Source organism: Ambystoma mexicanum, chromosome 1q (genome assembly GCF_040938575.1).
Source record: "Ambystoma mexicanum isolate Mex_15411 chromosome 1q, UKY_AmexF1_1, whole genome shotgun sequence".
Taxonomy (NCBI): Eukaryota; Metazoa; Chordata; class Amphibia; order Caudata; family Ambystomatidae; genus Ambystoma; species Ambystoma mexicanum.
Genome location: NC_090922.1, coordinates 1,356,830,082 through 1,356,974,260, shown reverse-complemented (window position 1 = coordinate 1,356,974,260; position 144,179 = coordinate 1,356,830,082).

The following is a 144,179-nucleotide window of genomic DNA, read 5'->3' as shown; positions in this document are numbered from 1 at the left end:
GCCAATCGCATGTGAAACTTCCCGCGCACCCCTGAAATACACGTACCAAGCCCAATCACATGTGGAACTTCCCGCGCACCCCTGAAATACACGTACCCAGGCCCAAACGCGTGTGAAACTTCCTGCACACCCCCGAAATACATGTACCCAGGCCAATCGCGTGTGAAACTTCCCACGCACCCCCAAAATACACGTACCCAGGCCAATCGCGTGTGAAACTTCCTGCGCACCCCTGAAATACACGTACACAGGCCAATCGCGTGTTAAACTTCCCGCGCACCCCCGTAAAAAGCATACCCCACTCGCACAGGCCCTTTCGCATGTGAAAGTTCCCGCGAACCCCGTAATATGCTTACCCTGCTAAAATCGCGTGTGAAACTTCCCGCGAACCCCAGTAATACACGTACCCCACTCGCAAAGGCCCTTTCGCGTGTGAAAGTACCTGCGTACCTTGTAATACACGTACCCTGCTGAAATTGCATGTGAAACTTCCCGTGAACCCCAGTAATGCACGTACCCCACTCGCACAGGCCCTTTCGCGTGTGAAACTTCATACGCACCCCAGTAATACACGTTCCCCGCTTGGCGTTTGCTGTTTGGCAGCCCTGTAAACTGGTCCAGGGTTAGCGCAGCCCTTTGAGCTGAATTAGGAATTTTGATGGCTTTTCCTTGCGCAAGGGCGTTCTTGGGGGCGTAACTGGCACTGCTGCAGGGTTTGCTGCGCCAATCTGCGCCACGGCTGGTTTTGGAGGCTAAAATCCATGAATACGCTGTGCGCAGAAATCGATTTTAGCGCACACGGCTGGCGCAGACATTAGCACGCGCACACTGTGCGCCAGCCGCGTGCGCCACTTTTGTGCGAAATTCTATGAATTACCCTGATAGTGTTCAAGGAATAAGACAAGAATTGAACTAGTGTGCTGGATTGGTGAGATTCACTATTAACTCACAAGAAGATCCCCAAGAATTTCTAATTTACTTACTACAAGTACTGGAAAACAAAAACATACCTATATATTAAATCTTCCAGATTTCATACATGTGGAAACATACATGCACTCTCTGTAACAATGTGACACAGGAACAAATCCCAAATGAGCGATTTGTGTATGTATCCATACCTAATTGTGAATCCATTCCATTTCAGCAACTTCTACAGAATGCAAACCATGTCAGATTATGTACTATGTGCAATTCAGATAATTGCTCCACCTTACTTATACAAACACATAAGGGATTACCGGCACCGGTAAGGACACCAGTGCCTGTAATCATTTACCACCCTATTCCGAGGTCCCTTAGCGGGTCCCTTCCTTAATGCCTAGTTTTACCAGGTGTTAGGAGGGACCCGTTAAGGGACTTCAGAGCTAATAACGGTACCGCAATTTGCGGTACCGTTATTAGCTCCATCCCCATTCCCATTGAGCCCTATGGGGGCTCGAATGGGAATGGGGAATGGTTCCCGGAATGGGGACTTACCGGGTCCTCCAAGGTTGGAATGATCCGGTAAGTCCCTATTTCGGGAACCCGGACCCGGAATGCGATAAGGGGGTAGCCATGGTGCTAATAGCACCATGACTACCTCCTACCTCGTAATGGGCCTTATTACGACCCAGGCGGTAAGTTACTGCCTGGGTCGTACCTTTACCACCATGGCGTAAACTACGTTTACGCCATGGTGGTTGGCGGATTTACCGCCCCATTCAGAGGTTGGCGGGGCGGTAACTCCCCAATCCCCATTTACCCTTCCCCATTCCCATTTTTGCCCCATAGGGCATAATGGGAGTGGGGAAGGCGTTAATTACGCCACCGTAAATTACGGTGGCGTAATTAACAACAAGGTCCCTTAGCACCATGGATTTTAACACCTGCTAAAAGCAGGTGTTAAATCCTCCATGGCGCTAAGGGACCTCGGAATCAGGCGGTAAGGGTCGGCGCTGTTTACGCCGCCGTAAACCCCTTACCGCCTGGGTCGTAATGAGGCCCAATGAGTCCCATAGTAACAACATAATACTTATGCTTCTACGGTACAATACAGATGGTACCAAAAACAATTGCAAGCTGACTGGATTCACACACAGTCAAGTGTAACTTGGTAAGAAAACCTTTACAACAATAGGTATAATCTACCACGCAGGAGCCACAACCAATGCAGGTCACTATACTGCATATATTAAAAAGAAATGTGGATGGTTCTAATGTAATGATAGTACCATTACTCTAAAGCAGAGATTGGCAGCTAATCTTACAAATGCGTATTAATCTTCTTAAAGCCAAAATTTAATAACTAATGTGTACTTCACCATTAACAAAAAGTTCAAGTGAAAGACTATAAGCAGTTAGAATACGCCAACAGGCATCTAACTGCCCAAGAGTGTATAACAACCACACAGATAAATGAATACCACAGATCTGTAGCAAAAAATACACAGTTAGAATACGCCAACAGGTATCTAACGGTTTAAAAAATCTGCAACAAGCCAACACACATAACATTAATCGGACACAACAAGTAAACACTCAAAGGAAACAAAGGAATAGTTTGTAGCATAGCAATAAAAGGGTTTTTTTTAATGCAACAAGGATTTTTTTCCCCCAGACCCAAGGATTTGAAAAACAAACACAGACACTGAGCAAAATGCACAGTACACTGGTTTGTAAAGTAAATATGAGTGTAAAAAAACCTAAAATGTCTATTGTACAATGTAATAAGTCTTTATAAAATACAAACACTAACATGCTCTTTTCTTTTATCACAGAAATTAAAAAGAATATTTCTAGCAAGTAATAAAGTCATGTAACAAATATATGGAATCTCAACAAAGTACACAGTAAGTATAATTTCACACATGTCATACATATTGGAATCTATACGTCGGATGTATGGCAGTAATATGGTGCTGTGGGTGTAGGCAGGGCCTAGAGTCTTCGATGTATAACCTACCACCTACACCCTGCGGCCAAGCAACCACGACTGTAGGTCCTTCCCACAACCATCGCAGCATATTAAAATCATAGTGGCTTATAACTTCACTGCTTATAACTGTGGTCTTTGGTGCATGGTTTGCGGCCATGCTACTAAGACTCTAGGTCGTGCACACAACCACCGCACCACAGCACACCCATGCTGACTTATACCTCAGTGCTCATAACTTCAGTCTTGGGTGCATGGCCTCTGCACCCAAGACTCTAGGTCCTGCCCACAACCACTGCAGCATATCACACCCATTGAGGCTTAAAACTTCACTACGAATAAACTTGGCCTTGGGTGCATGGCCTGTAGGCCCTCCCCACAACCACCTGATCGATATGCGATACTACTGGTGTATCTATTGCTGTCATATGCTGCGTTGGTTGTGGCCAGGGCCTAGAGTCTTGGGAGTATGGCCTACGGCCTACGGCCATGCACCCAACCACAGCAGCATATTACACCCATGATGGCTTATAAATCATTAGCACACCCATAAAATAAAACATTTTAACTGCAGCATGTACTCAATTTGCACGCAGGACTCTAGGCCCTGCCCACACCTACCAGATACATAATCTATTGTATGGGTGTGATGTATGAATGTGATGTGCTGCAGTGGTTGTGGGCAGGGTCTACACTCTTGGGTGTATGTCCTACGGCCTGCAGCCATGCACCCAAAACTCTACGTCCTGCCCACAACCACCGCACTATATAAAACCCATGGTGACTTATAACTGCAGTGCTTACAACTTTGACCATGGCTGCATGGCCTTTGGCCATGCACCCAAGACTCAACATACTGGCCACAACTACCGCAGCATATCACACCCATAGTGGCTTATAATTTCTCTACATATACATTTGATCTTGGGTGCATGGCCTTTGGCCATGCAGCCAAGACTCTAGGCCCTCCCCACAACCACCTGGTCAATATGCGATACTACGGGTGTATTTATAGCTGTGATATGCTGCGGTGGTTGGGGCCAAGGCCTAGCGTCTTGGAAGTATGGCCTACGCCCTACGGCCATGCACCCAAGACTCTATGCCCTGGCCACAACCACAACAGCATATCCCACCCACAGCGCCGTATAAAGCAATAGCACACCCATAGAAACAAAAAATGTAACTACGGCATATACTCAATTTTAATATTCGCTAACACCACGAGTGTCCTTAGAGCAGTTTCAAGTTGCCTGCGCACACCACAGACTAAAGCACTATCCTTAAGATACCCCTCATTTTCAGTACTTACAAACATCCCAGCCAAGGTGGGCCTATGGAATACATCATTATCACCTGCCGCCTAAGCAAATACAGTATTTCACCCATCTCTTACTCTATGAACCTCCCCAAGCACTCTGACACACCAAAACAGTTTCCGAAACAGCATTTCGCCTCGGGTCACCGCCGCGCTGTTGGCGGATCCAAGATGTCGGGCGCATCCAAACAATCTGACGCACATCACGGCTCACTGCAGCCAATTGGCGGAGATGTCGCGTGTCCGCGGTCATGACGCCAGCCCCTTAGCCAATCGGTATCTTGTCCACGGAGCGAACAGGGAAGTGTGACCGCGGAGCGGACATAGATATCACTAATTTGTTTAGACCTACTTTTTAGTCGTTTTAAGGAAAACTACTCAACGGATTGTCACCAAATTTACAAAAGCACGCTTTTGAGACCAAGCCCCTGCCACAAATTTGGTGAAAATCCATCCAGCGGTTTGGCCTGTAGGCGTGCGCAGAGTTTTTCCCCCATTCAGTCTATGGGAAAAAAGCATGTTTTGGGACCCCCCTATAACTTCCCCCCCTAGACCGAACATCAACAAAATTTGCAAAAAAATTCAGAATGCCCCATATACTTTTTTTTGCTAAGTTTGGTGAGGATTCGTCCAGGGGGAGCGGAGTTATAGACCGCCCAAAAAGTGCTCTTCCTTCGGAAACAGTAACTTAACCATAACTACACGGCCACTACTGTGGCCGTGTAATATATATATATATATATATATATATATATATATATATATATATATATAGAACCTTGATTGAACCTTCCTCTTTTTTTGGTCTGTTGTACTTTTTTGTTTTTATTGCTACTGGATCACATTTACACACTTCTTGATGGTATAACCTTCCCTCTGCCCACTTTACCTCAAAGGGCAAAGGAGGTATATCGCGTGCATGTTTCATCTTTGTGAGTGGAATCACTCTTGATTTGTAGAAGTGTGAAGGCTAACTAGGCAGGTTAGCCACTAATCATCCTTGTGCTTTCTCACATTTTGACTCTAAGAGCTGCAGTTATTGTTATGTACTTTGCTTTACTGACAGGCATTTTAGTGACACACAACTAGAGGATAATACCATAAGCTGACAGTCTGATTTAACTAGAGTATTGTATGATATGATATGATATGAAATGTGTAATGTGCCTATAAACAATGGGCCTTATTACGAGTTTGGAGATATTTTGGAGGTAAATACTATGAGATACCACCAAACGGGTTTACAGTTACCACCACTGGGACCCATGAATTTACCACATGATTACAAGAGGTGGTAGGTGGTGTAAATCCCCATTTTCTGGAGTCCAAAGTCCATTGCAGATTTCTGGCAGAATTACCACTGGTGGAATTACGGGTATTAATTCTGTTGATTTTTTGGGGGGGAAAGTGGAGGATTCACCTCCAGCATCATGCTGGAGGTACATCCTCCACGTTTCCTTCAAAAATAAGTAATTCCACCAAAATGTGTAATTTGGTGGTGCGGTAAAAATTGAGGTAACAAAATGATCTCCACTTTTTACCTACACCACCAAACTCGCAATGAAGTCAAATGTCTATTGTTTTAAACTTAGTACTATATTTTCTATGTTACAATGCACTTAGGCCCTCATTATGTGTATGTTGGTAATAATGAAATAGGCAGCATTTCCAAATATAGCTTGATTAACACTGTGTGATTATGGCTTTGGAAACCCATACAGATTGAAAATAACCTGGAGGTTATGGGAGAAGATACTACCTGCTCCCATAATAATGGTATGGGACTTCAGAATAGAGATTTACTAACACCTGTAACACCCATAATTATCTGGTGAAGTGGACATGGTAATTCAGTTTGCCGATATTATCCCTGCAAATACAGTCAACTATGTAGTTAAGTCATACATATTATACTATACATTAGAACTAAGGTGCTTCAATAAACGATAACTATGGAAGCACTGATTACAGCTATTACAAGTACAGCTCTTGTGAATCTCATAACCAAATTTCCCAGTAAGTCCCTTCACTCAGGATGTGCCCTGAACTAACCTTTCTGGATCTCAGCCAGGGCACCTTTAAGGTGCAGCCTGAGAAGCAGCCACAGTATCCTGCCCAATCCATCTTCATGTTTCCAGAAGCCCTTCCAGCCCATTCAAGCAATTACTCTAGCTCTTTCACAAGACCGTGAGGCCAGTGTAGTATTAAACCGCTTCACAGTTACAAAGTGTGAAACGAAAGGCATTTATTTATTTATTAGCATTATAAAGTGAGCATCAGCCCTTAGGCATCATGGCGCTGTTACAGAGATACTTGCTGGTTACATAGGAAAAAACACAGAACTTGAAGTTCACAGAGTATGCGTAAAAATCAAGACTTAGTTACATGATCCGGGTGCTGTATTACGCCACCCTATTTGCAGCGGGATGCGAAGCCACCCTATCACTGCATTGTCAACTGGTTGGAACAATGTTGGCAAATGCAGTCCCTGGATCTCCTTGAATTCCTAACAATGGGGGTCATTCCGAGTTTGGAGGCAGCCATGGTGCTTTTAGCACCATGGCTGCCTCCAAACTCGGGTCCGGGTCTGTGGTGTCGGAATGGGGCCTTACTGGGACATTCCGACCTATGGGGACCCGGTAAGTCCCCATTTTGAAAACCATTCCCCATTCCCATTTGAGCCCCCATAGGGCTCAACGGGAATGGGGAAGGAGCCAATAACGGGCCCGCAAATTGCGGGCCCGTTATTAGCTCCATGGTCCCTTAACGGGTCCCGCTGAGGGCAGCTGGTAAAACCAGCCGGTCCTGGTGGGACCCACTAAGAGACCTCTTAATAGGGCGGTAGGGGGTTAACGGCACCGGCATCCTTACCGGTGCCATTAACCCCTACTGCCAGGGTCGGAATGACCCCCAATGTCTCACCGTACGCTTGCACTGCGGAAATATGTCAGCTGAGCCCCCCGGACTGAATTCCAGAGAGCTCATACAGTGTACTGCAGAAGAATGCTTTATGTGTCATCCAGTTTACAATACAGTTCTATTGGCATTGGTGATAAAAATATGCATACACAACATTGAACCTATGCTATTAATGTTTTCGCTCATACAGCCTGGCACAGTTTCTATTTTGCCAGAGTCAGCAGTGTATAACGTTCCATAGAATCATGTAGAAAATCTCCCTAATCTCTGAGGCTATAGATCACACAAACCCATAATACTAGTGGCATCCATGTCTAATATGACCTATATTCTCTTCAGGGATCAGTATTAGGACCCCAATCTGCTTTATTAAATGGTACATACTTTCCGCTTATGGCGGCCATGAGAATCGATGGTTGCATATGAGGTCTTTCTACATTCATCAATGGAAACACATTTATTTTGGCAAACATTGCTCTAGTTCATAAACATTCCAACCAAATTGAGTGCTCAAAGGTTAATGCATTTTTTAAAAGTACTACCCATCATAGAAACTGTTGACCAAGAAATGCGATGGACCTTTTTATTGTGCTCCAATACTTTTTGCAGATTGTATTAACCAACTTTTAATTATCTTTAAATTTGGATAAAGTTAATTGAGAAGAAGTCTAAGTCTCAAGCAGCCTGAAAACGAAAAAAAGAGGAAACCCCTCCTTTCTTTTATTTTTTATCTTATTTTTCATAATGTTAGTGAATTATTTATTTGTGAAGTGTATCTGTTTTATTTCTATCATGTATCAGCTAAATGTCTGTATATTTACTAGATGAAGGGCAATAACATCTATGCTGCTTGAGTCTGTATATTCTAACATGAATTTTTCTTAAAACCTGCTGCTATTTTTATGATTACATCAAAAAAAATGTGTGTTTGTGTATTGAAAAGTTGTTTTTAACAGCTAAATCAATAAATAAAAAAAATTTAAAAAAAAGTAAACATTCTTTAAATGCATTTCTGAACTTGGGCAAATGACATAGGGCCAATGCAAACATTAATGCTTACCCTCGTGCTAACTGCACTTGCACCGGTGAAATGTCTGTAATGCTGCTCTGAAGTCCAGAAAAGTCTAGGACTGATCAGATCTTTTGGATGTTAAGCATTCTCAAGGCAGTCTGCCAGGCCCAGCTTTTTAATGGGATATGTCTCTAAAAGCACCATTCAAATATTGAGTTGAAACCTGCTCCAAGGGGCTGGGGTCAGGTAGACAGGGAGTCATCACTGACATGCAGTCTCATCAAGGATGCACATAGATCCTCCCGACTCCAAATTCATGCCCTGAACATGCAAGTTTTGGTCAGTGGCACAAAAGGGACACACTGAAATGAAATGCATTTGTCTTAAAATCCACGCACTCCTTCAGAACAAAAGGAAAAAGGGATGGGAGAGAACGTATATGACAGATACTGATGGGAGGCGAGATACGCTTTCAGAAATCCCTGTTTTATCTGCACAAGTGAATTTAAAAAAGCAAGGGGGATTAATTACAGTTCTCCTGTGGATTCAAATGGATATAATAAGAACACCCTTAAGTTGTTTGTGCACATATTGTATTTTAGTGTGAGAGCTGAGAAGCAAACATTTGAGCAAAAGAAGCAGAACAACAGCATCAAAAGTGCAAGATAAATTACAGAAAAAGAGATTATTGATCAAACATAAACGCTGTTGTTGGCTTGTGAAAAATACAGCAATAGATTAGGCTGTGGATCGCTTGGAATAGAGCATTCCAGAAATCTGGACCCTGGACTGCGTAAGTTGCCGGCCAGAAGAGCGTAATTCATATCCCAGGTATACCTGGGATGATTTTCTCTGCTAGATCAAGAGTGAGGCCATGTCTTCATTTCTCAGCCCAGGTACACCCGGGATGATTTTCTATGCTAGATCAAGAGTGAGGCCAGGTCTTCATTTCTCAGCCCAGGTACACCCGGGATGATTTTCTCTGCTAGATCAAGAGTGTGGCCATGTCTTCATTTCTCAGCCCAGGTACACCCGGGATGATTTTCTCTGCTAGATCAAGAGTGAGGCCATGTCTTCATTTCTCAGCCCAGGTACACCCGGGATGATTTTCTCTGCTAGATCAAGAGTGAGGCCATGTCTTCATTTCTCAGCCCAGGTACACCCGGGATGATTTTCTCTGCTAGATCAAGAGTGAGGCCATGTCTTCATTTCTCAGCCCAGGTACACCCGGGATGATTTTCTCTGCTAGATCAAGAGTGAGGCCATGTCTTCATTTCTCAGCCCAGGTACACCCGGGATGATTTCCTCTGCTAGATCAAGAGTGAGGCCATGTCTTCATTTCTCAGCCCAGGTACACTCGGGATGATTTTCTCTGCTAGATCAAGAGTGGGGCCATGTCTTCATTTCTCAGCCCAGGTACACCCGGGATGATACCTGGGATGATTTTCTCTGCTAGATCAAGAGTGGGGCCATGTCTTCATTTCTCAGCCCAGGTACACCCGGGATGATTTTCTCTGCTAGATCAAGAGTGAGGCCATGTCTTCATTTCTCAGCCCAGGTACACCCATGTCTTCATTTCTCAGCCCAGGAACACCCGGGATTATTTTCTCTGCTAGATCAAGAGTGGGGCCATGTCTTCATTTCTCAGCCCAGGTACACCCGGGATGATTTTCTCTGCTAGATCAAGAGTGAGGCCATGTCTTCATTTCTCAGCCCAGGTACACCCGGGATGATTTTCTCTGCTAGATCAAGAGTGGGGCCATGTCTTCATTTCTTAGCCCAGGTACACCCGGGATGATATTCTCTGCTAGATCAAGAGTGAGGCCATGTCTTCATTTCTCAGCCCAGGTACACCCGGGATGATTTTCTCTGCTAGATCAAGAGTGGGGCCATGTCTTCATTTCTCAGCCCAGGTACACCCGGGATGGTTTCCTCAGCTAGATACGGAGTGAAGCCATGTCTTCAGAAGTCACAGGATCTAAAGGGTCATTTAGCCACATGTGGGCAGTCAATGTAGGGCGCAACACGGTGGAGTGACAGAGTCGCTCCTATTTTCCAGAAAACAAAACCAACAGCTGCATTGTGAATATAACGAAGTTACTCAAAGAATATAATGGCATTCAGCATAAGGGGCTTTGGCATAATACATCAAAGAGTTAATCCATAATAATACATATTAGTGTTCCTTGCTAGCAGGGTATGCCGGATTCCTCCCACTTCTAAGCACTCCAATAACTGGTGGCACTATTACCCAAATGTTGCTCAACTTGTTGACCCCGGAAGGATGAGGATCTGAGCCGGCTCTGCTGCAGGATTTGACTTTACAAAGGGCAGCGTGGCCTCATGGATGAGGCAAAGACTTAAGTGGTGAACAGTGTTCCCCAGGATGATCTGCAAAGTCTTTAGGGATTTCCCTTCTGGCAAGTAGCTGGTAGGATTTCTACACAGGGTTCAGGGCATCCTCTCACCTGCATCCTGTTCTCCTCGCAAAGAACTCAGAATGGAATCCCCCGTCTACAGCAGGACCTTTATAACTAAGCCTCTTCATCACACTGTGCTATCAGTGCCCAGACAGCTTTTAGATACTATCTAAGGCTCACAGCCTAAGTAATAAAGTAGGGCTGATATGATAGGTTATTTATAACACGCTTAATACCCAGAGGTTTCTACGAGTGGCCCGGGGATCAAACCTGTGGTGCTCCATCTCCTTTTGCTTCCAAGTAGAGCACGTTGCCCCTGGGCTATCCTCCCGAGATAGGCTGGAGGTGGCCTTCAATGGATGTAGTTATATTGCAGAGGGCTTAAAATTAAATCCCCCGGTTTTTTAGGCACACCCTTTAGGGGATCACTCATTTAAACATGTATCACAGTAATCATTTATTATGCCATATTTCCAGTAACATGACTTTTGTCATCTTTGGCGTGCATGTCGTCATTTCAGTCAATTCACAATCAATGTTTTGTATATCTTGGAGACATTGGGCCTCATTACACGGATGGCGGTAATGGTTTACGGTCACCGTTAATGGTAACGGTGACCGTTAACCATTACCGCCTTACTACGAGGTCCCTTGGCGGGTTGGTGCTTTAATGCCTGCTTTTTGCGGTGCTGTAATTAGCACCTTCCCCATTCCCATTATGCCCTATGGGGCAAAATTCGGAATGGGGAAGGGCAGTGGTGGAAGGGGGAATTACCGCCCCGCCAACCTTGGAATGGGGCGGTAATTCCCCCTTCCACCAAGGCTGTGCCGGTTTTTTACCAGCATGGACCAAGGTGCTAATAGCACCTTGGTCCATGTGCTAATACCGCCATCCGTGTAATGAGGCCCATTAATCCAATAGGAATATTCATTTATGATAAAATTAAGTCAGTACAATTCTGGAAACTCCCATCCTCTGGAGCATATTATATGCAAATACAACATTAATACCATATATGAAATCCCATTTAAATCTCTAATTAGAATAGAAAACTGACCTAAAAAAATACTACTGTGTGTAGCACACATGCAAGACATCACAGCAAATACTCAGGAGTAACTACCCCATACCTATAAATATGGTTTACAAAAGATGATCATTACTACACCTATGGAAAGGGTACATGTATTTCCAGATATCTCGGACCAAACTTAAGAGACACGACTAGTGTCCTGAACAATAATTAGAAATATCATCAAAAAATGAGACAATACAAATGTATACCATTGTCACTTGTCCAAATAGGATTAAAAGAACACTAATTACAGATAGAAATGAAGGAAAATTCACTGCCTACCAAAAATCAAATAAACAGAAGACTGCTAGGAACCAATCTAGAAAGTAACATTGCAACCACCAAAACATAATAGATACTTACACAAGTATCTTCAATTTTCAAAGGTATCCTGCATACATGTATCATATGATGCTGGTATGTTAAGAGTTATTTATACAGCGACAGTCAGCGCCATAACAGTGACATGCCGTGTCCCGCCCCTCCCTGGAGGTTTCCAGACCTTGATCAGCGACACAATAGAAAAGGCCAAAAAATTAAGGGTCGGGGGGAGGAAATGTTACACGTACATAAAATATTCAGACAGGTAAAAAGGGAGTGAGGGGAAGGAATGGAGTTTGTGGCAGATTGCGTGCCCGTTGAGTTAGTGTAGACTTATCAAAGCATGGCGCTGATCCGAATAAGGGAATCCTAGTGCTCCTTTCAGCAAGCCTGTACCCTTGTGGACCTTTCTGATATTTACAGGAAAGTACTGCAACCAGTCAGTGAGTGCTTGTGTGATGGGCTCGAGGTGTGCCCATGCATCCCCTTGGAGCATGGAGGTTTGTCCATTGGGTGTGAACATAACCTGAACGGACTCAGAGAGATACATACTCAATTGTCCAGCCGACTGTCAGGAGTGATAGAGCCCAGGATGGACTGTGGCTAAGGCACAGGAAGTGGAAACACATGAGAAGACTAATGATGTGTGTGAGCCATCCCTCAGAGTGGCATAACTCCATTACCACATGCTGATGAAGGGGCGCGGGGGAGGAAATAGTGTAATGTGTTGATAATATATTGTATTCTATTGCCTGAGATGCAGTCGCTCTACCACTTACGCAGGGTGGTGTGTGCGGTAGGTGACTGCTACCACATAAGGTCATAAAAGCAAAAACAAAAGGTGATGGCTGGAAGGTTTGGAATTAATCTTAACCACGGCCACAGCTCTGGGCAACCCTCTAGACCATCGTGTTCCAGCCTGCCAAAGACCATATGCAAACCATATGCAAACCAGGCTTGGTCCCACTCCCAAAGGGGCAGTCCAGCCCAAACTGCTAAGTCACATCCCTTATGCACGAAACCACAAGCATCCCCCGACGTATTTCTGCCTCACTGGTCGTCTTCAGTTAGGAGTAGCTTGGGTCTCTAGTGGGGAGTACGGTGTTGCATTACAAAGTGGTAGTCATTCTGTTACTGTGACTTGACTGCCATACTACTGTACTGTGAGTTTCGGCGGTAATGTGCAGGATGTACAAACAGCAAAAAGCTGGAGGTAAACCATCCACTTCAGCACCGAAAATTGTCAGGATTAAAGCAGCGGAAAAAATGCTAGTGGTCATTTCCAAGAATTCCCTAAGCATCCTATCGAAAATGGGCCTAACACCACCTTGCCATCACTTGTAATCCTATGGTAAGGCCACTTGACCGAGTGGCTGTAACGGTAATCGATGTTGGTGCGAATGATATGATATTTTATTTGTATCGCGCTCGTACACAAGTGATTTTCGATTCAATTCGAAGGATTTACCGCCGAACGTGTAATGGAGCCTGTCATTTCAGGGATGTTATGCATAGCCATTGCTGCCTTACTTTGTGTACAAGTATTTAATTGAATAGTTTCCATGAACGTGAGTGACGTGTACCATGATGTGTGCATACATGTGTTTACTCTGCAACTAGGGACCAGCTTGAAACTGACATCCAGCTTTCCAAGCTCAGCTGCAATGCATTGCTTCTGATCTTGTTTTGTGCATACCATTATCCTTTAATTGGCAACCTCTGGGATGCGAACAGATGGAATCATCGCTGATTGCGGCCTTGTCCTTTATGAGTACAGGTGTGATGTGCGCAAGGCAGGCGATTCGATCCCTTGGACGATAGTATATTAAAGACACTACAGATGTGTAGGATCACTGCACCCATGTCATAGGTCAGCACATGTTTACTGTAATTGCTCAAGTATTGCAATCGGAATAGTCTATTTGTCTGTGTTCGTCCCAGTAGCGCTGTGGCGGGATCTTGCTCAGATGTTCGCCATATGGCTGATATATCATGCTGGCCATCAATATGTAAATTCTGTTCCATGAATGTGTCATTATTATTTTGTGGCATGTGGTGGTTTATTTTGCAAACACTCCACTGATGTATGCGGGCACCTAAATCAGATTCAAGTATGGCAAGTACACATACAATGGCAGATCTGTTTCTTAGATGTGCTGTGCGATTCCTGCTATTGCTATCACTATATATCGAAACTTATATAACACATTTTATAGTGAATGCACTTTTTTTTCGGGGCTCCTCCCAACCCCCCATTTCCGACCCCTAAAAATCCACCCCAACCGTTTACCAAAAATATTTAACCCTTTACCCCACCTCTAAAAGCATTCGCTGTAAAAGTTTTCGATATAAAAGATTCGATAAATGTTTTTTTCACTATACCATTTTGACTATAAACACTGTATACCCACCTCTGATAGTATGTTCAGATTAGGGGTGTCACAGTATTCGTTTTATGACGGTACGATAACCTTCTTGCCAAATGACGGTATATCATGGTTATCGCGGTATAGCAGGTGGAGTTAACTGATCTTAACAAATATTTTCTAAAAGGTCATAAATTGACAGATTTATCATCACAAACAAAACCAGGCACCCAGGGCCAGAATTGGGCTTTTCAACATACTTTTCACTGAAATGCCTTGCTTCCACCAAACACAAACACACGTGTGGAGAGGAGAGGGTGGGGTGGAGGCCTGCTGCAACTGGCAAAGCAAACTGAAAAGCTTTTCTTAAGTGGTCATGTAGGCTTTTTGCTTCCCCACTGGCTACTGGTGAAGATGAACATGTTGCCATATTGATAACCTGCATGCCACAGATCAATGGAGTCTGATGGTAATATACGCTTGTGCACATATATACACACACACACACACACACACACACACACACACACACACTCTCTCACACACACACACACACACACTTTCATTTTACGTTACAGCCTTTAGTTTACTTGTGGGCCAAAAGGTGTTCAGTAATCACTGACATGTTACCCTTTGGTATGGCAGCAGGGAATACCCACAGAGGTGAGTGAATTTCGCAGTGTGACTTATTATATGTAAATTCAATGATAGAACCAGGGAAATCCCCCATTGCCATATGTTTAGACAACATTATCCATTATAAATATATAAACCCCAAAGCCGCCACCCCAAAGTAAACCCATTTCCTTCTTGGCACTGTATCTATTCTTCCTATTGCTAACATATTGATTTTGTGTAAGGCACGTGTGGTTTATGGAATGGCATTAAAAACTGCTCCAACTGAAACTACTTGGCAGACGGCACATCCAACAGTGCAAGACCAAGACTGTGCAGCACTTGCTTACTGCAGCCTTTCCAAATCAGATTGAAAAGCACACTTAACGGTATGAACGGTATAACGGTATAAACAATGTGACGATTATTATTGTTCAATTAAGTGGTTCACGGTATCTTTAACGGTATACCGTTATACCGTTACATCCCAAGTTCAGACATGATGGCTATAATTCATAGTTGTGTGCACTCGGTACTCTTGGATGTTCATTAGTCAATTCCTTATTCTCAGGTGGCACTATACCCACCAAACAAAAAGACACCCAGCCCATTGCAGACCTCTAACACTCACATCGTTCTGCAACAGCACACTGGAGATTGTACTTAGAGTAATAACTAGAATAGCAAAGAGGAGTAAACACATACTGGACTTTGGCAAGAAGATGCACCCACGGAATATGGATTGACCTCACATTCTATACTGTACATAAAATAGGAGTATTTCCCCATAGCAGAATGTCACATTCAATATTATTCTATGGGACTGGTTGGCTACATTTCACAGAAGAGGTCACTGTATTCTTCTGACAGCAATACAAATCAGTAACTAAAAGTGCACGGTTAAACTACAACGGGTTTACACCATTTGTAATTGTAAAATATCCCCTACAAGACTGCAACACATTTAAAACCCCTGATTTTTTTAATTTGTAGGTTTAAATTATTTGTATTTGTGAGTCTCAGTCTGGCCTTATCTGCCTTATCTGAGAGAGATCAGTAGGTCACCCCTTGGGTGTTCTCTTATGTTTGTTACTGAGTTGAAGGGACAGCAGATATTTCCAGACAAGTGAATTTTGGTGGAAACCACAGAGCCTCCAGCTGGGGATGACTAGAGTCTCCCTAGTGCAGAAGTGTCACTGTCATATTTTCCTCGGAATTCCATTGGCAGGACTGTTTAGTCTACCAATGGTTTCACTAGTATAGTGGTCTCTCAGAGGGAAACACGTGATCTTGCCTACATGAGGGTCATCTGAGGTATGTGGGGGCTTGGTATCTATGTTTTCAACCTCTTTTCACCCTAAAGCCCATATTTTCTTTATTTATATGTTTTTGTATGACGTGTCTAATACCTTACCTCAGTTCGGTTTCTAAACGTGGATTGGGGATTCAAAACTCTGTTGCTCTGCTGGTCTTCCAAGACCAGCAGTGTTGCCCCTGTGCGATCCTCCTTTCACAACTTTAGTTGAAAAGTTTGATAAAACAGAAAACAAATTACTATAGAAAATAAGGAAGCAATATATGATACTACCCTGTCTCCTACCCACCTATCGCAGAGTACCATTAAAGATGGCTGTCTTGGCCATCTTCAGTACCTTCACTTACAGCATATGAGCTATTTCTTGGTCTTGGGAAAGTAGATGACTAGGTTCATACACGAGCAAGAGCCTTCCGCCCAGTTAGGGTACTGCAGGTGATGCACTTGTATCATCATAAAATTATACTGACAAAGTACACCTGCCATCTGGATCATCACGTGTGTGCACTCCAGAGCTTTTGAGGACGAGTGAGCATGCCTTCAGAATATTTCCAGGAACATCAGAGATGCCAATAGCCTGATTGCTTGAAAGCAGAGCTGCTCTTTCATATATGAACTCCTTAATTTAGTTATTTATTTATCTGTGATTTTTAAGGTGCTATTTGTGGGCAGCTCCTTCCTTGCACCAGAGGGAATGGAAATACGGGGTCAAAAATTAAGGTTTATGGTAAAAAGAGTTGGGAAAGTCTAGACAACCCGAGGAAGGTGGACACGGCGTGTGCTCAAAATACACTTAACTTTCTTTACTCCCTCTCAAGCTCCACTTCCAAGAACAGACTGGATACAACTTTACAGAAACGTACCTGCCATTTTACAATGATAAATCCAGCCACTGCTTTGTGCAACTTTGTCAAGTATTTGCTTTATCCATTCATTAATAACTATTCCATATTGTGCTTAAGTGTGTTTGATTTCTTTAGCTTTTTTTTGTTTTGAAAAAGCATTTTCCCACTTTTTTTGAAAAAATTAGATTTTCACACTTTCAAAGAAAAATAACAACAGTGCATTTACAAGCAGGAAGAAACCGTGAACAAAATCCATATTTTATAACTAAAATCTGCAAATCAAGAATGAGTAATCCTAATGAATATAACACACGCCACAGTAGCATCCCATTTAATTTTGCAAACGGACAATGCAGCTATAACTGTTCATTCAAGATCAAATCGAACCTGAACATGAGAAACAAACAAATACACAAACTCCTACAGACATACGTATACACTCGTACACACCCACACAGTACACAACCCAACTTCCCCTATTTATTTATTTATTTAAGTTATTTATTTTACATTATAGCAGTGCATAAAGCCCTCAGGCATTTAGGCTCTAGTTGCAATAAGAAAGAGGTCACAGGTCCTAGTTACAGTTACAAAGGTGATGTTAGCGAAACATAGGCGGTTCACGCAATTACGGTGAAGTGTGTGATTCGACTTATTTTGGCAGTTAATTCTGCATAAGTTATAAGCTTTGGAATAACATACCCTGATCGCTGGGTTAAAATAGGCATGCAGCATTGGGTTCCTGGTCGGCAACGTCCAGGGAGTGTTTTCTTTGCCTTAAAATTGGCATGGTACACATGCAGGAACATATCAGGCAAGATGGGGAACAGTTACCAGGTAGAGTTACAAGTGATGTTAAAGATACATAGGTTGGCCACGCAATTACGGTGAAGTGTAAGATTCGATATAAATTAGCTTTAAAAAAACATACCCAGCTCAATGGATTCAAGTAGGCGTGATGTGTGTGCGGGAACATATTAGGCAGGATGTAGAACAGTAATGCAGCAGGATCACCAAATGCACACCGGGAAACCTCCCACCCCGTGTTGCAGGGGGCTTCATTGGTTGTGCAAAGACGTTGGCGCACAGATTCAGAGAGCTACACATTTCGGGGTCGATGATAGTAGTAAGGTCTGCCGATGCGGACCTTTCGCAGGTACTCAAGGAGCTTAGGAACTTTGAGCAATCCCTGGATTGGCGGTAGCGGTATACGGTGTGTGGGAGGGCATTACACTAGTAAGATTTAGTTGGACGTTTGTGAATGGTATGAGGCAATGTAAGCAAGGAAACAGGGGCTGGTGCATAGGTGTATGGCGGTCTGACCGGCTACTTGCCAGGTCCAGACAGGCACAGAACGGCCTTAGCCTTTCCTGGCTGCCTTCACCTGAGGACAATTTCACAACACAGTGATTATATATAGTCTAAACCTAACCATACAAGTCATTAAAAGATGCCCACAAATCTAAATACGCCTCAGTCCTGTTTTGTCTCAAAAAGATGACCGCATCGAAACTAGATAACATCTGCAACTCTTCCACCTGTGGTTTCTTCCTCATCTTACAGACCTTCAATATTTGTTTGACCGCCACCATTAATGATCTATCAATGGACCGATTAGATTGCTAACCACCACACACCTGCCCATTCTAGATAATATAATAATCGGCATAGGTGATCTAGGAAAGGATATGTTCATTATCAGGTCTAATCTATCTAACAAATCTTTCCAAAAACTTTCAACTCTGGTACAATCCCATAACACATGTAATGTAATAATGCCCATCCCCTTGCTACAACCCCAGCATAGGTCATTATCTAACAGTCCAAGCATGTGCATGCGCACAGGTGTCCAGTACAAGTGCCCAAGTATCTTCTGATTTAAATTCTCATCCAACTTTGCTTTATAACCTGCCCTCATCAAACAATCCCAATGTTGAAACACTGCAATTCAATTCTTCTTCCCAAACCTACCATAATTCATCCCAACACTTAACAAATGTCGGTTTCACAGGCATCAGGCTAAGAAATGTTGAGACCATCCGCATTGGTGAATCAAAAATCCTGCAAAGATCTGGTTTGTCCACCAGCGGAGCATTTACCAACTCTAATATGTGCAATAACAACCTCTTGAGTGCCCTGTACCTCTTGAGCTCATGTCTAATTGAAACCATTGACGTAATGTAGTGAAGCTCACCATACACCCATTCCGTACAACATCGCCTATGTTCAGCACCCCCTACAAAATCCAGTTCCTCAAGTGTAAAGACATGTTCTCAACTTGTAGCACCGGATTATGCCACAAAGAAGCCTCATTATTCAACCACCAGTTCTGACCATTATCATCCAACCAGAGAACAAGAGCAGTTCGATGAGCCTCAATAGAGGGTAGCTTTTTACTCCTACTCTGTAACCTCTCCAACACAATTGGAACACAAATTGTCCAAAGCATAAGGTGTCTCTCTTTCTATGTCCATCCATACCGGAGAACGATTCTCATCTGATAAAAAGTAATATGCAGATTTCTTAAGCAAAAATCTCTTGTGATAATTGTCAAGATCTGGATATCCAAACCCACCCTCTTTGATGATACGCAAAAACATGAATCATGGGTTATTTGGTCTTTTACCACTGCCCATAGATATCAGTGAAAAACCTTATCAATCGACCGTAGAGCTTTCTTTGTACATTTCAATGGACGTGACTGCATAACATACAGCACTTTACGAAGGAGGGTCATCTTTATAGAATTCTTTTGGCTCAAATACTCGACTGCAGTCATTCCCACTTTTTTAGGTATTTGCATCCTGTAACGAAAGTATTAGAATGTGCTACAGTGCATATTTTGTTAATAACGGAGGAAAGCACAGGGGCAACTTCCCGGTCTTGGAAACAAGACCACACAGAGTTGTAGAAGTTCGAATAGTGGATCTGCACTTAGAAACTGAACTCCAACTCCCATGCACCTCCAGGAGTGCAGTAGTCCTGACCCTATCACATGCTCCAATGCGGTGATAGGTAATCCTATAAGAACCCTACTGTCCCAGGTCCTTTCCTCTTTCTTTCTTTCCTTGGAAATCCTCTGAAATGAATCCAACCCTGTTATGAACTGTCAACAACCAACTTCCAACTTATAACCGAAACAGTGTTCTTGGAACCAAACAGCCCTGCTTCTCAGATGACATAGAGTACTTCGCCGGTACAGTGATTGAGATCATGCTGCTTTCTGATCATCTCCTAGAAAAAACAGAAACATATTCTTTTTAAGGGCGGGTGATAAGACAAAGTTGTACATGTGATATCAACATCATAACATCAACCTTTGAGTCTTTCCGGGTGGGATATAATGCTCGCCTCCTTGTCTTTAATAGAATGAAGACTTCCTGAGCTGTCAGTGTTGGCAATCTTTATTCTATGACAAGACAGAAGGCTCGCATTATGCTTCTTCAAATCTAGCCACCACCCTATTTGCCAAATCTGACACTAGCTTGAAATATAAAGTCTTAAAGGTAGACTCGGAGGACCAATCGGCCGCTTTCATTATATCTTGGAGTGGCACTCCCACTGCAAATGCTCTAGATGCCATCGCCCCTCTAGCTGAATGCGCCCCAAACTGTGACAAGTCTATGCCTGTCCATTGCATTATTTCACTCACCCATCTCGCAATAGTCGCTGTTGCTACTGCATGATAAGGTTTTCTACACGCTATTAACAGCTGCGTTACGCCTCGCGGTCTCAGCAGTACTGTGGTGTTTCATAATATTTAATACATTGAGCTACACACAGTTTTTTATTTTCTGTAAAATAGGGATATGAAATCGCTCGAGTGTCTGTTTTTGTTCTTTTAGCTATGGAAAATGCTACTCCCTCTGGATAGAATATTTTCCTGTTTAGCTCTAGCGCTTTCACATCGGAAACTCTTCGGCATGCTGTGAGACACAACAACATTGCCAGCTTGCCAGAGAGTTGCGATCAAGATAAATCTTTTTTGTCTGGCCATGCCAGAAACAGCTGAAAAACTTCCCTGACATCCCATAATGTCGTATACTCTGGGGGCTTTCTTAATTTCATTCCTCTCAAAAGGCGCAAAACTGAAGAATGTTCTCCTATAGCTTTACCATCTACCATGTCATGACCTGCAGAGATCGTGGACCACAGTACACCTATAGTCCTGAAGGCACTACGTTCTTGGAACTTTATTGCTAAGAAGTTTAATAATTGAACTACAGGGGCAGAAACGGGATCCAAACCATGTTCTGTGCACCAGTGAGCCCAACTCTTCCATGCCGTGTTATAGCTCCTGACGGTGGAAGGCGCCCATGAATCTCTGATGCAGTCTGCAGCGAGTCGCGAAATGCCTAGCAATTCCCACTTTCTCCTGAAACCTTGCAAGCTATCAATCGCACGGTGCCTGTCGATACTAGGGGATGAATTCTCCCGATTGTGCCTAGTAGAAGGTCCGGCTGCTGTGGAACTATCCTCGGAAAATCCGTAGAAAGTTCCATCGCTACTGGAAACCAAGGCTGCGATCTCCAGAGGGGGAGGACTATTAATAGGTCTGCTTGCTCCCTGCGCACTTTCGCTAGTGCTCTCGAGATCCGTTCCAAGGTTGGAGGAAGGTGTCTGTGCCTGCTGCCCCCGGGTCTAATCTCCAACTGAAATAAGTCTGTGTCTGCGCGTTCAGTCTGGACGCAAATAGATCTATATGAACGGGACCCCAGAAGTTCTGAAATCTCTCGAACACGCTCTCTCATTGAGCGTCCCTGGCAGATACTCTGCTGTGACTGCTACCTGATTCTGAAGGCAGTAGTGCCAAAAGTCTTTCGCTAGTTCTGCTAGCATCCTCAACCTCGTTCCTCCTAGCTTGTTGATATACTGCACTGCTGAAATGTTGTCCATTTTGAGCAGAACGCAACATCGAACTTTGTCCTTCGTAAATGCTCACACTGCAAAGGACCCTGCTAAGAGTTCGAGACAGTTTATGTGCATTTCTAGTTCTTGTTCTGACCACTTCCCCCCTGTCTCTAAGTTCTCGCATCTGGCGCCCCATCCAGACCTGCTTGCGTCTGATTCTATAACGATGTCCGGTGAGTCTCCGAAAATCTCACAGCCATTCCAGGCCTCCATGTTGGCGAGCCACCAGTGGAGTTCTGAAATCGCTTCTGGATCTAGGGTCACTAGCTGGTTATATCCTACCCGCTCTTGTAGGTGTCTTATCTTGAGCCTCTGTAGTGCTCGATAATGGAGCGGACCCGGAAAAATCGCTTGGATTGAAGCCGCTAGCAGGCCAACTACCCTTGCGAGAGCTCGAAGAGATATGAATTTCTTTGCTATAACTGTTCTGAGCTCTTTATTTATCGCCTTCACTTTGTGATGTGGTAGCTCTAGGGTTGCCTTGTTTGTGTCTATACTGAAACCCAGGAATTCTATGTGCTGCACCGGCACTAGCTGGAATTTGTCTAAATTTACTAGGAATCCTAGAGAGGTCAAGATCGTGAATATCCATTGCACGTTCTTGGAAAGTGTGACTTTATCTGAACCCATGACGAGAATGTCGTCCAGGTAAATGATTATGCGGATGCCTCGCTCTCTTATGGCTGCTGTTAAATGCCCAAGGCGCAGATGCTAGGCCGAACGGAAGACACGTGAAGCGCCATGTCTCCCCTTCCCACTGAAATCTCAGATATTTCCGAATTTTCTTGAGCTATCGGAATAGTTAGATAAGTGTCTTTCAGGTCTAATCGCGCCAACCAGTCCCCCGTCCGGAGGAGATCTCGAAGTAGATGAATGCCCTCCATCTTGAAATGGTTGTAAACAACCCATTCGTTCAGCCTCTTCAGATTTATGACAGGGCGTACTTTGTCCCCCCTGTGAACAAGAAACAAATTGCTGAGGAAACCTGGCCCTCCTTGCGTATATTTTTCTATAGCATTTTTGTCTGCTAATTGGAGAATTTCGCTGTTTAACAATCTCGCCTCTTCTCGAGGCATCTGAATAAAATGGGGTTCTGATCTCTGAACTGGGTTCCCCATAAATTCTAGCTGTAGTCCTGCTACTGCCTGCAGCACCCATGCATCGCGCGATAATGCTTGCCATGTGCTTAGAAACTGGTGGGTTCTCCATCCCACTCGTACTCTCGCTGCACTGACCTCCTGGGGCATTTAGTTGTCGGTTTGCACCTCTCCCTCTTCGTCCTCTGGGGAATCTGGACCTGGACGGGAAGAATGTGTCTTGTTCTTTCCCTTCCCAATATTGGGCGCGCAGACCCTGGGGTCTGCATTGATAGTTAAACCGACCGGACGTACGACCCGTGTAACGTCCGGTCCCAGAAAAAACTCGTTCAAGAGCTGAATAAGTTCCCACGAACTGTGCCATTTCTTTAGCGAATGCCTCGCCGAATAGTAGGCCTCTTGCTCCCTCACCTGCCTCGTACGTCGATCTTAAGAAGAACACCTCTTCTTCTCTCGGCTGACCGGGCACAATTCACTTTTCCCAAAATGCATACAGTTCTCGGAGCCCAACTGGCTAATACGGAAGCATCTACAGGGGTACCTGTGTCCTTCGCTTTCTTCGCGAGATCCATTATTTTTGCTAATGGGCTGGCTAGGTCGAGGAGCTTATCTTGGCACCCTCGCGAGGCTCGGTCTACGCCCTTCCGTATGTCTTTTGCCGTCTTTGTAACGAAGGTGACAATTTTGGGGTCAAGTTCAGGAGTGTCGGCCAGTTTGCCTGGCAATTCCAGTCTAGGGCATTATGAACGCATCCGCGATCTTATTTCTCTATCGAGTGGCTTGCGTATATGTTGAGCCATGTAGGCTGCTACTCTGGTGGATGGGACCCCCTCTGAGGACTTAGGGTGTCTGATAGCCTCCGGGTCAAACATATCTGTTGAACTCTCAGGTTCTTGAGGATCTATCTCCTCTTCGTAAAGGTGATCCTCTTCTTCCTCATCACCCTCATCATCAGGCATGTAGCCTTCATCATTGTCCCTTGGATTACTCACCCCTGGGAAGGGGGTCTGACCTGGCTTCTTTTCTTCTCCAGGAAGGCTCTTTTAAGCCTGGCGACAGGGTCGCTATTCTCTTGGGGAGTGGAATTCTCCCTATCCAGATTGCTTGGGGGGGTCATAGAGTGTTTACTCTTGCGAGCCGCTTTCTTCCCCCTGGGTTCAACCCCATCTTCGGGGTGTCTGGCTGACAGCTCTTTATCTTGTCATTCTGCCTTTCTCTTTTTTGCAAGCAGAGCTTGCTGTTCATTAAAAACAGCTTCCAGTATATCCAGCCTTTGGGTAATAGGCTGCACCCCTTGAGACACTGCTCTGGTCAAGGAATCTCCTAGTACTTGCTTGCTTGAAACTCTGTGACAGGTCTGTGTCCTGTTGGTAAGGACTTTCTTCCCATCCTCCTCTGACCATTCTGTCGAGGTAGAAGGAGTGGCACCGGGGCTTTTGTAATGAGCCATAGTGTTAGCAAGGGTAACTGCTGTGCTGTCAGAAAGAGATTAATGTTAGTCACCTGAAGCTTTTAGTCAATTCTGCCTTTCTCTCCTCAACTTGCAGGCTCTTTAGATATAAGAGGCAGTCTAGTATGAATCCCTTTTTGCTCCGGTGGAAAATCTGATTATAACTTTTTTTTTTTTTCAAGATCGTGTCACTCTGCTTTTCTCCTTACTCGGCATACACAATGCAATGAAAGGTTGCGCGCTGCCGGCGGAAGCACTCCCAGGGGATGCCGGGGGAATTCAGCTCCTCCTGCTCCCCTGGGTCCTGCCACACGCCGAGTTCGATGGCGCGGCTGGAAGGAAATGAGGAGCGGGGCCGGGAGTCTGAGGCGAGCGCGTTCGCTCGCGGCGCTGGCCCCGCCTCCTCTTCACAGAAATATCTCACGGCGCCCGACACGAACGAGGGAGAGAAAACGAAACGAACACTCTGAAGCACACGTTCAATAAAGTTCACCATAGGAATTGTATTTACAGTCTGTTAAATAGTTTACAATCGCGCAGTTTACGCGCTTCTCATGCAAAGTTCTATACTACCCTGATATAGCTATACTTAAATAAGAGAGTGAATAATGCTGTACTTAACTCATGTCCGCAAAAAGAAAGAGGAAAGGACCTGGGACAGTAGGGTTCTTATAGGATGACCATTGGAGCATGGGATAGGGTCAGGACTACTGCACTCCTGGAGGTGCATGGGAGTTGGAGTTTGAGAGCTTTTTCAAGATGTAAGACTCTGGTTTGAAACTTTTAAACTTCGGATTGGCTATTTTTTATTTTATGTCAGAAAAAAAAGCACAAATGTAGATGTTTAAAAGTATAAGGTGAAAAGCTGTTGTGGCAGTATTAAAGAAAGAAAAGCATAATGTGAGCCTCCTGTCTTGTCATAGAATTATAGGTACTGTAGGGGGAGTATGCAGTATTTATAATATGGTAGAATGATATAATTGAAGTGTATATGGTATTTATGATTGTAGTACAATGGAGGATAGTGCTTATAAAATATGATTTGTTTATTTGTGAAGATAACAGATAGGATAATAATTGGTATGGTTACTTAGTTGCATATGGTAATAAAGCTGGAGTCTCTGGTTCTTTTTCTGTGAGAAAAAATCAGTATCATTTGTTAAGCACGTTAGTTTAAAGCTTTAATTACATACAATTTTACAGATACATTTACTTTTATAACCCTCATAAACAGTACCTTATATGCTTGGTACAACATTAGTGTTTGCTCCATTTTTGTTGTAATGACATGAAATAATCATTGGGTCATTGGGGAAAGAAAATCCATAGAGGATTAAAAAAAAAAAAACTTTTATAATTATGTGAGTGTAAGTGAGATAGTTTATTTGTTTGAAGTGTTTTGTAACAAAGGGAACGTTTAAAGTAGTTAGATGCATATTGGCATATTCTACCTATATTGGACTTTACAAGTAGTTTTGCAGCACAAATAACTGTGATGGTATATTTCATGTGTATTGCAATGAAGGGTATTTTACAAGTAGTTAGATACCTGAATGTCTATTCTAACTGTTTTGAGTTTTAAAAGTAGTATTGTCATTTTTTAGATGTAGTTAGATACCAGTTGGCAAATTCTAACTGTTTATTGTACTATAGTTTAGTGAGTAAATTTGGGGTGAAGGAATATTAAGTAGGCATTTGTTAGATTTGGAGGTAACGTTGGTGTATTTTAAATATGTTGGATTTTACAAAATGTATTGCAGTAACAAGAACTGTGGTGGCATATTTGAAGTGTATTGCAATGAAGGGTATTTTTGAAGTAGTTAGATACCTTCTGTTGTATTCTAACTATCTTGGCTTTCAAAAGTACTATTTTAGTATTATGGATGTTGTTACATATCCGTTGGCGTATTCTAACTGTTTACTGTGCAGTTTAGTTACTAAATTTGGGTTGAAGGAATATTAAGTAGGAATTTGTAGGATTAGCTGGTAATTTATGTTTTGGAGTACCTGAGGTGTTGTTACATTCAAACCAACCACTTCTTTTTTTTAAATATGCAGTATAGTGGCCTGAATTGGTTGTAGCACCAGTTTGGTAGGTTATGCCCACTATTGTAAAGGTTTTCTTTCCAAGAGATACTTGGCTATGTGTTAAGCTTGTAAGCTTACAGTTGTTTTTCCTAAAATTTGCATTGTACCATAGAAGCATTAGTATCACATATTGGCCATGTTGTATGTTGGAACGATTGTCTGAATTACAAAAAGTGAATTACAAAAAAGGCATAATTTGTTATTATTTGCATTCTGCATAAGCTGGTGAAATGGAACGGGTTCAGAATTTGTTATGGATACATACACAACTCATTAATTAGGAATGTGCTCTTGTGAAACATGGTTGCAGAGAGTGCATATATGTTTCCACGTGTATGAAATCTTACAGATTTCATTTATAAGGATGTTTTTGGTTTCCAATACTAGTAGTGAGTACATTAGGAGTTCTTGTGGATCTTTCTGTGTGTTTATGGTGAATTTATCCATTCCTGCACAGTTGTCCAATTCATGCCTTATACCTCAGGCACTGTAGGTGCTGTCAGGATTACTTGTGGCATTTCTATGAAGGACAAGCATTTTCAAACACAAGTAGCCTGAGCTGTTTAAGTAAATGGTTTTAACAAAATGTGGCAATTGTAAGAGAAGATGGATTGCTACATTTGAATAGCAATTTACTCCAGTTGTGTTGCTGAATTTTAATGGACCAGAGAGTTATGTCTCTGTTTCCTTTGATGGGCATGCAGTTGCTTTTTGTTAACAGACATCTGTCTCTTTGTAATCTGATGGATGTGCAGTTGATTTTGGACTAGGCCATTTTGCGGATGTTTTATGGTGGAGCAGCATTTGTTCTTTGTTTCCTTTTGCAGTATTGTTGGGAGATTTGGAGATCATTATAGGTTCAGTTTGTATTAGTTTTCTTTTTAAATGTTTTCCTTTTTGAGGTACAGGGTACATATCTAGATGGGAGTGTACAGTGCACGTAGCCTTTTGTATTCTAGGATGCAAGCAATGTCATCAAAGTTAACTAAGAATAGACCACTGAGTGTAGGCAGACACAAAAGTGCTACTTAACTCATACTGTCTTTAATGACTGTGCTGCCAATATCAATCAATCAATGCATGATCTAGGGTTAGAACTTGCGATTTCTGAATAGTGACAGCATATGCAAGAGATAGAGAGAATTGTTCTCTCCATATGTACATTGCTTTGAAAAGAAGGAAAGGTGCTATTGTGCGGCCGCTTTATTTAATTTCTGCAGGTTTTTCAAAGTGGATGTTGTCAAACTGAGTGTTGTTGTCATGTGGATATGTTTGGAAGAGAAAAACTTTACCAATTGCTCCATTGACTTAACCTTGTTCTACGCCAAGGTTACGTTTTATAATTACTCTGCAGCTTAGACACAGAGTTAATACATTTTCTAATCTAGCTGTGTTGGAGATACATTTTGCTTAGATATTTAGTCGTGATGTTGTTTGTTGACACCTAGGTAGTGCCAAGCCGTGCATTTCTAGTTTGTCTGTGGAGCTGAAATGCAGCATGGTTTGCATTTCTTTTTTCAACATTGTATTATTGAATTGACTACAGCTTGCAAGGGTTGGCATTAAGGACATGCATTATATATTTTGTTGAGTTAATTGTTTCATGACATCAGGAGCAAATGTGTTTTGCCAGTATAGCTCATTTGTTAGTCTAGTATTTAAGATGGATTTTGCATCTTTAGTAAGCAGACCAGTTCTATTGCTTTTTAAAATATTAGCATAGGTGAGATCTGCAGACTGATGCATATTTTGAGTTAGTACTCTGTAGCTAAAATGTTGCCAGAGATTTACATTTCCAATGCTGCTGAGTGTGTTATGGAATTGTTTATGTGCTAATGTTTTGAAAATAGGATGACCTTTTACTGGTGTTAACTGTCATGAAGGATGCCACACCAGGTAAATGCATATGGAGATTATTATACATATGCCAGACATATACCAGAGACCCCCAACCAACCAGCATTACAACACCAACTGCCAAACATCAAGCAATAACATACCTCTGAGGTTCTACAGCCAGCATCATAGTGACCTCATATTCTCATGCCCAATGACATTCCATCAGTACTCACAACATCTCCATGTTAACCTCTAGGTATCACCACAGTAATCATAATAGCCCATACATAAAACACGTCCCTCCCTTATTTACAAACAAAAGTAAAATTAAACAATAAAAAAACAGTAGTATACAGGTCATGAACTACATATACATATATACCCAATAAAGCATAGGAAGCGCCGTGCGGCCTACTTCCTTATCTTTGCAACTCTTGACAGATTCCACACTTGCCCACTTTCAATTTTAACAGCCCCCTTGAACACTTGGGCAACTCTGACAGGATCAGAATATAGAGATTCCCCTTTCTTAGAGACCACTGCTCTCCTTATTCTGATCCAATCACATACCTCAACAACTGTTGCCTTCCTCTTGGAAAACCTCTCATTCACCTTCTTGACCCATTTCTCTTTTTTCGTTCTTCCATTCTCATCCTCACCTCGTCCACAACTTTATCAGTTTCCCTCGCTCTACCCAGCTACCCTGGTGACAATAGCATATTGCCCTTCTGACCTCTCATCAACTCAAAAGGACTGACACCTGTTTCAACACTAGGTGCCATTCGCAAAGCATACAAGCGTTCTTTAACAGCAACCTTCTGGTCACTACCGCAAGCACTTGCCCCTCTGATTCCCTCCATTATGCACCGGTTCACTCTCTCAATCATGCCATTTCCTTGTGAATATAATGCAGTTTTCTTATGTTTTATCCCACACTTGTACAAATACTCTTGAAACAATGTACCCATAAATTGTGGACCGTTGTCTGTGAGAACACTCCTGGGTAGTCCTTCCCTCTCAAAAATATTCTCTATAAATCCCACAACAGCTTGACATGTTACCTCCCTCATCACCTTAAACTCTGTCCACCTCGAAAACATGTCTATCAAGGCAATCACAAACCTTCCACGCCCCTTGCCCATATCCACAGGGCCTAAAATATCAATGGCAAGATCTTGCCATACCCCCTTTGGTGCTGTAAATTTCCTTACCGGCTGCACAACAGCTGACACATTTTTTCCAGATTTAATACAAACTACACACTCACCCACCACTCTCTCGATCTCCCGATCAAGACATGGCCACTAATAATCAGCCTTTATAATTTCCTTGGTCTTGCAAACACCAATGTGACCTTGGTGTGCAATTTTAACTAACCTCACTCTCAAACTCCCTGGAACAACCAGCTTGTCCCACCGATACAACAACCCATCCTTCACCGACAATTCCAATCTCACCTCCCACAATGATCTTTCTTCACCTGACAACAATCTCTTTTCTGGCCATCCCTCCCTGACAAAGCCAACAATGCTTTTCCAACTTTCATCTGATTGTAATGCTTCTGTCCATTCTTCTTTCTGTATTGCTCCAACAGTGGTGACAAATACCATGTTGCCAACATCCACATATTTGTCATCTTCACCTTCATTGGCATCATCTACTCTCAATCTGGAAGCATAATCTGCCTGCACATTCTTTTTACCAGGTACAACCTCGATATTGAATTTTAGGCATTGTGACCTAGTTACCTAGCAGGCAACTCTCCTTGAAACTTTATCAAGCCCCCTGCTTTCAAAAATTGCCATTAACAGTTTATGATCAGTTCTGAGAGTGAATTCTTGACCACACACAACATTTTTAAGCTTCTCAATTCCTCAATGACAGGATAGGGCTTCCTTTTCTAGAACCGAATAATTCAATTCAGCTCCCTTTAGCATGCGTGAAGCATGCATCATCACATTCTCAACATTATCTGCTCCCATCTGGGACATCACAACACCAATGCCCACTTCGCTGGCATCTACAGAAAGGACAGTCCTTATCTTGGTATCATACATAGCTAATGGTTTAGCCATGTCAATTTTCTGTTTTATTTCTTTAAATTCCCTTTGACACTCTCTATCCCACTCAAACTCCACACCCTTCCTCAGCAACATCCTCAGACTGGTCACACCATCGGCATAATTTTCCACTAAGCGATGATAAAACTGTATGGTACCCAAAAACGATCTCAATTCGGCCTAATTCCTAGGAACTTGCATTCTCTTAATTCCATCTACCAAGTCTCTCCTAGGTTTTAGACCCTCCTCAGATATTTTGTGACCCAAATATTCCACAGATCGCGTACAAAAAACACATTTTTCTCCTCGTAGAGTTATACCACAATCTTTAAAGATGCTCAGAACCATCTCCACCTTTTCCTTCAAACCCTCTTTGGTCTTCCCACATATCAATACATCATCTTGGAAATACCATACATCATTTACTCCCTTGAGCAGCTTATCCATTACTTTTTGGAAAACTGATGAAGCAGATATCAACCCAAAAGGCATGCAGCGGAATTGATGAATGCCTTCATATGTGATAAAAGCTGTGAGTTTTCGCGATTCATTGTCCAATTTAATTTGGTGATATGCACTTGCCATATCTAGCTTAGCAAAAAATGTTGCATCACCGATCCAGCTTAACAATTCACCCATATTTGGGAGTGGGTGGCGATCTGCTATAACACACATATTCAGTTCCCTCAAGTCTACACAGACTCTGAACTCTCCGCTTGATTTTTTTACCACCACTACAGGAGAAATCCACTCCACAGCTTTAGCAGGTTCAATGATACCCGCTTTTTCCAGTTTCCTTATGGCATCACGCATAGTCATGGGTAAGGGTCTAAGTTTGGCACACACAGGTGTACTCCCATCCTTCACTGTAATTGTGTGCACCATGCCTTTAAGGCACCCCACACCATTGTTGAACACTTCAGGGTATCTTGCAATCAAACCATTCGCATCCTCTTCCCCTCCCGTTTTATCAGTCCCTACAACATTACCAATGTTCAAAACATGTTCTTTAGTGTTGGGATCTAGTTTGATGCCCAATCCCCTTTGTTCCTTCCACCCAAGTAGGGTCTAACCCTTTCTTTGCAACGTAAATTTTACCATACATCGTCCTTCCTTTAAAACAGAAATGAGCAGTACAACATCCCAACAACTCTACTTTACCTCCATTGTAGTCCCCGGGATTCTTATCTGAATGTATGAGATCTTCCATCCAGCCACGTACAATATTTTTATACGTAGCCCATGGCATCAATGTAATCTTTGAGCATGAATCCGCTAGCATTCTCACCTGCTGCCCATTCACCTTAACCCATGCAGCAGGGTGTTCACACTCGTCAACTTCTGTACATTTTACCATGTTCACTGTGACAATCTCATTTTCAGATTCTTCACCTTCTCCTGATGACCCCACATCACACTCCTCAACAAACATGAATGCTTTTCCCCCACCAATGCGGTAGTTTTTACAGCAATTTTCGAAGTGCCCCCACCTCTTACACAAATTGCAATTCACTCGTCTCCCAGGGCATATGGGAGAGGTTGATAAATGGCGTGTGCTTCCACACCTGAAACACAATCTGCCATCTCTCTTTGGACCTCTCTGTACACCATCCTTCTGAGTAATGAGTCATTTTATTACTCACCTGACCCCCACCCCCTTTGCCCTGGACCACATCATTACTTCTCGCATACTTGCTTTTCGATTTCTTTTTTTCCTTCACGTACTCTCTCTTTTTGTCACTGATCTTTAATACCTCAATAGCTTGTGAGGGTTTTGTTTCTCTGGTTCCCAATTTCGCCACACATTGCAATGTATGCTCTATTCTCTTGGCAATACCTATAACCTCCTCCAAACTGGACTCATCTTTCAACCACACCTCCTCACGAATCTTATCATTTGAGCAGTGTAACATAAATTGGTCCCTTATATGTCCGTCCAACCCCCCCTCCAAATTTGCAATTCAAAGATAGATGCCTTAGCACCGTAATGTATTCTTCCACAGTCTCCCCATCATTTTGGAATCTCATTCCAAAATGGTATTGCTCCAGAACTGTGCTGATCTATGACTCAAAATGTTTGTCAAGTTTCGCCAGAGCAGCATCAAAGTCATTTCCCCCTCCTTCCACATCTAATTCTGCAGTGTCTGGGAGTGTTTCATAAATCCTTTGTCCTTCATAGCCCAAAAAATGCATCGACATAGACACTTTCCTCTCTGTAGACATCCCATTACCGCAGGTTGCCTTTACATAGTGTAGAAATCCTCTTTTCCAGGGACCCCATTTGATTCTAGGTGGGTCTGGGGTGGGCATGAACATCTGTGGGACCGGAACCCCTGACAAAGCCATATCCAAAGGGCTCCACGGACAAATGTAACACCCAAGTTCAAAATGCCAGAAATGCCAGTACAATGATGCCCCTGTATGAAGTCGCCCCGTGTCTTCTCACTGCCAAACACAAATCACAATTCACAACAGAAGAAAAAAAAAAACAGCACAGCCAAAAGGTAGATGTCCTTCACGAGTCTCACCTGCTGTCTTTCACGTGTCTCACCTCGATCACCGTCTTTGTTGCCACCTTCCCCAATGGGCCCTGGGTGGGTAGCAGGAATGCCTGATGCTTCTTGTAATCAGGGCACACTCTAACGCTTTGCCGCAGAAGCGAGCGTCGTCACATGATCTGGTTTAAAATGTCCTCCCACTGCGAGCGTAGCCCAACACCAATGCGTGTCACGTGATCGGCTCCGTGCCGTCCCAACCTGGGAGATTGTGATTGGGATTCGCTCTCCTCCTTGAGACGCGAACACACACAGCCGGTCCGCACTCAGCAGCGGGGTTGATGGACTCCTAGAGCATGATAATGCCTGTCTCTGATCCGATCGGCACCAGGCCGTTTCAATTGGCGACTCTCTGCCTTCACAGCCGTAGGATCCTGCAGTATGCAGCGCAGGATGCGGACGGCAGCGTCTTGACCCCACTGATGCTGGGCTTGCCTCGGCAGCCGCAGGGTCACCGCGTTCTGATACGCGGAATGCAGACAGCCGTCCCCTCTCTGCCAGAACTTCACTTGGCTGGGAGGCCTCCCTGTATGACGGATCAAAAAGGCGTGGCGAACGTTTGCAGGACCAGGGGGGGTAATGTCGGGTCCTCACGAGTCACCAGAGTCAGGGTTCTCAGGACCAAGCGTTTCATCTGGGGTGGTGTGGGCGCTCCTCACAGCTCCTTACTTCCTACATCCCATCCTCATTGCCAATGTGATGAAGGATGCCACACCAGGTAAGTGCATATGGAGATTTATTGCACGTATGCCAGACATATACCAGAGACCCCAAACCAACCAGCATTACAACACCAACTGCCAAACATCAAGCAATAACATACTTCTGAGGTTCTACAGCCAGCATCATAGTAACCTCATATTCTCATGCCCAATGACATTTCATCAGTACTCAGAACATCTCCATGGTAACCTCTTGGTATCACCACAATAATAATAGCCCATACGTAACATTAACTGTAGGAGGTCTGCAAAAACAATAACATGTTTTCCTCCAAATAGTTCTTCGCAGTCGGTTTTTAGGACTTCTTGCATTCGGAGATGAATTAAAGCCAACATGAGGTTGGACCCCATGTTTATGTCATCTATCAGTAGCACTTTCATTTGTTTCAGAATTCTGCGTACTTCAGTAGCAGCTTCTGCTGATAATTTGTAGTATTCTAATTTATTTTGGTGGCTTACTGGCAGGAACAGTAGTTGGTGTAAAGTGACACCTCCTATGTTGTAGGCAGCTAACCCTGTGGGGGCGGGTACAACAGATGAAAGGTTGTTAGGTTGTTGTTTGTTAAGTCTTGTAGACATGTGCTAATTATTTTAATTAAGAACATTTTACCAGAACCAGCTTCAGCATTTACATATAGGAGCAGAGGTTTATAATTCTTACAGCTATAAGTTTTAGATTCATGTTTAAAACCATCTTAAATTTCTTCAGAGACTTCTAGATAAGTTGTTAATCATTTAGCTATGATTTAAGCACCGACAAGTCTTCTTCAGATTGTTTAGATTGTCGCATGGTATTTTCTACCTCAGTCATGGCTATTTCCATCATTTAAAATGAATGGTTCTCTAAGGGGTTATTGATTTCCTGTAAGGAAAGGTTGACTTCCCTCGGGAATGTCTCTATCTAGTGGAGCTCCAATGTCTCCCTCTTGGGGGTGGTGGTCAGGTGAGTAATAAAATGACTCATTTCTCAGAAGGATGGTGTAAAGAGAGGTCCAAAGAGAGATGGCCGATTGTGTTTCAATGTTTTGAGCATTTCTTTGTATTGTTTGAAGTTGACATTTGTTATTCTACTTTCAGTTGCTTTGAATGCAGCTTGAAATAAGTCATGGTCACCTAATAATTCTTCTTCTTTTCTTCAAGGTTTAAAAAGTTGCAGTAGGCCGTGTAATAAAGTTATCTATTTTACAGAGATTGAAATGCTAGCTTATATATGATTAATTGTAGGAGTAGTTTTGGGTTATGTCGTACAGGCACATGTTTTCCAAGGCAGTACTTTTTGGTAGTATGTATCAATTAAATTGTTTTTAAAAAGGTCCTGGCTGTTGGCATCATGTGTGGCTATGGTTTCTATCTCTTGGTAGGATTTTAGTGCTTTTTTTCAGGATGAAGCTGGACCAGGATTTAGCCAGACAATGGGACTCATTACGAGGTAGGTGGTAAAGGATTACCGGCACCGGTAAGGACACTGATGCTGGTAATCCCTTACCACCCTATTCCAAGGTCCCTTAGCGGGTCAGGCGTTATGGAAGGGACCCTTTAAGGGACTGCAGAGCTAATAACGGCAACGCAAAGTGCGGTACCGTTATTAGCTCCATCTCCATTCCCATCAAGCTCTATGGGGGCTCAAATGGGAATGGGGAATGGTTCCCGGAATGGGAACTTACCGGGTCCTCCAAGGTTGGAATGACCCGGTAAGTCCCTATTTTGGGAACCCGGGCCCAGAATGCAGTAAGGGGGTAGCCATGGTGCTAATAGCACCATGGCTACCTCCTACCTCGTAATGAGGCCCAATGTGTTCAGATGTGCCATATAAGGCTGTACCTGAGGTATTTTAGCTCTGCTGTGTTTGTTTTCCCAGCTTTGGTGAGATAGGCTGTGACATATCTTGCAACTGCAGTGGAATTGTCTGCACTGTATTGCATGTCGATATTTGCATTCCACAAAAGGGCGATGTTTGCATTGTAATCATTGTAGTACTTGGATGCTTCATCCCTTTTAATGTTGTTTGTATTTTTAGGTGTTTTGTCTTTTACACTGCGTATAACAGAAGACATTAAGCTATTTACTTGTCCTTTTTTTCAAACTGGTCTAGGGAAGTCAAAGTTACATTTGGTATAGTATTTACCTTTCTTTTTATAACTACATGGGCAGTATTTGCCACACTTAAGTTTTTTAGAAGGATTTGTGTACATAGGTCACTATGGGCCTCATTACAACCCTGGCGGTAAGGGGTTAACGCCAGCGTTAGCTGCGCCGACCCCTTACCGCCAACTACAAGGTCCCTTAGCGCCATGGCGCTTTTAACACCTGCTTTTAGCAGGTGTTAAAATCCATGGCGCTAAGGGACCATGGAGTTAATTACGCCACCGTAATTTACGGTGGCGTAATTAACGCCTTCCCCACTCCCATTATGCCCTATGGGGCAAAAATGGGAATGGGGAAGGGTAAATGGGGATTGGGGACTTACCGCCCCGCCGACCTCGGAATGGGGCGGTAAGTCCGCCAACCACCATGGCGTAAACGTAGTTTACGCCATGGTGGTAAAGTCACGGCCCAGGCGGTAACTTACCACCTGGGTCGTAATGAGGCCCTATGTGTGGTTTCTGAATGGATGTCGCGGGTAATGTATTTTTCAATAAAACCGTAAAAACAGTGGCACCAGTGTCATGTCCAAATTTGGGCACATCTTTTATCCATAAAAGCCTGTGGATGTGTGGTGCTCTTCTGGATTGATATTCCTTTCTCCAAAATAAGTATTCCACTAGTCCGAGTGGAGAGGGTGTTGTATTGCAGTTGAAGTGCAGCAGGGCAATCAAGCCATGGTGAAAGTACCTTCATCAAGTGACAGGGTCTAGAGAATGTAGTTCTTCTGATGTTTGTATATCTATTCCCTCTTTATTTTTATTTGCAGGGCATAAAAGGTCATTCATGTCATCCCATGCATATTCTGTACAACTTAAAGTAACAAACAATATGGAGGGCCTAGGTTCCTTAGCATACAATGTACATCAGCATGACGTTGAACCAATATTCTTTTGTACCACACATGTTTGCCAAGAGATTTGTGATACTTGACTGCAAAACTTAATCTTTGTCTTTTATCTTTTGAAGCAGTTGAAAGCAGTCACTTTCGAACAGGAGCTGGAAAATGTATTCTTAATTTTGTCTGAATCTTGGGTCTTCAGAATACATTCATAAAGAGCGATATTCTGATGCCGTAATTTCTGTGGATCATTCATCATATCTTCCTCCTTTTCCTTTTGGAAAGAGTAGATGAAAATTATGTGCTTCTACACTTTTCCCGATATGCTCTTTGCGGGTCCTTTGGCTTGACGCATTTGATTGTTTTTAATGGATCTTCTATGGTTTATTTGGAGTGTAGTGGGTGAATTGTATACTGGTCTAAAACATTGGCTGCAGTAACAGGATCTACAGGTTTAAATTGGCCAGTTGGTGGTGAATCTTGAATAATTTGGGTGGTTTCTCTTAAGTTTCCCTCTATGTTGATATATTTGTACTATTGATTGTTTTCTTTCAGATATTTTAGGGCTTGTTTAACTTTGTTTAAGTCGACAAGTTGTTGGCACATTTTTTTTTTCTTTTCTTGGCACACCATTAACTAGTACAATCAATGACAAATTTATGGCTGTTGTACTCCTTGAGCTTTAGAGTTTCTACATTTTCTTTAAGATCTAATGGCAAATATACAACTTTGGCACAAATGGAGGCGTTTTTTGCAGTTTTTGGTTGAAGGCGTATTATAGCTTGAAATGGGGGTACTGTTTGGATTGTAATGCTCTCATGCAAGTTAAGTTTTTCGAGAGCTTTTGGAGGTGGGAAGATTTCAAAATTGTTAGTAGTAGCATGTGATGGCATTTAGTTATTGTCAAGGTTTGTATTGCAGTATGTGCAAACTATTAAGGGTTCAGTTATTATTATTTTTTCATTTAGATATAAAGGTAATTGGAACCATTGGGGTTCCTCATTTTCTTCTATTTTGAAGGCCAGATGTACTATTTGGGTGCTCTTTCTATAAAAAGTTCTGCGACAACAGACACATACTTGGTCTGGTGTTTCAGCAGATGTGTGTTTCTACTTAGCAATTTCTTTTGTGTATGTGTTTGTTAGGAGGATGGTGTTTGTGTGGCTTTTGCTGTTTTCTGAAGTTATTGAATTGTCGAAGTCAACTTATTTTTACTTTGGATGTGCTCTATTTCTCGAAGGACTTCTTTGGCTGTTACATGTAGGAGAATGTTATTTAAATTTTGGAGTTCCAGGGCAGGACATTTTGCATAGTACAGTCTATGCACAAGATTTCATATAGTGGAGTGGTGTATTGCTAACATTTTGATGTGGTGCCAGGTGCTTTTGCAAACAATTCCTGAAATCCAGGCTAATGAATGTCCTCACTGTACAGTGTGGCTGTGCACCGGGCAGGAGTCTATGGTTTATAAAGTTTTCATTTTACTTTTGTCTTTTAGTTTCACATACTAATTGAGGAATTGCCGTAAAGATTTGAAGGATTGTTGGCACAGTTACATATTGAGCTGCAGGTCCGTTTGTACACTGGACCATTTGTTTGGGTGAAAGGAACATTTGATATGATATGATATGATATGGCATTTATAACGTGCCTATACACAAGTGTTTCAAGGTGCGATGAGGCTAGGGAGGGGTAAGGAGGGAAGAGAGACAACGATCCTACTAGGCCAGGTGTCATTCAGATTACGCAAGTGCATGGGAAAGGAGAAGGGGGAGAGTGCAGGTCGAAGGGGGAGGGGACAGTACAGTACATGGGATAAAATAATAAAAAACAATAAGTAGACGTACGTCCAGCAGGTGGCAAGGGTAAGTGCAGACAACATGTGTCAAGTGCTGGTAGTGGGAATGTAGGGACACAGAAACAGTCCCCAAGTGAGGGGGTTGCCAGGAAAGCAGTGCAGGTGTGTGAATGACGGGGGAGGGGACCTGGGCCGAGATCAGAGGGTGGCCAGGTAACCAGTGTAGTTTCATTTTCAGCCAGGAAGTCAGCAGGGGAGAGGAGGAGAAAAAGCAGAAGCAAGGAGAAAGGTTTTGAGGTGCTTCCGGAACCGGACATGATTCTCCTCAAGTTTCAAGGAGGCAGGGAGGCCGTTCCAGAGGGAGGCCCCGGCCGAAGAAACAGATCTGCCATCTACTCGTTGCATGGAGAAGTGTCTGACCCTGAGGGAATTTGAAGCGGATGAGCGAAAAGCTCGAGAAGGAAGATATTTAGGAAGAGAGAGTTGAAGGTATTGAGGCCCTAGGCCCCAGAAGGCCTTGTGGACAATGCAGAGGGGTTTGAACTTAATCCTCGCAGCCACAGGGAGCCAGTGCAGAGATTTCAGTCCTGAGAGATACGATCCTTGAGTTTGAGGCCAAGGACAAGTCTCACAGTCCTGTTCTGGATGAGTTGCAGAGGGCGGAGTGTAGAAGCAGGCAGATTTAGAAAGAGGCTATTATAATAGTCCAGACTAGAGAGCCTGGTTTAAAGTTTATTGGGAATATTTTTTTCTATACGGTTTTCTTTTGCCATAATGGTGTCTCTTACCATTTCATACCCTCGGCCATTACTGTCTACGGCAATTGTTTTTTTTTTTTTTTCTTGCTTGTACGCCTCTTCATTTAAATATGGTTCTGTGCTGCTTGTGTGAATCCATTCACCTTCACAGAAGAGTGAAAAGGTATCTATATTGACATTGCACATGTTTAGATGTTTAGAAGTACTTTTTGTAATGTATTGATTAATTATTTAGTGGTTTCATTCAGTTTAAAATCAATATAAAAACCGTTCTCTTTCGCAGAAATGCAATGTCAATGAGAGCCTCCAGGATAGGGTAGATCATGACTTTTTAGCTGTCTTTATAAGATTGTGAAGAACTCTATGGTGGAATATTTTTTGTAACATTATTTTTTTGGAATGCTTTACTGTGGCCACGTTAACATAGGTACATATGACGTTAGGTAAATTAGTAGGTCTGATTTTGTTTGTACATGTTTTTTTACTTTTCATTTTTACAAGTGTGGCCTTACTTTGTTTAGTGGGGGCTGATTTTGTTTTGCTGAGTGAGGTTACTAGCTGTTTTGTTTTAATATTTTCTATACATTGTTTTAGAGGAAGATGACTATATGGCTGCTTTTATTCGTCTTTTCTCAATTCTTTCTTTGTTTTCTACATAGTTGCTTTTTAGGAGGCAGTTTGTGCTGTTGGGCTGTTGGGAAAAAAAGAAAGTTTGGGTTTGAAAGTTGTGGAATGTATATGCATGTGTTGTGCGGGTGTGATTTTAGAGATGAATAGAGTGCTGTGTGATTGTGTAGTGGGATGGTAGGTGTGGTTGGGATGGTTGTAAGACAAAAGGCTTCATCACGAGTTGAGCAGTATCCCCGACGGTATTACTGCAATGGCTATTAGTGTTACCGCCAAACCCCCAGCGCTATTAGTGCCGGATCACGTGTTTGGCGGAATGGTAAGTTCCCATTCCCCATTGGGGCCATTCGGTAATTCCCAATTGGTGCCAATGGGGAATGTTCGGCGCTATTACTGCTTGCAGTAATAGCCCCAATAATCGACAGAATCACAGCAGATTTGCCCCCAGCTCAGAGATGGGGGTAAATCTTCCAAGCCCATGATTTGGCAGACCCTTAAATGCGGCAGTAATTGCTTTACTGCCAGATTTAAGGGTTACCGCCAAACTCGTGATGAGGCAGTAAGAGTCTGTAGAGGTATGATAGGCTTGGGTTAGTGAGTAAGGGAGTGGTGGTGTGATTGAATAAGCAGGGACATTATGATGTTTTGGTGGTGTTTAGAAGAGAGTAGAAAAAGTGTGAATGTTATAATATATGAGTAAGAGTGAATTAAATAGTGTTGATTTGAAAAGAGTACTCTAGGCTAATATATAGTGAATGTGAATTGTTACAATTAAAGTCCTATACATGCTACACCAATGTACTTACTGTGTAGGATGTGAAGAGTGTACTTTTTAAGAGTCACCCCTTGAATGCAAAACAGGTACAATGATTCCAATTGTTCCATGCCTGAAATTCTTAAATGTCAAGGGTGCACAGGGGCCTGCAACTTTTTTCCCACTTCTAATTTTTAACTGTGAAAGGTGGCTCCTAAAGAAACTTCTTTTGTATTTTTTTCAATTTTGTATTTCTTTTGCCATTTTTCCTCAGGCGATGAAAGGTAGGGGAGGTAAGGGAGGGAAGGGACACCAACCACATGGACGAAGGGGCAGGTGGAGAGAGGAAGATTTTGGGCAGGCCTAAATCAGGAAGGTGGCAGTGTTTCTCATGCTCCTTGACAGCAGCCTCGGAACCACTCCATAACAGCTCACCCCTACAGATTTGTGCTTCACAGTACATGTATAGCACTGCGACAGTTGAAAGGTAAGGGTAAACAGCATTTTGTATGGCCTGCGAAGTCGCTACAGAGATCCTCTACCCTAAAGGAGTGGAGGAAATCAACTTGCTCTTACCTGAGAAAGGTATTGCCTTTCTCAGAGCACTCTGGTGGGCTGATTTGGTGTGACGCCTCATTGAATTAGTCCTGTAGGAATACAAGCCAGGTTTCCCATGAATGAGTACAACTTTGCACTGAGTGCATCAAACCTTATTTGCATGTGCCTTTGGACCATTTCCAACTACACACTGAGTACTGGTGACAGGGACTTCCTCCTCTTCATCCACTTCTTCTTTATCCTCCTCTGTATCACTGCGCCTGTTCCACTCTTGAGGCCCTCCAGATGGTGGAGGTGGTGGTGGTCGTGGGGGGAGGGGTGCGGGGGAAGCAAAGATGGCCATAGAAGATGCCATTGCAGCAGGTTTTTGGAGATTTGCAAAGCAGGTGTTCTCCAGATGCTCTCTCCTGGACAGCCAGATTGAAAATGAGGAAAAGTAATGGGTGGGCCCCTTTAGATGAACCGTCCAAGGACAGTTGTTCTGATCGGTGACTACTGAGTCGAAAATATACATTGGTAAATTGTAAAAAGATGCCACATTGATGTAGAATGGGCCTGCAAACTGTGCAAGGGTAAAGTTTCAGCTTGGAACCAGCCTAGATTGGCTGGAAAAGCACTTTTAAACTCTCTGTGCCATTACGCTGCATTGGCGTGGTCAGATGATGATGTCCCCAGACGTCCGCAGCCCTGACTTTCGTCTGCAGTCACCCTTCAGGTGGGAAATTTCAGCTCACATGCATTGGATGTCCAGAGGAAATGTGCGGTGTCCACGGACTAATTAAAAGTGTGTCATGTGAACACGGACATGTCCCGACATCCCGCTTGTCCTGGGGCACCTCCATTTTGAGTGAAATCATCTTGGACAGTCGCATAGTCCACAGACTCTTAATGGGACTTTTAAAAAACAAGGGAATATCACGTGAACAGCACAGTGAGAAAAATGTCTGGAAAACACATTTGCAGTTATTTGGTGGCCAAAAGAGGGTCTGGAAATGGTGGGGGTGTGGAATTATGTTGACATGGAACTGTTTTCATTGGTGAAAAAAAGGGCATGCAGGTACCGCTGAGTCTGCGGTCACTTTTAGTGCCGCAGACATTATTTGGATTGCAGGGAGTTCAGGGTGAGGCTTGTAATTTGAAAGTGTATTGTACATACTTGTTATATGTGAGCTAAGTAAGAGCTCTATTGTCCTCTTATATGGGAGGCTGTGTGGCAGAGAACATAATATAAGTAACAAAGAGAGATGCCAGCACACAACTACCCTCCTTTACATGCTTTGGTCTTAGATAACAAACAATAGGGGTGCTCCTGTGTGCGAGCGTGAGTGGGGGCAAGATATACTGCTTAAACAGAACCGACAAAAGGCTACTCACACTGTAGACAGTCCTAAATTCTGTCAAAAATTTGAATTACATCTCCATATCAATTTGAGGCTAGTGCTTGCAAAGGCCAGTCACTAAGGGTAAACCAAAGAAGAAGTCTAGAGCTTGCTGACAATAAATTTATTGTTGAAAGCACAGTTTTTAATGGATCAGAATTTGTATACTTTTGACAAAAAATACATAGAGTACAAAAGAACAACATGTTCATCAAATCACAAACGTGGATTGTTCAAGAGCATTTAATGAGAACAATAAAACAATCCTTGCAGGATACCAATTGTTCCTACAGCATGGGGCCTTCTAGGGTGTATGAAAAATTACCCTGGTAGGTGTAGAGAAAAAATTCAATTAACTAAATTTGCATGTTTATCTGCCAAGTGCAGGAGGAAATCATAAACTCGTTCAGAAAAGGAACAACACACATAGATATCACGTTTCGGCTTGCCAGACTGGCATCAATAGTAGAGGCCTTCCTCAGGGCAGGATTGGAGTAGTTTGATAAAATCACCTCAGTACAGAAAGGAGAAGACGGGGTGAAGTCCGTGGGATCTACTTTTCCAGTTTATTAAACTTCTTGCATGGAATAACGGTGCTGCCTGGTATTAAGAAGAGAGTAAACCTGATTGACGGTTCTAGGCTCGCTGTGGGGGAGTCCACCAAGTTATATAATTGTACTCCAGGTGGGGCTGGTCCATGGAATCAAATAGGAATGAATATACCGCTGGTACGGTAAAAGTTGGTCAAAAAAAGGCGCCACAATGGGTGCAGTAGCTGTGAAAAGGGGCTCAAGCAGCAGGGCTCGCGCAGTCAGAGCCAGTGGGAAGAAAATGCTGCGTCATGTTTCAGGGAGACTGATTGCTGTGAGACCCTCTCGAGACAAGCAGCTGGGGCTGGTGAAAGCCGGCTTGCACGTCGCAGGAGGGTTGTCTCGAGAGGGTCTCACAGCAAATTATGCCTACAAAAAAGGCATAATTTGTTATGATTTGCATTCTGCATAAGCTGGTGAAATGGAACAGATTCAGAATTTGGTATGGACACATACACAACTCATTCATTAGGAATGTGCTCTTGTGAAACATGGTTGCAGAGAGTGCATGTATGTTTCCATGTGTATGAAATCTTGAAGATTTCATTTATAAGGATGTTTTTGGTTTCTAATACTTTTAGTGAGTACATTAGGAGTTCTTGCAGATCTTTCTGTGTGTTTATGGTGAATTTAACCATTCTGCACAGTAATCCAATTCATGTCTGATACCTCAGACACTGTAGGTGCTGTCAGGATTATTTGTGGCATTTCTATGAAAGACAAGCATTTTCAAACACAAGTAGTCCGAGCTGTTTAAGTAAATATTTTTAACAATTGGTGGCAATTGTAAGAGAAGATTGATTGCTACATTTGCATATACATTTAGTCCAGTTGTGTTGCTGAATTTAAATGGACCAGAGAGTTATGTCTCTGTTTCCTTTGATGGGCCTGCAGTTGTTTTTTGTTAACAGACATCTGTCTCTTTGTATTCTGATGGACGTGCAGTTGATTTTAGACTAGGCCATTTTGAGGTTGTATTACATGATGGAGCAGCATTTGTTATTTGTTTCCTTTTGCAGTATTGATGGGAGATTTGGAGATCATTATAGGTTCAGTTTGTATTAGTTTTCTTTTTTAATGTTTTCTTTTTTGATGTACTGGGAACATATCTAGATGGGAGTGTACAGTGCACATAGCCTGTTGTATTCTAGGATGCAATGAATGTCATCAAAGTTAACTAAGAATAGACCACTGAGTGTAGGCAGACACTAAAGTGCTACTTAACCCATAGTCAGACATTTGTCCTACTTACCCAGCCCGCCTGTTCCCTTACTTGATTTCCGGGCTGCTACCCTCCCAACTACCTCAGGGATACTTCCTCTGCTGAGCCTAGGGATACTGTACCCTGTGTAATATTTGTAATTATTAAGTTTGTTTTTTGCTGTTTTGACACACTTTTATTGTAATTTATATCCCTGTATGTTCTTTTCTTGCAACCTTGTACAAATTGCGCCCTGATGCCCTTGGGCCTGTGGGTTTGCGCGTTATAAATAAACAAATACAAATACAAATACAAATACTTTCTTTAATGACTGTGCTGCCAATATCAATCAATGCATGATCTAGAGTTAGACCTTGCGATTTCTGAATAGTGACAGCATATGCAAGAGATAGAGAGAATTGTTCTCTCCATATGTACATGGCTTTGAAAAGAAGGAAATGTGCTATTGTGCGGCCGCTTTATTTAATTTCTGCAGGTTTTTCAAAGTGGATGTTGTCAAACTGAATGTTAGATACAGAGTTAATAAATTTTCTAATCTAGCTGTGTTGGAGATACATTTTTCTCAGATATTTAGGGGTAATTCATAGAATTCAGCACACAAGTGGCGCATGCGGCTGGCACACAGTGTGCGCGTGCGACAGTCTGCGACAGTCTGCGCCAGCCGCATGCGCCAAAATCCATTTCCGCACACAGTGTGCGCTGAACCACTATGCCCACGTTACGAGGGAAACGTATTCATGGATTTTAACATCCATTACCAGCGGTGGCGCAGAGTGGCGCAGTGACCCTGCAGCACCGCCAGTTACGCCCCCAAAACCTCCCCGTGAGCCATGTACAGCGCACAAATCCCGTACATGGTGCACAGGCCCAAAACCATGAAAATGCCTGTAAAACTCCCCGCGCACCCCTCCGAATGCACGTACCCCGCTGTGCGGGAAGTTTCACACACGATTGGGCCTGTGCGAGCAGGGTACGTGTATTACTGGGGTGCGCGGGAAGTTTCATACGCGATTGGGCCTGTGCGAGCAGGGTACGTGCATTTCGCGGGTGCGCAGGAAGTTTCACACGCGATTGGCCCTGTGCGAGCGGGGTACGTGTATTACTGGGGTGCACGGGAAATTTCACACGCGATTGGGCCTGTCCGAGTAGGGTACATGTATTTCGGGGGTGCGTGGGAATTTGCACATGCGGTTGGCCCTGTGCGAGCGGGGTACGTGTATTACTGGGTTGCACGGGAAGTTTCACACGCGATTGGCCCTGTGCGAGCAGGGTACATGTATTTCCGGGGTACGCGGGAAGTACCACACACGATTTTCCTGTCAGAGCAGGGTATGTGTATCCAGTGGGGTGCGCGGGGAGTCCCACATGTGAATTGGCAGTGTGGGTCCTCCCAGGTGTGCCCTCTACCCCCTCCATGGCCCCTGCAGGCAACCCACACCACAGGGGACTACCATGCACCCCTGGTCATGTCCCGCATGTAGCCCATCCACCATGGGCATGCCCCCCAGCCAGCCCACATGTCCCCTTCCACTAGTGATCACCAACCCATGTCACCCAGCACCCCCACCCCCCAGCAGTGAGGGCACCTGCCAGCAGGCCCCGACTCATGTCCCCCAGCACCCCCACACCCCAGCAGTGAGCCTCAGGCCCCGACTCATGTCCCCCAGCACCCCCGCCCCCCAGCAGTGATGGGCACCTGCCAGCAGGCCCCGACTCATGTCCCCCAGCACCCCCACCCACCCAGCAGTGATGGGCACCTGCCAGCAGGCCCCGACTCATGTCCCCCAGCACCCCCACCCACCCAGCAGTGAGGGGCACCTGCCCGCAGGCCCGACTCATGTCCCCCAGCACCCCCACCCACCAGCAGTGAGCCACAGGCCCCGACTCATGTCCCCCAGCACTCCCACCCACCCAGCATTGAGGGGCACCTGCCAGCAGGCCCCGACTCATGTCCCCCAGCAACCCGACCCACCCAGCAGTGATGGGCACCTGCCAGCAGGCCCTGACTCATGTCCCCCAGCACCCCCACCCCCCAACAGTGAGCCTCAGGCCCCGACTCATGTCCCCCAGCACCCCCACCCACCCAGCAGTGAGGGGCACGTGCCAGCAGGCCCCGACTCATGTCCCCCAGCACCCCACCCCCAGCAGTGAGCCTCAGGCCCAGACTCATGTCCCCCAGCACCCCCACCCCCCAGCAGTGATGGGCACCTGCCAGCAGGCCCCGACTCATATCCCCCGGCTCCCCACCCACCCAGCAGTGATGGGCACCTGCCAGCAGTGAGCCTCAGACCCCGACTCATGTCCCAACAAACAACATGTCCTAACAAAACAGACCCATATCCCTAAAGCCAACCCTAATCCCACTTGCCCCCAATCCAAGCATGCAACCATCCACAGAACCCACTCCCAAATTACCCATGCCATGATAGTTGAAATGAACCACCATGCCCATGCAGGAATGCACAACATAGCCACACAGTGGCAACACGTGAATGAGGAAGTCTTCAATTAGACATGAACAAAACCAATTACAGAACACAACACCAATTCTGAAGTAATAAAAAATGTATTACAAACATAAAGAACTGACTTGGAGGAATAGTAAAATGAAAATCAATGTACAATGACCGATGTAGAAAAAAAATATTGTAAATCCAATGAAGTTAAAAAAAAAGAAAAATCACATAGAATAAAAAAGTGGTCCATTGCCAATGTCCATAATAAAAACATAATCCCAAAAAAAAAAACATTGATCCATGGGAATACAGAAAAAGAAAGTATGTACAAGTCTGCAACTATATACAATGTATGTCCAAATGGTCCATGATCCACACACAAAAGGAAACCTACAAAAAAGTCCTATGAAGGAAAAATGATATACACACGAAGTGGAGCAATGTCCATTAACTCCAAATTAAAAGAAAAACAAAGGAAACCTAACACTATCTAACTATATACAATGGCGGCGGGCAAGTCCTGCGGCTCACTCTGTGATGTCCCGGGCCAGGGCATCATCGAACTCCATGTCGATGTCCCGGAGGCGGGCCTCTGCCCTGGCCCCGAGGTCTCGCAGGGATGCACTCATGGCTTGTTCCAACTCCCTGCGAGTTGCCTCGAGGCACTGAAGGGCACCTGCCAGCAGGAGAACTCCGCCCTGACCATGGTGAGCCGCGCCTCTTCCACCCGCCGCCGCTCCGCATCTATGCGCTGGCCCAACTGCAGCCACACGGAAGACACTCCCATTCCAGGATTCTCCTGCCCTCTGGCCGATGCCTGCCCCTCTGATGTCGATGGCCCCAAGCCATCAATGCTCCCACCTAGAGCCTGCTGCTGTTGCTGCTGTCCATTTGCTTTTTCCGATGCCTGTACACCCTCCATCTGCAGGACTCCAGTAGTTGGGGTGTCCACCCCTGCTGGACAGTCGACTCCCGACTGTGGCAGGGATGGATCTCCACCAAGCTGGCTGTGTTGGTCAGGCCAGGTCCACAGGGGGCCCTGGTGGAATCTGGGCCGGAATACGGCAGGGAGAACGACTGGCGCGTAGTCTCCACAGAGGAGGAGAGGTCTGCCAGAGTGCGCGACACATGTAGGAACCCACCGACCAGGGCCCCTCTCAACAGTCCCACGTCGCGACGCTGCTGTTCGTGCTGGCGTGCGTGCTCCGCCCAGGAAGCATGCACGTCATCACTAATGGCACGCGTGTGCAACGCAACACCAACCAGGACGGAGCCCATACGGTCATGGGACCCCTCGTCCGCAGGTAGTAGAGGGGCAGATGACGGGGTACTCCCCTTTCCTGCGGACGGGCCTGGGACGGGGCATCCCTGCTGGTGCATGGTGGTGCAGTCACAGGGTCAAGGACAGCGACATGCACAGGCCTCTCCGTGGTGACCTGTGGTGCCTCCTGACCCTGGCCCTGGACTGCACCACTTGCACCAGTGGTACTACCCCCACCAGGCCCCATGTGCGGCTCAGTAGCGGGCTCCTCCTCCTCTGTGGAGACCACCAACCTGGATGTCTCCACACCATCTTCCGTTATTGCAAGCCCCTGTGGGGGCTCACCCGGCCCTTCCGCTACAGCCGTAGTGGCAGACGCGGCACCAGCCCCCTCACTCCCAGATGTTGGCAATTCCTGGGAGGGTGGCTGGGTCTTGCGTCACCGCCCGGTGGAGGCAACCCCGCTGCTTGGCTCCACAGCGCCGTCTCCACCCTCTTCTTCACTTGACGCGGCTTAAAGGGAGACATAGAACACAAGCATCAGAGTACAGTAAAATATTCCCCTAGACAGGAAGCAATAACACATGAGTGGCACTGTCAAATGTCACTTCCATCCTGTCCCTCCACAACACATGGGTGAATGCACGCAACACACATGCAGAAACAGTCCCGGCGCCTACAATCAACATCATCATCCATGTACAAGGGCCTCTGTTAACCAAAATGTTGCCTTCAAACTCACATGCATCATGGCTCACACTGATCCCATGCACACACATCAACGGAGGGTCATGCATCATGGCTTGCACACCACAGACACAGTGGATAGACACAGTGGATACAACGGTGACGGCACTGCATGAGTGAATCTACACATCATCACAGACATGTGTCATGCATCTATGGAATTTCAAAGTCATACACACACACTTCTCAGACACACACACATGTGCACCATACATGTACATGACAGCAACACCCATCTCTCACACCCCCTCCATGTCCAAGAACAGAGACTGGCCTGCTTTAATGTGTGCATTCCGCATACAGCTCCCCATGTTGCATTGGAACACATGCACCATGCATGTGGTTCACACATTACTGGTCTGACATGCATGACCATGATGTCCCTGCATACACACATCCATACATGGCCTATGTCACACATACAGGCAAGATTCAGACTACCAGCACACTGCAACATGCCCTGTTTCACACAGCAATGCTTGGCCACTTACCGCTCAACTCCAGACGGGTCTGCCTCTGAAGGATCTGGGCGTGGAGCGCTGAGGCTACGTGTTCCAGGACCCTCATTTGGATGTTGCTCATGCTGCCCCGCCCCCCTGCGCGAGGCGCCGGGCCTTGTAGAGGGTCCTGGACCTCAAGTCCTCCCAGGCTTCTTGACGTGCTTGATGTCGCTTTGATGGCAACCACTGCATCCTCCCAGATCCTCGACCGTCCTTCCTTGTTGGCGCGTGATGTTCCGAAGAGGGCATCATAATGCCCCAGGATATGCTCCACCAGGACACCAACTTCCTTCTCACTGAAGCTGGTGGCCCTCTGCCTCTCTGACTGGGGGTCGCCAATGGTCTCAGATGGTGTTTGCCCCGACATGGCGACCCCCGAGGCAGGTATGGGTGGGCAACTGGGTCCTGGGGCTGGGCTGTGGAGCGATGGTATCCCAGTCGGGAGTCTTCTGCAGGGGCGGACACAGCAACTGGACCCCTGCAGATGGCTGACGTGCAGGCACCAAATAGCAGGGCAAGTGGGCAGCAGGCAGGCAGCAGCAGATGGCTATTGGGAGCGTGCTCGGGGCTCTTGGGGGCATGAAAATGGCCTTTTGGGTAGGAGCGTGGTCTTCCATGTGTATTCGCATGGCCAGCTTGATGCAGAGTGTTTTGGCACGTGAAAAAATTGCACATCAGCGTGTATTTCGAGGAAAGGCCCTTAGCGCATAAGCGCGTCTGTGATGCGACGCGCACGGGCATTTCCCTCGTAACGTGGGCATAGTGGTTCAGCGCACGCGTGAAAAAACTGCACGTCCGCGTGTGAATGCGTGTAATCCGAGGAAAGGGCCTACTCGCCTAAGTGATGCAACGGGCGCGGGCGTTTCCCTCAGCACGGGTTAAAGGTGAGCGGGGCCAGCAGTTCACTGTACGTGCCTTTCATGGAGACCGACCTGTGTTGCTACTTCATGTTGTTTCGCGTGCCATCACAACTTCACAGCGGATCAAGGACGTATCTCTTCTTTTGGTGGGGCAATTGGCTATGCGTATTTTTCATTATCACGCTAGTCAGATGGTGAATCGTGCACGCTATTTTTCCCACTGCGGGTGCCCCTGTGTATCGCACCCGTTTTGGAGGTCACAGTAGCCTGCGTGTCCCACGCGTATGTGTTTTTCGTGTTACTGGGTGCCACCGCGTACTGCGGGAGGTTGATTCCACGCACGTAGGCTGCAGGGTTGAATGCGCAGTTTTACTGCGGTTTTGGGGGTGCCTGAGCGTTGCATGACCCATCACTACATCACTGGGGTCACATACAGACTTGCAGGTGCAGGGGGGCTGTTAACATCTTGCATCCCACCCCCTTCACCCCAATTGCCCAGGACAATTGGTGGTGTACATCTTCCGTTGGCACTCCTCCATCTGTGCCATGGTTGGGAGGCCACCAAAGGTGAGAGGCGCCTCAGCTGGGCGTCCTCCTCTTGGCGGGCAAGGTCATGGACGTGGCTGGGGTGACCAGGGAGTAGGGGCCTCCAGGGTGTCCAGGGTGGCCGCAGAAGGGGAAGAAGCAGGGGTTCGCCACTTGAGCGCGATGTTGTGCCATGTGTCGGTGCAGTTATGCCACCACCACCTGTAGTTCCGGGAGATGCAGCTTCTGCATCTGGCACTGGTGCCCGTGTGACCCAGCAGTCTGTTTCAACGACTGCCTCGGGCTCAAGGGTAGTGGTAGCTGCAGGTGCAGCTGTGGACACTACCACCCAGGCTCAGGGTCTGCCAGTGCAGCCTGCGTTGGCACATGAAGAGCCCTTGGAAGATTTCCTACAGGCCAGGAGGGAAACCATAGGTGCACGCAGGGCTGCCCTGACCAAGACCCATGTCCCTGGGGCACTAATGTCATCTGCTGCCCGAACAGCCGGGTGTTGGCAAGTGCAGGGGCAGATGCAGCCAAAAACACCCCGGTTGTGAGTCTGCCAACCAGGACAGTCACGGTTAATGACCTTGCCACAGCGGATGTTGCTGCGCAGGGTACATTAGAGGGCACCCAGCTGCCACTGATGCAAGTCAGGCCTTTGGTCATCCCTCCACCTGCCACTCCCTTGGCTCAATCCACTGGTGCTACTGGCCATAGTGATCAGGGCGGCATTGGCCAGCCAGGATCTGCGCCACTATCCAAGAGGAGGAAGGTTGCACCTGCAGCACAGGCTGGGACCCCACACACAGCCACGACCTCCAGCACATCGAGGAAGAAGCCTTTCTGCAACCAGGAACTGGACTACCTTGTGGACTACGTGCTGGGCCACAGCCGTGACATGCTAGTGGGTCCTAATTGTCAGACTACGGCTGCCCACCATGATACCCACTGGAAGCAAGTTGCGGAACATGTGAGTGCGTTCGGCTGTGAGGTGCACAAGGCGCAAGAGTGGAAAAAGCGTTGGAATGACCTCAAACGCAGCACTAAGGCTAAGCGTGCCTCAAATTACAACTTGACTCTGGTGACTGGCAGTGGGCCTGCACCTGAGGAGGAAGACCTCACTCCGCATGAGTCACTCGTTGCGGAGTTCATACCATCTGAATCGGTCAAAGGAGTGCCCAGTCCAGTGAGTGTTGCTGCGTATTTGTTGTGGACATGTGTGTTTTACTTGTGTGATGTGTTGTGCATGACTGCCACTACATGTCACGTGTACATGGTTCTGATGTGCAACTAATGCAATGCTTCCCTGATGCATGTCTGCTCTGCTGGATGGTGGACATGTGGAGCGGACGGGGACTGTCCGCATCACCGCTATTGCACCCTACTTACATGCTGGTCACCAGGATGCCCTCAAGTCCATGTTCCAGCTCACTGGCCCTTCTGCATGTAGCGTGGGGTGACCTTCCTCTCAGCCCAGGGACTATGTAATTGCATGACTGACGTGCATGTGTCCTCTGCCTGCATGTGGGTACTCCATGTAAGCACGCTCCCTTGCCCCTCCAACCCCCCTCTGCACTCCAATTCCACCTTAGCACTGGTATGCTTCAATTTTGCCATTGAGTATTTCCCTGTTCATGCATCCTGTGTACATGCAAACTTCCAACAGCCAATCTGCCAGACATATGCTGTGTGGTACATCCTTTGTACTTGATGAAGGGTGTCTCAATTGGACTGTGCAGAGGTCAGATGCCCCACAGGGACATGAGTGCCCATTCATGCTCCATGTGTATTCCACTCATGCCCCTATGTGTCCTTGACTGGATGATCATTGTAGTAGGAGTCCAGGGGGCCTTACATTGCATGGCATTTCATCAGCCTTCCCATGTCCACTGTGGCTCAGTCCTGTGTCGCACACACGTTTAGGGTGTGACAGTCTGTGTGAGTCACAGGCCTCAGCCTGTTTAATGGCCAATGACTCTGTCCAACTGCTGTAGTGTTGTCTTCACATGTGAGTGTACTCCAGAGGTTTCATCATGTGTCCTGCTTACTGTCCCATCATCATTTGCTGTGTTGTCACTTGACTCACATGAAGCAGTTGATGCTAGTCCACACTGTCTGTCAATACACAGGTCTATGGTCAGCCTTTTGATACCATGCTAGACATCCCTGCATTTCCACATGGGGGGAGGGATGGTTTGCTTGTAGCCATGCTAGTCATTGAATGCACATTGCACGTGATGGCTAAAGTTGACCTTGCACTGCCTTCACATTTTCGGATACACATCATGAAGTATGTGTACATGTAGACGTGATTAACGTACAAAATTGCTGCACTGCATCGACCCACTTCTGTGCAAAATGGCACCATTCTGCATGCCTATTCACATAAGCAGTGTCAAGTTGACGCAGCATGCATAGCAGGTTTTCTTTTGTGTGTGGCATGTCTGCTTGATGTGTTTGGTGTCTATGTGATGTCTGTGTGTGTGTGTGTGTGTGTGTGTGTTGTGTGCTTCTAACATATGTAGTGACCTTTTTTCTCTCTACTTTTCAGATGATGACACAATGGAGCCAGAGGATGGTGTTGTCAGGCACAGGGTTTTTATCACTATAGCAACCCGGCACAAGTGGGGGTCGTGGGGTGGTAGGCCACGAAAACCCACATGTGCTACAGTCCATCTTGTCTCTGGCTGGCAATGAGTCCAGCCCTGATGACCACTCTGACGTCCATGTCGAGTGGATGAGCAACAGGTCCATATGTCAGGGGTGAGTGATTCTGATGTGGGCACTCCTCTGTCCGCGACACCTGCACTGAGGGGTCAGGCAGTCTTGGAGCCTCCGCCTGTGGTGGATCGGGATGCAGGGTCACCCTCCACACCAGTCACTGATGTGCCTGAGCCATCACGTCGACGGGGGCATGTAGTCATGCAGCCGCGGGCGGTGCCAACACAACGGGGACACCCAGTCCTTGGGTCCCGCAGGGGTCAAGCCCAGCAACGCGGTTGCTGTGCAAAACCGCTGTATACTGAGTGGGAGCAAGACATGACTGCCAATTCTGAACGGCAGGGGGAAGCAATGGAGAAAATCGCTGAGAGCATGGAGCGTGTGGCCCAATCTGTGCTCCCCCCCTGCTAGGCAGGTGCTTCTCCAGCAGCAGGCGGCACGGTCCATGGCCTGCTCGCTCAGGCTGGGCATGGCGGACTCATACAGGGCAAGCCAGGCTGACGTGGTGTCTTTGCGTCGAGCAATTGCTGCTCACGCAGAGGCACACATGGAGGCCCTGAGGGAGGAGTATGCTTCCCTCAGATCCACTCTGGGTGTCCTTATGATGTCCCTTAGGGAGCGGGCAGAGGAGAGGTTTGCGCAGCTTGAGCGTACCATCTCGGCTGAGCTACATGCTTGCCGGGAGGTGCAACAGCTGTCCAGCCAGGCCTTGCAGGAGGAACTCAGTGTTACACGTGTTACCTTGCAAGAGGAAGCACGTGTTTCACGTGAGGTCCTGCATGCAGACCTATGTGTGATCGCCGCACAGAACCAGGCTCACCCGTCCGGCAGACTTGCTGCCGACGAGGGGCAAGCTGCGGCTAGGCGTGGTCAGGCTCCTGTGCCACGTCCTCCTTTCCAGGAAGAGCCAGACTCGGACGACAATCTATCTCCCACATAGGTCGGGCTGTGCAGGCGTTGAGCCCATGGAGGTTTTTTTTTTTGGCTCAAAATCATTGCATGTGGGTGTTGAACAGCACCCTGTACCACCCCCCTCCTGGGTGCCTCCCCCTCCGGGTCGTATGTGGCCATTTTTGATTTTTCTTTTAGTTTAGTTAGTTAAGTTTCTATTTGATAGTTCGTTTAATTAGGTAATGTAGGTTTTTCATAGTTAGTAGTGTAATTAGTTAATATAGTTTAAAATTGCTTGTCTATTGTGCTTTCATGTGATGGTGTGGTGCTTTGCAGCTTTTGAAAGCATCCACTGTCTGTTCCAGCTGGGCCCTTCAAGCTTGTCTTGTGTATGTGTTTGCAGCTTGGGGTCCTTGACTCACATATGCCACTCCTGCTTCCCTTATCCATGGGCTCCTAAGGATGGTTCGGTGTAACAGCCTATTACACAAGGGCTCTGGACTGTCATATCTGTGGCATGTCTACTGCTGTCGAACTTGTGTTAACACCCCTAGTGGGGATGATAGGGATGTTATTGACCACTGTTCTTCTTTCGCTAGATGGGGGGTTTCATGATTCATGTGTACATTAATTGCTATGCATTGAGTAGTATGTTTCTTACCTTTACTGTACATGTGCTTGTTGCAATTCATGCCGTAAATAGTGTGTTCCACACTTTGCCTGTGAAAGACGGACTGATGGTGTGATTTCTGATGTACGTCTCTGACGTGGTCCAGTCATGAAATGCCTGAAGAGACACACACAGATGAATTTAAAGCATTAATCATGTGTTTCATGCCCTTTCTGCATGGGGATGAGCCTCCAGACCACCTTTGCCAGCAGACATGGGCCATTGGACGTCTGCAAGCTGGACACATTTGGTGGTGCCGACATGCGGATGTGTGCACAAGCAGAGGCACGGGGATTGCACTCATACATCCGAAAACAGCTGACGTGTTTCAAGGGAGTCCAGGCAAGGTGAGCAACAAAGGGGGGCCACAACACAGCAAACCTTCCACCAGGCCAGTTGCACATGCATGCTTAGTAGCAGCACTGACGGTGAGCTTGGACAAATATTGGTGTTGAAGCGCACAATACAGCTGAGATGTGTGGGTGGACTAATGGCTAGTTGATGGGGAAGATGTCTGGGGAACCTGCAGCGGCAGTGGCACATACCCTACGGTCCACCATGGTCCATTGAGGCACAGGTATTAGCCATGTAGCGTTACGAGACATGGAAAGAAGCAGCTCACAGGGACAGACAGCAAGGGACAGACTCGTGTGCAGTGCATTTCATTTCCATGTAGAATTTGACACATGCCCTACCTACTTTATTTCGGTCATGGTGGAGCACGACTTGTTCTGAAGTTATACCTTGCTATATGCATCTGGCTGCTTACCCAGGGAACATTGCATGTTGTGAAAATCGTAACACATTGGTCCTCCATTTGCCACACACCCACCGGCGCCTGACTTACTGCATTGACTGTGTATGAACCATCACAGGGGTAATGTTACGTATGGGTATGAAGCATCCACACCAGAATTTTTGTTTGTAGAGTTGTTTGTTAGTTTGGGGCATATATGGTGGTGTGTTTGTGTGTTATGGGCATGCACAGATTAGTAACTGTGGCTCTCTTTGCAGCATTGAACTGCTCCTGTTACCGGACCTGAGAGTGCGCAGGCAGGAGGCCAGCACTCACCCCAGAGATAAGTTTCTCTTTGTCTTTCATTTGAGTAATTTGTTACTATGTGCATGATGATCAAGTTTGGTGTACTTGTGTATGTGTTAATGTGAGTAGTACAGTTTTGTGCATTTCCTACTTTCCCATGTCAATCCTACTCGCCTCTCCTGCCCCGCATTCCGGTTATCCAGTATAGCAATGCCTGTCCCGACTGCATATCCCTGACCCTCCTTCCCCACCAGGGTCTCAGAGGCCTGTGTGAGTTTGACCTTGCAGGCACCCAGACCACGGTGGGGGTGGTTGGTTCGTGCCACTCCTGCGCCTGTACACGGGAGCTGTGACAGTACACATCAGTTTGTGGTGCATCATTCTGTGTTATGTACCACACATGGTACACATCCTGTTGTGACATTGTTTTACTGTGCTACCTTGGTTGTTACGTCATTGTGGTAGTACTTGGGCTTTGTGATGTACTGCTACTTAAAGTCATCTACTTGAGGCTCTTCTGGTTTGTTTTGCTGCCTGCAGGCTTTTTGCTTGGCATCTGTGTTGGCCTGCTTTGAGTTCTCTTTGATGTGGTGTTTTCACAAGTCAAGGTGGCCTATGAGGGTGCTGGTCGATTTTTGCACACAAGGTGGGAGATAGTGACAAAGGGGAAGGGTGATCCTGTGGCCAGATGATAATCAAGGACGAAGGCTACATAACCCAGGTGCAGTTGTTCAGTGGGTCATGGTGATTTGTGAGGGAGGGGGGTGTTTTGTTGTTGACAGTTGCCTTGCCCTACAGTGTGATGCGCACCATGACATTGTAATTGCGGCATCCTATGTACATGATGTATTCTGCTGATCAATGCCTGTTCATGTGTTGTGTTTACCTTTCAGGTGTGAGGAAATAGTTGTGGCTTGACATGCTGGGGTGTACACATGGTGAATGTTCACATGTGATGTGTAGAGGAAACTGATGGTCACTTGATTGCGCATGCATATATTGAGTGCATGTCCCTACTGACCCACACACTCACACTATAATCCACTACATGTACAACCACCCTTCCATATCCACATGTACACTCTGTTTGCCTTCTGGTGCCCACTGTGTTCCTGCAGCACATGATCTATGACCAATTGTGGATCCTGTACATGCGTAATTTGCTTTTTGATGTAGTTTGTCACTTAGATGTGATGCTCAGGGTGTGCGTCACACACAATGGATGTTCACTATGCTGTGCGCTGAGCAGTGTGTTGCAGGAGGTGGGCACGGCACACAGAAGCTGCAGTGTTGATTTTGCAATGCACAATGTGCATGTAGATAGGCATTCATTGTTATGTTACAACTACAACTGTTGGAATGCATTTGGGTATAACTTCTTTTGGGTGGGAGGTTGTTGGTCAGTCATTTCATCTGATTCCATGTCAGGCATCATTGCCTGATGCCACTTTACATTTTTCACAAGTCAATGTGTACCTTATTGGTACTGTGTTGGTGTATAGCTATTGCTTGCCATGTCATGTTGTGGTTTGGGAGAGTTTGGGTGACATACCAGTGATAGTCATGGCCTGTTTTGCAGGTCTGTGTGATTCACACCTTGCATGTGTGCCTTTTGGTCACACAGGATTGCTTATGTTTAAGTAGCTAGGGATGCACACAATGTGGCACTTCCATGGCAACATTCTCAGGGTGGTAAGGTTGTGACAGTTGACTGTCTCTTTGTCATCATCGATTGTCACCTGGTATGTGCCAGGCCTGTGTGCACTCCGCAGGGGTGGGAGTTTAGGTGAAAAATGTGGCCACAAGCTGGGTCTGGGCTTCCTCGCCACATGCCCTGTCCCCTCCCATGGGCAGCGCCTGTGCCTGTGGTTGGGGATGTGGGGGCACCACCATGTCCACCGGTACGCGCTGCCATGTTGCAACATTATGCAGGACACATGCTGCCACAATGATCCTGCACACTACTGGGGGTGCATAGAGTAGCTGCCCGCCAGAGCGGTCAAGGGAGTGGAAGCGTGACCTGAGCACTCCGAATGTGCGCTCCACTATGGACCTGGTTGCAATATGGGCAGCGTTGTATCTTACCTGGGGTGGTGTGGTGGGGTTCCGGATTGGCGTCATCATGTGGTTGCTCAGAGGGTAGGCACTTTCCCCTGGAGAGGTTATGATGGTTGTGATTATTGGGGTTTGTGTTTTGTGTGTGTGTGTGACATGTATGCATGTGCACAGGCATTTGTACTCACCTAGGAGTCATGTGTCACCATGCTGCCCAGCTTCCAGGGACCGGTTCAGGGAGGACATTCTGTATATGAAACTGTCATGGGTGGAGCTAGGATAGTTTGCATAGACAGAGGTGATAATTCCCTTTGCATCGAATACCACCTGCACGTTGATGGAATGCCAGTGCTCGCAGTTTCGGTAGATGTGCTCAGTGGCCCTAGGTGGACGTAGGACCACATGTGTGCAATCTATGGCACCAAGCACTTTGGGAAAGTGTGCCACCCTGTAAAAGTCCTGGACAACGGCCTGCCTTTCTGTGGATGTTCTGGGCATGTATATGTGCCTGCGGACTGAGGGGCACGCTGTCATGATTGCCAAGACCTGGTGTAGGCAGCGTGACTGCGCGGCCTGTGAGACCCCCCCCCACTATGGCAGTAGTCTGCTGAAATGGCCCAGTGGCCAAAAAATGCAGGACATTGAGCACCTTCTCCAAGGGGCTCAATGCTTGGGAGCAGAGGGTGAGGGATGTAAGGTCATCTTCCCACTCCCTGACCAGGTCTAGGATGATACGAGGTGGGAACCTATACCGGCCGTAGACCTGGTCGTCAGGCATCCCAAAAAGGCTTGTCCGGGGTGAAAAAATGCGTGCCCTGGCTATTCTCCTCCTCCTGCGGTGTCCCACGTTCAGTGCTGCGACAAATGGGGCATTCATTGTAGCTGTATATACGTGTTTGTTGTTTGCACTCACTTTTATACTGTGCGCAGGGACGCTTCCGCCTGCCTTCCTGTGGTGGACGTGTTGTTGCCTATGCGCATCCTTTGCCGTGCGCAGGTTTCCCGTATTCAAATCCATGAATACGGGTTGTTCGCGTGCATGTGGGCGTTCCGTGTAGTTCCCTGCAGTACTTCCCCAGTTACGCCTTCTTTTTCATGCGTTATTCCCCATTCCTCGTGTTACGCCCACTGTTCCGCCCACTTTTGTTGTGTGCGCCGTGCTATGTGTGCTTTTGCTGTGCGCATAGCGCACGCCGTTTGATGACATGTGCACCCGCGTGCGCAACGCACGGATTTGGCGCACAACCAGTGGTATACACGTGCATCGCCTTCCTTGAATTGCACGCGTGCGCTTGCTTTCTCACGCTTGCGCCTGCTTGCACTGGGATTTTCGGCGCACGTTTGTTCCAAGAATTGGCTCCTTAACCATGCATTTCTAGTTTTTCTGTGGAGCTGAAACGCAGTATGGGTTGCATTTTATTTTTCAAGATTGTATCATTGAATTGACTACAACTTGCACGGGTTGGCATTAAGGACATTCATTAAATATTTTGTTGAGTTAGTTGTTCCATGACATCAGGAGCAAATGTGTTTTGCCAGTATAGCTCATTTATTAGTCTAGTATTTAAGATGTATTTTGCATCTTTAGTAAGCAGACCAGTTCTATTGCTTTTTAAAATGTTAACATAGGTGAGATCTGCAGATTGACGCATATTTTGAGTTAGTACTATGTAGCCAAAATGTTGCCAGAGATTTACATTTCCAATGCTGCTGAGTGTGTTATGGAATTGTTTTTGTGCTAATGTTTTGAAAATAGGTTGACCTTTTTATGGTGTTAACTGTAGGAGGTCTGCAAAAACAATAACATGTTTTCCTCCAAATAGTTCTTTGCAGTCGGTTTTTAGGACTTCTTGCATTCGGAGATGAATTAAAGCCAGGATGAGGTTGGACCCCATGTTTATGTCATCTATCATTAGCACTTTCATTTGTTTCAGAATTCTGCGTACTTCAGTAGCAGCTTCTGCTGATAATTTGTAGTATTCTAATTTATTTTGGTGGTCTACTGGCAGGAGCAGTAGTTGGTGTGAAGTTACACCTCCTATGTTGTAGGCAGCTAACCCGTTGGGGCAGGTACAACAGCTGAAAGGTTGTTGTTTGTTAAGTCTTGTAGAAATGTGCTAATTATTTTAATTAAGAACCAGCTTTAGCATTTACATATAGGAGCAGAGGTTTATCATTCTTACAGCTACAAGTTTTAGGTTCATGTTTAAAACCATGTTCAATTTCTTCAGAGACTTCTCAGAGACTTCTAGATAAATGGTGAGTTGTTAATCATTTAGCTATGATTTAAGCACTGACAAGTCTTCTTCAGATTGTTTAGAATGACACATGGTATTTTCTACCTCAGTCATGGCTATTCCTGCTTCATTTGAAATGAATGGTTCTCCAAGGGGTTCTTGACTTCCTGTAAGGAAGGGTTGACTTCCCTCGGGAATGTCTCTATCTAGAGGAGCTCCAATGTCTTCCTCTTGTTGGCATTCATTGTCCAGCATTTCTTTGTATTGTTTGAAATTGGCATGTGTTATACTGCTTTCATTTGCTTTGAATGCAGCTTGAAATAAGTCATGGTCACCTAATAATTCTTCTTCTTTTCTTCACGGTTTAAAAAGTTGCAGTAGGCCATGTAATGAAGTTATCTATTTTACAGAGATTGAAATGCTAGCTTTATATGATTAATTGTAGGAGTCGTTTTGGGTTATGTCGTACAGGCACATGTTTTCCAAGGCAGTACTTCCTTTTTGGTAGTATGTATCAATGACATTGTTTTTAAAAAGGTTGTGGCTGTTGGCATCATGTGTGGCTATGGTTTCTATCTCTTGGTAGGATTTTAGTGCTCTTTTTCAGGATGAAGCTGGACCAGGATTTAGTCAGACAAGGGGCCTCATTACACGGACGGCGGTAAGGGTTTACCGGTACCGGTAAGAGTACCAGTGCCGGTAAACCCTTACTGCCTTACTATGAGGTCCCTTTGTGGGACCCTACCCTATCGGCTGCTTTTACCAGCCGTTAAGGACGGGACCCGCAAAGGGACCTAGGAGGTAATTACGGTACCGCAATTTCCGGTACCGTAATTAGTGCCTTCCCCATTCCCATTGAGCCCTATGGGGGCAAAAATGGGAATGGGGGAGGGCCATGATGAATGGGGAATTACCGCCCCCATACACCTTGGAATAGGGCGGTAATTCCGTCATTTACCATGGTTACCGCCGTCCGTGTAATGAGGCACAATGTGTTCAGATGTGCAACTGCAGTGGAATTGTCTGCACTGTATTGCATGTCTATATTTGCATTCCACAAAAGGGCGATGATTGCATTGTAATCATTGCAGTACTTGGATGCTTCTGTAAGTGGTTTCAACACAGCACTCCACCTAAGTCAATGCCTAGCATGTGATGCCCAGCTGGAACCTTAATTATATATTTTGATGTATAAAGTTCTTTTATTTCTGAATGATGTACCATTATATCACGCCCCTCTCTGTGAATTCCCCCCGGTCTCACTGAACCAAGAAGTAGGTGGTTTTGCAAAGTTAAAAGAAGTATTTGATGGATTGAACAAGATGTATATCACACTTTTATAAATTTGAACAATATCTAGATTATATTACAATCAACAATCTCTTTAATCAGTAGGAGTATGGATGAGAATAATAATTTAGCATAGAATAAAACTTTGTGTGGGTTCAGTCAAATACAATGATGTGAAATAAATGCAGCACAGAATAAAACTTAATATGAATTCAATCAAAAGCAATGTAATCACTCTTTCCCCCTGATACTACTCAATCCCCCCTAATATGCAATGTAGAGATGGAAGGAGAGAAAACAGGTTTCAGGAATAAACACTCTACAAATGCAGTTTCAATCCCAAATCCCCCAGCAAGCTTAGAGAGAAACAGGAATGATTTCAAAACAGGACAAATGCTTTTGAATGTGGTTTGTAATGAATGGGAAAAATGCTAAAAAATGATCTAATTCTCTAATTGGGATTCAAAACTAGTGGGAGCCACTTTGGATAGCTTCCGGTAAACACTAGCAATTATGGTTGGATAATTTAGCAGATTGGAAACTGTATTCTGGGGTTGAGTGCAAGAAATAGCTATTTTACATGTGTTGAAATGGAGCCAAATGCAGACTTGCGGCAAACTTTTCAGCGCGCGAGAAACGTGATTACAGAAAAACTACAAGGTGTTGGAATGCGGTATTAGGTTCGTTTGAAAGCTGAGGATGTTAGCTTCAATTTGACACTTAAATTCCGTATAGGAAAGAGTCAAGGTTTTTAAATAAAAGATGCGCTTTTGAATATTACAACAATAGTTTTCTTGCCACTAAGGAGGCTATGAAGATGCAAGATACCCAACGGTACAGCCACCAGAACAGGGCACCTCCGCTCTGACTTTTGCCCGCCGAGACACTTGTCTTTCTTCTGTAACATATTAGCGCAAAAATGAATTTATTACTACAATGAACAAAGGACTATATGGATGAGGGAAAGATTCAAGAAAAAGAAAAGAGATTCTACAATGCAGTTCTGGATATGCTGGAATGGGTTGGATAGGATTACTTAAGGATAAGAGATTGGCTATGGACAATTCTATGCCAGATACTCACAACTATGGTTTTCGAATAGGCCCATCAGGATCTGGTCAAAGGTTTTGGTTTGGGACTGGAATTCGGCTAGCCCACCAGACAGGATTCAAGCACCCGGTTCTACACTCAGCACAGCACTCTGGGCTCTGCACAGCACTCTGGACTGGATCTGACGGGTTGGAGTTTACAGCTATCTGGTTTCAGCTTTGGTCTACTGGTTTGGATCTCTGGGCTCTGGCAAGAGTTCTTGGCATGAAGCAGAAAACAGCAGAGCCAGGCTGTTCAATTTTGTTTTGGATGTGCCCCTTGGAAGTCTGGGGTAAAAATCAGGTTGCAAGATTTTAAAGGCCAAGCTGAGAAAGGTTCATCTTTGGAATTGGGCCTTCTGCTTTCAGAGTTCTGGAGTCTTGGATCTGGGTTCTCCTGCAGAGTGCTTCGCCAGTAAATCAGTTTATGGGTGAATGTGTGTCCTAGGTCCTAAACAGTACCTGTTTATCTATCTAGGGGTGGATAGGTTTATTATAATAAGCCCACCCTCAAGGAATCCGATTGATCAGAGTATTCCCCCTCTCCTGATTTGAGAAGGAAACCTAGTGTCATAGTGATGCTGCAATTTACAACCCAGGGAAAAACCTCCCCTTTCTTCCTACATAGAAAATCTATTTTTCATAAAAAGCATATCTACAATATCACCAACTTGCTAATAATACATATTCACATCACAGATATAATAGAGCACATATCCGTCCGAGTCCCATCTTCTTGAGAGTTTTGGTTCAAAACTGACAGTTTTGCACGCTTTTGATTGGTTACCCAGTGTCAGACCTATACACATTTTTCCACATACATACGCATGACATCTGGGCATAATCCTGTAAATTTTCAGATTCCTAGCATTATCACAATTGCTACAATATCAACCTTTTAGTAGTCCAGTCTCTGAATATCACACAGGGTTCAGAGTAGTTTCAAATTGTGAGCAGCATTTTTATATTAACAACCTATAAAATACAGATTTTTCCAAATTGTTCACAGTTTTCTATGAGTCTTTTTCCAAAAAGATATTTCCTTGACGTTTCAGATACACATATCAGTCTAGCTCTGCCTCCAAGGTTTGGTTGGGCCAAGAGCAACCTGAGCCTCTCCTCCTTAGCAGTTGGTTTCTGTTGACGCCTGAATTTGCATTTCCTTTCAGTCAAGAGAGCCTTTTGTCCCTACTAAGAGCAACAGGCCAAAATCTCCTCCCACTTCCCTTAACAACTCAATGCCAGTTCCTGGGCAGAGAGCAGGAAGAAAATTCCTTTGTTTGGGAGCAGCTGTAGAATGTCTTTGAAGTCCAGTGTGGCTGACATTAGTTCACTTTAAAACACTGTTTAAAAATGGGCTTTTCTAAAATACAATTTACATTTTCTACAAATATACACACAAATCTCTTCATTCCAGTCTTTTTAAAACTTAGAAATTGAATTGTAGCAACCCATATTGCTTTTGCTGGCAAGTCTCTTCTTTTCTACAATTTGATTTTAAGACACAAGTTTTAAACTGACAGTATAAGTAATGACAGCTAGGATGCAGGCGAGCGGCGGTAGTGCCCCCATATCTGACATATTTTTCCAAGGCAAGCACCTTTTGAATGCAGATTTTTTATGATGAAAGGTGTTTCTCCTGACATTGTGCTTATGGGGATTCCATAAATAAGGTGATGGTGAACACCCCACAAGGATGTTGGATCTTCTCTGAGGTTTGGGAGCCATGATTTTGCACTTTCAACAGCTAAGAAAAAACGGATTTTAAAATCTTGGAATGTAGCACTGCCTTTTCAAGTAGTTTCATTTCACTCTGTGGGCAGCCCAATGACAGGTTTTGGCAGTGTGGTCTCCTGTTTTACCACTGACATAGGCAAAAATAGATTTGGAAGCCTATTTTTCAGATTTCCCTGCGCACTTATCAGCGATCTTTAGCGTGCATAAGGCTTTCCGGCGGCCATTCTGTTGTTTTTGATGAAAGCAGCACCCAGTGATGTTGCAGGGCAGAGCCAGTGGGTCAGAAGATCCCACACTTCGTCCCTTTTAATGTTGTTTGTATTTTAAGGTGTTTTTCCTTTTACACTGCATATAACAGAAGACATTAAGCTATTTACTTGTCCTTTTTTTCAAACTGGTCTAGGGAAGTCAAAGTTACATTTGGTATAATATTTGCCTTTATATGCACAAGATTTCATATAGTGGAGTGGTGTATTGCTAACATTTTGATGTGGTGCAAGGTGCTTTTGCAAACAATTCCTGAAATCCAGGCTAATGAATGTCCTCACTGTACAGTGTGGCTGTGCACTGGGCAGGAGTCTATGGTTTGTAAAGGTTTCATTTTACTTTTGTCTTTTAGTTTCACATAGTAATTGAGGGATTGCCGCAAAAGATTTGAAGGATTGTTGGCATAGTTACATATTGAGCTGCAGGTACGTTTGTACACTGGACCATTTGTTTGGGTGAAAGGAACATTTGATATGATATGATATGATATGATATGGCATTTATAACGTGCCTATACGCAAGTGTTTCATGGTGCGATGAGGCTAGGGAGGGGTAACAGAGGGAAGACAGACAACGATCCTACTAGGCCAGGTGTCATTCAGATAACGCAAGTGCATGGGAAAGGAGAAGGGGGAGAGTGTGGGTCGAAGGGGGAGGGTACAATACAGTACATGGGATAAAAGTATAAATAACAATACGTAGAAGTACGGCCAGCAGGTGGCATGGGTAAGTACAGACAACATGTGTCAAGTGCTGGCAGTGGGAATGTAGGGATACAGAAACAGTACCCAAGTGCAGGGGTTGCCAGGAAAGCAGTGCAGGTGTGCGACTGGCGGGGGAGGGGACCTGGGCCGAGATCAGGTGGCCAGGTAACCAGTGCAGTTTTGTTTTCAGCCAGGAAGTAAGCTGGGGAGATGAGGAGAAAAAGCAGAAGCAAAGAGAAAGGTCTTGAGGTGCTTCCGGAACCGGACATAATTCTCCTCAAGTTTCAAGGAGGCAGGGAGGCCGTTCCAGAGGGAGGCCCCAGCCGAAGAAAGAGATCTGCCATCAACTGGTTGCATGGAGAAGTGTCTGACCCTGAGGGAGTTTGAAGCGAAAAGCTCAAGAAAGAAGATATTTAGGAAGAGAGAGTTGAAGGTATTGAGTGCTAGGCCCAAGAAGGCCTTGTGGACAATGCAGAGGGGTTTGAACTTAATTCTCGCAGCCACAGAGAGCCAGTGCAGAGATTTGAGTTCTGGAGAGATACGATCCTTGAGCTTGAGGCCAAGGACAAGTCTCACAGTCCTATTCTGTATGAGTTGCAGAGGGCGGAGAGTAGAAGCAGGCAGATTTAGAAAGAGGCTGTTACAATCGTCCAGCCTAGAAAGCCTGGTTTAAAGTTTATTGGGGATATTTTTTTCTATAAGGTTTTCTTTTGCCATAATGGTGTCTCTTACCATTTCATACCCTCGGCCATTACTGTCTATGGCAATTGTTTTTTTTTTTGTTCTTGTTTATACTCCTCTTCATTGAAATATGGTTCTGTGCTGCTTGTGTGAATCCATTCACCTTCACAGAAGAGTGAAAGGTATTTATGTTGACATTGCACATGCTTAGAAGTACTTTTTGTAATGTATTGGTTAATTATTTAGTGGTTTCATTCGGTTTAAAATCAATATAAACAACTTTCTTTTTAGTAGAAATGCAATGTCAATGAGAGCCTCAAGGATTACTCTTCTGGATTAGTTTTTAATGGTAGATCGTGAGTTTTTAGCTGTCTTTATAAGATTGTGAAGAACTCTATGGTGGAATATTTTTTGTAACATTATTTTTTGGAATGCTTTACTGTGGCCACGTTAACATTGGTAGATATGACGTTAGGTAAATTAGTAGGTCTGATTTTGTTTGTACATGTTTTTTTACTTTTCATTTTTACAAGTGTGGCCTTACTTTGTTTAGTGGGGCTGGTTTTGCTTTGCTGAGTGAGGTTACTAGCTGTTTTGTTTTAACATTTTCTATAAATTGTTTTAGAGGAGGATGACTATATGGCTTGCTTTTATTCTTCTTTGCTCAATTATTTCTTTGTTTTCAACATAGTTGCTTTTTAGGAGGTAGTTTGTGCTGTTGGGAAAAAAAGAAAGTTTGGGTTTGAAAGTTGTGGAATATATATGCATGTTTTGTGTGGGTATGATTGTAGAGATGAATAGGGTGCTGTGTGATTTTGTAGTGGGATGATAGGTGTGGTTGGAATGGTTGTAAGACTAAGGGCCTCATCACAAGTTGGGCAGTATCCCCGACGGTATTACTGCAAGGGCTATTAGTGTTACCGCCAAACCCCCAGCCCTATTAGTGCCGGATCACGGGTTTGGCGGAATGGTATGTTCCCATTCCCCATTGGGGCCATTCAGGAATTCCCCATTGGTCCCAATGGGGAATGTTCGGCGCTATTACCGCTTGCAGTAATAGCCCCAATAATCAACAGAATCGCAGCAGATTTGCCCCCAGCTCAGAGCTGGGGGTAAATCCACCAAGCCCATTATTTGGCAGACCCTTAAATGCGGCAGTAATAGCTTTACCACCATATTTAAGGGTTACCGCCAAACTCGTGATGAGGCAGTAAGAGTCTGTAGAGGTGTGATCGGCTTGGGTTAGTGAGTAAGGGAGTGGTGGTGTGATTGAATAAGCAGGGACATTATGATATTTTGCTGATGTTTAGAAGGGAATAGAAAAATTGTGAATGTTATAATATATGAGTAAGAGTGAATTAAATGTTGTTGATTTGAATAGAGTCCTCTAGGCTAATATATAGTGAAAATGAATTGTTACAATTAAAGACATACACATTCTACACCAATATACTTACATGTGTAGGATGTGAAGAGTGTCTGTTTTTAGAGTCACTCCTTTTGAATGCAAAACAGTTACAATGATTCCAATTGTTCCATGCCCGAAATTCTTAAATGTCAAGGGTGTACAGAGGCCTGCAACTTTTTTTTCCCACTTCTATTTTTTAACTGTGAAAAGTGGCTCCTAAAGAAACTTTTTTTGTATTTTTTCAATTTTGTATTTCTTTTGCCATTTTTTCTCAGGTGAGGCAAGGTACAGGAGGTAAGGGAGGGAAGGGCTCCAACCACATGGACGAAGGGGCAGGTGGAGAGAGGAAGCTTTTGGGCAGGCCTAAATCAGGTAGGTGGCAGTGTTTCTCATGCTCCTTGACAGCAGCCTCGAAAGCACTTCATAACTGCTCACCCCTACAGAGTGGTGCTTCACAGTACATGCATAGCTCTGTGACACTTGGAAGGTAAGGGTAAACAGCGTTTTTATGGCCTGCGAAGTCGCCACGGAGATCCTCTGCCCCATAGGAGTGGAGGAAATCAACCTGCTCTTACTCTGGTGGGCTGATTTGGTGTGACGCCTCATTGAATTAGTCCTGTAGGAATACAAGCCAGGTTTCCCATGAATGAGTACAACTTTGCACTGAGTGTATCGAACCTTACTTGCATGTGCCTTTTTGGACCATTTCCAACTGTGGTGAAAAATTGCCACACCCAGGACTCACTCCGAGTACTGGTGACAGGGACTTCCTCCACTTCATCCACGTCTTCTTTATACTCCTCTGTATCACTGCACCTGTTCCACTCTTGAGGCCCTCCAGGTTGTTGAGGTGGTGGTGGTCGTGGGGGTGGGGGGTGCTGGGGAAGCAAAGATGGCCATAGAAGATGCCATTGCAGCAGGTTTTTGGAGATTTGCAAAGCAGGTGTTCTCCTGATGCTCTCTCCTGGACAGCCAGATTGAGAATGAGGAAAAGTAATAGGTGGGCCCCTTTAGAGGAACCGTCCAAGGACAGTTGTTCTGATCGGGGACTACTGAGTCGAAAATATACATTGGTAAGTTGTAAAAAGCTGCCACATTGATGTAGAATGGGTTCTGTAAACTGTGCAAGGGTAAAGTTTCTGCTTGGAACCAGCCTAGATTGGCTGGAAAAGCACTTTTAAACTCTCTTCGCCATTACGCCGCATTGGAGTGGTCAGATGATGACGTCCCCGGACGTCCGCGGCCCTAACTTCCATCCGCAGCCACCCTTCAGTTGGGAAATTTCAGCTCACATGCATTGGATGTCCAGAGGAAATGCTCGGAGCGCACAGACTAATTAAAAGTGTATCATGTGAACACGGATATGTCCGGACATCCCAGGGGCACCTCCATATTGAGTGCGAACATCTTGGACAGTCGTATAGTCCACAGACTCTTAATGGGACTTTTAAAAAACAAGGGAATATCACACAACAATAAAGAAAACCAATGTAGTACAAAACATAATATATTTATTTAAGAAAGGGATGTGGTAGCGGAATGGGAAACATAAATGGGAGAATTAGGCATTTGTGTAGAATAATCATGAGGGGAGGAAGGGACTGAGGTTTCATCAAATCGTCTTTCAGTAAAATATTCAGAATTGGATGGGGATGACTGCTGGGGACAAGGGGTACAGGTGCAGGTGGGACAGTGAAAAGGAAGTTTTCTAATGTATTGTACAAGTTCATTGACATTATTACTAAGTTTATCCAATTTTGTTGACAAGTTCTTGATTTGAGTATTTTCATTTGGGGGTACGGACTGTAAATGATTAAACTGAGGCGTGCTTTCGTCATGAACACTATGTATGTAAGAGAAATAGAAATAATTATTTTTGTATGGTGTGTACAAAGTACATTATTTGTTGACAGTAAAATATGTATTGCACACCATTGGAGATTGTATTGTCGCTCATTTCATCTCTTGGGAAGTTTTCTTCCAACCATTCAAGTGTGCTTGCCATTTCTGTGAGAAAAAAAGTGCTTCTGTCTTATAACACATGTGTATGTAATGGGAGCTAATAAAAGAAAAATACATAACATGCACTTACTATTTCGTGCTATTGGGCTCAAATGGGAATGGGGAGCATTTCATTCTGGCTCCCGCGAATGGGTGTGACCAGCTGGAGTTCGTCTAGTCTGTCAACGTCTGTCTTATAGGTTGATTGTTGTGACGTCATAAGACAGAACATTTTCCCTCAAGGAACTAGATTAAAACTGTGCAATTTGATATTTGGGAGGTTGTACAAGAAAATCTGATGTTTTTTGAGTAAAAAAGAAGATATCAAATTTTGTGAAAAAATCAGGATTGGAGCTTTCAGTGATTGGTGCTTGCTCATATTGATGAAATTGTTTAAATCACGTGAAACTTTGACAAAATGTTATATAAAAGGAAAGGGAGCAGATTTAAGCATAGAGGACATAAATCCACTAGCACACCTGTGAAAACAGTTGCTGAAGCATGCACCTAAGCTGAAAAAATACAGTACAGAGTTGGTTAAAGGAACCGCCCACAAAATGTTATGCCATGGCCACAGGGTGGGTCCTTATCTAAAGCTGTTTTGCAACACATGACGACATATTTGCACGCCAAATACACAGACAAAAAGTTAGACAAACGCCCAGCTGTTCTAGAGCTTTGGAAAATGTATGAACAAGAGAAGGGAGAGGAGCCGCCTTGTGTGACCACAATTAATACAGCGCATGACGGAGCTCCATTTAACAATTGCAGAGCTGCGGTATGGAAAGCACTATGAGTGCTTTACCCAGACACTTCCGATATGGGATCTATAATGACACGAAAAATGGATACTCGAGACTCATGAATCTTGGGGGAAATCTATACCTATGCTCTACCATATATTGTGCCAAGGGCTGCTAGAGCGGTACAGAAAAAGCTCAAGAAATTGCTAGGAATCAAGGCTAAACCATGATCAGAAATACAGCTGACCAGCGCACACTATTGCAGGCTCCTGCAAGAGAATAATCGCAAAAAGGAAGCTGCACAAAAGGGTGAAGAGGCCAAACTGGTGCAGTAGAAATTGTCAAAATATGCTCTTGAGGGAGCCATGATAACGAGCACAGCTGAATCGAGCGTGCAACAGGTCAATAATCCACAAAAGAATAATCAGGGCAATACAGGGTTTTACCCCAGGGAAGAGGATTTAGGGGAAGAGGATGGCAGAGTAATCAAGGAGGTTTCCAGAATAATCAAGGAGGTTTTCAAAATATGCAAAATAGGCAATCAACATATGTGAAATGGGCAAATGATCAGACCACGTCATTATGTTGGCTGTGTGGAATGACAGGGCACTTAGCTCGCACATACATAAATCAAGGCGTGATGCAAAATGGCCAAGGAATAGGAACATGCGTGGCAAATCCACCTGCCTTCGCAAAACTGGGAGTTGCACAAAATCACACGATGCAACAAGCGCCAGGATTGCAACAAGGCTTGCAGAATATGGTGAGTTTTTCACAAGGACAATCCCAACAGTCACCAATGCAACTGTCACAGACAGTTAGTACAGGACAGTCTGTGAACCCTGGAATGGGAAGTAACACTGGGAATGGGGGAACTCCATCAGCACAAGGTGGGCCAAAACTATATATGGACTAGGACAGCTCACTGAGAGCCCTGATGTTTTCTTCTACCCTATCAGTGACACCAGACCCTCACCGGGAACATAGGGTGGATGTTGTTATAGGGGATAAAGAATATTCCTTCTTAGTTGACACGGGCGCAACACGTTCGTGCATACATGAAGGAAAGTTTTCCTTGTCCGGCGATGCCATAAATACAGAGGAGCTACAAGTCGTGTTCACTTCCCAAACACACTTCCAGTCTCTATAGGAAAATGTGAAATGAATGTGCCTTTATTATATTCTCGGCAGACCCCATTAAACATTTTGGGTCGAGATCTAATGAAAAAGTTAAATATGACAATCTCATTCATGGAGGAGGGGATAATATGTTCAACTCCAGGAATACACTTTTCAAATGTATGTGAAATGATTAGAGCATATGCAGGACACACAGCTATGAGGGCTACATCATTAAAGACCGAAATATTCGCGTATAGAATACGCATGCTAATGGCAGGGCTACCAGGCCCTGCAGACAAAACCATGAGGACCCCGGATAAATTTCTATTCAGACCAAGAATACCTATGCACGAGGAAAAGGGACATGTATTTCCCCTGGTGATACACATAGCTGCAGTATGAGGGAAAATGGTTTTAATTGACGGTTATGACTATGAAAGCCGGCAATGGTGCACAGTAATCACCATTGAAGAACGATACCGATTGACTGACGTCACTGAAGACGATCTTTTTGAAGAGCAAGCAGATATGGGACAGACAATAGTGGATGTGAGTCTCACCTTTTGGGTGAGAATGATCAAAAGAGAAGTGCCTCAGAGAATGATGTTGGCACGGACCCGTCCTGAATATTTTGATGACGACATGGCCCAAATGCCTGTCTCAGTATGGACTACAGGCCCGTATGACGTATGATTACTGAAAGGAGTTGGAGAGGTGAGAATCAAACTAAAGCCAGGAGCAATTCTCCGAAAAGCACAGCAATATCCCATGTCCAGGGAGGCAGATGAAGGAATTTTTAAGACAATTTCTGCTATGATGGAACAAGGCATCTTAGTGACATCAGAGTCGTCATGCAATACTGCAGTTTATCTGATGAAAAAATCAAAGGGAGGTTCTTGGAGGCTAATCCAGGATTTAAGCCAAATAAATGATATTGTTGAGGCCAAGTTCCCTTTAGTCCCGAACCCTGCTACAATTTTATGTAATCTACCTGTTGAAGCAAAATATTTCACAGTGATTGACTTGAAAAATGCATTTTTCTCAATCCCGTTGCACCGTGACTCACAAGATCCGTCGTCATTCACATTCAGACAGATGCGTCTGAAAAGCACAAGGTTACCCCAGGTGTACTGTGAGGCTCCTTCTATTTTTAACAGAGTCCTGCAGATGGACCTAAGCAATATTACATTAGAAAGCATTGTCTTGCAATATGTGGATGACATCTTAATTTGCAGCACGACAGATGAGCAATGTAGACACGATTCTATCCAGCTATTGACTATATTGGCTGAGGAAGGATATAAAGTTGACAAAGAGAAGTTACAATATTGTCAACAAGAAGTGATCTTGCATGAGGGGAAAAGAGTTACCCCAGATAGAGCTGAAGCCATACTGAACACGGCTAAGCTACACACGATAAAACAGATGCAGAGCTTCTTAGGCCTGTGCAACTATGTTAGGGCATGAGTCTTCGACTACAGCTCTTACACCAAGCCTTTGCTTCAGGCCTTAAAGAAGGCCCAAGTGACAAAAGAAAAAATGGAATGGTCGGAGACCATGGAGGAAGGATTTGCTGAACTCAAAAAAGCTATTTGCACAGCACCAGTTTTGGGGATTCCCAATTATGCAGAGGAATTTTACCTGTTTTCACACACAAATGGCAGCGTTATGAGGGCAGTGCTCACACAGAGAACCACGTTGGGATACAAGACACTGACATATTATAGTGGAAATTTGGACCCAATGATGAGAGGCCATTTCCTGTGCGAACAAAGTCTAGCTGCCGCAGCGTTCGCCATTGAGAAGGCTACAACCATTGTAATGGGATGCTTAATGATGTTGTCCGTTGAGCACTCACTATTTGCTATCCTAGAGAAGCTTAAGGGGACACTGACATCTCAAAGAGCTTCTGCGTATTAAGTGATCATATCAAATCCTTCATTTAAGACAGTCTGATGCAAAATAGTGAACCCATCTATGTTCATAGCAGAGCCAGTCACTGAAGGAGTGCCAATACATGACTGTGCGAACTATGAAGAATTCTATGATGAAATCCCCAGACGGTTCTTCTAGAATCGATCAAAACGATGGACAAAGATATACAGGCATTGCTGTAATGAAACACACCGCAAATGGAGAATTTCGAGTACTCCTTAGTGCGTAAATACCATCTAATTTTTCAGCACAGGCTGCAGAATGATTGGCATTGATACGCGCCAATGAGAATCACGCAGACCAGGAAGTAACTGTGTACAGTGACTTCGCCTATGTGAAGTCGACAGTGCACGCAGGCCTAGCTCGCTGTAAAAGGAGGGGCTACCTGCAAGCAGATGGCACGCCAGTGTAGCACGCAGCCTTATTGGACAGGCTGATCAAGACACTACAGCTCCCAGTGGGCATAGCGGTCGTGAAATGCGCCGCCCACACAAAAGGGACAGATTTTATCTCACGAGAAACAAGCAGCAGACACAGAAGCCAAACATATGTCATCCAAAAGTGAAACGATCATGGAAGTGGAAGTCACCCACACAAATGAGAGGATGATGGTTGCACGGACCACACCTGAAAGCTATAACAATCTAGGACAAACACAGTTTATGGAACTGCAAGGGGAGGCACCACAGGAAGAGAAAAATCTTTGGAAACGGCGAGGGTGTTCTTTACACCCCTCTGACAGCTTGTGGTGACAAGACAGCACTGGTAAACTGGTAATGCCTATAGCCCTGTTAAAAATAGCGCAGGAACAGTTACACTGCCCAGCACACATGACAAAAGAATCTAGCGGCAACGCTTGCAGAAGACTGGTTCATACCGAATTTAACCAAGCACGTTGCATTTTCTATACTGAACTGTATAATCTGTCAACTATTCACAGCTGGGCACACATTGAAAGTAATGAGAGGAGTCATCCCTTTTCAGCACTTACATGACAATTACGTTGACATGATTCAAGTATGTAATGGGTACAGATACCTAATTGTTGTGGTGTGTCCATTTTCTAGGTGGATAGAAGCAGGTCCATGCACACACTGAGACTCTACCTGTGCAGCCAACTTTTTTAGTAAGATAGGTATTTCCCAGGTGGGGGTATGTGAAGTCATGAGATCAGATAATGGGTCTCACTTTGTAAATGAGATTTTCGAACAGATTAACTTGGTGGGGTATAAAGCACAAGTTCTCATCGGCATATCATCCGCAAGGTAATGGAATCTGTGAGAAGCTCAATGGCTTATTAAAGGAAAGGATAGCCAAGTTGAAGCTTACTCTAAGAAAGGGATGGTTGCACTGCCTTCCCTTGGCACTGTATGCACTCAGTAATCAACCCGGTTCCGACCATCATCTTACGCCGCACGAAATAGCCACAGGAAGAAGAATGTGCACTCCCCTGATACCCCGAGACAGAGCTAGATGTAATGCCCAGTCAGCAGGAGAAATCTTAGGGTCTGAAATGCAAAATTACCCGAATTGCATAACATCTTTCCTTACTGTAATTTCAGACCAGCTGCAACGACGACGAGGCAGGGCAGCACAGAAGGAGATACTACTACAGGCACAGCTCAAGGACTATGTGTACCATCCGTTTTCCCTGGAGATACTGTCCCGGTAAAGAACAATACTAGAAAAAGGTAGGACGAGCCAAAGTTTAACTGTCCCTTTACAGTGGAAGACTGTACTCCTTCTGCAGTGAAACTACAAGGCAGGAGAGCTTGGATTTTTCTGGGCGATATCAAACCCTACATCGGGGAAAGGCCTCCTGCCTGCACCCCAGCGCGAGGAGACTACGAGCAACGGGTAAGAACCACAGCACGTGCGAACTAGATTCATGACGAAGAAAAAGGACGCATGAGCAACAACAAAGTAAAGACAAAGGAACTTTTTTATGAGATAGTTGTGGTTCCACTTTGGACATTCCTCTGAGCAAAAAAGAGGATAAGGACAGATAACCTGGACACTCTGTGCATCCTAGTTGCAGTGTGAAGAAGACAATTGCACGTACAAACCACAACATAGTCTGTTGACTTTGAACTTTGGATTGAGGCACACTAAAATTGGGACGAGAAAATAACATGCCAAATTTTGATTGAGGACACATAAATTGGAAGAAAATACAGTTCCCCGATTCCTTCCACACAGAGCCTTTGTTCAAAATTACCTATGGTGTCCCGCAGTAGCAGTATCACCAAAGACGTGGTGACATACTTTGATCTAGTGCTAAGATCGTACCCGTCACTGGTGGGAAGGCTCACAAGTGTCACTGACTTTCTTCAAGATCCTGAAAACTAAAAGATCATAAGGAGGCTGCTTACTGTCATCACCAAGCAATTCCTCTTACTCCCTGAGTACAGCGAGGAAAAGCCAAATATCCCAAGCAAAGAAGGAAGTAAATGAGCTTTTCAATACATTGTTTTTTCGCATAATCGAAGACTGTCCAAATCTTGTCGGGAGAACGACAGACGTACTCATGTTTCTTCGAGATCCAGCAAATACAGAACGTCTAAGCAGACTCCTAAATAACATTGAGATCTTAGTTGCACTCCACGCAAATGGAAATTAGAGACACTGTTTACATTGAATGAGAGCAAATAGTTCCAAACTTCAGCAAGGACAGGATAAATGTCCCTGCTACCCGAAGACAGTAGATTGGCCAGCAACGTTTTCTTTCGTTTAATCACTGATTTTCCAGAGCTAGTGGGGTGACCTGTATATGTTGACATCCTCACCTTCATCAGAGATCCAGCTAATGATACACAGATGGGCATGCTCTTGCATGGAATAGTGATGCAAGTGGAACTCTCCAACCATCAGCAGAACTATTTGAGAAGATTTTAAACTTTCCGCTGAGAGACAGATCGAGAGAACATTGCCAGAGATTTCCTTTCTTATTTTCTATTGACAAAGACAATATGTATGCAGGAATGAAGCAGATTAGAGGCATAGACTGGGAGCTAACATGCTTTGAACATGCACAGTAAAGAGACTTGCTGAATTATTGCTTGATGTTGCCACCTCCCATAGCCTAATAAAAGAACTGTATCCCGAGATAATATACAATTCATTATTCACAAGAGGGGGGACGATTGTGTAACACCTGAAACTCACAACACAGAATCCGAAAGACAATATTGTTTAAAGGAGTATAGTAAAAGTTAACATTTTGGCGAATGATCGAGATTTATTTATTTATTTATTTATTCGGATTTGAATAGCATGCATCAGCTCGGGAGCATTGTGGCGCTTATTACAATGAAGGGTGACAACTTAGTTACATAGTGAGCAGAGCAAAGAGGTCACATCTTAGTTACATAGATAGCAAACAGAGAAGTCACATCTTAGTTAAATAGATAGCAAGCAGGCAGACATATGGGCCTCATTACGACCCTGGCGGTAAGGGGTTTACGCCAGCGTTAGCTGCGCCGACCCCTTACCGCCAATTACGAGGTCCCTTAGCGCCATGGAGGTTTTAACACCCGCTTTTAGCGGGTGTTAAAATCCATGGCGCTAAGGGACCATGGAGTTAATTACGCCACCGTAATTTACGGTGGCGTAATTAACGCCTTCCCCACTCCCATTATGCCCTATGGGGCAAAAATGGGAATGGGGAAGGGTAAATGGGGATTGGGGACTTACCGCCCCGCCAAGGTCGTAATGGGGCGGTAAGTCCGCCAACCACCATGGCGTAAACGTAGTTTACGCCATGGTGGTAAAGTCACGGCCCAGGCGGTAACTTACCGCCTGGGTCGTAATGAGGCCCATAGAGTGCTCATGGTAGAGTAGTTGGTTGTAGAGAGGGGGATCCAGAGCAGCAACCTTGTCCTCCCGCAGGAGGAAAGACGTCCATGTTTCTCTGGAAGTAAATGCTGCCACCTGACCTACAGGGGCATAATGTATTTGTGTATTATATTCATCATTGTTTTACTGTCATTAATGATCAGAACTGCATTTATTATTGGTGCACAAAGCGTTCCAATTCCAGTGCACCCACCTAATGAGGTGCGCATAAAACCTAAGAAAGTACCCAGACCTTACATATTCATTCCAGTCCCTAGAAGATCTGGTGGTGGAGTGAATGAACTTGAGATGGATGTGATTAGCAATGACACACACACACTTGTGGTAACAAACAAAGGAAAAACCGGAGACAGGGTCAGCAAAGTGTGAATGAAAAAAGGTTACTGACAACTACACACATGCAAACACGGAATGCACACACAACAGGCCTAGCATCAATGACTGCAGAACAACAATCCAAAGCATTAGAGAAGAAATAACTGCCTACTATGAGAAACTCAACAGCAGACAAAGTGAAAAGACAGATGGAAGAAGCTGAATTCCTTAAGAAACAAGAGGAACTGAATTATAAAACCACAGATACAGCAGTGACAAACATATATGTCCCAGTGAAAGGGACAAGTACAAGCTCCACAATACAGCCATATACTAGACCAATGCCAGAATGGATACGAACATTACTAACCAGAAAGAAAAAGATATGCGAGAACAAGGAAAAAGCTGCCAGACTTTTGTCTACTCAAATGGCGCAGATGAGAAGGCCTGCACCATGGACAGGGATACCTGAGATTTCTCCAGCAAGAAGTAGTCATACAGAGGCATTCAGGGATGTAGTCACAGCAAACTAAATGAAGACCTTAAGAATCAAGAGAAGCATGCACAGAGACGACAACAAACTAAATGATTACTTGGACAGCACAGCACATTTGGGAAACAACATTTGGTACAGGCACATGAAAGAAGTTGGAAGACGAAGTTCAGAAGGGGAATGCTTTGTTTGTGCACTCCTACCATACAGCATGGGGAAGTCCAAGATCTTCGTAGCTGTAGAAATAGATGTCCAGACAGCACACTGTCTTTCACACATAGCCATGTGCAAAACTAGAGGCCAGTTCATGGGCAGTGATGCCTCACTAAAATGGGAAACTGAAGCAACCGACACAAATGAAGACGATTATGTCCAGGACATAAAGATGAGAAACAATGAAAAAACAAAACACGTTGTTATCAGATATGAGAAACCTGGAGCAGAAATCAGCAGTGAAGCAAATCAGAAGCTAAATGTCCAAGGAAAAACCCCAGAAGAGGCTCGAAGTTGGAAGAACAGAGGCCAAATGCATATTTGGGGAACAGTGCTTTCACCAGATGGATGGGAAAAAGGAGTAGTGATTTGCAGAGCATAGATGGTCATAGGTCAATATGAACCTACCATCAACATAGTGCGAGATGGATGCAAGCCATTATGGCCAAAGCTTGAAAAATTTCTGACATTGGTCAAAGACAGAGGAGGACCCTTGCAGATAGTGCCACTGGAAAGCCCAAAATTCTGCTTCAGGAATAATGGCACAGGAAAAATAGGAGAGAATCAGAACTGTGGACGGGTTTTTGATGCCCCAGGCATGGTGCATGGAACTGCAGTAATTATGGATCTTATTGGGCATGTGGATCCAAAGCATACATCAGACTGCCGAGAAACTGGGGAGGTATATGCAAAATAGTGAATGTAAATGTTCCAGCTTTGGTGATCCCGAAAGGCGACTTGAATATTGACAGTTTCCCGAAGGCAGATGCTCACCTGAGGAAAAAGAGTCTGTGGAAATGATGACTCGATTGAAAAGGGAAAATGACTTCTCTACCAAATCTGAAGAAGCCTTTCATGCAATCCCATTTGAACACAGACTGTTTAGTCTCCCCTCATCAGGAGTTTGTGCAAAAATCAGAGAATCATGTTGCACATTTATACCTTCTCACGATGAGGAAAATGGAACTCTAACAGAAGCCATAGGTATGCTGACAAAACTGCAGAAAAAGATGATTGACGAGACGGACGAAGTTGATGATGACAGTTGGTTTGGATCACTATTCTCATGGGTTCCGCAATGGATGGCAGATGCATTTAAGTTCCTGGGAGCCCTGCTAGTGATGATTTTACTAGGATTTTGTGTTATTAAGATAATAATGTCCCAGTGCCAAAAAAATGCAAAGAAAGCCATAGGGATGAAGAACATGATTGATGTCCAGCCAGGATGGAAACCCAAAGAGCTGACTGACAAATAACTAAGAGACTTTGGGCCTCATCACAACTTTGGCGGTAAGCCTTAAATCCGGCGGTAGCGCTATTACCGCCGGATTAAAGGGTCTGCCAAATCAGGACTTCAACGGATTTCACCCCAGCTCTTAGCTGGGGGGAAATCCGCTGAAAATTTGCGCTCATACCGCTGGTGGGAAATCTGCCGGCGGTATTAGCGCGAAATTTCCCCATTGAGCCCAATGCGGAATGGGGCATTCCCGAATGGGCTCAATGGGGAATGGGGATTCACATTACCGGCAAACTCGTGATCTGGCGCTATTAGCGCCGGGGAGTTCGGCGGTAGAGGAGATAGCGCCAGCGCTAATAGCGCTGCTGTTACCGCCCAAGTCGTGATGAGGCCCTTTGTGAAGGCCAGCATTCACGCACCAGAAGGAACAAAGTTTCTCTATCCCAGGAAGCACAGAAATTATGTGGGAAGATGGATTTACTGCAGCCCAAATGGACAATGTCAACTGATGACATGGAATAAAGACGAACATGTAAGGACAGCAGGAAGCCTGAAAGGAGTCATAAAGATGTGGACTCCAAAGAGACACTTCTTCAGACCATCATGTATAGATCCAAAAGATGAAGAAGGAATGAACCCAGATGATGAAGTGAGGGTGAATACAGAAGAACCGAGTAAATTGAATCCAAAGACGGAAGTGAAAGTGGTCGATGAATCGCCCAGAGGGGGGATTGTAAAGGAGGTCTGAAATAAAACCTGCACTCCAGTCACCCATTTTGAAGTACCAGCAACATTCACACCGAGAAATGTGATGTATGATAAGCAAATAAACCAGCAGAGAGCTGCAGTAGGACTCTGCCCAGTGCCTATTAGAAGAACAGCACCTATTGACGTACCGATACCCAGAAAACCATGGACGGTAAGGTATCCATTAAGAAAATCCTATCAACAAATGAAACAAAATGAAGATCGCCTAAGTACAGTTCTGGAAGAAACCAAAATGGTCTTAATGGAAGATGAATGGTGACGTCTTGAGGGCCCCGACAGACTCACATATACAAGAAATGACGACCCGAGAATGACGCAAAAAGATGAAACGCCAAGAGTAAGGATATTGTGAACTTAAAGTAAAAAAACGATGTCCAAATATAAGAAAATCAGGCTGTAAGCAAAATTAAGATAGTCAACCAGTTTACACCTATAAATATGCTTGAAACCACAAGAAAGTTAAGAAAACAGTGTGGCTTGCTATGCTTAGTAGAAGAATAGTGCGGCAAGCACCATTATACATAATCTACCTCAAATGAAGCACATTATCATAAGTACATTTCAACTTTGCACAAGAAACAGAATCAACCCAGGTTACTAAAGGCCAAATGAGAAAAGATTCATATTTAGCAAAACGAGAGGAGACGGCTGAAACGAAACTCAGCAGAGGCAACTCATGCCAGGAAAGCCAAGGTCATACCAATAGAAGAGGCGAACAGTAGCTACATTTAATTGACACTAAGAACAGAATACCCTGCCTCTGAAAAGTCGAGATAAGAAGACGAAGGCAGGTGGCGGGTGAAACGAGAATCAAATACACAAATTGAGGGAAAAGAGACAAATTCACAGTGTCAGAATCACGTGCCCAGCCGAGCAAGAAGAAGCGAGGGCTCACACCTACGCTTGACACCTGACCAGGCGGAGATATCAGAACCTTTTCCAGACAGAAGGCGCAGTCTCGAGGCCAACCACAGTGAAATAATTGACACATGGCTACTAAAGTGATGATTGATTGTAACCATAATCAGAGGAAGGCTGGGTAGCTAAGGGGCACCCCACACCTGGCCAACCATTCTGCATGCTGCTAAGCAAAGAGAAGTATGCATGGGGTTGGTGCCAACCCAATCACAATGGGCCAAATAATCTAGGGTCCTATAGTTAGTAGAACCAATGAGACGTCGTACTTTTAGTGACGTCTACAGTAGTCATTTTGAAGGAAGGGCTTAGACACCCACCTGACAGTGTATACCCAATACCCTCACTCCGTTACCATATACAGATATAGTAGCTATAGTAAAGTTACCTTTTCCTAATCCATAGAATTTCATGTTAACTTTTGAGTGTTACACGTTAACGATGACAAGTTTTGAGTATAGATGTTACAACTTGTATGAAGTTCGTTGGAGTTGAAGCGAGAACGAAGATCGCATCACTGCTGATATCCATAACTCCCTGTTTTTTGTACTTGTCATTAAACAGACTGCCTTTGCCAAACCGTTTGAGTTGTCCTTATTGATTGGTGTTGGAGTAATAAATCTACACCCCCATCAATCTCTCGGGTGGTGCTATGTGTCTTAAAGTGCTTCTGAGCAAACTCCAACTCTATGGGCCGGTCGGGGGTCTCAGAGTACACATGATAACAATGTATGCCTTGAGACAGAGAGTGCTATGCCACACTATATGCATAAGTGTTTCTACTTCTCTTTGAAGGGTGATGCAATCAAAAAAGAAAGATGAAAATGATTTTCATTGTGCTAGGGTGAATTTACAGTAGCACTCCTGCATTCAGCCACTGGCCATCTCAAGGCACACAGGCCCTCATTACAACTCAGGCGTTAAGGGTTAACGCCACTGTTAACCCTTAACGCCTGATTCTGATTTTAACGCCTGCTTTTAGCAGCCGTTAAAATCTATGGCGCTAATCCGCCATGATGCTAATTACACCACCGTAATTTACGGTGGCGTAATTAGCACCTTCCCCACTCCCATTATGCCCTATGGGGCAAAAATGGGAATGGGGAAGGGAAAATGGGAAATGGGGATTTACCGCCCCACTCACCTTGGAATGGGGCGGTAAATCCACCATCCACCATGGTGTAAACATAGTTTACACCATGGTGGTAAAGTTGGTGTACTTAGCACCAAGGTTGTAATGACCTCAGAGTGGTACATTTTTCTCAGCTGACATCATTATGAGATAGTTCAGCATATGAATGGCAGGCCGGACCACGGGTGTCAATAAGATGTAGCTGCAAGGTCATATACATGTTGAAAAGGACAGCCAACTAGAGGAAACACACAGCACTCCATGGGCCTCATTAGGACTCCGGTGCTAAACCATGGTGCTATTAGCACCAGGGTCCATGCCGGAGTCCGCCATGGCGGAATGGGGAATTACCACCCCATTCTGAGGTTGGTGGGGCGGTAATTCCCCATGCCGCCATGACCCTTCCCCATTCCCATTTTGCCCCAAAGGGCTCAATGGGGATGGGGAAGGCGCTAATTACAGTACCGTAATTAGCACCAAGGTGCCTTTGCGGGTCCCTACTTTAACGGCTGGTAAAACCAGCCGTTAAGGTCGGGTCCCACAAAGGGACCTCGTAATTAGGCGCTAAGTGTTTAACGGCGCAGCAGCCTTTTACGGCGCCGTTAAACACTTAGCGCCTGGGTCATAATGAGGCCCCATGTGTCGAGATGTTAAGTGGGACTCTAAATGTCCACGTAGACCTGTAGTGAACAAAAAAGTTACATAAGTCTTCCATGCCAGTAGGAAATCACAGTGTGCTTCAAATGTCTATCAGAAGCCATCCCACTCACAATCAAATTTTGCTACAGAAGGTATTTGATCCATTCCTCTCACAGGTCAAGGTTGGTTTAAAAAGCAAAGCCAGATCTTTCGAACTGTGGTATTTCTAGCACAGATCAGAAGGCAACATTTTTTTTAATTCTGCACTGTTTTGCCCACGATAAGAACGTTTTTTTTTACGATTGGTTAGGGATGGAGTTGGCATTTTGTTAGCCTCCATTATGTGCTAAATCAGTTAATTCATGCATATCTTCTCATGTACAAACTTGAAGTGTTCTGTTCTTGCAATTTCCATGTCACTGTATAAGGGACAAGGAAATGTATATAATAATGTTCAGGGATTTCAGAATATCGATTTCCAAATTCCTTCCGGCAAGGTAAGTTGTTTGCTACTACCGGGTATTGAGTATCTTTTGAGTGATCTAATCAGAGAGCTTACCTCCATAGGCAACACTGCAACCCTCATAGGGTGCTCATGCATTGGCAAAAAATGCACACCAGAGTATAATGCCAAAATTTGTTCCAAAATGTCAAACTCCTTTAATAGAGGGGCACTAGGGACTGCCAAGCAGCTATCAATGATTAGTGCATCATAAGAATATCTAACATCTGCCCTTAATGCTTTTGAATTGAACTGCACAATCCAACTTTAAGCACATCATGTTCCTTGTTTCATTTTCATCAGCTTGCATTTGTCTCATTATGTTTCCACTACCCTACTATTATAAAGCCCCAAACAATGGAATTGTTCCACCTACTGTTTTTTTAGTGCCCAGCGTTTCTTTTCAAAACTATATCCCTACTCAAACAAATACATTAAAATACAAATAACTTAGAACAGCGCATTTCCAGGTAATGTCTAATCTATGGAGCATACAGAGACGTCTCCATCTAATCAGGGCCTGGGAAGAGAGTTTTACAATGTATTTGCCCCACAGTTTTTTTTTTTTTTACAGGGTATAATGCACTTCAAGAGCTGTTCTACGACTTGGTTTTAAATAGAAGAGTTAACTCTTACATGAAAAATAAACAGTTAATTAACTGTCTTATTTCACAGGTTTTTAAAAAGAGTGAATACGAAAGGCCAACTACAAATTGGCAATATCTGCTTTTCATGTACCTCACATCATTTTTCCTGATTGCCAAAAATATCGCCTTCAATGCCAAGCCTGAAAAGACAAACTTTTCAATTTGCTGCAACTCTATTTCCTTATTACTTCACATTTTCAATTGCACTAATAATGCAATGAACATTGAAATATCCTATATAATGGGACTCATTTTGGTCTTTTCTTTTCACTGTGCTAATGAACCAGATAGTACAACGCAATGTACTGAAGCTGTGCAGGGAAGAATAGCATATTTTACAGGTGATACATTGGTGCCTCTTATTTGTGGGCTTTTGTGAGCACCAAATGAGAGCTTTTTCTTTATGTAAGATTTATTTCGCAGGGATTGAAACATCCACTGTGTAATGTCACCAGGACGGCTATCAATTTCTAGCTCGTCTAAGTGCAGTTAATGTAGATATTTTCAACATCCCAGCTGGATTGGACACTTCCACTCATTTGATGATGATAAATAGATGGTTTTTGCTGAAGAGGATCCATGATGTCAGCCTGTTTCCAGGACCTTGAAGACAGGGACTGCCTGTGTTTTGTATTGTTCTGAATAGCAACACCTCCATAGATGCCGTCACATTACCCACTTATAGTGCAAGCCTTATTTGTTCATGCTTCAATGATAATTCCTCAGACGTTGCACGAAAAGGCATCAACTCCCTATCATCAAACCAGAATCTGGGGTGCTATGATTGATTAACCTGCACCGCTATACGTATGGACTGCAATAATACATCCACTGCAGACTGGTAACTAAGAGTTATGTTAGTGCAGGTGTGTGCAACATTTGGCTCTCCAGCTGTTTTGCACTACAACTCCCATAGTCCCTAACCAGCATAGTCAATCGTGAGAGATCACAGGAGTCGTGGTCCAAATAACTGGAGAGTCAAAGGTTGCAGACCCCTGTAATGAGCGCCTGTAACTGAAGCATCAATGTATTCCTCATTCTTTGACCTTGCACATACTCATTTCATGTCCAGATTCAGAAGAAAGGAACAGCGCTCTACAGCGTTATTCCTCGATGCCTGGCTCAGTTTATCTACTTAATTTATTTTTTGTGTTCAGTTAGGCGTCACAGGCAGAAACATTTTACTTCTATTCTCAATGTCAAGCTACCTTTGTCTTGTTCTGCTCCACCTCAGCTAACATCCGGATTGTGGGGAAATGAGCTGTGTGTCTGCAGAGTTGACCCTAACCATTCTGTATGGCGAACACTCCCTGGTCTGTACTCAAGTATGAGTTTAACCCTGGGAACTGCAAGAATGAAGTTACTCGCCTTCCTTTAGATCTCATTTCTATACACGAGTTGTCATTAAATGATCGGTGCTGTTCAGGACAAAGGGGATTATATTAAAAGTAAGAAAGCTCCCTTATTGGTATTTCTTATGATACTTTTGCAGCAAGCACATACAAAGATTCAATAACAGTCAACCCATTGGCCTTGGTCCTATCAAATGTCGGTAAATGGATAGGTATCTTGCTATCCCTTGAAGGTAATAGAATAGCAGAGTCCTCATTTTTCTTGCTTATTCGTAATACAGAGCTAGATGCATCTCATTTTGAAGGAATTGATGAGAGCAGGTGGAAGACATTTTAACATCAATAGAAATAAATACTTCTTACTCTAGAGCAAGGTTGTAGGATCTTGTCCCGGCATCTAGCCAAAATAGTAAAACTACCTGGATGATTTAGATTTTATGGCATTTGTGAGAATATTCAGTTAATATTCTTTTAGGTATATGGGCACCTAGGAGAGGTGTAAATATCTGAGGTTAGTATAATGGAATCCGAGGCAATCCAGACTGCTTGCAGTCCTAGGGACATGATCAGGATACTGTAAAACAGGATTTGTCCTATGAAAAGACCCACCTTAACTCTGCTTGCTATCTATGCATTATTATGCACTAAAAACCATGGTGTCCTAGTGGACAACTTTTACTTTCCACTGTGTAGCAAGAGTAATTTGAGAAATGTCCTGGATGCTATGGAAGGGACAGCATTTTGGCACCCAAGCAACATTGCTGTGATCAGGGGGAGGGGACTTCAACGCCAGCATGAGTAGAGTCGCAAGATTCTCCTATTTTATGTTCCGATGAGGAAAACGATGGATGATAGACCAGACTATGAATAACTGGGCAGAAGAATGTATCTTAATTGTCTGCCAAATCAGACTGACTATCAACTGCTGCACTCCAACCAACGTTTAGAAGCATAACAATTTTTGTTTTGCTAGATGGCTTATACCTTCCTAAGTATAGATCATTGGAACTTGTCTAAGAGCATGATATTATATTGAGATGTAAAAGCACCCGGACCCGACAGTATCCGTGCAGATCTGTACAAATCATATTTGGAGATATTGGGCTATTTGTATATAGGATTATTGAGGTAGCGGTTCAATTTCGAACAATGCCAATATTTTAAAAGACAGAAATAGTGGTCCTTATCAATAGAAATCTAATTGTCAAACTGTCTTATTCCTCCACTCAATGATAATGATTTTTATGAAACTGTTATCCTTAGGGCTGGAGGCCAGGATATAGGAGATAGGCTTGTTTTCTAGGCCCTAGAACCGATATGGGACCAAGCAAAGTATAAAAGGACAATTTTTTAGATTTGTTAGGTTTATTAAAAAGTATACAGTGCATAAGGAGGACTCGCGCTTCATGATTTTGTTGACATTCGATTGAATCAGCAGAGTCAAAATGTGGGATATATTGGTTGACATGGGGCTTAGTAATAAGATTCTTGAAGTGATGGTGATCTTGCATACCAGGAGTATTTCCTTTGTCAGAAATTGCAGCTGTTGGCAGGACACTGAAAACCTCTGCCTTTTGAGAAGTTTTTGGCAGGGCTGAGTTCTTGCACCTGCACTATTCCAAATGTATTGGGATGGGAGATGGAGGGTGTCAGCGTAAATGTGCCAACAATTACAGAGCAGCCTTTGCTAGCTCTGATCTCTGCAAATGACAGTGCCATTGCTGCTCAAACAAAGATGTCACTCCTGAAATTGCCAAAAAAATGTTTCTACTAGCTGTCTTGCCAACAGATATCTTGTGATGCACACAAATAAAAGAAATATTATGAAAATTGGAACACTGAGCCAAATCAGCACTACATTCATGGATGGTAACAGCCACCTTAAGACGTCTGCCATTGTAATTATTATGGTGTCTGTAGGTTAGGCCCAAAGCCCTGTCAATAAAACAAATCCAAAGGAATCAATCACAAGTGCACAGTGTGCAATAAAAAACAAGTTGTATTATATGCAGACCAGGAGTGTCAGTCAATCCCATAAAACTGAGAACTGAAACCACGCTCAACAAGCCCATTTCAAGTTAAATCTTTCATAGTGGAAAAGCACAAATTCTCATAAGCAAAACATATCAGATACAACATAATAAACATCCCCCCCTTACCCTATTGGTCATGCATATCTAAATAGAACCCCTCACCAGATGATCTAATTTTACAGTCAGCAGAAATCCCTGTGATGTGATTTGTCCACTATATTCAGGTACTTTGTTGCAACAAAGGACTCTCCTTATTGGTCATGGTAAAGTTGGCCAACATATGATGTGCATGCACCTGACAGGACCCAATCAGAGAGCAAATGTGAACACCAAGGCCAACCCCACTCAGGAATACAATGGCTTCCTCATGAGAAAAGACAATTTGGCACTGCCAGATAGCCCCTTCGACCTTGCAACTGTACCCTTTGGGATAATGGGCCTCATTACGACCCAGGCGGTAAGTTACCGCCTGGGCCGTGACTTTACCACCATGGCGTAAACTATGTTTACGCCATGGTGATTGGCGGACTTACCGCCCCATTCCGAGGTTGGCGGGGCGGTAAGTCCCCAATCCCCATTTACCCTTCCCCATTCCCATTTTTGCCCCATAGGGCATAATGGGAGTGGGGAAGGCGTTAATTACGCCACCGTAAATTACGGTGGCGTAATTAACTCCATGGTCCCTTAGCGCCATGGATTTTAACACCTGCTAAAAGCAGGTGTTAAATCCGCCATGGCGCCAAGGGACCTCGTACTCAGGCGGTAAGGGTCGGCGCTGTTTACGCCGCCGTAAAACCCTTACCGCCTGAGTCGTAATGAGCCCCAATGTCTTGCTTAGAAGAATTCCCCATGCCTCCTACCTTATCTCTCTGGGGAACCACGGATTTATTAACAACTCAGTCAAGGCAACACGCTTGATGATGAATTCCTCACATTTATTTGCTTTATTTTCTCAGACACTTGTACATCAAATGGACTGGCTACTTCTCAATGGGTGCAGTTTTATTAAAAGCCTAGTTCAACACATTGGCCATGCCAGACATCACGCTATGTTCTCATGTGATTCGTCCTTCACAGCGGCAGCACTAATCTGATCGTCTGAAGCCAACATTCCGTTCTCCGCTCCTTTGAGCTGATCACCCTGGCACAATTAACTGCTATAAGTGCTGCACGTCTCCCTTCCCCTATTACCGTGGCTGACTGCACACTTGCTGGTGGGAAGATGCATAACTCTAATTAAAGGGTAATAGTAAATGTCCAAAAAACAGCCTCATTTTCTAACTACCATGACCTGCAACTTCCAACTAGGCCTAATACAACATGATGGAACTCTTACTCAAGCTGCACACATCCCTCATGTTACGAAAACACGAGCCTCAGATACCTTCTCATCTGTGGCCAAAATCATTCCGGGATTTAAAATGAAACAAAATATTCTAAGATCTCCTTAATTCGACCAAAGCATAACATCAATCAATACTAATAGCTACAAAACTCTTAAACACGCCCAGGCTCCAACCTCTAAATATATTAAGCAACATTATTACATTGTTCCTCCTTCTTTCATCGTGTGAGGCGCAATGATGTTCTCTAGTATGTGTCAATGCTAACTACAAATAACATTTGGTCAGAACTGCCAATCCAAATGGCAAAATACTGACACTAAATGACCAGCTCTTCTTGCTAATACAATATTCGCAGCCTAAACCTCTTTCAAAGGTTGGGGCATTGCACTTGCATCCCAGCACTCCCCCCTTGATTAATCTATCAACTAATCTTGCTTCCCTCTCCTTGTAGGAATCAACCTTGCGCACCCACTCCTTACACACATAATTTAAGCTTTCTCCGCGCTGGGCATATTCCTGTGGGGTAAAGGTCATAATACAACATCCCCCATCCCCTGCAAGATTAACTTAGTTCTCTACATAGTTCTCTGGGTGACCAACTGGATGTTGTACCTATGTGCACTATTTCGTCATTCTATTTTTCTGTCTGTGTGTGCGCGTGTTTTAAGAGGGGTGTAGTTATACGTTTTGTGAAGATCAGGGACATCACCATAGCTCCTTTGGGTAACGTCTTGGTGCAGCATCACAGGACAAGCTATCAGGAGAAAAATATGACACGTAAAAGGACGGCAGGAACCAGCACTTTTATGGCTAGGCCCAACCATGAAAGGGCCAATGAAAATAACAAATACAGCCAATCCTGCTCTTCCACCCCAACTTCCATCTCCATGGCAGCATGCAAATTGTGCAAGGCTGCTATGGTGTGGTTCAGGGACCCATTGGGCCTCATTACGACATAGGCGGTAAGTTACCGCCTGGGCCGTGACTTTACCACCATGGCGTAAACTACGTTAAACTACGTTTACGCCATGGTGGTTGGCGGACTTACCGCCCCATTTCGAGGTTGGCGGGGCGGTAAGTCCCCAATCCCCATTTACCCTTCCCCATTCCCATTTTTGCCCCATAGGGCATAATGGGAGTGGCGAAGGCGTTAATTACGCCACCGTAAATTACGGTGGCGTAATTAACTCCATGGTCCCTTAGCGCCATGGATTTTAACACCTGCTAAAAGCAGGTGTTAAATCCGCCATGGCGCTAAGGGACCTCGTACTCAGGCGGTAAGGGTCGGCGCTGTTTACGCCGGCGTAAACCCCTTACCGCCTGAGTCGTAATGAGGCCCATTGTCTGAGTTGTTGAATGGGCTATAGGTGTAACAGGCCGTCCCTATTTTCTTACAAATGCCCCTCTCTATGGCCCTGAGGAGGTACAGGCTGTGTTGGTTTTGGTGTGCCATCAGCCGGATAGCCCTGCACGCCTCTCTGATTCAGTTGAGGCCATGCTCCGTGTCATTCACAATCAGAATCATTTCTCATCTGGTGATGTGCAGCCATTTCGAATTGGCTGTAGTCTGGATGCATGGGACAAGCAGGGAGGTAGAGAAAGTCTCTGTCTTGCTGAAAAGACTGTATTGGTCAGGTATGCCTTTAAGCTTATTAACAGATTCTTGGGAGAAATAATTTGAGCGTTAATAGTGAGGGGAACTCATTGATCGACGGGCACACTGGTGGGGAGGGGGCACAATTGTAAATGAGGGTGGCTGTGGCACATTTATAACAGTGAAGTGGGCATCAGGCTCGATAAGGACAGCAGAATGTAAAGTTGACAGGGAGCAAACCCCTTTCCAAAAAGGTTGAATGTGGAGATGTGCAGAGCTCCCGCATGCCCAATGTCCATGAGTGCTGTGGTTCCCTCAGTGTGTGGAATATACAAAGTCTGATTGCAGTGCTTATTGTTAATAACAGGTACGATACCATTGCCTCTAAAATCACAAGGACATTTGTGTATATTTTTGTACCTTAGCAGGTTGTTCATTCATCTTTCTCCATGTTAACTTCTGTACATATCTACTCCATACATCATAGCAGGTCTCGTTTACATGTGCCACTACTTCCTCCAAGAGCTCCATCAGTCCCCCCGCTTTGCAGTCCACCAGCCCCTCCACCCATCTGTTGTTAGAGAACATGGCATCTTCCAACTGCAGTTGTGGTCTGATTTGACACCACAACTGCTGCTTATTCACTCACTGGTGTCTGTTTCTAGTATGGTTGCTTGAACCTTGTGTTATTGGAACAACCCGCATACGCTTCATAGGGCTAGGTGCACTAAACACTGTGCTATCAGAGGTTGTATTTCCTTGGAAATAAAACATCTGGGAGTGGCAGTTGCATGTGGGATCGGGGAACATATGTAGCAGGAATCCTTTGACCTCTCTCTTCCCACCTCCTTCACCTGGTTATACCAAAAGGTTATCTGTGTGGGGGTGATGCACATCTGCAACAGTGTCCAAGAGACCCCTTGTTATTCTGTGACTCTTCTGCTTCTGGGCACTGGTAAATTCCTGTTTGCTAACACACATGCTTCTTCAATGTCCTTATACCCCTCCTGTATATGCTCCACCATATAACTCTTGCCAAAATAAAGGAAAGAGAGAGATAGACAGAAAGAGAGAGAGAGGTAAACATCCAATAGACATCATATTCCTGATTTGATAGGCTACTACTGGAGGGTTTGAAGAAGAGGGACACATTCCTTGCAGACATGTCAAAAACATATGGGCAAAACTCATCTTTTAAGACTGGCCCTCATGCGTGTCCTGGGGAGGAGTGCCAGTAATGGTATATTTCTGATGTCTGTGAGGTGGATCCAGTACTTTAGCCCTTCAACCTTCATTGCAGATGGTGTAGAGTACATAAACTTATAAGGCCATGGAAATGTGTGTTATTCACTTTCTGGTGAATGAGCGGACAAACACAGAATCTCCTGGAAAGAGTTGAGGTTGTTGCAGAGATATTGAGTCAACCATGTCTATTGCAGCCGGGTGTTGTGCACAGAGTGAAAGCTGTTGAGAGATAGCTTTAACACATTTGATTACATCTCTAAGAGAGCCCTACAACTTCTCCCCTAATATATCAGCTGTTCTATGAGCATCGGAGTCTGTGTGTGCAGGTGTGAGTAGTGTCTGCAGCCTCATACCCATCACTATTTCGTGAGGGCAGAAATGATGCTCCTTTGAGGCTGATTCATGAGGCTCAACAGTGTGAGCCGAAGACAGTGAATCCAGTTCCTACCCAACGAGTGATACATTTTAAACAAGTGCTGTTTTAATACACCATTAAGATGTTCTCCAAGGCCGTTGGCTTGCAGGTGGTAATTTGAGTATACTTTGTACTTTATGCCCAAAAGGGCTGTAATTTCTTTGAATAGCTTGTTAAAAAAGTGCATGCCATTATCTGTTCTCAGGACAGCACATATTCCCCATCGAGGAAATGTCAGCATGGGCACAGATACCTACTTAAAGCCAATGAGAGCATGGGCACACTACAACAATCAAGTAACGATAGTTACTTCATCTGTTAACCATGTCGACATAGTCAATTTGGAGCTCTCAAATATGCCATAAGGGTCGGGACAATGTTCCCCATAACATGCTGAGGGTATGGCATGCACTGTATAGGTGACAGGTGGTACAGTTTGCTACAAACTTGTCCATATGTTCCTGAATATTGGGGACAGAACAGTCCTCCAGAATGTCAGCTCAATGTATTGCTTAGATATTTGTGAAGGATAGTGCAATTGCTCAAGGGTAACTGCAAGCAATTCCTGAGGCATTACTACTTTATCTGTAATATTTTGATTTCAAATAAGGTCAATCAGTGAAAGGAAACATCCTCTTTTGATCCACAAATTCTTCTCCTGTTTTGGAGTGTGTCACTGTAGTTCAATCATTTGTGTCAGGGGAACTGCGTAGAAACAGCAGCTTCATTTGCTGGAATGCTATAATAATAATAATAATAATAATAATAATAATAATAATAATAATAATAATAATAATAATAACCATGGGGATGATGTGAGATCTGGTACTTCTAGGCATGCTGCCTCATTTGATGATCTGTCCGCTGTGTCATTATCATAAGAAACTGGGTCTGTATTATTTGTATGGGCCACACATTTTACCAGAGCTACCACTGAGGGATGTGTCAATGCGTAAATTAATCTTTCCAATAAGGTTGCATGTTGCACAGTATTCCATGTGATTTATTTAACCTTCTCCTATGCCATCTGAGCTATTCCGAATGCACAGTGGAAGTAACGTATGCTAAGTCAGAATAAATGGTAACTAAAGTACCTTGTGACATTTCTAATGCTTCTATAAGTGCTATGAGTTCTGCTGCTCTGTGAGTGGTGAGGGTTGATTTGGATCTTTCTAAAATAGCAACCACTGTGTGTTCGACATATAATGTCACTGGGCATCCCATTGTGATCATAGATGATTTTTGTTTTGCGAAAGCTGCTGTAGAACCTGCTCTCATTGGAAATTACCCTGCATCATTACGTCTAAAAGTCCACTAAAGTAGGCCAGGGTTTTGTGTCCCATTGATGTCTGATATGTGAGAATGGCCATGATTGCTTGGCCATTAATATGTGAGAACAGTAAACATTGTTTGGTGTATTCCGGTGTTGCTAACACTGGGACATTGGTAAACATATTTCTGAGTTCCTAGAAGTATATGATCATTTCTCCTGTCCAAGTAATCATTCCCTTAACTTTCTGCACTTCTTTTAGCCCTTGCAACAAGAGCTTGGTATAACTGGAATAATCAAAAATCCATGTCCTCTAATAATTACATAGTCCTAAGAACTGTAGCATCTCCTTGACTGTGGTTGACTGCAGTGTCTGTTGTACCACCATTGCTCTTTCTGGGATTACTCTACATTCTGCTGATGATATTGTTTGGCCTAGGCATAGTACCTCTTTCTTCAAATACTGCATTTTGGTTTTGTCTACTTTGTACCCCTTTTCTGCAAGTAATGTTAAAAGTGTCACTGGGCCTCATTACACGGTAGGCAGTGGACCAAGGTGCTATTAGCACCTTGGTCCATGCCGGTAAATTACCGGCACCGCCTTGGCGGAAAGGGGAATTACCGCCCTACTCCAAGGTTGGTGGGGCGGTAATTCCCCCTTCCACCATTGCCCTTCCCCATTCCCATTTTTGCCCCATAGGGGAATGGGGAAGGTGCTAATTACAGTACCGCAAATTTGCGGTGTCGTAATTAGCACCAAGGTCCCTTTGCGGGTTGGGTTTTAATGCCTGCAAAAAGCAGGCATTAAATTCCCCAACCCGCAAAGGGACCTCGTAGTACGGCGGTAAGGGTTCACGGTCACCGTTACCATTAACAGTGACCGTTAACCCTGACCGCCGTCCGTGTAATGAGGCCCACTGAATCTATACCTTACTGTTCTTCTGTACAGCTGTAGACCAAAAAGTTGTCTATATATTGAATGTTTGTGTTCTGTGCCTGTATGTTACCTAAATCTATCTGTACTACTCTGTTAAAATTACTCAGAGACTGACAATACCCCTGAGGTAATCTTCTGAACTGGAATCTCTGCCCGCAGTAAGTAAACACTGTGAGATATTGGGAATATGGATGTAGTGGTATGAAGAAGAATACATTCTTGAGATTGATGACAGTAAAGTGTATTGCTTCAGTGGGTATGTTGCAAAGAATTGTGGCGGGAGTGGGTACCACTGGGAATTCTGCCTCTACAATGTTAGGGGTCGGAGATCCTGTTTTATCCTCCAACTAGAACCCTTCACTTTTCTCACAGGGCATATGGCAGTGTTGCATGGGGACTCTAATGGCCACATTATGTGTTGTTGCCACAATGCTATAGTGGTGCTATAAATCCCTTCATCAACTTCTTGTGAAGGGATTATGTCATACTCTGGGTAGCACTGCATCCTGCTTCAGATTGATTCAAACGGCCCCTAGGCTCTTCAATAATCTCAAAACATGGGGGTTACAAGTCCATACATTACTGGGAACCTTCTACATATCCTCCTGTAAGTGTGATGGTAGTGTCCTGTTAATAAGCATAGGGTGGTGTACCTCTCTTTGTTGAATCATGATTTGGCATGGTATGCACATTTCAAAATTCATTTCTCATGTGTCTGCGGCACCCCCAAACAGCTGTTTGTCAGGTATGTCCCTCAGTGACTGTATCGGATAAATGCACAAAACTCTGCGCAATTCGTCCCCTTTCTCGTCTGTACCTAACATATTTACATTCTCCTTTTCCATGATCACTGCTTCCAAATCTAATGTAATGATTATGCCAGGAGCACATTCCTGGGGAACAGCTGGCCTGAACAGAAACTCTGCGGGTACATGCAGTGTCCTATCCTTTATTCCTGCCACCCATCCTAACAAAAACTGTCACCCTATAAAGAAACACATCTGGATGTAAGGGCACTCTTCTGTGGCACTGTTGCTGTAATGCGCTTGTTTTATTTCGTCAGTCCTAGCATGGTATATGCCTAGTGTTGAACGCACTGTGCCTTCCTCAGTAAATGCAATGGTCATATTTAGTTTACTTAGGAGGTCCTACTGTGTCCCTACTGTGATGGGTAAATATTCAGTGAAAGGAATCAACATAATTGCCCCAGAGAATCCCTGCCTGTCCATTATCTTACCTGACAAAGGAAACCTTCCCTCCCTAATACATGACTTTATATCTCCTGTGTCAGTCATAAAGATGAATATTTTATTTCCTATCCATTCTCCCACCTGGGATTCCCCTTCTAGGTTAGCAGTGACTGACAGAACTTGGCATGTCAGCGCTATCCGTTGGATGTCTTATTGGGGATAGGCGTGTGTTCTAGGAAGTGAAAAGTGGATGCTGCCTAAATCTCTCACTCCAATGTACTGCATCACTGTATTTTGTTTCAAGGGACTTTTATCCCATGTCTCTGTAGGGGTCTGCGGTGGTGGTTGTTGCACATATCACTGTGCAATGTTTGATGATGGGTGGGCATTGGGAAGTGAAAGTGCTGCAGTTGTAATAAGTTGTGGGTTGGGGCAGGCATGGGTGGGGCATATGGGGTGACTGGTGGCAGCGTCTTCGATTGCGGGTGATAAATGTGCGCAAATGCTGGTCCACTAGGGTAGGTGCAGGGATGATAATAATAGGGTGTTCTACTTCTGCATTCACACTCCAAATATAATCACTCTGAAGCCACACCCCTCTGCCTCTCTCAAACACTCCTCTTCCCCTCTGGAAACTTCCTATTTCCCTTCTATCATCTGTGTACCACTCGGCCCATTCCTGCGCCTGTCCCGGGTGGGGCTGCTCATCTGTGGTGCTAGTAATCATAGCTATTTCCATGCTCAATTTAGCAAACTGAACCAGTTTTGCTTCTGCCTGTAGAGGATGTCCCAAATAAAGCCTGTACTCCAATCGTCCATTTTTAAAGTACCAGGAACATTCACACCAAAGTATGTGACGTATGACGAGCAAATAAACCAGCAGAGAGCCGCACTAGGGCTCTGCCCAGTGCCTATCAGAAGAACAACACCTACTGAAGTACCAATACCAAGAAAATCATGGACAGTAAGGTATGCATTAATAAAGCCCTACCAACAAATAAACAAAATGAAAATTGCCTAATTACAGTCCCAGAAGAAACCAAAAAGGTCTTAATAGAAGACGAATGGTGACATCACAAGGACCCGGACTGATGTACATATAGAAGAACTGACGACCCGAAAATGATGCAAAAACACGAGATGCCATGAATAAGGATATCGTGAACCTAAAGTGAAAAGACGATGTCGAAATGAAAAGAGGTTTAAAGCTGTAAGCAAGATGAAGGCTTTCGACCAGTTCACACCTGTAAATATGTTTGGAACCACAAGAAAGCTAAGAAAACAGTGTGGCTTGCTATGCTTAGTAGAAGAATAGTGCGGCAAGCACCATTTTACATAATCTACCTCAAAACGAAGTACAGTATTATAAGTGTATTTCCACCTTGCACAAGAAGCAGAATAAACCCAGGTTACTAAAGGCCAAATGAGAAATATTCATATTTAGCAAAACGAGAAGAGATGGCTGAAACGAAACTCGGCAGAGGCAACTCGTGCCTGGAAAGCCAAGGTCATACTAATAAAAGAAGCGAACAGTAGCTACATGTAATTGAAACTGAGAACAGAATATCCTGCCTCAAGAAGGTCGAGATAAGAAGACGAAGGCAGGTGGTGGCTAAATGAGAATCAAATATGCAAATTGAGAGAAAAGAGACAAATTCACAGTGTAGGACTCACATGACCAGCCGAGCTAGAAGAAGCGAGGGTTCACACCTATGCTTGGCACCTGACCAGGCAGAGATATTGGAACTTTTCCAGACAGAAGATGCAGTCTCAAGGTCAACCACAATGAACTAATTGACACATGGATACTAAAGTGATGATTGATTGTAACCATAATCGGAGGAAGGCCGGGTAACTAAGGGGCATCCCGCACCTGGCCAACCATTCTGTGTGCTGCTAAGCAAAGCTGAAAAGATTAAAGTAGTCCGATGTAAGATAGTGAACCCAGCTATGTTCATAGCTGAGCCAGGCACTGAAGGAGAACCAATCCATGACTGTGAAAATTCTGAAGAATTCTATGATGAGATCCACAGAGTGAAATAAAATGCCTTGGCAGAAGGAAAAAGTGTCTTTATTGATGGTTCCTCAAGAATTGATCAAAATGATGGGCAAAGATATACAGGCGTTGTTGTAATGAAACACACTGCAAATAGAGAATTTCGAGTACTCCTTAGTGCACGAATACCATCTCGCTATTCAGCACAGGCTGCAGAATTAATGGCATTTATACTCGCCATTGAGAATCACGCAGACCAGGAAGTAACGGTGTACAGTGACTCCGCCTATGTGATGTCAACTGTGCACGCAGGCTTAGCGTGCTGGAAAAGGAGGGGCTACCTCCGAGCAGACGGCACGCCAGTGCAGCACGCAGCCTTATTGGACAGGCTGATCAAGGCACTACAGCTCCCAGTGGGCATAGCGGTTGTGAAATGCGCCACCCACCCGAAAGGGACAGATTTCATCTCACGCAGAAACCAAGCAGCAGACACAGAAGCCAAGCGTATGGCATCCAAGAGTGAGACGATCATGGAGGTGGAAGTCACCCATACCAATGACAGAATGATGGTTGCACGAACTGCACCTGAAAACTATAACAATATAGGGCAAACACAGTTGATGGAACTCCAAGGGGAGGTGCCACAGGAAGAGAAAAATCTATGGAAATGGCAAGGATGTTCTTTAAACCCCTCTGACAGTTTGTGGTGACAAGAGAGCACTGGTAAACCGGTGATGCCTATAGCCCTATTAAATTTAGCGCTGGAGCAGCTACATTACCCAGCACACATGACAAAACAGAATCTTGCAGCAACGCTCGCAGAAGACTGGTTCATACCGAATTTAACCAAGCACGTTGCATTTTTTATAGTGAACTGTATAATCTGCCAACAATTCACAGCTGGGCACACATTAAAAGTCATGAGAGGAGTCACCCCCAGGTCAAATGGGCCTTTTCAGCACTTGCACATCGATTACGTCGACATGATTCAAGTATGTAACAGGTACAGATACTTAATTGTTGTGGTGTGTCCATTCTGTAGATAGATAGAGCAGGTCCATGTACACACCCAGACGTTACTTGTGTGGCAACATTTTTAGTGACAAAGTGTTCCCCAGGTGGGGGTGTGCCAAGTCATGAAATCAGATAATGGACCTCACCTTGTAAATGAGACATTCAAACAGATTAGCTTGCTGCTTGGTATAAAGCACACGTTTTCATAGGCGTATCATCCACAAGGTAATGTAGTCTGTGAGAAGCTCAACAGCTTATTAAAGGAAAGGATTGCCAAGTTGAAGCAGAAAGGGATGGTTGCAATGCCTTCCTTTGGCATTGTATGCACTCCGGAACCAACCCGGTTCTGACCATCATCTTACACCACACGAGATAGCCACAGGAAGAAGAATGCATACTCATCCACACTATGAGATAGAGCTAGATTTGATGCCCAGTCCACAGGAGAAATCTTAGGGTCTGAAATGCAAAATTACCTGAATTGCATGACATCTTGGCTTACTTTAATTTCAGACCAGCTGCAGTGACGACGAAAAGGGTGCAGGGCAGCACGGAACACAGAAGGAGATACTACAGCAGACACAACTCAAGGACTTTGTGTACCATCCATTTTCCCTGGAGTTACCATCCTTGTAAGGAACCATAAGAGGAAAAACTGGGATGAGCCAATATTTAACGGTCCCTTTACAGTGTAGGACTGCACTACTTCTGCAGTGAAACTACAAGGCAGGAGAGCTTGGATTTTTCTGGCCGATATCAAACCCTACATCGGAGAAGGCCCCCCACGTGTACCCCAATGCGAGGAGACTATGAGCGACGGGGAAGAACCACAATACGTGCAGACGAGATCCATGACGAAGAAAAAGGACGCATGACCAGCTAGACAAAGACAACGAACATTTTGCAAATTGTGGCATAAAACTGGACACTTCCTCTGAGCAAAAAAGGGGATAAGGACATAATCGAATGACACTCTGTGCATCCTAGTTGCAGGATGAAGAAGAGAATTGCACATAAAAGCCACAACATAGTCTGAACTTGAACTTTGGATCAAGACACATTAAAACTGTGACGAGGAAATAACATGCCAAATTTTGATCAGGGACACATACATTGGAAGAAAATACAGTATCCAGACTCATTCCACACCGAGACCATATTCGGAATCACTGATGGTGTCCCATAGTAGTGACATCACTAAAGATGTGGTAACATATTTCAATCTAGTGCTAAGATCATACCCGTCATTGGTGGGGAGACTCACAAGTGTCACTGACTTTCTTCAAGATCCCGAAAATGAAAAGACAATAAGAAGATTGCTTACTGTAATTGCAGAACAATTTCTCCTATTTCCTGAATACAGCGAGGAGAAGCCAAATGTCCCAAGCAGAGAAGGAAGTAAATGAGCTTGTCAATACATTGTTCTTTCGAATAATCGAAGACACTCCAAATCTTGTCGGAAGAACGACAGACGCACTCACGTTTCTCCGAGATCCAGTGAATACAGAACGTCCAAGCACACTTCTAAATAACATTGTGATCTTAGTTACACTCCACGCAAACGGACAGTTCAGACATTGTCTACAGTGAAATGAAAGCATACAGTCGTAAACATCAGCAACACGGGGCAGATGTCTCTGTCCTCAGAAGACAGTAGATTGGCCCACAATGTTCTCTTTCATTTAGTCACTGATTTCCCAGAGCTAGTAGGGAGGCCAATCGATGTTTAAGTCCTCACATTCATCAGAGACCCTGCCAATATTGCACAAATGGACATGCTCTTGCATGGAATAGTACTACAAGCGGAACTCTCTAATCATCAGCAGAACTATCTGAGTAGATTTTTAAAGCTTTCCACCGTGGGACAGATTGAGAGAGCATTGCCAGAGATTTCCTTTCTTATTTTCCATTAAACAAAGACAACATGTCTTCGGGACTTAATCATATCAGGGGTACATACTGGGAGCTGACATACTTTGAACATGCACAGTAAAGAAACTTGCTGAATTATCACTTAATTTGACACTTCCCGTATTTTAGTAAAATAACTGTATCCTGAGATAATAGACAATTCATAATTCACAGGAGGGGAGACAATTGTATTACACCTGAAACTCACAACAAAGAATCCAAAAAGACAATATTGTTTTAAGGGGTATCGTAGGAATTAACATTCTGGCGAATGATCGAGATGGGAATCCAGAGCAGCAACCTTGTCCTTCCGCAGGAGGAAAGACGTTCACGTTTCTCTGGATGTAAATGCTGCCACATGACATACAGGGGTATAATGTATTTGTGTATTATATTCATTAGTGTTTTACTGTCATTAACAGAGCTACATTTTTCATTGGTGCACAAGGCGTTCCGTTTCCAGTGCACCCACCTAATGATGCACGCATGAAGCCTACAAAGGCACCCAGACCTTACATAGTAATTCCTGTCCCTAGAAGATCTGATGGTGAAATGAATGAACTTGAAATGGATGTGATTAGCAATGACACACACACACTTGTGGGAACAAGCAAAAAGGAAAGTCGGACACAGGGTCAGCAAAGCATGAATTTAACAAGATTACAGACAACTACATGCATGCAAACATGGGATGCACACGCAACAGGCCTAGTGTCAATGACTACAGAACCACAATCCAAAACATCAGAGAATAATAGACTGCACACTATGAGGAACTCCACAACAGACATTGGGGAAAGACAAGAGGAGTTGGAGAAGAAACCAACAGAAATAACAGTAAAAAGCACCCCTGAGACGGCACTGAATGAGACAAAGACAAACTCAAAGAAAATCTCACGAGCACAGCTGATAGCAGAATCCATCTGGCCGTCATTAGCCAGAGCCAGGAAAAGGCAAGAGGTAATAGAAAGAATTGCCAGACTTTTCTCGACTCAAATGGCACAAATGAGGAGGCCTGCACCAGGGACCGTGATACCTGAGGATCCTCCAGTAAGAAAGATCCATACAGATGCATTCAGGGATGTAGTAATATCAAACTACATGAAAACCTTAAGAATCAAGAGGAGTATGCACGGAGATGACAACAAACTGAACGATTACCTGGACAGCACAGCACATTTGGGAAACAACATTTGGTACCAACACATGAAAGAAGTTGGAAGACAAAATTCAGAAGGTGAATGTTTGTTTGTACGCTCCTACCATGCAGCATGGGGAAGTCCAAGATCTTCATAGCTGTAAAAGATCATGTCCAGACAGCACACTGTCTTTCACACGTAGCCATGTGCAAAACTAGAGGCCAGTTCATGGGCAGTGATTCTTCCCTAATATGGGCAACTGACACAGCCTATCCCAATGAAGATGATTATGTTCAAGACATAAAGACAAGAAATAGAGCTCATACTAGGAACCATGTAATCTGGTACGAGAAGCCTGGAGTTAAAGGAGCAGAAATCAGATGGGAAGTGAACCCGAAGCTAAATGTCCAAGGAAAAAAAACACCAGAAGAGGCTCAAAGTTGGAAGCACAGAGGCCAAATGCAGATTTGGGGAACAGTGCTTTCACCAGACGGATGGGAGAAAGGAGTAGTAATATGTAGAGCTTGGATGGTCACTGGTCGTTACCAAGGCACCATCGATATCATACAGAATTGATGCAAGCCATTATGGCCAAAGCTCGTAAAACTACTGACATGGGTCGAAGACAGAGGAGGACCCTTGCAGATTGTGCCACTAGAAAACCCAAAATTCTGATTCAGGAATAATGGCACAAGAAAAATGGGAGAGAACCAGAACTGTGGATGAGTATTTGATGCTCCAGGAATGGTGCACGGAACTGCAGTAATAATGGATCATTATTGGGCATGTGGATCCAAAGCCTACATCAGACTGCCGAAAAACTGGGCAGGTATATGCACAATAGTGAACGTCCACATTCCAGAATTGGTGATCCCAAAAAGTGACCTGAACATTGGCAGTTTCCCGAAAGAAGATGCTCACCTTTTTGGATCTGTGGAACTGCTAACTTGGATTAAGAGAGAGAATGACTTCTCTGCCAAGTCAGAAGAAACCTTTCATGCGGTCCCTTATGAACATAGGCTGTTCAGCCTCACCTCACCATTGTTCACAACTATTTTCATGCCAAGAATTCAGGTTGGGGCAAATACTAAATGGTTGCAGATAACCAGATGGGAGTTACTGCAGACCATCAACACGACAATAAAAGGATTCAATGCGATTAAGGAAGAGTTAAGAGCCATCCGACTGCTGACTCTCCAGAACAGATATGTGCTTGACATGATCACAGCTAAGGATGGAGGAGTTTGTGCAAAAATCGGAGAAGTCATGTTGCACATGTATACCTTCTCATGATGAGGGAAAATTGAACTTTAACAGAAGCCATAGGTATGCTGACAAAACTTCAGAACCAGATGATTGATGAAACTGACAAAGTGGATGATGACAGCTGGTTTGGATCACTATTCTCATGGGTCCCACAATGGATTGCAGATGCATTCAAGTTCCTGGGAGCCCTGCTAGTGATGATATTACTAGGTTTTTGTGTTATCAAGAGAATGATCTCTCAATGCCAGAAGACTGCGAAAAAAGACATTGGGATGACGATCATGATTGATGTCAATCCAGGATGGAAGCCTAAAGACCTGACTGATGACAAAATAAAAGACTTTGTGAAGGTCAGTATTCATGCACCAGAGCGAACACATTTTCTCTACCCCAGGAAACATCAAAACTATGTGGGAGGATGGGGTTCCTGCAGCCCAAATGGACAATGTCAACTCATGACATGGAATAAAGACGAACATCTAAGAACCGCAGGAAGCCTGAAAGGAGTAATAAAGATATGGACTCCAAAGAGACACTTCTTCAAACCATCATGTATAGATCCAGAAGATGAAGAAGGAATGAACCCAGGCGATGGAGTGAGGAGTAATACGGAACAACTGGGTAAAATGAATCCAAAGATGGAAGTGAAAGTGGTCAAATAATCGCCCAGAGGCTGGAGTGTAGAGGAGGTCCCAAATAAAGCCTGCACTCCAATCGTCCATTTTGAAGTACCGGGAACGTTCACACCAAAATATGTGATGCATGATGAGCAAATAAACCAGCAGAGAGCCACAGTAGGGCTCCGCCCAGTGACTATCAGAAGAACAGCACCTACTGAAGTACCAATGCCAAGAAAATCATGGACAGTAAGGTATACATTAATAAAACCCTACCAACAAATGAAATGAAATGAAGATTGCCTAAGTACAGTCCCGGAAGAAACCAAAAAGGTCTTAATGGAAGACGAATGGTGACATCACAAGGACCCGGACTGCCGTACAGATAGAAGAATGACGACCAGAAAATGATGCAGAAAGACGAGATGCCATGAATAAGGATGTGGTGAACCTAAAGCAAAAAGATGATGGCGAAATGCAAAGAGGTTTAAAGCTGTAAGCAAGTTGAAGGCATTCGACCAGTTCACACCTGTAAATATGCTTGGAACCACAAGAAAGCTAAGAAAACAGTGTCGATTGCTATGCTTAGTAGAAGTATAGTGGAGCAATCGCCATTATACATAATCCACCTCAAAACGAAGTACAGTATTATAAGTGTATTTCCACCTTGCACAAGAAGCAGAATCAACCCAGGTTACTAAAGGCCAAATGAGAAAGATTCATATTTAGCAAAACGATAAGAGATGGATAAAACAAAACTTGTCAGAGGCAACTCGTGCCAGGAAAGCCAAGGCCATACTAATAAAAGAAGCGAACAGTAGCTACATCTAATTGAAACTGAGAACAGAATATCCTGCCGCTGAAAGGTTGAGATAAGAGGACGAAGGCAGGTGGTGGCTAAGTGAGAATCAAATACGCAAATTGAGAGAAAAGAGACAAATTCACGGTGTAGGAATCACATGACCAGCCGAGCTAGAAGAAGCAAGAGTTCACACCTATGCTTGGCACCTGGCCAGGCAGAGATATCAGACTTCCAGACAGAAGATTCAGTCCCGAGGCCAACCACAATGAAATAATTGACACATGGATACTAAAGGGATGATTGATTGTAACCATAATCGGAGGAAGGCCGGGTAACTAAGGAGCACCCCATACCTGGCCGACCATTCTGTGTGCTGCTAAGCAAAGTGGAAACGTATGCATGGGGTTGGTGCCAACTCAATCACAATGGATCAAATAATCTAAGGTCCTATAGTTATAAGAACCAATGAGACATAGTACTTTTTGTGACATCTACAGTAGTCATGTTTGAAGGAAGGGCTTAGATGCCCACCTGACAGAGTTTAACCAATCCTGTTATCATATACACATATAGTACCTATATTAAAGTTACCTTTTCCTAACCAATAGAATTGCATGTTAAATTTTGAGTGTTACATGTCAATGATGACGATTTTTGAATATAAATGTTACGACTTGTATAAAGTTCGTTGGAGTTGAAGCGAGAAGGATGATTGCATCCCTGCTGATATCCATAACTCCACGTTTTTCTGTATTTGTTATTAAACTGACTCCCTTTGCAAAATCATGCAGTTGTCCTTATTGATTGGTGTTGGAGTAAAGTATCTGCACCCCCATCCATCTCAAGGGTGCAGCTATCTTGTCTTAAAGTACTTCTGAGCAAACCTCGGCTCTATCAGTTGATAAAGAGACAACTTTGACTGAAGGAACGCAGCGCCTGTGGAGTGGATGGATTGATGTACCATACAGAGGATCTTGAACTTCACCCAAGACCTACCATGGAGCGAATGAAGATGCCAAAGTAGGTCCTGAGAATGGGCTAATCTCGGGCGCAGAGAGCCAACCTGGCGGCCGCATTCTCAAGGATCTGAAGTCAATGGAGCAGAACCTCTAGCTGGCCCAGATAGATGCCATTGCAGTAGTCAATGGCACCCATAATGGCGGTGGTAACAATTTTGCTCCTCGCCTTGTTTGGAAGTAATGGGAGCACTTCCTTCAGTACCCTAAGTTTCACAAAGCTGCTCTGACAGACAGCAGAGATCTGCGCCTCTCTGGAGCCTGATGTTGTGATCTTGATTCCAAGACTTTCTCTCAGCGGGGTAGATCCACCTCCCTACTGCTCAAAAACTAATATAAAGAAACTGATTTCCTTCTCTGCCGCACATTTGCAGAAACTACAATGAGATGATCCTTCTAACGAACCACTCCTTATGAACCAAATTTCATTAGTGCATAATAAATTTAATCTGAAACACATTAAGTAATTTCTCAGTCTCATATTAAGCAAAACGTTTCAAATATGGTTCAGGGAATCCAATGGATTTTTGAAGTGAAATAATCTGACCATGTAAGTGAGATCCACAAACAGAATCACTAGGATTTGCCCAATCATTTCTTTGAATTCTCTTTTTCTTACATCTTTTACAGCAGAAAACCACACATTTTCATAAGCAAAACAGCACACCTCCTACCTTATCTCTGGTAACCAGGTTCTTTATAAACAGCGCAGCCAAGGCTACGCTCTTGGGGTTACATTTCTCACATTTATTTGCTTTATTTGCTCAGACACCTGTAATTAAAATGGACTAACCACTTCTCAATAGGGACAGTATTACTCAAAGCCTAGCTCGACAACTTGAACGTGCCAGACACCAGACTCTGTTCTCATGTGAATTGTCCCTCAACGTGGCAGCAGTAATCTGATCTTCCAAAACCAACATTTCATTCTCCTTTCAGTTGCTCGAACAGACACAATTAACTGCTATCTGCACTATGCGTCTCCCCTAATCTATGTACTTGGCTGTCTGCATACTTGCTGGGGGAAGGATGCATAAACTCTAATTAAATTAACATAGCAAAAGCTCTGGCATGATTCTGTAAGCACCAGCAACTTCAACTTCCAACTAAGCCTAATCCCACATGGCGGAACTCTTGCGCATGTGGCACACAGCCCTCATGTTACTGTAACACAACCCTTCCCTTATCTCACTGCTGGACACTTCAGCTACCTTCTCATCTGCTAGCAAAAGATTTCCTGGATTCAAAATAAAACAGCATATTCTAGGATCTCCTTAATTCAACCTAAGCACAACATTGATCACTACTACTAGCTGCAAAACTATTAACCATGGCTGAGCTCTAAACTCTAAGTATAATAAGCAACAGTATTACATTGTTGCTCCTTCTTTCATCTTGTGAGGCTCAGTGGTGCTCTCCAGATTGTGTCAATGCTAACTTCTGATAAAACGTGTGCAGAACTGCCAAACCAAACGGCAAAATACTGACACTAAATGACAAGCTCTTCTTGCTTATACAATTTAAGCAGCCTAAAACTCTTTCCACAACTGGGGCATTGAACTTACATCCCAACATGCCCAATTGTCAGCCAATGGACATTGATAGCAACAAATCGAACCTGAGAAAATCTTGATGCTGCATGACATGAATGCTCTAAGTAAATTCCATAGTAAACTGGGGTAACACATGGTCTCTTCTGCTGTTTGAATACACCTCAAATTCTGTCCCTACAGCAATGTGCACGGGGTACGAAACAAGGGGGTATGCTGATGCAACCACCTTGTTAGGGTGGGAATAATTTGCATAAATCCTTGGTCTGAGCTCTATCCTCAAACGTTCAGTTATGTTCGAACTGGGTATTCACTGGGTTACAAATTTGGAATCACTGAAGCCATTGTTTTTGGACTCTAGCTAGCCCAGTGTTTGAGCCTTATAGGGAACACATGAAGGGATCTAGGACATGCATGCAACCATGAAGGTGCCCTGATGTAGGTTTGTTCTCCAATAATGCTTTAATCACCTAGGCCTTACAAGATATTGCTCCTATCTGGACGGTAAAGTCCAGAGCAGTGGAGCTCAGGTGATAAATGCCTATTGGAATAAGACAGGTGACATTGAATTGGACACCTTGTTGGAACCACATCCTAAAGGTACTGGTTTTGATTGCATATTTTGTTAGTCTTGGCTGTGCAGGGACAAGAGTAGCATTTGGCACACTTAGCAATACTTCTGTGCTTTGCCTTAGCCAAATAGTAATAGTAATTAATATTGTCATTCTCTGTCAGCATTATAAAATACTGAGGAAGAGATGGCTAAACATATTTTGAATACCTACTAAATTAGGCAGCCTAAAAGTGACCATGTAGATAGTATCTGGGGAGAGCATGGTCCTCTGAACACGGGAATAGTGCCAAATTCCCTGATGATGGAGAAAAATATATAAATTATGTTTTTTTGTATTTGGAAAGTTAAAATTATTTTTGTATTGAATTTTTAAAAATAATGTTATTTATTTATTTATTTTGACATTTATAACGCGCACCGAACATGGGGCATGTTTTCACACTTTAAAGGTTTTATATATTTCGTCATCGATATGAGCAGTCGAGAGTGATCTCCTACCTCAATTACTATTACGTCATTTGAGTGTGCTCTAGATTAAACATTTCGAATATTGGGCAACGCCAAAGGGAGTACTAGCCAATTATGTTTTAATTGATCAGATAATCTGATTAGTCTAACAACTATGCTTACCCGTATGATGCAGTAATTAGTGAATGAGCTGAGAATGTCTTATACTTTCATGAAAGCATCTTGAGTCATTATAAATACACATGAACCACCATCAAATTTTGTTCTTGTTTTTGAAACTGGTTTCATGAGCGGTGTTTGAAAACTGAATGCAATCGAAGAAGATTGTTACACAAAGCTAATAATATACCTGCAATATGCTTTCTCTCACTACCAGGATAACTGCAGGGGCTTGCAACTCAAAATCTGTGAAAAAAGTGAAGTGCAGTTACAGGCTTTGGATGATGTACAAAAACCTATGAATCTAAACAATAATAGAAAGTTCTGAACAATCATGAAGAACAATATGAGCCAATAGAATGACCAGGAATTGACTAATCACTCAGTGAAGGTTATGGAAGTCCTATTTGAGTGATGAATTTGGAACAGAACATACGATTACTGATCAATAGCTAAAGGTCATACCATAAGATACTTAGAGTCTTGTCCCACTTCTGATTGACTTCTTTATTAAAGGAAGTGTGCTCAAAAATGTTATTGTCAAGATTGTTCAGGCATGTATTTTTTAGCATACTCTAATTAATCTTAAAAATGATTCCTATGCAACTTACTTTCGGTTTCCTCACTTTTACACTTGCGAAAATAATGGGTTGGATGGCCAGCTTGTGCTAATCTTATCCGTTGAGCCATCGCATTAACTTCATGGGCGATTGTAGCAAAAATACAGATCAACCGCCCGTCCATGAAGCTGACATCACAAGACGCGTAGGGCCCTTTTCACACCGCCAATGTATGTCTCGTGTCAACGTTCTCTGTGCGCAAGCTATTGAAGTGTCTCCATGGAAATGGCCGGACCCCTCTTTCCTTAATAAGTATAAACAGACCCCTTCTCATCAGACAACATCAGAGTTGATTTTTCAATCGTTTCACTATATTGTTTTTGGATTGCCTGTGACTCGTTTCAGCTCTGTTCAGCTATCTTTGTAGCACAAAGCCCCTGAAACAGATACTTACACTAGCATAACTATTGATTTCAATCGTTACTTGCATTTTATATTTTTTTAAATCATATAATGGCAACAATACTGCCTTACCAGAACAAGCCTGAGTACTCTGAGGAGTAAGTAATTGAAAGAGAAAGATGCAGGAATGATGGGGAATCCAACGATAGTCAGAAGATTGTTAAGTATTTCAGTCAGGCGATACACCCTGGTCTCACCCTGGTCTCAGCCTAGTATGCAGTCCACAACCAAAACGCTTATTTTATTGTATATATAGGTTCAATATTTTGAGTGATACACCACTCATATCACACCCCTTTTCAAAAACCCCAGGACACGATGGACCAGGAATCAGTGTGTTTTCTGTGTGCTGTCAGGGTCACCTATATATCATGCCAGATGACATCACTACAGTATATGGCAGGGGCAGGCTTACGACCCACACCCATAATGCTAGGATTGGGCCAGAGCATAGTTTCTGCCTTACCCACAGCTGATTGGATCACAGAAACAGGATGTCATGTTTATGGGGTGACTTTTACAATGTCTCGAAACCTCCTCTAGCTACTGGAACCAAAATCTAAATTTGCCACAAACACATATTTATGCATTTATAACTTCTAGGAAAATCAGATACACAGGTTACATATTTTGTTTGTCATATTTCAATCCAAACCCCAAGTCTGTTGGACCTGGTTTTGTCTTTCTGCTACATTTTGGCAATTTTAACCATGAAAGATTTGGCCTAAAATTCCCCAATTTTGTACACAGAGGCAAATTTATCCCTGAGATGTGTGTACAAAATGTTACGTTCGCAACATCAATACTTTCTCCGCAATCTGTCTTTCGTTATAACTGTTCCTTATGCAGTAATGAGTTCTAACAAGTTTTCAAAGAAAGAGCATAACATTAGATTTAGAACTACACACTTTTCATACTTTTCCTCATTCTTGCTGCAAAGTTAAATGTCTTTAAAGTTCAGTTACACAATAAGCTTTTAAAACCAAATGTCACTGGGTCCATTTTCTTCCTTTTCCCCCAACTGCACGCAGCTGTCAATTCCTTTGAGGCAGGATGAGGGGCCTCTCTCTTAATTGAAGTTTTTATTGCCCCTCACACTTGACAGGTGAGAGTCTCGGCCTGGAGCAAAGACGAATGTCTGAGGAGCTGGGGAAGTCCCTTGGTCCTGGGGCATTCAAAGTCCTCAAAGCTAGCAATTAGCGTTTTCCTGTTCCAGAAGTTTATGAGGTGTTACCCTTTCTCAGGGCCAGCAACTGGGAGAGCACATTTCTTTTTTTATATAGTTTGCCATCTTAGCCTATGAGTCTTTACATCTTGACTTAAACCTAAGGAATCAGAACAGTGTATAGATATACTTTTACCAGCCACACATCCTTTTACATTTCTCAATAAGCAGGCCTTTACACAACAATGTACTTTTAAATAAGCGATTTTCTCATTTTACTATTTCTTTAAATTCGGTTTTCATCTCCAGCAACTACACACTTTCTGCAGCTATAGTTCTTTTCTCGAGTGCTGGAGTTGTTTTGCAGCATGGATACATTTGACAGGCATCTATTTAGAGTCTTTCTCTGAACAGCTTATTCTTGATACTTTTGCAAAGAAATAGATGCATTTCTGGTGTAAAATGAAAACAAAGCCCCTGGTTGATATTCAAAGATACTTGTTACAGGAGCTGTCATTCAAGTGAGGCCCGGTTGCTCTGAGACACAATGGATGATCCTGGGCATTGTAGGGCCTTTTTAATCACAGTACTTCATGGTAAATGGGTGGATTTAGTGCCAAACAGCACTTTTAAAGGTTGAAAGATGTTATTTAAAAAAAGGCATTTTAGGTTTTGAGCAAGTAATGCTGCCTCTTTCACTTCACTCCATGTTAAATGTGGCAGAGCACACTGGCACATTCCTGCAGTGAGTACTCTGTTCCACCCCACCTGAAATGTGTGTGGCAGGGTGGTGCAGCCGTTTTCTGGTTGTTGCAAAAATTCAGTTTAGTGATCTTGGCCTGCACAGGAGTCAGTGCGGCCATTTTGCTGTTTCTTGCCCCAATGCAGCAAGTGATATGGCAAGGCACATCTGAGTGGGTCAAAATGTCCCACAAGATGAATCAACGGATCATGAGCCTGAGTCTAGTCACATGGAAGATGTTTTCTCCTGGTGTACCTGCAATCGTTGTGATGTCATCCAACCCCCCTCCAGCATCAATGGCAGTTCACACATGTGGCCATGCACTCGCAAGGGGGCTGGGAGGATGGATATGGCCAAAGTACCAAACAACATGTGCACTTCAAAAGGGATCTTCTGCACGGTGACCATTGTTCTCATGGCCTACCCAAGCCCAGTGTCTGAAGACTCCCCTCTTCAAGACCCCACACCTGAAATCCACATAAGTGTGTCTCCCTTCAGCAGTATTCCAGACATTTTGTGCTCACCTCATGCCACTCCCTCCCCCCTCAAGTATCAATGGCAGTTTACACCTGTGGCCATGCGTGCGCAAGGGGGATGGGAGGATGGGAACGGCCAAGGTGCGAAACACCATGTACACTTCCAAAGGGATCTTCTGTATGGTGAACATTGTTCTCATGGCCTCCCCAGACCAAGTTCTCCAGACTCCCCTCTTCAAGACCCCGCCCCTGCAATGCATATCTGAGCATCTCCCTTTAGTATTAGGTAACGGCCAAGGTGCCAAACCTCATGTACATTTCAAAAGGGATCTTCTGAACGATAGTGTCTCCAGACTCTTCAAGACCCCGCAACAAACATATCACACATTCACATATGCACCCACTTTTCTAATCCTTTATAACATCTTGAAATTTAACAGCAGAACATCTCTGAGATCTACAAGGTATCGCGTCATCATGCTACTTGTTCCCTGACTACTTGCTCCCCTGCTTGCTGAATCGGCTTGTTTGTTCATCCAGGTAAGGGTAGGTCAGCTATTTACTTCTCTATTTTTGTACAGTAATGGCAATCAAAAAAGGATGTTTTCTTTGGGTGAATCCAAACACAGTCTGTTGTTATGCTATTTAGTTATTGGTTGTCTGCATTGGGTTTATACTAGTATCTTGATTGCTAGAGATAGAAAGTACAGGTTCCAAATGTGAGTATACTCCCAGTTGCACCAAACCATCAGTTTAATAGAGCACTTATATGGTGAGAGCCAAATAATCTTGAGTCCACTGTTTTCGTTTTCATATGTACATTCTTTAATGTTTTATCATATTCATAACTCTCTACATGTGTTTCACCCTTTTATTGTCAAAGGGATCCTCAGGAGAGTATCTATTAAAAAGAAAAAAGATTTTTAACCATACTTAACCTTGGTGTGTTTGAGTATCTTAAAGTAATACAAAGTAAAAGTAAGAGCAAACAAACAAGTTGATTGTGTAAACAAAGCATGAAAAACATGAAGGAAAGAAATGTCTTACTTGCACTTCTTAAACGTACTAGCCTACTTATATCAAATTTCTTATAAATAAATAGTTTTAATTTTTTTAATTTCTTAAGGTAAATCTGTCTTTTGGCTGTTTAAGGCTAAACAGTAGCTGAGAATTATAGTTATTCAGAGGGCTAACCTATTGCTACACACTTATAAATCCTGGTGTGTGCTATCTTTAGATTTTTCTATGTTCTCTCAATTTAATTAAGGTAGTGTGTTGAAATGTTTACTTCATGAACGGCTTAGAGCTTTCACTGTATATTTACTTAAAATATGTCTTACTAAAGTTTCCATAGTTACCATTCTATTGAATTTTTAAAAATGCTTTACTTTACTATGCTACATCTGTCCCCGCTTTCTGGAGCATCTAATAAACCAGTGAATTGTGACCATTAGTAAACAATGCCATAGTGCCCTTTAAAATTCACATAATGTTTTCGTAATCTGTTGCTTGACATATCCCTTTTTTTCGTAGAGCACACAAGTGACGAAACCACTGACACAACCAGTATCCCAATGGTGGGCACTATCGACATGCACAAAGTGATATTTTCGAGCAATGGATCTGCCCACATATCTAATACTACTTTAACGTTTCCCTTGTACTACTTTATGACAATGAACTGAAAATGAAGGAGCAAAATTCTGCATCAATTATTTTTCCAGAGTCAACATCAAACTCACTCGCCTATCAAGTAATTTTATTGTACTTGTCCTTTATGAGAATGTGTTATGTTTGGAATTTAAAAACATGAAAATGTTTATTTATAGTATTGGTTATTTACACTAGGTGGCATGTATGGGTGTCTATATGTATCATCATCTGCATCTCATTGTCTCAGTTCCATTTCGTTGTTTTCATCCATACTAAAACAAGTACTGTGTTATAGGGGGATGCTGGAACTTCGACTACAATCACCTCTTCCTTTGCAACAGGTCCAGAGTATGAGGTATGCGCACTTACAGTTACCTTGAAAGAATGAAAGGATATCCTACAAAGGATATTATTTGAGTCTGAAATGCATGTAGCATTGCACTCTGTTTCAAACTTTTCTGATTTCGGTTCAAAGGTAACACTTACTCCCTCATGCAGATTAGATAAAAAATCTTTTGAGGGCGACATTACAGTCAGTATGTTTTGCACGTTGATGTCAGATCAAGTGCATGTGTCATCTTGGAAGGTTATCAGGATAAATCTGAAATGTATATTATGACTAAATCACATACACTGTTTTCGAGGGTATGTTCAAAGGAATCTTCTATCAGTGTTGTAACTGCAAACCTTATAGTATGTGGTTCTTAATCATTTCATATTACTTTGTGTGTAAGTGCTCTGTGCGATGAAAGATTTTAATTTCCAGTATGAATGACATTTTAGGAATATACCCAAGGTGTGGAATTAGAAGTGGAGGCACATGAACCAGAGGTGAACATAACCTAATATTGAATACTATTGGACATCACATTGCATTTGGAAGACATTTTTATGTTGTAAGGTTTCAAGTCACTCAAGTTGATTCTGTTTGTAGATATGTACATATGTTTGTTTGCATGGAAATTAAATTTGCTTGATTTAAACCATACAGAATTGCAAGTTTTTTTCAGCTTGATGATGCAGTCGGCAATGAGAAGCCCACGGTTTTGAAGCAAATTAAGAAAACAAGGGTAAAGAACGAACATGTTTGTTTTGGAGGTTTTTAGGCAGATGTTTTATTCATATTAAGTTTCTAGTTTTAAAATGGTATCAGCTTTATGTGTGCTATACATTGAGCATGTTTATATGCACCTCTCTCAGAGGCCCAGAATGAAGAGAAGTATAAAGACTCAGACAACAAATGAAACCAAAGATATCACTTGCCAAACAGATTTCACAATGGAGCAACTACTATTTGGGATGCAGCGTAATCCAGTCATACTTGTGATGCTTATGTCCAGTGGCCGGACACTGAATGGAATCTCACTGGTGAACCGTACAAAGTGTCCATGGACCTTTGCTACCATGTGCCAACTCGAGAAGATGAAAATGAATTCAATGAAGATGCATTGCAATTCCTTCCAGACCCTCTGACACAATCTACACCCTATAAAAATGTACCACCCACGAAACATTCAATGTTACCTGTTCTTCCAATTCATGTGCAAATATCACAACCTGAATTAACAGGGACTGAAGCTTCAATGCAATTGATGGAGGAGTTAGCTAGAGACCTGAACTTCAGTTTGCCTAGTTTGGGTGATTTGTCCACCACAGCTGAGCCACAAAACACATTCATGCTGGAGGATTGGCTATTAAAGGAGCAAAAATACATTGTATTCGACAGCTGCCTGCTAGAGATTGCACAGATGCTGAAATGTGTCCATACATTGTGGGAGAACATATGCATGGAGCCATTGGTGAATGTGTCTCGTGCATTACAAGGCACTAACCTCCTGAAAATCCATGCCAGCTGTGTCCACCTCCATAATACATCTTCATGGTCCTGTCAACCGATGCTGGGCAAAGTGCCTGCTGGAAATCAGAACCATGAGAGTCTTCTCTCCAGTGGCAGCAGCAGACCCCATCCCTATCACCTGCGGTGTCCCACAAGGCTCATGTGTTTCACCGACCCTATACAACATCTTTACAAAGCCTCTCTTTGACAAACTGGACCGTCAGGGTGTCACCTACACAAACTACGCTGATGACACCCAGATACTCCTCACTATCTCGGGCAACTACATCACCGATGTAGCTAGGATCAACGAAATCTTCTCTGTCATTCAGGCATGGATGGCCACACATGACTTCTGCCTGAATGACAAGAAGACTGAACTGCTCATTGTTGGTGCACCAAATAACCTACAAAAACTCAGTCCCAAATATTCCAATATCATAATTGATGGCAATACTATCCCGATCGCCAAAAGTGTGAAAACACTCGGTTTCTACCTTGACGCTAACACAAACCTTACTAAACAAGTCAATTCGATCGCCTCAGCCACTGCCTACACAGGAAAACTAATCAGAGCCTGCAGACCATTTCTTTCCCCTAACAGCTGCCTCACGCTAACTAGAGCGATTATACAATCCAAGTTAGACTACTGCAACAGCCTCTACCTAGGTGCCAACCAAGCGATAATCAGCAAACTCCAAGTCCTTCAAAATAATGCGCTACGAGCAGCGCTAAACATTCCTAGGCATGAGCACATCTCAGCTACCAGAACCACATGCAAATGGCTTACTATCCAACATAAAATCGACCTAAAATCCCTCTGCCTCACCTACAAAGCTCTTAACCACTTAGCCCCCCCTTACCTTACTAACAAACTCACCATGAGAACCTCCATCAGAACCACGAGATCGTCCAATACCCTATGTCTCACAGTACCCAGATTTACTTCCAAAAGAGCCGGTGGCTCAAGCTTCACTGTCCTCGCCTCCCAACTCTGGAACTCCTTGCCACTGAATATCAAGGAATCCAAATCCTTCCAGTCGTTCAGGAAACAAGCCATTGGGTGGCTCCTGTCAAAAAGCAAACCTTAAGTCTGAATCAGTTCAAACTGCATACAAACTGCACATGTCTCTTTTGTTATTTCTGCTTGCTATTACTCCCATTTCTGTATACTCTGTATATACTTGCTACCTTACGATTATTGTTTCCATTGTACTGTACCAGTAACCTGTACCTGTAACCTGTACCAAGCGCCCACATACTCCTGGGTCCGGAGCGCTATAGAAATACATTAACATAACATAACATAACAAATCTACTATGTTCAGCAGCTGTACTTTCCCGCGGATCGACCTTCGGTAAGATTTCCAGTTTCTGTTAATTTGTGGGAGTTGAGTTCCTTGCTAAAACCCAGCACTACAAATATCAAAGAGAATTCTTAATCCCTGCTAATAGTCAAGCCTGGAAAATTAAACAGATGTCAATGGAAAGTACATTCTCGGGCAAAGTTTTCAGGCTAGCTGCCGGCGAACAGTGCAAAAGTCCTGAATTTTCAGCAGAGTAATGCACATACCACTTTCAAGACATGGAAAGTAAAAAAAATGATGATTGTGCAGGTGTCCGAATGTATATCTTCTGTGGCCATGGAGAAACATGGTTTCATCAAATCCGTCGAACATCTTGAATCCAGGGGAATGCAAATAGACCTGATAGCAACTTTAAGGAATGTTTCAATAGCAAGGCTCTGCGAGAGCAGTTTCCACACATTCAGCATCCATTTGATGTATGGCACTTTGCCTAATCAGTCAATAAAAAAATTACAGCTCTTGGTAAAAAAAAGGTTAGAAAATTATTTTAAAGTGGTGTCAGTCTATCAGCTTCCATCTTTGGTGGAGCTCCAAAACTTGTGATGGATCTGTAGAAATTCGACTTGAAAAATGGCATTCATTGATGCACCATTGTTCCAACATACACTCATGGACAGAAAACCAACATTTCCACAAATGTGCACATGGACCTTTATCGATGGAGCAGGACCACACGAAGTGTTTGGTGCTATGTTCCCCTACACACAAAGCACTTGAGAAGATCATGTATGATATAACGCTTTCAAGAGACCTGAAAGTACTCACAGAATTCCATCATACCGGAGATTTGGAGGTGTTACATAATATGTGCTTAAAGTACAAGCCCAAAAGGTTGCCTTTCGGCATAAAATGTATGGAGGCCAGAACAAGACTAGCTGTACTTGCGCACAATGAGAACGTTGGGAGGGAACAAGGGAAAGCTGCAGGAACCTTTAGGATGCTTTGTTACCTCATGGCCTTTACAAAACAAGTCAAACAATGGGTGGCCAAGCCAATATGCCAGGAAATGGAATTTGTGAAAGATTTGACCTTGAATGTGGTGGCCATGCGTACTCATGAATTGATCCTGATTTTGTTCCTAGGACAAATACAATGCTCCAAAACATTACGAACGAGCTATGTCCACCTAAAGCGGAACTTGTTGAATGGATTTAAATGATTTGTATCTGTCTTCATAATCTGCTCAAAATAACATTTTCAATATGTTCCCCAATGGTTGGACATTGTACATAAACAATCAAATGCTATTACACTCAATTTCAATGCTATACAATTATTTAAAAGTATTTAATTATGCAGATTTAATTGGGTGTATGAATCATTAATGTATATCTTTTGCCTTCCCTTCATTTATATTACTGGTCCCCGACTGATAAGCCACATGTCTGTGGTTGCTATTGGTACTATATTTCAGAAAAGAATTGCCCTAGCACATCAGTGCTACACTGCCCATTTGGGTGGCTGACATACTGATATGCAAATGGTTATATACTATCACTAGATCAGAAAAATGTATTGTCCTGGTCATTACACTCTGCGATTTTTGCTGAGCATCACTGTACAACGGAGAGGGTCTACTATCCATGGTATTACTGAAATGATATAGAGGCAGGGAGGCAGTTCCATAGGGAGGCCCCAGCTGGAGAAAGATCAAGCACCAACTTGTTGCTTGGAGAAGGGACTGACCATGAGGGAGTAGTGGGTGGAGGAGCGAAGACCTTGAGTAATATGATTAAAAAAAACTGTCCTAACAGCCTACCCATAGCAGATGCAGTAAGTCGTTACAATAAGGTATTTGTTTTATATAGGTACAAGGTGGTGGTGCGTCACGTCAACAACAAGTGTGATGAAAGGGTAATTAAAAGGGGCAAAAAGCATGTCCTTGAAGACATAAAATCCATCCCATGGCTCCATTTGGCTACATGGACCAAAACCTTGCACCACTTGATGGTTATGGAACCGGCACAACCGATACCTTTGATGCACGGATATCCCATGAAGGAATTCAATGTTGGCTGGGTTAGCCTGCGCTCCCCAGCTATTCTCACCTTTTGAAAACGTATCTGCCACCAATGGTATGTCCTACTCGAATAGTGTGAACCAATTCTTCATCACCTCAGGCCCCTTCCTGACTTGCTATAACCTTTACCAGAAGAACCGCGTTTTGCTTCACCGGTGCGATTGTACACTTAAACGCACTATTGCAAAGTTGAGCACAAGGCTGCCCACTTCTCAGGGCCGCACTAGAAAAAGAAGACTCTGAAAAATCATTTAATGCTCATCCTTGCTTACCCTTTGCACTCGCACAGCTGATTGGCACAAGGCTAGTCGAAGCATGAATGCAACTTATTTGGTATGAGCATGCAATGTCACCTGTCTCGCATGAACATAGACAGCACTGCCTCAGGTGTGATAGAGGCAACCAAGTAAAAAAAATTTAATAGGCAGTTCAAGCAGGGTGGACGGACTGAAAAGGTCTTTACTGTTTCCTTAAAAACAAAAAAGAACAAATTGGAAAAACCAATATGAGACCACACAGAGTGGTCTTCCTAAATCAAACTATCACTCCCCTGAATGCACTTGTGTGCGCACAGGGGCTGACAGATGCGGCTCAGCCGGGTCGGAAAACGGAAATGTAGAGGAAGAGCCAAATACCCCCACCAGAATATCCACCCCCATGATGCCAATATTTTGGGAACTTGAAATTGCAACATGTGCAGTACAAGTGAAGATGCCTATAACATAAAGAATTCTTGAGACAAGGTATCCATTGAGAGAAACCTATATGCATTCACATAGAAATAATGGTCTTCTGGAAAAAGTCCCAGAAGAAATGTGAAAATGAGTGGGAAAGAAGATTGGTGACGTCATATGAAGCAGAATTGATGTACCCAGACAAGACCGTAATGAAGAAGGAATATAGACATTCTATAGGATCTAAGTATGAGGTAACAAAGTTAAGCAACATTTCGGGATAGAAATGAAGATGCTCGTGCGAAGAAACACTAAAGAAAATGCAAAGCCATTTTGCACTTGCACAGATGCTGTAATGGAAGTAGACAAACTAATCCTGAGGCTGGCTATGCAGTGAATAGATTGTAGCGATGCGACAATGTATATACATAGGAAAGCATAGAACCTGGATCCTCCGCAATGCACTTTAGTAAGCTTAAAACCTGTGAAGGGGGGGGGCTTGAGTGTGGCACAGTTGGAAAATAGCTGCTGGCGAAGGAGAATTCAAGAAAGGCTGGGTGTCCCAGCACCAAGAGTCAATGCCACCATGAACCTGGTTGTCTGTCAAGAAGCAACATGAACGTGAGAAAGAAACAAAGTTCTGTTTGAGGTAGAATGGAAAAGGTTCATCATTTAATAGTATTATTTGCAATGAAGAGTTAAAAAATGTGGTCTCCAGTCACATGGTCAGATCAAAATAGACTTAGGGTCGAGCTATACCGAAACCAGAAGATAAGACCATGCCACACTCCCTTTTATTCTCAGACACAGCGAGCCTCCACAAGGCCGAGTTCAAAGCATTAACTGAATGGCAGACCACAGGAGTGATGATGGATGAGGGCTAATTGGGCGGGGAGGCCTGACCAGGCCGACCCTCCCAGCACCTGGAGTAACCAGGTTGTGTGCTGCTAGCAAGTGGAATATTCCAGAAGGGTACAAGTGTGCCAACCAATTATAGAGGGCCATGTATTTAGGAGGCCTATAGTTTGTAAAGCCAATAGGGTGTTGTGTATTGTTTGGAAGATGAAACCCCCTGAAAAGTTATACTAGCAAATATTAAAGGATGCACCAAATCAACCAAAGATATCAGTCTTTTTTGCATGCAGCCTTAAATATTCGTAAATATCATGTAGAACCGATCAAGCTCCCACATCCTGAATAAAAAACAAAATCGAACTGATGTTGCTTTTCAAGATCCACAAAGTTTACTGTTCTATTTATTTTTGTTAGTGCTATCTTTATACAGAGAAAGGAATGTCCATGGGATGAATTAAAAAACACTCAATGACAATAGGGTAATTTGTAGAACAATTAATATTCATACCATTCATAACAAATTATTTATAAATGGGAACGCGATATATTTTTGGGAGAGGTCTCAAATTTATTTGCTGTAGCAGACTGGATGGCCCTGAATATATTTTTTGTCAATGACACAGCAAATGTGTTACCTGTGCACTATTAAGAATGAAAGAGAGGAGCAGTATAAATAGACTGCTATAGGATTGGATACTTGGTCTTCATGGTTGCCCACTGTGTTGTTTGTTTACGGTTATCAATGTACAATTGGCTGGATTCTTCTATGGTGCAATATGTGTAATGGTGGCTAGGACCTAGTTCCCTAATTCTTCACTTTAGAGGTCACCATTGCAAGATGCCTGTTTCCTCAGTTGTGTTTAGATCAATGGTAAGCTTTACAAGCCATTGTGGCGTCCTTCCCCTTAAGTGATTGTCTGACAATATACAAGGGACGAGGGCAGGTGGAACGTTGTTTTGAAAATCCTGGTACTCGCCTTTATCTCATGAGCTATGGCTTCTTACCTTTGCATTGCTGGTTCAGGCTTGTGATTACAAACTAAAGGATTTCAATGCACTGGAAGTCTTTTCAGCCTCCTGCCTTTTCCTAACAATACTGGGCTCGCCCGAGGGGTCATGCCCCACGGATGGCCAGCGAGCTAGCTCCCGTTTCACAAAGGCATTATTACAGAAGCTTCCAGGCATCATCCTATCACAAGTGTTTGAAACTGTTAGCTCTCCAATTCATCTAGACTACAAAACCCCCTCAACTATAGCCAACATAGAAAATGATGAGGTAATATGGAAGTCCATTATGGCCTCAATACGAGTATGGCGGTAACCCTGCCAGTGCTACCGGCGAGTTGCCGCCAGACTCGTAAAACTTTACTGCCGCCTTACTTCCTGGTGCCACCAGGAGATTACGAGTCCGGCGGTGTGACGAATCAAATTCCGGAGCACCAGTGGTCCAGGGATGAATATCGATTTCTAAACCATCAATCAACCCCACACCTATAGTACAGCAGAAGGGATCTGAACAGATTGGAATACAAGTGAATTATAAGACCTCCTTGTCCAATTTTAGTAATGTAGATGGAACGGCAGGCTTATCTCCACAAGGTCGTGGATCGTTGGTTAGTTGTAACACAGCGAAAATACAATTATTACCCAATGATAAAAGGGACTGTCCAGTCAAGGTTGTATAAAAATATCTACTTTATTATTACTCCAACAGACAGTACTAGCACACTACAAATACGACCACCCTTTAAATGAACACAGAGGACAGACAGTTTCACAAAGGAAAAGGAATGCACTCTGGATACTGACAGGAGGGTAGTTGGTAAAGTTATCAGTCTTGCAAATTATAGTTATTCGGTTTAAGCATCAAAGGGGTGAAGGGTCGTAACTGTCTACAGGGGCCTTTGGAGAAGGACCAGGGGGGAAGAAACACAATGTACCTGCTGCTGAAGAAGTTCTGGGTGCTCGACAGCATTGATGTGGTTCCAGGGCACTTCCCAGCCTTTGATACAGAGTTAATGGTGGGAGACAGCTGCTGGTACCAAGCGGCAGGCAATTCCGCGAACAAGGCTGGATGGACGTCTGTAGACTGTCCGGTGCGGTGGCTCGGGGCCAAGAATCGTCTATGTGCTGATTTGGCGGATATGGAATGCTGGTGGTGGCGGCTCAGACGGCTCTTGTGACTGCGGTGTGACAACAGTCAGTGGTGTGGCCGGATGCAGTTTGGGGACTCGACTGTCTTGAAAATGTTCTTAAAAGATGGATGGTGGATGATGCTTGATGGCACTCCTCCTAGCTTCTTCGCAGGGCTTGTGTCCTTTCAAGGCGGATGGCCGAAAGCTCAGGAAAGTGATTGCAGGCAACGGCCTTGTCCTTTGTCCAGAGACTCCCTGGCACTTCCCAACTATAGCTTGCTGGCAGAACATAGCAAGGCACACTGTGTGCTGGCTCGGTACCGGTTCTGGAGCTGCTGGATGGGTCCTCTGAGTCAGTATCTCCTTTTGTTCCCTGGGAGATGTTTAGGGGAGGGATATTGCTTCCCTCTTGGAACTCCTTGCCTTCCTTCACAGGAGGACGATGTAAGGTAGACTGTACCTTCAGCTCGGGGCCAAATGAGTCCTTCTATTTACTCCTCAAATGGGCTCCAGTGATTGGTGCAGGCTAAGCCCACCTTACCAATCCTGGGTCCCCACCAACAATCTTCTGATATGCATGAGGTCAGGACCAGAGTGCTCTGCAACAGGACAGACAAGTGGGTGACAACATATAGGGCCTCATTACAACTCAGGCGGTAAGGGTTTTATGGCGGCGTAAACAGCGCCGACCCTTACCGCCTGAGTACGAGGTCCCTTAGCGCCATGGCGGATTTAACACCTGCTTTTAGCAGGTGTTAAAATCCATGGCGCTAAGGGACCATGGAGTTAATTACGCCATCGTAATTTACGGTGGCATAATTAACGCCTTCCCCACTCCCATTATGTCCTATGGGGCAAAATGGGAATGGGGAAGGGAAAATGGGAAAATGGGGATTTACCGCCCCGCCAAGGTTGGAATGGGGCGGTAAGTCCGCCTACCACCATGGCGTAAACATAGTTTAGTAAAGTCACGGCCCAGGCGGTAACTTACCGCCTGGGTCGTAATGAGGCCCATAGTCCCACCCATCTCCCTGTCTGTTGTAGATCAAAGTGTCTCTCTGGTTAACTGAGCCCTCTGTGACTTTTGATTAAAGTACAGGGTTCCCTTGAAGTTTGTGGTGGGAGCATACTTCCTGTCTCCCCCAAACTACATACTTCTCCCCTCTGAAAGTGGTTAGCTCTGCAGGTGGTTGCCTATGGTAAATAGTGGACAGAGATGCATTTCACTGCCTTTCATACAGAGGAGTGGGAACTAGCTTCAAGTTCACACATTGCATACCAAAGGGGTGTTAGCCACGCCTTTCCTGTTGTCTTCCAGCAACCAAGCCACTTCATGCCTGCTTCAATTATCTCTCATTAGTATGCATTGCCACCAGCCGTAGGACAAAGGAAAGCAGAACCATGGAGCCTTTGATATTTAAATTAGGCTGCCCATGCTGGAGGTAGGTGTGCCCCCCCTTTGAGATGTTTTGATGTACCCGGGGCTGTCACATTGGAGCTGAATATGAAAGGGGAAGACGGCGCCTGTAGGCTGTGTCTTCTCGGAGTACATGTGACTATGCATTTTGTGCAGGAAGCAGATGGACTGTGTGCGGAATGGCATCACACAGTCCTTTGAGGTGAGGTTAATCTCCCATCATTCATTTTCCTTTATCAAAAATTCAAAAAGCCCATGTGTGTGCACTCTCCCCATGCGGATTGTGGAATTCTTCACAGGCGGCCCGGGAAGTCAGGTGCCGGTAAAATGTAAGTCCCCATTTCGATACAGTCCCATAGGACTCTATGGGAGTGGGGACTTGTAAGTGCCGGCACAGTTGTTAAAGTGCCAGGGCTTCTGTGACCGGTCTGCCTACCATGGCCACTGCGCCCGCCAGGGTCAGACTTGTCGGGCATAGCGGCTCTGGCTGGCAGACTCCTAATTTGCCAGTCTGGAAACAAGGGTGCCAGTGATCTTGTTTCCATACTGGCAAACTTGTAATGAGGCCAAAAGTGTGCCCCAAAAACAGGAAAAAAATCTATGCATGCTTTAAAAACTCCAAATAAAACACAAGTCGCCCACAAGAGCTCTAAAAGCCAACAAGATGATGCATTATCTCTGCTTGAGGAAGCAGGCTAATAACCCTGGAAGTATCTCCTATCACATGGCCATCTATCTCCATAAACAAGAGTTTTTCTCTTCTCATATCCAGGTACATGCTAACAAATACAAAAATTGTTTAAACAGTGGTAAAAAACTTTATCAACCCATAAGTATAACAGCCCGCATGTCTCCCTCAGTCAAACATGACAATAAAGTACACACTACAAAATACATGTTAGCAGTATCCATTTTCATGTTCTTCCGGGGCCCACTTCACACTTAGAAAAGCTAGTCTCCTCCACTAAGTGCACTGACCCGATTTCATCCTCAATTATTTGTTCGTTTCCCAATCCTTTTTAACCTGCACTCAGTAATATCCTCTACACATACTTGTCTGATGGAATCTTCACTCGAGCCTCAAAAATACCTTAAGATCACAACAAATATAGAGAGAATACTTCTCAGTCTCTAACATCAACAGTAATTAAAAACCCATTGCCATTCCCCCTCAGGTCTTCAAACTTCTTGAAAACATTGCCAGCACCCAATCGCAGGATTTCAGCACACACAACTATTTTTTTTTTAACTTTATTTTATTGAGAGTCATATCAGTGCCAACACATCACAAGTACATACATCACATCACAATCAATACATCACAGTAGTATCAACATATATGGAATGAAAGAAAAGCAGTAGATCATGTCGTAGACGAGGGGGAGAAATCATTAGATAGCATGTCACATAGATCATTTCTGAAAGGAGCCCAAATGTCCTTGGGGCGGCAGGTTGCTGTTACAGTTAGTACATATTGTTCTTCACATTCATTAACCATTGTGAGCTTGCGAAGAAAATGGTCTATACGGGGTGCGTTCGTGGCCTTCCAAGACTTCAATATGCAGCGCTTCGCAACAGCACAAGTCACATTAAATAGGTGTCTGGTGGTTTCAGTCACCTTGCAATGTCCCCGAACAGATACTTCAAGGGGGATAATGATGCAGGGATTAACACAATATTTTCAAGGATGTCTGCCACTGAGCCCCAGAACGTGATCATCAAAGGACATGCCCAATACATATGGAAGGCGTCCGCATTCGGTCCACCACATTTCAAACATTCCCCTGTACAATCCACCACAAACTTAGCTAGCTTAGAAGGGGCGTAGTGGGGTTGGTTAAGCATCTTAAATTGTATCAGCCGTAAACCAGATTTCAGAGAGGCGGATTTGGTGAGTTGACAATATCTCAGTCATTTCTCCTCGCTCAACGTAACTCCCAAGTCTTTTTCCCAAGTTGATTTCATGGAACTGGAAGACTGGGACGGCACTAGGGCATATTGATGTGAGATTCCCTGCTTCCCCACATCGGTCGCTGTCATGGCGCGCGTGCACTCATGCGTGGCAGGCTCCACAGGAAATATTGGCCATTTTGCAGCAAATGCCGCCCTCATATGGTAGCATGGTAGTACTGAAGTTGTTTGAGTTGTCCAACCCCCAGTGTCCCCAAAATATCCCAGACTTACATAGGTACCCGGAGGGAACATAGCCTGCATTGTCAGTTGTTTGGACGGGTCCCATGGCATTTGCAGTGCTTTATCAAAAGTGAGGGAGATACCGGGAAAGTGCCAGAGTGGAACCTCAGGGTCATAGGGAATCGTCACCCCGATTCCTCCATATATCTTGGACCATCCATGAGCAGTAGTGCTTACAGGGTCGAATTTACATGGGTCCCTGTGGCTGGAACCGAAAATGACAGATCAGAGACTGGTGGGGGAAGCTACATATTTTTCAACAGGGATATGTGTGGCAGTATTGTTAGGATCAAACCAGTGCTTGACGAATTGGGCTTGGGCTACCAAGTAATATAATTCATAGTCGGGTGCTGCAATGCTGCCACTCGAATACGGTTCAACCAGTATGACCCATTTCATCCTCGCAGTTCCTCCCCCCATACAAACGAATTGGCCAGCGACTGAAGATTTTTGAAGAACGCCTTAGCAGGACAAATGGGGACAATACCAAGGTAATATATTACTTTGGGGAGAATAATCATTTTAAGAAGTGCAACCCGGCCATACAGGGAAATCGGGAGCTTAGACCCCAGTTGAAGCTTGGCTGTTAGTGTCTGCAAAAATTCTTCATGATTGTCTGCATATAGAGTATGTTTGTCTCTGGACACGACTATGCCCAGGTAGAGGACCCAAACTGGGGACCATTTAAATATGCTGATATTGGACAAATCCCTTGTGGCTGGGGTAAATGGGAACAGTTCAGATTTGGAGATATTAATTTTATATCTGGAGTAACTAGTTAAATCGTGAATGTCGGCCATGATTGGTTCCAGGTTAATCTCAAGGTCTCGAACATAGAGCAAAGTGTCATCTGCATAAATGGATATTATATATGCGGGAGGCCCGTCATTCTAACGCCTCTATGTGCATGCTTCTTCCGGATGAATTCCAACATGGGTTCAATTGTCAGGGCAAACAATATGGGGGAGAAAGGACAGCCCTGTCTGGTGCCCCTGCCCAGGGAAAAGAGAGAAGATAAAGTGTGATTAGTAAGGACCCTCGCCCCCGGGGTATAGCAGTTGGACGCATTTAATGAAATATGTTCCCATTCCGAAGCATTCAAGCACCGAGAACAGATATGAACAAGAGACCGAGTCAAATGCCTTCTCTGTGTTGAGAGCAGCGATTGCTGCATTCGCGTTGGGGTTAATTTGTGCCATCACTCCGAACCACCTACGGAGATTTAGGGTCATGGAGCACATGGGGATACATCCCAACTGTGGTGAACCAGGGTAGGCATGTGTGGGAGAAAGTCTAGTGGCAAGAATTTAGGAGAAAATGTTGGAATCGGTATTAATCAGGGAGAGAAGCCTGTAAGATGACATGTCAGTGGTGGGGCGTCGGGGTTTAAGGAGCACAGTTATTATAGCTTCATGCATTGAGTCTGGGAGAATGCCCCGGTCCATGACCTCCTCCCATACATTCAACTGAATGGGGTTATTTTCTCTTGGAACGCCTTGTATAATTCAGCCCCTAGGCTGTCAGAGCTGGGGGCCCTCACAGATGTTAAGGCCTTGATGGCACTCGTGATCTCTTCAAGTGTGATGGGCAAGTCTAATGTGTACCGGATATCAGGGGAAAGAGCAGGTAGCCCGAGCCCCCGTAAAAAATCAGATTTTTCTGTGGGAGATCTATTGTCACGGTTGGAGTACAACGTTTTATAGAATTGAGTGAAAGTAGCATTTATGTCTTCTTCCCGATTTACCACATCTCCATTTGTAGTCTGAATACTAGCTATAGGAATACGTGGCTTTCAGCTTTAAGCATAATGGCCAAAAATGTACCTGCCTTGTTGCTCTCACTTTATCTTTGGGCTCTGGCTGGGGTTGCCATGTATTGTACCTCCCTGTCAGCAAGTTTATGAAATTCACCCAGTAATTTATGAATGTATGTATTTATTTATGTATTGCATTTAATTACACGCCCAAACCCATAGGTATCAATGTCTGAAAGGATATCTTTATCATGGGTAGCACTGTAATCCCGCTCTAGTGTCGACAGTTGAGATTCCACCTGGCCTAATTCCCTTCTGACTGACGCCAGCAGTCCGGTTGTCTTAGCTTAAGAATGTCCCAGATCCACACTTTGATGAATGTTTCCCAGAGTGTCGCATGGGATCGTACAGAGCCCTCATTAATTCCAAAGAATTTCTCTATCTCTATGAAAAGGGATTTGCACACATTAGGCTCTTTCAGGATAGCAGGGGGGATCCTCCAACGTTTGGCACGCGGGGGGGGGTCCGCATAGCACTATGCTACGGGAGATTGGGGAGTGATCCAAAAGAGTAGAGGGACGGATATCGCTTGTTGACACCTCATCCGAGAGAGATGTGGAGAGAAGCCAATAGTCTATACGAGATTCAGATTCATGGACAGACGAATAGTAAGTATACTGTCAGTCTATCAGATGGAGCATGCATCTATTAGGGGAGTCTGTAGAACTATCTGTTGTAAAGTGGTGGAAGCTCTCATGTGCCTGCGGGGGGCAGTGGAAGACCTATCTAATGTTGTATCTATGTTAAAGTCCCCACCCCACAGCACGAGAGTCTTATCCAGTGGATTGAGCATGTCCAAAATCATCTGGTAAAACTCTGTATCGTCCACATTCGGTCCATATGTATTAACTAGTACCACAGATAGACCTGCAATCTCCCCCCACACCACTACGAACCTACCCAAAGTTGCTTATTTATTGTTGAGAGATCGGAACCCCAGTGATGGATGGATTAGGGTAAGAACCCCCCTGGATTGCACTGAATATTCCGTATAGTATCTGAGTGGACCCAGCGTGCTAGAAATTAACATTTGCATTTTTTAGTACGTGTGTTTCCTAAAGCATTAATATCTGTGGGTTGTGTCTCGTCACATATGCAGCCCCCTTCCTTGCTTTAGCTGGTTTGTTTAGACCCCGCACATTCCAGGAGAGCAGCTTGACTTTTAACCCGCCGCTCGCATGAGCATCACGTGCCATTCGTGATCAGTACATTTACCATGTGCTTGATGTACATGAATAGGTTGGACACTGACTGAAGTGACATGACTCTCAGTTTTCAAATACTTAACAACCCCAACTGATCCCAGTTTAGTGCCAGGTGTAAAACATTGCAATCCCCATCCACCACCCCATCCATCACCATCAACCTCAACACGATGATGACATCCCCATTTGAACTTGCAGAACTTTCCGGAGGTGCGTATGCTGTGGTCCACAACTACCAGAGCTGGACGCGACTCACCCAGCCCAACATAACAGTTTTAGTTCAGTGCTACCCATAGACTTCATTCTACATCACTGAAAAAGGATATTGCACTCAGCAAAGACCAATCAGCCGGGTCTCTTCTGTCCGCCTCAAGTTGCGGTGGCCCGTTCTGGTCAGGCCTACGCTCCCACGGTGGAAGTAGAATTGAAGCTTCAATATAGTCCATCGCTGCCGCAGGATGTTCAAAGAAGTGAGCTCAGCCGCCGTGTTGTATACGTAGCTTCGCCGGGAAGATCAGTGCATATGGAACATGCCGCAGTTGTTTTTGCCTTTTTACTTGCTTGTTTGACCTTCTTTGGGTTTGCACTCCCGCAGCGAAGTCCGGATAGATGTGTATATTATCTCTGTCATGGTGCAGGGGCCCCTTCTCTCTCGCCAGTCTGAGAACCGCATCTCTGTCCCTGTAGTTAAGCAGTTAAGCAATAATGGTCCTGCGAGGGGCTCCAGGCTTAGGCACTGGAGCGAGTATACAGTGAGCTCTCTCAACAAGGAAGTGGTAAGAGAATGATGAGGCACCGAAGAGGGATTTCAAAAGCACCACAACATGCAATTCCATAGGACCCTTACATGAGGATTCTGCCACGCCCACAATGCAGATATTATTCCTCCGGGCCCTGGATTCCAGGTCATCACACTTGCTGCGAATCTTAGCTATTTCTCCCTTCAATAAGTTGATGTCTCGGGTGTTTTGAACAATTGAATCTTCATTAGTACTGATCCTGGCCTCGGCCTCCATCACCCGGGCACCCTCCTTGTCTAAGCAAGACTTTAAGGATCCGCTAGTTGAGATAATATTGTCTAATTTTACATTGAATGCCAGAAATCTGCTTGGCATGGTAGCCAGGAGGTGATCATCTCTAGGAGTGTTTGAAGAGGATGTTGGAGGGTCACCAGAGGTCAGCGACATTGCGGCCGGAACATGGCTGTCTGTAAATGAGTCCATTGGTCCTAATTTCTTTTGCCTGGCACTGGCACCCTTTGTCATCGCCGGGGGGTTGAAGTGTTGGTGTTATCCAGCACACAGTGTGATAGAAAGGATAACTGTATGCAGTTGCGAAAGAAGTGCCTGGGTATTGAGTACGCACTGCAGTCTAGTCGTATGGGTATTAACTACTCAAGGGTGTTTCCCAGCCTTCTATGCAAACCTTAAACCCAAGGGGCATGTTTCTTCTGTAGTCGAGTATTCACACCACCATTGGATGTCCCCCACAGGATGGGTGAGGTGCAGGATCACTGTTCTAGCTCAGGGTCTTGTGCAAGGGACGAGGCCGATTGTAGCAGGTCAATATCAAAGAGTAGCAGCCGTGGGACGAGAAAGCATAGATATGGAATTTAAGCCCACATGTCAGCATCCGGGAGACCGTGGTGCGTGATTTAGCCAGGTTTCAGGCACTCTAAATCGTTAGTTGCAGTCCCTATGGCTGCATGTAGTACCCCTGCAGTGCCTTTATATTCTGGGCGGTTTGTTTCTGAAGCTCCTCGTTCAGCTATATGTCCAAGCAGGAGTTTTCAGCGTGGCACTTCTTCTGGGGAATGGACTGTGCTCTCCCACGTTCGACAGCATTGTCTGTATTTTAGGGGTATATGTCCATGAGTAAGGAGCACCTCGGATAGGACTCCATGTTGAAGTTCAAGAGAAATAAGCTATCCGGGTGGACAGCACAGGGAGAGGTACACATAGTACAGCGGCCCCCACCCGAAGTGTCAGGGGATCACATTATCAGCAAATCTTCTTTCCAATAATCTCCCCATGGCAGACAGGTAGGTGGCTTCCAAAATGCCTGTGTCAGCATGCGGTTCTACAGGACCAACCCCCAGACACTGCTGAAACAGTTGTAGTGGTGCAAAAAGCTATTTGGTGGAATATTGATACATGCCCGTGTTATGGCGCGGCCCGCCAGCAGGCAACCATGTGGGACCAACGATAAGCCCCAGCGTCAGCCACTCCACAAGGAGAGAGTTGTTCAGTAGCCTCACACATATATGGCTGTACTCATAGGTCGGATGATAAGTACCTTTAATGGGGAGCAGTCGCAGTGTGACCTCTTCAGGCGGTGGAGGTTCTGGTCCCGGGTGTTCAAACACAATCTCTGCGTGCCTGATAAGTCTGGATCAGACCATGTTGTGCAGGGCGTTAGTCCTCATTTCGGGCCGTATTCAGATGGTGTCTTCAGCATACAAAAGTCAAAGTCTGATGGGCACGTTGAACACCCACCACCGGAGCAGTGTAGTATTGGTCCGAGAGAAATCGGGCCAGGGAGGTCCCGTGTTGGGGAGGTAGCACCTGTCACGATCCGCATCTGTGGGACCTCACCTTGTCGCCTTCAGGCTCAGGAGCAGGCCGACCTTGGGCGTGGGACGGTCCGACACACAGGGCTGGGCACCAGCAGCAGGGGTCTTAAACCCTGCATTCAGGGTCATCGCGGATTGTCTGGATGGCTCGAGAGTGCACGGGGGTCATGCGGTATAGTCTGCACCCAGAGCGGTATGATCCGGCTAGCCGCAGCCGTTCCTGGCTCTGTACTGTTCAGTGCCACATGTGCTGGTCCAACCCCACAGCACCCGCACAGGGCAACAAGTTAATGACACTTCCCAATAGTGGACAGGGCACCAGCGTACCTCTGCAGGGCACCTCAAAGCCTGCAATGGGCCGTTTAGTCCTGGGGAACGGCTGGGTCACTTGAAAGGGTCATGGCACGAAAGGGGGAGAAAACACCCACACCCAGGCGCAGTTGGCAACAGTGCAGGATCCTCCCACCACGTGGCCTGGATGTGCCGCATCCATCATGGGGTAGAGTGGTTCTATCACCGTACCTAATGTCGGCTGTCGCCACTCCTCTCCTTCGCTCGCCTCTCACAACACGGATATCTCGGCCAAGAAGCAGCAGATCCATCTGCTGTTTCTGCCGAGTTGCCCACCGCTCTTCCATCACTGGGATCAGGCTGAGTTACTCGTCTGGGTAGCCTTGAAATAGGATATTTTTATGAAAAGAATGTTAGCCAGTGCGGGGCTCTACAGTCTAGGCAGCCATTACGTGTGTGCGCAACAGCGTTCCCGCACCCACAACATTCTTGACATCTTCCAGTCTGGGTTTTGCTCCACACATGGAACTGAGTCAGCTCGCTTCATCTTCGGGAAGATGCCAAAATGCAGCTGATTCTGTGAGATCCACTGTAATCTGTTGGTTAAATCTCTTTTTATATGGTCGATCAAAATATCCATATCATTCGTATGAACAAAGAAATCCATCTTTCCCACCTGGCTCTGCCATAACCTCTCTCCTTTCTTATAGATATGGCTCATCAGGTAGGATGAGGCCCCTTCCATTGTTACATCACCAATAACTGTGGAGTTCCCTGGGGTTCCCTTGTGAACCCTTATTATCAACATGCATATATGCTCTATTTTTAGTGTCATACAACAGTTCAGTATCATGCAGATGATAATAAACTTAAATTCTCTGTAACTCAAGAGAATAATTCTTCAATTTTGGCCTTAGCAAAATTCTTCAATTTTGGCCTTTGCCTTGACTTCATCCAAAAATTGTTACAACTTAAGCAAATCAAGACTTCACTTCTAGTTCTAAGATGTAAGACTATAATCATCAAATCTCCTACTTCCTCGCCTGTTCCTTACTTTAAAGGCACATCACAGATCTGTAAAATAGGAGTATTGATATATTGATAGACACCTTAATGTCTCTGTTTTGTTATGCCAGTATCACAAAGAGCTGCTTCTTCCAATTTACGCAACTTATGCTGTGTGTCCCGTGTATATCATCAGTTCAATAGCCGTAGGGTAAACATCCAGCCACAACAACTGCTTCTCTCTATGTGTGGCCTTAGTTTTTTCAAAGTGCCTTACACAAAATAGGGTAAAGAGGGGAAGGGAAGAAGAGTGCAGGAAAGGTAGACAAACTGGGCATTCCTACGCTTTCAGTAGTTAAGAAGTTCAAGGTATAAGGAGATGGGCAAATAGCGTGGCGGGGAGTGGAGGATGGATGGGTGGGGGGTTGAAAACAGAAGGGGGGACAACACATTAAATAAAAGGAGGATAGAGGAAGAGGAGAGTGCCAGCATAGTGGGAGGAGCAGGGTGGGAAGGGGAAGGAAGGGAGAGAAACAAAGGGTAGGAAGTAGAGGCTGACGGTGGCAGAGCTAAACTCACTATTAGGCATTACAAGGTGAAAACAAACGCAGCCACTGGGTACAGCTAAATTCGACTTTAGGCATTACAAGGTGAAAAAATGCGCCCACTAGGCACAGCTACTTTAGTGGGAGTTCAGGTGAGAGGAGTGAGAGGTGGAACATTTCCAGGTGTGAGAGAAGCAGATCGAAGAAGTTAGTAGGGGTAACTGACCTTCAGAGAAAATGTAGGTGGTCCCTTCATTCAGTGAGTCCGGAACTTGTAGGGTACTCCTCTGCCTCTATGTGCACCTGGGGGGGGGGGGGTAGGAGAGGGCTCACAGACCCGGCCAGGCAACGGATAAGGAAACAGACAGGGGCCTTAGATTGAGGGCTTTGGAGGCAGGCCGTGATTCACCTGCTGGTTCACCTGATTGGTCAAGATGAATGCATAGGGGACCAATCCCAGGTGAGCAGGCGAAGGGCAAGGTGGACCAGCTCTGCTGGACAAAGGGATTGGACATGTTGGAAGAGGTCTGGTGTAGGTCAAAAACATGGTGCTATGCACACCATACACACGATGCAGCAGGTCGCTGTAGCAAGTAAATGCAGATCAAGACAATTCCCAATTGCAATGGTGGTGAGCGCAAAAAGAATTCTGTGAGGGCGCCAATGCGCATCATGATATCACCCTACAATAGCCCAGAGGGCTTACCTTCAGAGTTGGTGGCAGAGAGGGGGGAGGTCCAAGGCCTCCAGGCCACAAACTGGCAGAGGAGCCCATACGGCATTGAAAGAAAGGGAAGTGAGTGAGTTTGTTGAAGAGTGCACAAAGTTAGAGAGTTTGTTGAAGAAACACCACTGTAGGGTCACAAGCTGTTACACTTGTGAAAGGTAGAGGTGAAATCAACTCTAGAAACGCAGCTACTGCAAGTCTCAACTGAGAAGAGCAAGCAACAGACACTGAGGTAAGTATCCCAAGTCAGAACAGTACCTATGGTTGGAAGAAGTGGTCCAGCTGGATTCTGTCTGGTTGCAGCGATGCAGATCCTGGGTTCCTGGGCATCAGTCATCGGGACAAGGGAGAGGTCGTCTGGGGACTCCTTCGGCAGCAATTTAGAGGTCAGCGACAGCTATGGGCTTTCTTCAGGTCAGCAGCACTTTGCGGTTTCAGCACACAGTAAACAGAACCATAGCGGATCTTTGATACCAGTTGGGCTTCCTTCACACCTTGAGTCCTGCACTCTGGTGAGGGGACTCGAGCTATGGTCGTCCGGCCTCAGGAGGGTCCTGGGGAGGCTCCTGGAGCTTCTGGCTGGATCACAGATGTTGCACTCATCTATGGACTTCCCGACCCCTGGCAATCAGTTCCTGCAGCAGCGAAGGGTACAGCCAGTTGGGGAAGATGGTCCAGTGGAGTTTGGCTCAGGGTTAATTGGTTCCACTAACCCAAAGAAAGAAATCGCCCCTTCAAGAGCTTCTCTTGTCGATCAGAAACAGGAGTTTCAGCACAGCAGCAGTGCTTCACCGGACAGTTCAACGGTCCAAGATGTTGCATCAAGCTTCGTTGATGGTTTCTTTGACGGTTTGTCCTTCCCATGTCTTCAGTCCAAAAACCCTCACCATTTTAATCAGGTTTCTCCTATTCATGCACAGCCTAGCTGTCATTCAAACAGCAGGATGGCTGTCCTGCAAGGACAGCCAGTCAGCTAGTTAGGACTGGGTGCATTCAGACATTCCTAAAGACAAAGGACAGGGGAGTTTCGGGAACCTCCCTCACATCCTGCCCTTCCAGACACACTGGAGCCAGAGGCGGGTTTCAGTCTTGAGGGCAAACAAAGGGCTCAAACCTGGCTTGGCGTGCAGAGTAAAAACCAAGAAAGACCTCACAAAAAGAAAATAGCAAAAAAAGAAGACTGGGGCCATTTTGACGAAATGGTCACTCATGGATGCAGTACTGCAGCTGAGGATTCAGGCTGCGGTAGAAACGCACAATGGTAGGAAAATTAAACCACTGCCACCCGCCATTTAAGGTAGTGAGGGTAACATAAAAAATGTTACATGAGTAGGTAGGATAAGGGATAAGGGGCTACTAAGTAACCACCACCACTGCACATAAGATGGTGTGTACTGGACCTACTAAGAGAAAAGTTAAGTAAAGTCAATTTCACTTCACTACTCTTAGGAACAGTAGTTCCCACAAGAAAACGTATTTAAACCTTATGAGGAATCTAAAGGATTTCTCTGGGACACTGCGCTGAAGGTGCAGTGTGTCACTATACAAAATGTAGGTGCCTATGGAGTTTGTCAGACTCCAAAAACAAAAGAAACACATCATCCAAATCAGGTCAAAACACATGAGAGAGTGATAAAAAAAAGGCTCACTCACTCCAGGGTTGAAATTAAAAAGTCCTGAAGTCCAGAAAAAGAGCTGGGGGTCTCTAGGTTGAACGGAATTAGCACAGAAATGAGAATTCTCCCTAACACACACTGCACGTCACTAATCTGTTGATATTGTGTGCCTGCCTTCCCTTTCAATAACTTGCATTTGCCTCACTATCTTTCTGCTACCCTACTACTGTAAAGCCCTTACAGATGGGATTGCCCCACCTACTGTGTGTTTGTGTACAGTGTTTCTTTTCCAAGCAATATGCCTACAGAAACAAATACATTCAATTAGCTCCTGGGGAGGGGGAAGCAACCAATCAGGTTGCCCGGATCATGGGCTGAATCCCACGATCCAAGCCTGTGTTACGAGCAACTTGGCGGTTGCTTCCCCCGACCCGCAATCTTCCCCCAACCTCCCTTAACTTTTTTTTATGTGTTCCTCTACACCCACTTACCTGATGGCTGTGGCGTCCGAGGGCCCCTGCCGCCGCTGCTGATCCAGCTTCCTTTTTCCAGCAGCCATGGAAATGGAAGAGGGGCAACGCTTGGAGGCCAGTCTTCCATCTCCGTGGCGGCTATCTCTAGAGGCGTCCTGTTCATTCATAGAAAAGACACTGCTATCTGCACCCCGGGTTACCGGATTGGCAACCCGGGGTGCTAATAGCGTTAAGTACCCATTCCACGGGCTGTACCGTGGGGTAACTTCCCAGGCTCCCCGATATAGCCTGTGGAACAGGTACTTAACGCAATCTTCACCTACCCCCTCCTCTACCCTCCTCCACCCTCTTCCCCCCTTGTAAATAGTTCTACTTATTGTTCTAAGGACCTGTTCATGTTTGTAAATATGCTTCTCTCACTTTTGTACCTGTTGTTATATTGTAAAGCGCTTTGGTTTAAAGCACAATATAAATTCAATAAACATAAACATAAACATAGTATAACATATTTAGGACAGCATAATCTCAGGTGATGTCTAACCCATGGAGTATGTGGAGATACCATAGCCATCTAGTAAGGGCCTGGGATTAAGCATTTTACAATTTCTGTGTACCAGAGGGGGCGTTTTGCGGTGTATAATGCAGTGTAGGAGATGTTCTAAAACTTTTCTTAAAATAGAGGGGTTGACTCTTGCATGAAAGACAAATATTATTTCCCAGGATTTAAAAAGAGCGAATATGAAAGGCCAAGTACAAATGGATCCATTGGCAATATCTGCTTTTCATGTACCTACTATCGTTTTTCCTGATTGCCAACACTATTGCCTTCAATACCAAGCCTGAAGAGAGAAACTTTTCAATTTTCTGCAACACTATTTCCTTATTACTTCCCATTTTCAATTGAGGTAATAATGCAATGAACATTGAAATATCCTATATAATGGGACTCATTTTGGTCTTTTCTTTTCACTGTGCTAATGAACCAGATAGTACAACCCAATGTACTGAAGCTGTGCAGGGAAGAATAGCATATTTTACAGGTGATACATTGGTGCCTCTTATTTATGGCCTTTTGTGAGCACCAAATGAGAGCTTTTTCTTTATCTAAGAAATATTTCTCACAGATTGAAACACCCACTGTGTAATGTCAGCACAGCGGCTATCAATTTCTAGCTCATCTAAGTGCAGTTAACGTAGATATTTTCAACATCCCAGCTGGATTGGACGCTTGCCGTCATTTGATGATGATAAATAGATGGTTTTTGCTGAAGAGGATCCAGGAAGTCAGCCTGTTTCCAGGACCTTGAAGACAGGGACTGCCTGTGTTTTTTTTATTGTTTCTTAATCGCAAGAGCTTGATAGATGCTACCACATTACCTACTTATAGTCTAAGCCTTATTTTTTCATGCCTTAATGATAATATCTCAGACTGCGAATGAAAAAGGCCCTGTTTGGCCCTCAACGCAACAGAAGCTCGATCACCTTGGGTGGAGAGGGCAGGAGACCCCACCCCACCAGTAGAAGCCCAGCAGCACGTTACCAGCCCGCAATGACCAGAGCACCTGCAGCACCGCGTGCTGGCATGCACATGTGGTGACTTCATCTTGTGCTCAATATAGCTAATACGGTGAGACCATCCCGAAATACAGAGCATATGCCTTATGCTCTCCAAAGTGGCTGCTGAAATTGCTGTGATATTGCTTTATTTTATCAGATTACCCTAAGATGCACTGTGCCTGATTACCCGCCTGCTCCTAAAATGGCGGGCGCAACAGGCATGAAAACGAGGCTATTGTCTTGTTGCCTAGCAACTGAGATACCTCTTAAGCCAATCATATTCTGCTGGCAGGCGGAAGCGCCAGCGGCCACGAGGAGCCAGAACCAGACCAGGTGAGAGTTCTCCCCCTCTTCTTCATACTCCCTGCCCTCCTTCAAATACCTGCTTCACCTACCTACTACCTTGAACTCCTTCCCGGAGTATATCCGTCTGCCTCCTACGCCATAAGAGGCTTTCTGCCATTGAGTTTACATTTGCTTACAACACGCCCCTGTGTTCGCCTCGCCCTTTTAGTCCCACTTCATCTCTCCTTCGAGGTTTGTTAGAACTTCCGTGGCACTTGGCGACTTTGCCCAGTGCCTGTTACGCGAGCTGTCCCTTCACTGCGGTTACCTAATCTCTGGCCATTTGCCTGACTGCCTCTAAACTTTCTAATTTATGAGTTCAACTCGGATTTTACGTATAATTCACTGTACTCATTGTATAGTATGTATGTATTTCTGCCGTCTTATATAATGGCCTAATGTCTTCTATACATGGCTATATTGAAATTACTGTGCCGCTACCTTAACCTAACATTATTTGATTTGGAATGCATTGACCTGCTTTTTCCTACCAGTGCTAATTTACTGGCTTTAACGCGCCCAGAATGCAGTGTGCTTCATACTGATTTTGGTATGGTTGTTACGCCTAGCTTTGATTATCTCGTGATAATTGGCCACTGCCTCCTATCCTATTCTCAGTCCTGCTATTCACCCTGAATTTCAATGTTTTATGCAATGCTATATCGACCCTACTGTGATTCTGATTTGTCCCTGTGACACCTTTAACACTAACTGTTCATGTCCAATTGCAAGGTGCCTTTCCCCCTCCGTATTTGACTTGAACTGTTACTGTCTACCAGTACGTTCACCCATCTCTAATGTTGAGATTGCATCATCACTGCCCATTACGTGTGTCACTTTTATATTAATTCCATATGCTTGGAATTATAACTCAGTACTGTTGCTGATCACTTGTTCAACTACTGTGTTATAGTCAACTAATGTGGCTCACCATTAGCATTATGTATGTTCCGAATCTTTTGTTCTTAACTCTACTGTATGCCTCATTGGTTATAGGATCGCAAGTGAATGTATCACTCCTAAATTACTTCGACCACCACAGGACCTCCATGGTTAACAAGGACATTAAAACATCTATAGTTACTAAACTGCTTTCTTCAAACACCTCTACCCAGCGAACACCTCCTGAATATGCCAGCGGCATGGGTTCTAGTCACCTGCCTATCACTATCTTAAATTCTTGCACTATTAGCAAAACTAATCTACCTTGCTCTTCCTCAGCCAGAAATTCCAGACTTCAGGCTAGACTAACCAGGCTCCATGATCCACTGATCAATACCCTCTTTAAAACAAATCCTACCATTATGTTATGTTATGTTACTTTGCATTTATATAGCGCCTTATGTACCTTTGGTATGATCTCAAGGCGCTGGTAGGTTGAACGCCCTCAGGAACCGTAGTTCAAGTTAGTAGAGAGAGAGAGTCATAAGGTGCGTGTGTGCACCGGATATGTGTGCAGCTGGTGTGGCACTCGGTAACAACCTTAAAACTAAACCCTATCACAGAAATACTAAATCTGACCTAATGTATACGCCAGGTTCACACCGCAAAATATGCCAAGATAAACCTCATGTTGCAACTAATGACACTAACCACCCTAATTTTAAGGGCACCTTAATCAACGGCAGATCCTTAGCGGCACTCGCTACAGAAATAGCAGATCTTATCACAGCGGACTATCTCGACTTCCTTGCTATACAGAGTCTTGGCTACATGCGGCTGCAGGCCCAGCCCTCCTACTAGCAGTACCTGATCACTACGAAATAGTAAGAGCTGACAGAGCTAATTCTAAAGGCAGAGGTATTGCCATCATCTACAAATCTGACTTAGCTATGAGAATAGCCCCTTCTCCTGCTGTTAGCTCCTGTGAACTTCTCACAGTTAAACTGCCAATCACTAATTCTGGCACCTTAACCATTCACTTAATATATAGACCTCCAGGACCGATTGGCTCTTTCGAAGAAGACCTCTCCGTAATTCTCTCTGATAATACTAAACTGACTTCGCAAATTCTCCTGCTAGGAGATTTCAACCTAGGTTTTAATGATCCCAACGACCATCACGCTCTAGCAATCCCCAGTGTACTAACAGAATTGGGGCTCACCCAAAGAGTGACCCAAGCCACCCACGACAAAGGGAGAACCCTTGACTGGGTGACGGACTTCAATTGTACAGCGTCTATCACATCTATCACTCCCCAAACTTGGACAGATCATTCCTTGCTCTCCTTTGCCATGTTAGCTAGCACCTCCAACTCTAAGGTCATTCAAATAGCACCTCCCCGCCCAACGAGGAATAAAGGGAACATTACCGCTGATAAGCTTATACCACTCATCATGCCTACTCTTAATTCACTGCTGTATTCAACCAGCCCAGATAACCTAGTAGATGCCTATAAAGTTACCATGACTAAAGCCCTAGAGGCCATTGCTCCACTTAAGATGTGGAAAAGCAAACCTAAAGCTCATCTGAACTCATGATCCACCCCTCACTTAAAATCCTTGAGCACTGAAAAAAGAAAACTTGAAACCCTCTGGAAACTCCTACCTACTGAGGAAAAGAAAACTAGCCTGATCAACCTAGCTGCCTTCTACAAAAAGGAAATTATACGTACTAAACAGGAATCCTATAACGAGAGGATCAATAAAGCTAGCTCAAGCACCAAGGAATTGTTTATCTTTCTAAGAGAAATGAAAGCTTCCATTCTGCAGACAGATGAGTGTCTGAAGGACAAACTCTGGTGCACTAATATCCAGAACGCCCTAGTGAATAACATTTCTCTCCTCCAAAATAAGATTGCAAACAAAAAAGCCAACCTACCTAACATAGGTAAGCATAGCTCAGACATAGCTCAGACATAGCTTCCGTTAGTAAACCTCCTCATGATATCAGCTTTTCTCAAGTCTCCACTTATGAGGTAGAAAAAATAATTTCCTCTCTTAAACCATCTAGGTGTCGAGGAGACAACCGTCCGGCACAGAATATTAAAGACGCCGCTAGAGACCTGGTGCCATTTATAACTAAATTAATCAACTCTTCATTCACATCTGGCACTGTCCCTAGCAACTTAAAGGAGTCTTGGGTCCTACCCCTCCTGAAAAAACAATCACTGGACCCTTCAATCCCCACCAACTACAGGTCTTTTTACTCAAGATCCTTGACAAAGTGGCCTACATCCAAATACAGAAGTACCTAGAGACTAACCACCTCCTTGGAGCCCGCCAATCTGGCTTTAGAGCACGCCACGGTACAGAGACAGCCTTAATAGATCTAAAAACAAAGATTGACGAGCTGAAGGATAAAGGAAAAACAGCTTTGCTGCTACTCCTTGATCTTTCGGCTGCCTTTGAGCTGGTGGATCACCAAGTACTCTGTAAACACCTGCCTCAGCGGCATACTTTTCACAAGACGCCATGACCTGGATTAAATCTTTCCTGAACAACAGGACTACGTTCTTGTGTCTCTCCTACAATGTATAACATTTTACAAAACCATTGTTTGATGACTTAGATCATCTGGGTGTCACCTACACTAGCTATGCAGATGACACCCAGATCCTCATACCTATTACAGGAGAGTATGACAAGGACTTGCCCTTGGTGAATAAAATATACCTTATCATTCAGGCCTGGATGGCCGCACACGGCTTATGACTGAATGATCACAAGACAGAACTCCTAATACTCAGAACCATAACCAACCTCAACACATTGAGCTCGAACTATACCTCCTTCAATATCGATGGCAACACCATTAAAGTAGTAAAAGAAGTAAAAACCTTAGGTTTTTACCTCGACTCTGCCTTCACATTCAACAAGCAAGTCAACGCCATGGCATCCTCTACAGCTTACAACTGTAAACTGATTAGGGCCTGCAAACCATTTCTGTCCAAAGAAAGATGTACAATCCTAGCTTGAGCACATATCCTCTCTAAGCTGGATTATTGTAATGCTCTGTACTTGGGGGCGAGCAAATACATTACCAATAAAATCCAAATTTTACAAAATAAAGCTCTCAGAGGAGCTCGTGGCACACCAAGTAGAGGACACATCTCTCACGTAAACAAATGGCTCTCTACTAAAGACAGAATTATGCTTAAAACCTTATCACCTACGCATAAATGCCTTAATCAAGCAGCCCCTATCTACCTTTCCGAGAGAATCATTAAAAAATGAATCAACATCACCACCTACTAGGTGAGCCAACTTATCTTGTCTGGTGGTGCCAAGGTTTAAACTAAAAAAAGCAGGGGGAAGCAGCTTCCCTGTTCTGGCAGCACAAGCATGGAACACCTTACCTCCCTCACTGAGAGCCAACCAACCCTTCTTCATGTTCAGGTGCAATACTATAAAGTGGCTCGTTACCAATGACACATCTGGATAGTGTCAGGCCTGTACGTACGCGAATATCTGATTTCGTGACACTGCTATGTAACATCTATCTGACTACCTATTTATTCTCTTCTTTACCTGTACCCTATGTATATATCTCTTCACCTATTTTGTATATTTCATTGTATCTATTGTATGTTTGCATCCACTGTAACTAAGCTGAAAGTATACTTGGAACCTCTTTGTGAAAGGCGACCAGATACCTCTGGATTGGGGGCAAAATACAAATAAATAATACAAACAAACAAACAAACTCCCTATCATCAAAAATATATCTGGGGTGTGTGACACATCTAGAGAATTCATCCCTTCTCCACAATACGGAATACTGCCTAGCTGAATTTCCGTTACTGTCACTTGGTCTGGTGGAACTACAGCTGGATTACAAGTGGTGGTGGCAGTGTAATACCCCATTTTATTTTTGTCCATTGGACTCAATGGGGCTTTTTACCACCACAGTAATTCCGCCGAATCTGCGATTTTTCAGCTCTGAGTGACAATGTTTTTCTCCAGGATTTTCCTGGAGGTAAATCTTCCATTCCATGGCCCAACCTCATATTTGGTGTAGTAGTAACATTAGAGGTAACTCTGTTACTGTCAATTTTACCACTTACCGCCATACTCGTAATGAGGCCCAAAGTATGCCATTCTCTTTAAGAGAAAGAATCTGTCAATTTAAGAAAAAAACCTTGAATTGACTGTGATGAGGAGGTTGAAAATAGAGACCAGATAAAAAGTGTTGAAAATGTTGCTTTATTGCCCCTGAAGAAGTGATTGATCACGAAACGTGTTGGGCCACCATTAAAAACAACCAAAGAAATCAGATTCTGTCTATTTTTCGAATAGTCAAATGAATCTTAAATGTACATGAATTATTTAATTGATGCTTTATGAATGTATGTGTTCTTTGACGAATATATCAGAATCTTTAGTACTCACTCTGGGCCTTTTAATAGTGTGCAGAGGACGGGTGTTCCCACGATTGGGAACTTTATTGTGTTGTGTTATATGTCACAACACATATGCCAGGGTTGTTTATTATCTCCTCTGCACCTGAAGTCAATTTTTCATTACTCCAAACGATTCTCCAGAAATCCAAAACAAATTACATAGGAGTGCAAAATGATTATTACATTTTCTTGTTTGAAAATAGAGGCTACACAGAACAAGGACAAACATGAGACATGCATAAGCTAGCAGGGGCAGCCCACTGGGAACGCAAGGCCTGACTAAGGTGGAGCCGAGCCGAGTCACGGAGCCTGGCAAGCTCAGAACTCCTTTGGGATAGAGAAAGAGCAGCTGAAGCACCAGCATATGCAGGAAGAGAGAGGTTTAGGGGAAGAGAACCCAGATTCTGGTGGTGACACGACTACGGACCATTCGTGGTGGGCAGGCTGCCCAATCAACAGTGCAGACACCACCCAGCTAAGAGTGTGGCAACCTGTCTGGGTGTCAGGAGAGATACAGGGCGCCGAGCGGAGCGAAAGAAGCACTCTGCGGAGAACAAGCAAGCAAAGAAGAAGGAGGGAAAGAATGGTCACCAGCTACTGCAGGCTGCAGAGACATTCCGCTGTAAGGAAAGAGGTAACAGGGAGAAGGGAAGTGTTGGGAGGCTGCAGGGGATTTGTTATAATTTGAATGTAACACGGAAAAAACCTCATACCAGTGAAATTGATGAAACTTAAAATATAGATTTGACGAATTGTACTACAATACTATCCGAAAGAGAATACTGAGTGGTTCTAAGAAAGAGGTCATTAACACTGGGATAAAGTTAACGTAGCAAGAGAGAATGAGACGCTGCTATGTAAGAATGTCAGATTATGACGTATTTGAGAGAAGACTATGAGATAAATGAACCAGAAAAGGTACACCACCTAGGAGCATATATCTTACCAAACTACAGAAGGCCAAATAGCCTGCAGCCAAGAACAGATCAAAGTCCAAGAAAGGATGTACGGAGGACAGTACATAAAGATAAAGGAAAAAAGGAAAAAACAAATATATCCTTAGATAATTA